This window comes from Podarcis liolepis, assembly GCF_965112155.1.
Source record: "Podarcis liolepis genome assembly, chromosome: 7".
In the NCBI taxonomy this organism is placed as follows: domain Eukaryota; kingdom Metazoa; phylum Chordata; class Lepidosauria; order Squamata; family Lacertidae; genus Podarcis; species Podarcis liolepis.
This window is the reverse complement of record NC_139561.1, coordinates 67486828-67617212: the sequence shown is the minus strand read 5'-3', so window position 1 is coordinate 67617212 and position 130385 is coordinate 67486828. Positions and strand designations below refer to the sequence as shown.

The 130385-nt window shown below is 44.7% G+C and overlaps 3 protein-coding genes and 2 long non-coding RNA genes across 16 annotated transcripts; 4 read left to right on the top strand and 1 right to left on the bottom strand.

Moving 5' to 3' along the window:
* Positions 1–12593: 12593 nt before the first annotated feature.
* PHACTR4 (phosphatase and actin regulator 4) lies at positions 12594–100169 on the top strand. Of its 9 annotated transcripts, none has more exons than XM_083511932.1 (14): positions 12594–12704; positions 36849–36895; positions 74769–74945; positions 75655–75735; positions 81113–81277; positions 83719–84096; positions 88299–88869; positions 90843–91060; positions 91872–92031; positions 92630–92685; positions 94351–94412; positions 95414–95551; positions 97181–97257; positions 97731–100169. In XM_083511932.1, exons 2-14 carry the CDS (start codon positions 36868–36870, stop codon positions 97744–97746), a joined length of 2127 nt encoding a protein of 708 aa, XP_083368058.1. In that variant the 5' UTR covers positions 12594–12704; positions 36849–36867; the 3' UTR covers positions 97747–100169. The 9 variants fall into 9 exon arrangements, with proteins under 9 accessions (XP_083368058.1, XP_083368062.1, XP_083368064.1 ...); XM_083511938.1 differs by having other exon boundaries at positions 12626–12699; XM_083511931.1 differs by having other exon boundaries at positions 12645–12801.
* LOC310710831 (uncharacterized protein) lies at positions 92710–106440 on the bottom strand. 4 transcript variants are annotated; one of them, XR_014528254.1, is made up of 6 exons: positions 106077–106440; positions 104647–104709; positions 103405–103551; positions 103132–103236; positions 102711–102814; positions 101912–102383 (listed from the first exon to the last, which is right to left on the bottom strand). XR_014528254.1 is itself a non-coding variant. In XM_083512047.1 (5 exons), the coding sequence occupies exons 1-5, from the start codon at positions 103627–103629 to the stop codon at positions 92812–92814; spliced, it is 531 nt and encodes a 176-aa protein (XP_083368173.1). In that variant the 5' UTR covers positions 103630–104446; the 3' UTR covers positions 92710–92811. The 4 variants fall into 4 exon arrangements, 3 of the variants coding, with proteins under 3 accessions (XP_083368173.1, XP_083368174.1, XP_083368172.1); XM_083512047.1 differs by lacking the exons at positions 104647–104709; positions 106077–106440 and adding an exon at positions 92710–92845 and having other exon boundaries at positions 102321–102383; positions 103405–104446; XM_083512048.1 differs by lacking the exons at positions 104647–104709; positions 106077–106440 and adding an exon at positions 92710–92845 and having other exon boundaries at positions 102321–102383; positions 102743–102814; positions 103405–104446.
* On the top strand, positions 104824–106052 carry LOC310710865. Its single transcript, XR_014528287.1, has 2 exons — positions 104824–105070; positions 105162–106052. It is a non-coding gene; the product is annotated as an uncharacterized lncRNA (long non-coding RNA).
* Positions 106441–108382: 1942 nt separating the features above from the next.
* Positions 108383–122694, top strand: TMEM222 (transmembrane protein 222). The gene is made up of 6 exons (XM_083512043.1): positions 108383–108889; positions 115920–116004; positions 116947–116978; positions 117844–117940; positions 118326–118456; positions 119335–122694. The coding sequence occupies exons 1-6, from the start codon at positions 108612–108614 to the stop codon at positions 119420–119422; spliced, it is 711 nt and encodes a 236-aa protein (XP_083368169.1). The 5' UTR covers positions 108383–108611; the 3' UTR covers positions 119423–122694.
* Positions 108896–115913, top strand: LOC310710844. The gene is made up of 3 exons (XR_014528265.1): positions 108896–108977; positions 110761–111843; positions 115461–115913. It is a non-coding gene; the product is annotated as an uncharacterized lncRNA (long non-coding RNA).
* Positions 122695–130385: the final 7691 nt, after the last annotated feature.

Genomic DNA, 130385 nt, shown 5'->3' with positions numbered 1-130385 from the left:
TTCAGAAGAGGAATGGAGTGACTTCTCTCCCCAGGAATTTCTCTCACTTTCTCCTTGTACATTGTTAAAGAATGAGCAGAATGTCACATCTAAGGTGCTGCTGCCATTGAGACACAAGTGTTGCACAGAGGCACTTTAATGACCAATGACACCAGCTGTGCTTATCCAAGGTGAGACCTGCACTGCAGCTTGGTGCACTTAATTATTTCATAGGAACAGAATGTAACTTTGCCTCAGGACCTAAAATATGCCTGCAGAATCCTTTGTCCCTTACAGAATAATTACGCTGCTCTTTTGTTATGTAATTGGCATAAGACTCATCCTCTCTGAGCTGGATCGTTTCAGAACCGGCCATAATTACTCCACTGAAGAGCTTCCATTATGCTAACACTAATCATAATTAGTATAATAATATCTAAGTGAGTAGTAAATGTTTAATGCACTTGTCATGTCCAAATAAAATAAAATCCTCCTCCTAACTGTTTCCAGATACTTCAAACTGGAGCTTAATGGGAATTGCTTCCCAGTAAAGCTGTATGGCATTGTCTTGCAAAGACATGTTCTTGAGGGTCTATTATATTCATGATTTACACTCCGCCCTTCAATTAAACAATTAGAGTGGCTTACAGTAAAATATAACATCTATAGAAATGTCCTTAAAATACCAAATTTATAAAAGCAGCAGTAAAACGTGCATGATAGAGTCACCTTCCCCTCCAACTGATAATCAAAACTTAGAAAGTCAGAAAACAGCAATTTAAGAAAACCAGTAAAATATGTAAGATCTGTGCATGCGTGCACAAAATCATCAAAAGTTTAAAAGTCAGGAAATATTAAAAAAAAATGTACCTAGTGAAAAATATTAAAGTGAGCAGCAGGCAGTCCTCTTTGGGGAGAGGGTTCCAAAACCAAGGTATAGCCACTGAAAACACCCTTTCCTTGATGAAACCATTTGCCATACTAGATGGCAGGGAGCCTAGAGGAGGGTTTCTAATGAAATTCTCACAGTATGGGTAGGCATGTGTGGAAATGGGTTATTGTTGTTGTTTAGTCGTTTAGTTGTGCCCGGCTCTTCGTGACCTCATGGACCAGACCATGCCAGACACTCCTGTCTTCCACTGTCTCCCGCAGTTTGGTCAAACTCACACTGGTAGCTTCAAGAACACTGTTCAACCATCTCGCCCTCTGTCGTCCCCTTCTCCTTGTTCATCTTTCCCAACATCAGGGTTTTTTCCAGGTAGTCTTCTCTTCTCACAAGGTGGCCAAAGTATTGGAGCCTCAGCTTCACAACCTGTCCTCCCAGTGAGCACTCAGGGCTGATTTCCTTCAGAATGGATAGATTTGATCTTCTTGCAGTCCATGGGACTCTCAAGAGTCTCCTCCAGCACCATAATTCAAAAGCATCAATTCTTCAGCGATCAGCCTTCTTTATGATCCAGCTCTCACTTCCATACATCACTTCTGGGAAAACCATAGCTTTAACTATATGGACCTTTGTTGGCAAGGTGATGTCTCTGCTTCTTAAGATGCTGTCTAGGTTTGACATTGCTTTTCTCCCAAGAGAAAAGGAGATGGGTTATAGAAGAGTTATTATGATTCTCAAAAGCCAGACAGGTTTTTTTGTGGGGGGAGGGGGATAGATTTCTTAATCTACACCAAAAAAATGCTGCATAAACAGAAAAAATATATATTGGGGGTCCTCTCTGTAATGTGTTGTGAATGTGTCAGTTGTGTGCATTTTCTGTCCACCATTTCTTCATTCTTGTGATAGATAAGTTATACATTGTTGGTGTGTCATACATGCCTTTCTGCTACTTTCATAATTGGTAACCATTGTCACAAGTCAATCCAACGTCAAAACAGACTCACAGCTGACACCTCACAAGTTAAGAGCGGCTTAATAAATCCTGATGACATTGCAGGTGGATAAACCAATACACCAGGCAACTCATTTTATGCACCTCCAGCTGCCTCCTGAAGTTGCCCCATTCTTCTTTTGACAACATATGCTAACATTTAAACAAATCTCAGAGCAATTTACAGCGCAAGTTAAAGCATATTAAATAAAAGATGGGGGAAGCTCCACAGTATAAAACACGATTAGCTGCTAAGAGCATCCTGTATAGCATCAAAATATAAATGGGTTACAAAATACAAGGGCAGTTACACATTGCAAAATATAAACAACCAAACAAAACATACTGTATTCTAAACACCAGGAAATAAAAGACTACAAATTAAAACCATGCATTTCGCATCTATAAATAGAATGACTGACAGCTATGCAAAAGAGAGATCAGCTTGCTCTTCCCAACCACTGTATGCCCAATCAATCATACACTTAAACTACGGTAATCCCATTGAATTCCTAGCAACTAAGAGTTATATCTGAATTAGCACAAACTGACGTTGGTCAGCACAAAGATTTCTGCTTTTGCAACCGAACTTTGCCCTCTTCTACCACTGTGCACCCTCTTAAATCTATCCTAGGGTATACCCCAATCCTCCGGAGCAGATTTGAGGAGGGTGCGGGGGGGGGAGAGGGAATTTCCTTGTGCAAGTGCAAATCCTTGTGCTAACAGAATGAGGACATTGGATTCTGCCCAAGAAACACAACTTAATCTGACTTCAGTTTAAAAAGCGTTCCATTCAGTTCAAGCACACCCATACGTGATCAACACGCACCAGTCAATCAAACACACACACGCACTTTCCATCAAAATTTATTCCTTCCTGTTGGGTTTCCTTCTTATTTTTCATGGCTTAATGGTATGTGTTCCCCCCTCTCTCTGAAGTTTCGGAACAATTGGAAGAAGCTTTTATTTTTATTAAAAATCTGATAGTTCTGTTTGTCTTTTATTAAACCAAAACAAACTTTCTTTCCATGTTGTACGGCTTGAGGAAAAAATGTGTTCCTGCTCCAGCTTCTTGAGAATGAATTGGTAAGCTTCTTACTGTGTATGATGTTGTTGTTGGCATCTTTCTGTCTTGACAGACAACGCAGTGTGCCTCCAGGGGTGAAGTCAAGCTGATGCATTAGCAGCACCAAAGTGACCTTCCCAGAATGCAAGGTGGGTGGTGTGTATGGGGCTTGATATCTTGGACTGCCCAGATGACAAGACCCCCCTCTCAGCCTCGCTGCTGTGGTCCAAAGGAAAACAGCAATATGTTTGGCACAAACTTGGCTGCAGAAGTTGCTGGAAGGAGGTGTACAAGGTGCCATCCAACCGTTTTAGGGACTCCATTCTGGATATGTGTAGGGCTTACTCCTTAACCCAGGCTTCCTCAACCTCGGCCCTCCAGAGGTTTTTGGCCTACAACTCCCATGATCCCTAGCTAGCAGGACCAGTGGTCAGGGATGATGAGAATTGTAGCCTCAAAAATATCCGGAGGGCCGAGGTTGAGGAAGCCTGCCGTAGGCAGTGGGTACAAATTTTTCCTCAGGGGTTTACTCCCAAAGCCTTTCTCAGGAATGACTATAGCTGCAAGGCAGTGGAGGTTAACTGTGTGTATGTGTATAGTTATATATAACACCCTAAAGTTGGGAAGGAATTGTGTTACAGAACAGTAGATGTATTGGTCTGCTGTATCTTGAAACCCCCCCCCCCATTGCCTTGTATACTTGGTTGAGGGTAAGAACACAAGAAGAGCCTGCTGGATCAGCACTCTGGCCATTTTGTCCTCATGGGCCACCCAAGTGCCTATGGGAAGCCTGGACACAGGACCAAAGTGCAAGAGCACTCGCCCATCCTGGGATTTCCAGCAACTGGTCATCAGAAGCATGGGAAATTCAGAGCGTTGGATTTGCAAAGCACTTTGCCCAGTGCTTCCCCAGTACCCAGTATATGGCTGTCAGACATTTAGGAACTTCTGTACAGAGCCCCTTTTGGCCAAACCCTGTCCTTACCTGCCCCACTCCTGACATCATATATGACTTCAGGCTGGTGGGCATGGCTTGCCTGAAATGGGCAAATGGGTCCCTTGGGGAGGCCTGGTGAGCTAAATTTGGCCCACAGGATGGAGGTTCCCCAGCCCTGCTTTACATGCAGAAAGTCCTGGATTCCGTCCTCATCTATTAGCGTCTCCAAATTGGGATGGGCAAGACTCCTGCCACTACACTGCTGCTCATGCACACAGACAGGACTGAAGAAGATGAACCAGCAGCCTGATTCAATAAAAAGCAGTTTCCTGTCCCCTGTGACTGTTTGCATGCAAAATATGTCATTTAGTGTTCAGCGTTGGGCCCATATAGTAGTAAATATGAGAAGAGTCATTTCATAAGTTGCTCACTTTTTCTTTCTTTAAAAGCACGAGAAGCTGTGTCTGATTGCTAGAGAGGGCACAGGACAAAACTCCTGCATTTATACAGGGTGGATAAAGATTGGATGGGTGAAGGATTACCAGTGGAGGAATATTGACCCAAACATGCTGTCTTCATCTGACTAGTCCAATCTGCAGCTCGTACCCCCTGTGTAAATCTAATCTACTGCATTCCTTGACACCTTGCCCTTGTCACCATTTGTAACGTCCTGCTGGTAAAGTACCTTTAATAAAATTGTGTTTTCTCTGCGGGGAACATAGAGTACGGTGATCCAATCCTGTACCAAAAAAACTAAGGCTTTTTTTTATTCAACAGAGCCACCTTCTGGACATCGCTGGTACTTTATTGCTGCATATTTCCCGACCTCATGATTAAACCACTGTGCTTAACCACTTCAGTATGATTAGAAAACTCTATTATTTTCATCCCTGGTTTTCCAAAGTAGTTGTTTTGAATCCCATGGACTTTTTTTCTTTGAAATTACATTCTCCACAGCCACTAGGTCAGGAGTGGGGAAGCTTTTTGGCACTGCTGATTAGAACTTTATCTTACCACCACCACCCTGCAAGCAAAGCAGCTCACCTACCTATCAATCCTGCCCACCTGTCAAAGTTGACCTACGAGGGAGAGGGTGAGATCTGCTTCGTTTTCATTGATTTTGTTTATTTAGTACACTACTTAAAATGAAACTCCCGTATTGCTAATGTAAAAATCGCCACGTTTCTCCTACTTCTGCTATTTATGATAACCTCTTGCATTTTGATTAAGGCTAGAGACAGGGGCAGAAAATGGCAGGATTTCATTATTTAAAAAATGGGGGAAAGCTGTGTGTTTCTTCTTCCCAGCCTCTCTATTTGTCTCCTGAAACTGCATAGTAGTACCTCTTCCTACACTAAGGCTGAGACCAATACAGATTAAGGTGAACTCCTACCAAGCCCTAGATTACAAGGTTAGTTCTCATCAAGTTGGGTTCCTTTCAGTAATTTTCAGGGTGTGTGTGTGTTCAAGTACATATATTATAGGAACTTTAGGTTTGTGCAATTAAAGTGGATTAATGTGATCTGTCACCACAAATCCACTTTAAAAGGACAACAATAGACTTTTTTGTGGTTTGGAAAGTAGCAGGGAACTGTACCGAATGAGTGTGGGATGAATGAATGGTGAATGGGAAGATGTACGCACTCTCCACAAGCAAATATATATATATATATATATATATATATATATATATATATATATATGCAGGTTTTGGTGTCTTCGGGTGTGAGATATTTGCTTTCGTAGATTTTCACGGGTACAGGAATGCAATATATATATATTTTTACTCTATCAGCAATTCAGAACAAATGCTCAATAAAGACTAGACACAGTCTAACCGCCGTGTAAGATTTGTGCAAGCAAATCTGGATTAATGCTGAGTAAACAGGCAATCTTTTGGAGCCCTTAGATCTTTTTTCTTCTCCACCTCCGGTCCTTTGCTCAACATCCAAGCTGATGAAGACTTCTGGTGTACCGTACTCTGAGGTTTGCTCCCTATTTTGTGACTGTTTAGTTCTACGATGGGTTTTGGAATCTTTAAAAAGTGATGGCCTCCTAACAGGGCTGTCAGTCTTCCTGCCCCACTCCTTCCCATTTAACATCTTACAGGACAGGCAGATATTCAACAGATTATGTTTTCACATTGTGGAAATGTAGAGAACAATGCCTGTTGAATATCTGTTTGTGACACAGCTCTTACAGGCACAGGAACCTTTTCACAAGGAGAAGAAAATGGCAACATATCCTGCCCTCCCAAACTGCATTAAAAAATAGATGGAGCCTCAGCTGGTCAGAGATTAAGAGGCTGCTCCTCTCAAATGCAATTCTGATTATATATATTTCAAAACAGAGGGCTTTGCATTGTTACAGTTTTTATCATGGTAGCTCAAAATTGCTAGAACAGACAGATAATAAACTGAAAGAGTATTTGTCATCTATATTCCGGAGTCAGCCAGTTTCACTGCCAACTCGATTCAGAATAATGCCTCTGTGTTTGTTACACTTTATTAAAAGGTCATTAGGGATATAAATATATAGCAGTTCTCTACCACTGAAAGATTTGCTGATCTGCCAGAATTTCCTTTCTTCCTCTTTTCCCAGTTGTGTTTATTTTTACTTGTATTTTGCAGAAGCTCTGGAACCTGGAGGAAGTCAATGTGCCAAAGGAGGAATTTGTAGTCTTCCCACCTTTGGGTGCCAGTCACAACAGCAGGAGCAAAACTGTAATTTATAGTGCATTTTAGGGATTTCGGGGTGGTTCTCTCACTATAATTATGGTATTGGATCCAGAAATCCCATAAACATTAAGTTCTCATGCTGGAGAAGGGTGGGGGCAGAGAGAAAGGAAGGCAAATTTTTGTCAATTTTAATTTCCCCCCCCCCTGCACCCTGACCCCAAACTGCTGCAGAGGATTGAGGCACCCTGCAGATCACTGTGGTGGGGAGGCATCAGAAGCTTCAGGGGAAGGAGCAAACAGCAAAAATGCACCTCTCATTCCACTCTGGGTCTTCTGCCGGATTGACAAAGGGAAGGAATTCTGTTTCAAATTTCTGGAACCAGAAATTTGTTTCTCCTTATTTCTTGTTCCACACTCAGGTTTGTGAGCCGAAAAACTTAACATTTTTATCTTGCCTTTCCTACAAGCTTAGTGAGGCATAGATGGTTTCCCCCATGCCACCACATTTTATTCACACAACGCTGTGAGACAAGACAGACTGAGAGACAAGTGAGTTTAATGGGTGAGTGGAACCTGGGTATTCATTATTTTATTGGGGTAAGGCCGTAGCTCACTGCTAGATAATCAACCTTGCATGCAGAAGGTCCCAGGTTCAATTCCTGACCTCTCCAGGTAGAGGTGGGAGAGACCCTCACCTGAAACCCTGGAGAGCTGCTGCCAGTCAGTATAGGAGTTTGGAGGAGTTTGGATTTGATATCCCGCTTTATCACTACCCGTAGGAGTCTCAAAGAGGCTAACATTCTCCTTTCCCTTCCTCCCCCAAAACAAACACGCTGTGAGGTGAGTGAGGCTGAGAGACTTCAGAGAAGTGTGACTAGCCCAAGGTCACTCAGCAGCTGCATGTGGAGGAGCGGAGACGCGAACCCGGTTCCCCAGATTACAAGTCTACCACTCTTAACCACTACACCACACTGGCTCTATACACAATACTGAGCTAGATGGACCAATGGCCTAACTTGTTCATATACCACCCTTATCAGAATAGAGTGATGAAGCAAAAGGTTTTAGTTTTGTACCAGGCTATTTGGGGATTGTGTTCTACACCTGGGTACCACAGCCAAAGAGGTCTCCATGTCACATGGATTCTGAAGAAGGCATTGGCAGGTAGGAAAACAATGAATAGTCAGACCATGAGAGCAGCTAGTGTTGTCTACACTGATGGGCAGCAGCTTTCCAGGGTTCCAGGAAGGATCTGGTGACAGCAGCCACGAAATTAAGAGATGCCTGCTTCTTGGGAGGAAAGCAATGACAAACCTAGACAGCATCTTAAAAAGTAGAGACATCACCTTGCCAACAAAGGTCCGTATAGTAAAAGCTATGGTTTTCCCAGTAGTGATGTATGGAAGTGAGAGCTGGACCATAAAGAAGGCTGATCACCAAAGAATTGATGCTTTTGAATTCTGGTGCTGGAGGAGACTCTTGAGAGTCCCATGGACTGCAAGAAGATCAAACCTATCCATTCTTAAGGAAATCAGCCCAGAGTGCTCACTGGAAGGACAGATCTGAAGCTGAGGCTCCAATACTTTGGCCACCTCATGAGAAGAGAAGACTCCCTGGAAAAGACCCTGCTGTTGGGAAAGATGGAGGGCACAAGGAGAAGGGGACGACAGAGGACGAGATGGTTGGATAGTGTCTTCGAAGCTACAAACATGAGTCTGACCAAACTGTGGGAGGCAGTGGAAGACAGAAGTGCCTGGCGTGCTCTGGTCCATGGGGTCACGAAGAGTCGGACACGACTAAACAACTAAACAACAACAAGGAAGGATCTCTCTCCCAGCCCTAGGACCTGATGAGGGGAATGCGATGCTAAACCACTAGGGGGTGGCATGGTATATCCTGGGAAAGGGAATGGTTGGCCTTTTTCATGGCTGGAACCTTGAACAGGAGCACTCCACACCGCCAACCTTTTGTTGCATTGTTGCAGGTCTTACCTGTCTCATTTAGTTTCCTTGTTCTTTTGCTTATGTACCCTGTGCACCACCCATTTCCTCCATGTGCTTCATTTATCTGTGGCCTGAGAAAACTCAAAACTCATCCCACAAAAAAATCCATGACCTCTAAGGCATCGTAGCATGCTTTGCCTTTTTTCTGTTGTTGGCAATCAGGGGGATAAGCCCAGTGGTGGGCCAATGCCAGTGGAAGTCACCTCGAAGGGGAGACACCACAGAGAATTATCCTTCGGGTGCGTCCCCTTCTGAGGTACCACTGGGGACTAAGTACCGCACCCACATAAAAGTGGCAGCTAGATGGTAGAAGGACTTTGAGTGAGAGTTGGGAAGCTGAAGATCTCTCAGGGTAAGAGACTGGGAAAGGGTCTGTCATTCTCTGTGGGAGCCACAGAGAATTGCCTTTGGACAGAAGGAAGGTTCATTATTGGTTCACTGTTTTTATATTTTAGATACTCTCCTGCTGGTTTTCTCCTCTTTGTTTTCTATACTGTTGCTGCTACAATAATTTGCATTTTATGATAATCTGTATCCAGTTATGCATTACATCTTTTTGTAATTGTATTTAGATAACTGTCTTGATTTTCATATTGTATACATATTATGTTATGTATTGACATTGGTGTTCTTTTGACAAAGGGCAGTATATAAATGTAACTAATAATAGTGATTTTCTGCACAGGCATTGTTGGCAAAAGTAATTGTGTGGTTTTGCATGTCTCTCTGCACAGCCTGCTCTTGTCCGCGTAAACAGAATTCTCTTCCGCATGATCAAGGTCAAATGCTTTGCCCGACTCCTAATTTTGCCAATGGCAGCAAGTTACTGATTGACTTTGTCCTGAAGCGAAAGTTCCTGAATCCTCTCTGCTCATGTAGTTCACCTTTGGTATCCCAGTGGCTCGGTCTCACGTTTATGTATAGGAAAGATGACAGGATATTTATGACATGAGAGAAGATATTGTTGGTTGCTAGTACAGTGGTACCTCGGGTTACATACGCTTCAGGTTACAGACGCTTCAGGTTGCAGACTCCGCTAACCCAGAAATAGTACCTTGGGTTAAGAACTTTGCTTCAGGATAAAAACAGAAATCGTGCTCTGACGGCACGGCGGCAGCAGGAGGCTCCATTAGCTAAAGTGGTGCTTCAAGTTAAGAGCAGTTTCAGGTTAAGAACGGACCTCCGGAACGAATTAAGTACTTAACCCAAGGTACCACTGTATTTACTACTGTCACCCAGTTTTAAGAAGTCTTATTTGACTGATGGATTGATCATGCTCACAAACTGATTAGATGGATCCATTTTTTGATCTAGATTCTGGCCCAGATTTGTAACTGAAACTGGCTTGACCACCATGATGGGTGCCATACACCAGGAGATAAAAGGGGAAAATTCAACTCTATTGGTTCTACCGGATCATTTGGTAGCATTTTATATCACTGAGGTTGGGGAATGAAGGTACCTTCTTTTAAGTGGCTCTGCTCCTACCTGGAGGGTGGATTCCATAAAGATCTTACTTCTGCATCATGACATTTTCATTATGGTGCCCCTCCAAGATCCATTTTGTCCTCCATATTGTTCAACATTAATATAAAGCTGTATGGAGCTGGGTGTCATTAATCCAGCTCTATCTGTCTTTCCAGTCAGGTGATTGATAATGGGGCTGGACCAGTCCCCTTATGGTGAGGAAGTGCAGGGGTGCCAACTTGAATAAATAATCCATCAGCACTCTTCTTATGCTCTTACGGCTTGCTTAAGATCAAATGCAGCCTAAATATATGCATGTTTACTCAAAAGTAAGTGTTCAATGGGACTTACTCCCTTGTAAGTTTTACAGGATTGCTGTCCCTAGTGGGTTCATGGCAGAAGTAGAATTGCAAAAGGGAACTTCCAGATCGTTGTTTATTTGGGTCCCTCCAAAAGTTATTTTATGATACATTGGTTATCTGTGCATATGATGGTATCTGGGTGGTTATATTTGATTCTGCTTTCAATACTGTTTGTGCCTACTTGCAAAAGTGTTGGGGTGGACATAGGGCTGTATCTAATGTTCTCTGTTTTCTAGCTCAAGGGCTCTTGTGGTAGCAGATGGGCAAGTTTTAATGTTGCACAACAGAGGATTCTAATGCAACCGTTGCACTAGTGGAAATGTGTTGTGCAATAGACTGCTCACTCTATGGTACAATGAAGATGCCAGCAACTTGCTTCTGCAGTCTCTTGCACAGTTTTTTTGTAGAAGACATTTTGCCTGTGGAACAAATATACTGCTAAGTGACTTTAACTTAGCCCTACACTGGAGTTAACCCATTCATTCAATTTCACTTCCAACTGGTGAGTGTCCTGAAAAATTCCTGCTGGCATTCTGTAAGTTTTTGACCATTCCAAGGTGGTGGTGGTGGTGTCCTGCTTTTGTAGCACTGTGGCACAAGAGTGCCCCTCCAGACAGCAATAATGAAGCAACATTGCAGAAGCATCACAGAACTACAAGTAAAGCAAAACAATGTGTGGACAGTCCAGCACAAATCCACTACTAAAACACTATTATTGCAAAATATACCCTCCACCCCAACAGGTTGCAGGGGCCCATAAGCCCAAAATCTTATGCATACTTTCCTCAGATTAAGCTCCATGGAGCTTGCTTTTGAGCAAACATTCATAGGTTTATGCAATCCTCTTTTTTCAGAGGGTACTCAAGGGTATGCCGTACCAGCACTCCCTATTTTGGTTAAAATGTGTGGCAGTGACTGTAACAACTTCATGGTGAGTACAGGCACCTATTTTTCTAGAAAAAAAGCACTGGGTTTATGGAATTAGCAACTTTGATGCACAAACTCAATGAGCCAAGTATCATTAAGGCACTAGTCATAAGTACTGCTTAGCTATCCTAGCTAACTTCTTTTTTTTTTACAGAGAAAAAGAAATCATCACATGCTCTTCCTTAAAAGAGGTGTCAATTTAAGAAAGAAAGAAAGAAAGAAAGAAAGAAAGAAGAGGAATCCTGTGGGCATTCCTGGTACCTGAGTCATACTTTTGCCGGAAGGGATGCCTAAGCATTTGAAGGAGAAAGTTCATCTGCAGATTTCCACCCACTCCCGCTGTAAGGTGAGGCAACTGTGGGTGGAACTTGGATGACCTGCAGCTACGGTAGTTCTTAAGGCTGGACTGAAACCTGAGTTATAAACTCTGTCTGCAGTAGCTTCAAAGTCAGGGAGGTGTTATTTGTATGTTTTCATTTATAAGTATGCAAATTTTTTAATAACTAAGTTCCTGTTATTAGCAGCACAAGCTAAGTTATCTTTTGTGGTTAGTCAGATAATGATATTGTGGGAGGTATTTTAAAGATAAATGGGAAGGCAATTGTGTCAGTCAGTATTTCACCTCTATTAACATTTTTCCATGAAAAACAAACAGAACTCTTAGGATACCAGCTTAACTTTATTTTGTTAATCAACTAAAGCTGCAAATCCTATCTACTTGGGAGTAAACTCCCTGAATGAATGAAGCATATTTCTGAGCAGGCATGTACAGGATTGCACTGAAAACTGCAATACTAGCCTAACTGCAATACTACTGTTGTTATTATTAGGAATCATATCGGGCATCTGCAGCAAAAACTGCAAGGAGTCTCGTGCCGCACTGGCGTAGAGTGGCATAAACTTTCGTGAACTAGTTTACGAAATCTCATACCCTTGCCAAGTTTTTAAGGCGCCACAAAGCCCTCGGCTGTTATAACTCATCATCCTCATCTCAACTGCAATATGTATTCTACACTATATAGATAGATAGATAGATAGATAGATAGATTGAACTTATTGAACTATATATATATAATTTGAATTTATTTCCCTTCCGAGAAGCCCGTCCGTCTAGTGACAAGACAGCATCCCCCGCCCCCCACCAAGCCTCCTTTCCGCACGAAACCAGACGACGAAGCACCCGGCCTCCTGGCCCGCCTTCCTTCTTGACCTCACCTGTCCGGCGTCCTTGATCCCCGCGGGCGGGGGCGGGGCCTCGCCGTAAACTACAAGTCCCGTCATGCCGCGCGCCTCACCCCCCCTTCCCAGGAGCGGGGCTTCCGGCGGTGGCGACGGGGACCTTCAGCCCCTGAGGGACTCTCAGAAAGAAGAGGCGGCGGCGGCGGCGGCGGTGGTGGCGCGAGGTGAGGTGAGTTGGAGTGAAGTGAGGGTAGGGGCCGGCCGGCAGTCAAGGCAGGAGTTCGGCAGGTGAGGAGGTGCTGCTGGTTCCCCTCATCTGACTCCAGGTGAGTGAGTGAGGAAAGTGAACAAGTTTAGCCGACAGTTAATTCTCACCCCGCTCTCAGTGAGAAGCGAGGGGGTCTCTCTCGCAGCCACCCCGAATACTCCTTTGTTTTGTTTTCGCTACTTTAGTTTTCTGTGAGGGGTGGGTGGGGCATTTGCTTTCTTTTATCCCTACAGCCAACTTCCCACCACATCCCGCTTTTCTAATTTGCCAACCTCCCTTTCAGACGCTGCAAGGGTCTTTGCTTCCTGCTCCTTCTTAATCCTTCCGAGCTGCTGCTGCTTTTTTTTTTTTAATGCATCAACATATCTGCTTTCCCCGTGTTGTTAATCGCTCATTTTCACTCGGTTAACATGATAAGTATTGTGGCTGGTTTTGTAAAGAGACTTCTGAAAGGCGGGATATAACTCTTTTAAACAAATGAATGCATCTGCCCGTCCAAATTCACTGTCCTTTTCCTGAATTCTCTCAGCTCCCTCAGCCCTCACAGTATCTTGCACCCATCATTAAAAAAATGGGGAGTTTCTCATTATTTCTCTCTCTCTCGCTCTCTGCCTCTGGTATTAACCCACCTCTTCTAATATTAGGTGGTAGTTTATCTGTCAGTGCCATCCTGTCACTAGGTGACCTCCCTTTTGCCCCCCCAAATGCATTCTGAGTGACTTGCATGACCCCCTCACTCATTGCTCGTCTTCTCTGCCCCCTCCCTGACTTTGACTGTTGTGTTTTATCAAGTATATTGGCTCTTTCTCCCCACTCATGCCAAAAGGGAACTCTCCTCTTGAGTTTTCAGTGTGTTACAAAAAACTAAATCAAGAGTGATGTCCTGGATTTACTTTTGGAAGTGTGTGTGTGTCTGTGTCTCTGTCTCAATATGTATCTGCCAGTAGAAGGTGAACATATATTGCTGTATATGTTGAATGCCTCAAAAGACCAATTTGAAGGGTGGCTGGTTGATTTGTGATTGTTTTGTAGTTCAGAAAGTGAGATTTGTCTTTGTATTCTCTTTTTACCCTCATGAACCGATCTGAGCATGTTTGTTAACTTGTAAACAAATTATGAGATTTATTGGGAAGAATAGAAGTGGCTTGCTTGAACTTAAGCGGAGGAATCTGTGTGAGACAGACAGTAAACTTTTGGGATGCTGGTATCTTCCTCTGTTTTACACTAAGAAAAGGAAGCCACCCTAATTGTTTAATGTGTCTAGCTGCATTAAGCCTCAGGAGAGGCAGCATACCGTATTTATTTTTAAAAATTAAATATTTACATTTGCAAAAGTGGGCGTATTCAAACTACATCTTAATCTGCCCCCCCCCCCCCCGGTAAAAAGTGAATGTTTTAGTCAATTCTTCCCTCATCCAGAGTGTACCAACCTTTAGATGTACGTACTGTGCTGCCCACCATCCCATTTGGACCTAATTAAATGGATGCTGGCCCATGATATGGAAATTCCTATCCTTTACATTGCAGTGGAGGATCTGTGCTTCTAGGCATCTGTCTCTAAGATTAGATTCTTAACATATTTTTACCTACTTAGGGAAGTGTCCTTGTTCTCAGAATACTGAATTGGGAGATGACTATTCTACATTTTTCAAAAAGGGGGTCACTTATTTAGGCACTTCAATGTTGGTTTCCTGGGGTATCTTTTGTCTTTTTCATGTGGTGTGTCTTTAATCAAGTCTTTTTATTCACATGTCTCATGTAAACATATTGTTGCTGTGCACTAAACATGCTATCTTTTTACTGTTTTCTTCCAATGGGATTATTAAAGCCTTTTGAGTACCTTGGATTGTGTTGTGCCAACCTCAGGTTGGGATTAACTGGGGTATGTCATACTTGTGCAGTGTGCAAAAGTTTGGGTTGTCGGTAAGGATGAAATAATTGTTTCAGGTCCCTTTTTCTGTATCTCAGTTATCACGTTCAAGAATGTACTTCCCTAACCCCAAATATGGGAAGTAAGACAGAGGTGTGCAAATGCTTAATGTGTTAACTCTTACAGCCTCATGGAGCAGGAAGTAATGCTTTTCCACAAAATGGAGGGAATGCATGTTAAATAGGTCAAATCAACACACAGCCGGCTACTGTTTTCTGAAAATGAAGACTGGAAAATAATGGTTGTGATTCTCCAGTTGTAAATTGAGATTTTTTTAGTTTTAGCTAGTCATAGATAGTAAGAAGATAGAGCTTCCATTAGAAGATCTGAGTGGGAATATAAATTGCTGCTGAGGAGCTGATCTAGACTGTGATTGCATTTTTGTTTCTGTGCTTTCGGATTAGAAGTATGTGATTATGCAGACTTTCTACTTCATTCAACCACCAGTTAACTTAATCTCTAGTTTAATTTGATAATCTTGGGAAGCAAATCACTTCTACCGAGCAAAATAGGTCTGTATCTTGGTCATGTGCGGCTGTTCTTGATGGTAGTCACTGAGATTGGTGATGTTGAGGTATTAATAAAATGGTATTAGGTGACAATTGCTGTTAACTTGATATATAAATTCTAGAGGGATATGTGTTGCCTCAAAAGCAAAATGTTTTTAAAAAGAGATTTATTTTGGCATAAACTTGAGAAAATCCAACCTTTATAAAGGAAACATGAGGAGTTAACTAAAGCTAGTTTGTTATTGACAGTGAAATGCATGCCAAACAGAAGGGATATACTTTGCAAGGAGCTCAAAATTTATGAACTAGGAAGTGCAAAAGTAAGGGCTTTAATCAGTAAGTCACAGAGTTTCCCTTTTAAGTCTGCAGGAAGTAATGAATACTTAGAAAAGAAGTTAATGTCATGGTTAGAGCATTGGGCTAGGCTGGGTAGCATGGGTTCAAATCTCCCTATCCCAGCTGTGCATCTCAATCATAAGACCTTAGGCTAGTCACACTCTTTCAGCCTAACTTACCTCATAGGGTGGTTGTGAGAATGAAATTGGGATGGAGGAAAGAAAAGTGAATATGTGTCACCCTGAGCTCCATGAAAGAAAGGTGAGATAGAGATATATACATGCAAAAGAGATGTCCCAACTAAAGTCCCAACTTCAGGGGGATATATCTTAGCACATGCTTAATTTTCAGGGGAAGAGGCACTCCTGGCACCTTGGGACTTCAAAGAGTTCAACTGTGACTGGGTTGTGTCATCAAAGTTTTATAGCTCCATTATTGAATATGTCTCTCAGATCAGTACTCCCTTTGTTAAGTGTATATCACTCTTTTGTTGCATTTATTTTAAAGCACACGAGAGGTAGAATGTTCTGGGACAATCAAAGCTTGCCTTTGAGTAAAGAACTTGCTTTTCCTAACGTTTATTTTTAGCTGTTAATTAGCAGTGCTCCCCGACTCCTTTGGGATAAGGGTTGTTTTTGGGTGTTGCTGTATGTCAGTAGCGGTGCTGCTGTTATGAATGACTTAAGTGGTGAGCCTCATTTATTTATTTAATTTCAAGTGTTTGGCTTCCTCTATTCCCAAAGACTTATTGCGGTATTTTTAAAAAGCCACTGAAAGAACTTCCCTTCATTTTTGACCAGATGTTTGCTCAGATAATAACTCTGAACACTGCACTTAGAAAGCCAAAGGCTTTAACTTTTATAAAGTGTCTGGAGAAAGTGGGGTGGGTCAAAAGCCAGAGAGCAGCTTGCAAAATGGCAGGCATTTGCATGTGGAAGGAATTGCTAGGAAGCCACCCTTGGCTACTGGTAGCAATCATTATGGGATGCAGGGAAGCAACTTACCGGTAATAGTTGTGTTTTGCTTCCTTCAATCTTTTCTCTGTTTTCCAGTTCTCAGTATCAAGATCATTGCCCACCACCCCACCCTGTAAAGTGCTTTCAAAACATCTTAGTATTTTTTTCTTTCTAGAAGGGTATCTGTAGGCACTGGCAGTCTTGCATTTGAGCACTAGCCTGGGAGCCATAATTGAAAATGGACTTGGGTGCAGGTAAGTGAGCTATGTGTAGGCATATGAGGGACTGAAAACTTTCTCCCTCCTCTGTGTTCAGCATAGAAACTAATCAAGCTGCCAGAGGAAGAAAGCCCCTGCTTTGGTTTCCAGTACAGAGATGCAGCAGGTTTCTACAAGAGGGACAAGAGCTGCACATTACTCCTCTGCTAACACGCAGCAGATTAGTAAAAAGTTTTGGGGGCTAGTGACTTTTGTGGTTGTATTTACAAGGTTGCTAAAGGCTTTGGTACAATCAATAGGGATGCTTGTGGAATTCAGTTTCTGTGAATTCTAACAGAAACTTAAGTGGCATGAGCCACACCTCCTGCACACGTGTTGATCTGATCATATATGATAACGATTGCAGTTAGAATGTTTATTATGATCTGATCCACACGTTTGTCCAGAAGGTGTGGATCAGGCCAGTTAAGTTTCTATTATGCTACCTGAGAACTTCAGTGACAGTGTTGAATCCAAGAGCACCCACAGACTATGGACCTGCCCCTTCCAGGGGTCTGCAACCCGATCCAGGACAGACCACTTCCTCACCTCCTGGACTTAAGAATTTAGGGCATTTAACACCTCTTTCTTTTCAGGACTCAGCTTCAATTTATTGCCCCATCTCAGTCCTTCACCATCTCCAGGCACTGGTCTAGCACCTGGATCGCTTTTTCTGATTCAGAATGAACAGAGAGATATCAGTGGGCATTGTCTGCATATGGGTGTTGCCTCACTTCAAATCTCCTAATGACAGATCCCCAGCAGTTTCATATGGATATTAAATAGCACAGGGGACCCCCACAGGATACCACAGGAGAACTTCCATGATGCTGAGCAGTAGCCTTCCATAACTACTTTCTAGAAACAACCCTAGAGGTAGGAGTGGGACCACTGAAGTACAGCCCCCCCAATCCGCACTTCCCCCAAGAAGGATACTGTGGTCGGCAATATCAGAAGCCACCAAGAGATGAAGGAGAAAAAGCAGAGCTGCACTCCTCTTATTTCGCTCTTAACAAATGTCACCCAACAGGCAACCAAGATGGTTTCAGTGCTATGCTGGGCCTGAAGCCAGACTGGAATGGAGCTATGTAATCAGTTTCTTCCAAGCATTAGGAATAGTGATGCAAAATCCATCTTTTAATTAAGTGTGGTGGGTGGGGTAGTCACTGAATAGTTAAGCTACATATGGGTAGTTAACTGCTTGTTTCTGATGCAGTTTCTGGGGTTGTTATTTTTTAATGAAAAGTGGCCCAGCACTCTAATTTAGTGAGAAGCTCTGACAATTAAATTCCATTAAAGGTTTGTTTCTGAATAACAGCTTTTGATGCTATAAACCTTGTGTATGCTTCCAGCAGAGTAGCTATAAATTCCGTCTCTGGATCATATCTCATTTGCTTACTGCTTGGTAACTAGCCTTGCCCTAGTAAAACAATGTTTCACAGTTTAGGTTGTTTCCTGTAGTAACTGTAGAGCATTTATACACCCTTGAGATTTGTTACCATAGGGTAAATAGTTGAGGGTCACAATGTTTAATCAAAGTGATTGTTGTAAAAATATACTCTGATCTCAAGTGTGTGTATGTATGTTGATCAGCTGATTTATAGTTTCCCTCCATTAAATGTAGATTAGAGCTGTTAAAGAGAAGACAACTTCCCCTGCCCCTCTCAAGGTCATAAAGAACACCCCCTCTCCCATTTTTTAGAAATTGATTTTTAGAAATCAAGTGTTGTGCTTTGTTGTAAACAAAAATCTGCGCTTTCCCCCATATCCTATCACAGATTCAAAAATGAAAGAAAACTCGTGGCTATGGACTTTACTTTAGCCTGGCATGCCTATCTAACTGATCTCTGCCCAGAGACCTTGCTAAATCCTTATTGACATACTAATCTTTGAATTGTCTTCATTTCCTAATAACTGTCACCAAAGCTCTTTCATACAATGCTTTGGGGAGGGGGCGGGAGGAAACCATGCTTTCCCAAAATATTCTCCTGGTGGCATGAGCCAGACTGCATCTGTGAACATATGAAGTAGCCTTGTATAGGAGGCATTGTATGATACCAGTTGTCTAGCAAGGCAGAATGGGACACAATGGAGGAGAGGGTAGTATTAGGTGCAACCCTGTCCACCAGAGCAATAACATTCAGCCCTTTTCCGGCCCTTATTATCCCTGTCTGTGACTTTCACTTTTTTAAAAGTGTGGCCATCCCCTGATCTCTTAAGGCAAAGAAAAAAGAGGGGTCAGAAGGGGAGAAAAGTCATGTGCTAGAAATGAAATTTATTCCAGGGATGACTCTTTTCTTGAGGGTACGGTTTTAATATCAATTCTCGCCAAATGCACAGGACACTATAGTAACTTCATTGACTCTGCTCATTTTCAGTGATGCCCTTTATATCTTTTAATTCCCTCTTATGATGTCTGTATCGTGTTGCACCTCTCTTCCTTCTCTTCTTTCCCCAGAAAACTCTTAGAGGAGACACTTTTACTCTATCCACAACCCTTGCCCTCACTTGTAAACATCTGATACTGCAAAAAGAAAAGTGAATGCAGAGTAGCTTTCCCCAGGCTTGGTGTTGGCATGATGCATCTTTGGGTAGTTCCTGGAGCTGCAGTGTCAAAACCTGCCTTAACCTCCTACATTTGGTGGCTAGGAGCAGCATTATAATTTCCAGTAATGCCTCTGACATATCACTTTGGGTCACTGTGGTCAATTAAAATAGTGGCTCAAAGTTGCCTGCTTCTCCTGGCTGTACTGTGCCAATGGATCCTTGGCACTGTACAGTTGTTCCTAGCTTGCACTAGTGCAGTACTTGGTAAAGTAACAGGCCTTTACAGACTCCCATTGGTTTTAGGCAGATGGGAGGCTGTTGCACTGCTTCTGATATTTTATGTGGGAAAGGCAGGAAAGCTCTGATAAAGCACTTTTTGCAAATGATGTTATTCTGTTGTTTTTGTGCCAGTGGTATGTGTATTATGAAATGCAATTTGCAATTGCTTAATTAAGACTGGGCATGCTGTCTAGCCACCAAAGAATTGATGCTTTTGAATTATGGTGCTGAAGGAGACTCTTGAGAGTCCCATGGACTGCAAGAAGATCAAACCTATCCATTCTTAAGGAAATCAGCCCTGAGTGCTCCCTGGAAGGACAGATCCTGAAGCTGAGGCTCCAATACTTTGGCCACCATGGGAAGAGAAGATTCCCTGGAAAAGACCCTGATGTTGGGAAAGATGGAAGGCAAAAGGAGAAGGGGACGGCAGAGGATGAGATGGTTGGACAGTGTTCTCGAAGCTACCAGCATGAGTTTGACAAAACTGCGGGAGGCAGTGGAAGACAGAAGTGCCTGGCGTGCTCTGGTCCATGGGGTCACGAAGAGTCGGAAATGACTAAACAACAACAGCAACATGCTGTCTAGCCGAAGAAGAAGAAGAAGAAGAAGAAGAAGAAGAAGAAGAAGAAGAAGAAATTATTTCTACCCTGCCCAGCTGGCTGGGTTTCCCCAGCCATTATTAGTTACCGTATTTTTCGCTCTATAACACGCACCAGACCATAACACACACGTAGTTTTTAGAGGAGGAAAACAAGAAAAAAATATTCTAAACGAAATAGTGGATATATGATTTTTGTGGTTCATGCTGTGGCCACAGACATGTGATCTGACAGTGAGTTTGGAGTAGCCCAATGCAAAAATCCTGAGGATCCATGTGGATCCATGTTTTGTAACCACGGAGGAGGGAAGGAAGGGGAACCATGGATCCTCTGCTCACGACTGCAGCAGATCCCCCCCGCCACCCGCAGGCACTCGCTCCATAACACGCACAGACATTTCCCCTTACTTTTTAGGAGGAAAAAAGTGAGTGTTATGGTGCAAAAAATACGGTAATTGAGCATGTCTTCCTGGAAGTCAGGAAGCAATGCAGGGTATCCAGGGATGGAGGTCAGCTATGGAGAGCCTAGTACTCTGGGTGATTAGTTTCCAACCATAAACCATTATAGGCAGAGGGGTTTGTGTAGGCAAGATCAAATCAAATTACATAGCTACATGCGAAAAAACTGGAATAGTGTCTGTCTCGTAGTAGAGCAGGGCCTATTTGGAGTTTTACCAGCAAAACTGAAAGAAAGCTGTGGAAAGAAGGATAACCATGCCATTCACTAGTCAGTGGAAAGAATCCACTGAACTAGCTGCAGCCCCCCCTTCTTTTTGCTAAACTCAGCCCATTCTGGACTATGTCAGTCCTTGTGCTAGCTTTCAACCTTAATCATATCCTGGGTGAGGCTCATGCAGGTATGGCATAGCTGCAGATTGCAGGGCCTTGAGACTACATGTGATTCAGGGGAAGCAGCAACAAGTTCTGCCACATGTGAATCTTCTTAGAGGAAGCCATATGTGTTTATGAAAGGCAGTTCTCATCATAAATAGGGTACATTTGGACCCAGGAAAGAAAACACATTCAGAGGATGAGTCTGACACTTGCTTTAGGTACTATTCCAGCTGATTTTATAAATTATTTGAGTTTATTTGTTATTTTCTACCAAGATGTCTCAAAGCCTCTTACAACAATAAAATTCATGCAGTAGTAGCTTATATAAATATTTGAAATCAGTAACAACAGAGAGTGTCTTTCTTCAGGAATGAAAATACATTCAAAGAGTGAACTGTTCTTTTCCTTTTTTCCTCTCTGGCTTGGAAATTAACACCTGCAACTAGTAGGGACAAAGTGTAAAAGGTAAAGGTACCCCCTGATTGTTAGGTCCAGTCGCGGACGACTCTGGGGTTGCGCGCTCATCTCGCTTTCCTGGCTGAGGGAGCCGGCGTTTGTCCACAGACAGTTTTTCCGGGTCATGTGGCCAGCATTACTAAGCCACTTCTGGCGAACCAGAGCAGTGCACAGAAACACCATTTACATTCCCCCCAGAGCGGTACCTATTTATCTACTTGCACTTTGTCATGCTTTCGAACTGCTAGGTGGGCAGAAGCTGGGACCGAACAACAGGAGCTCGCCCCGTTGAGGGGATTTGAACTGCCAATCTTCTGATTGGTAAGTCCTAGGCTCTGTGGTTTAGACCACAGCGCCACCCGTGTGTATTTTACAACAAATGCATTATGCTGTGGGTCCATGCTGCGGCTCCTGATCCATATACCTGCTGTGTAAAACAGGATATTCCAGATGTCAGGTAAATTAACCCACAATGTGACCCTTAAGATGGATGTATTCCATTTTGCTTTAGTTGTGTGCTGAAATCCCCTAGCTGACTAAAATTGTAATCAGAGCCAGGAGGAAGTCAGAAAGCATCTACTGCTCAAGCGTAGGAGTGTCAATGTGTGACCTGCTTTGCATTTTAGATGTGATGTCTGTATGTTTGTGGGTCTTCTTAACCGGATGATGATGGCTTTAAGTTAATCAGCTGGCTTTAGCTGAGCAACTTGTACCTGCCTGTGCATTTATGTTCTTTTTAAGTAGAGGGAGGCAGCTGTTCATTGTGGTGGTTGGAGATATAAAAATGGAAACAAAGCATGGAGAAGCATCTGCTATGGCCGTATTGACTACTTAATACAATAAAAATTCCAGTGGGTGTGAAATACTGTGTGCCTTTTGAGTTCCTTGCATCTCATTTTTATTGAGATGTAGACCAAATTATAGTGTTTAGATGCAATTTCCTCTCTAACCCATCCTGCTCTCATCTATTATGAGCTGGCTATTGTGCCTGAGGCCAATTAATTGTAGAAGTGCATTTTTAAAAAATGCCAAATGAAGCTGATGCCTTGTGAGATCAGCAGAACATTGGATAAATCACATTAAGTTTCCTGTGGGGAATAACTAGTGCCCAGTATATCTAATGCTTGCCTTAGTCCGCATTGGAAATTTGTCATGGAAACAGGCTGCAGCTAAGCATCCCTGACCATTGGTCATGCTGCCTCGGGATGTTGCGTGTTGCAGTCCAGTAACATCTGAAAGGGACACAGGTTCCCCTACCTTGAACTGAATGATATAAATACCACAAAGCCTTTTTCGATAAATGTGGTTCTATTAGGATGCAGAAGGGCTAGGATTTGCCCTTTATGTTTTAGCATCGTGCTTTGAAAAATTAAACTTAATTTGTCTCTAAAAAAAAAACCATTTTCACCCTTTCTTTGTAAAAATAAATAAACAAATAATACTAATTCCCTTAAGTAGGCAGGTAGGATGGCTTGAAAGCTTTGGAGATGCTTACATTTCCAGTTAGCACATAAGTTAGATTATCTCCTCTCTGTGAAGGATTTATTCTGATTTGGCAGCATTAGTGATGGAGAAATAAAAACCATTCTTGAAATCCACTTTGCTGCATTTGAGCCTCCAGGCTGCAAACCTGTGGTGAGATTTCCCTGTCTGCCTGACTGGAAGCATTCTGTGTGATGACTGTACTAAAGGTGGTTTCACTCTTAGGCACAAAAGGTTGTTCGGAGGAGGGAGGTAACAACTGGACAGACAATGCATGTTGAATACACAGAAGCATTATGTGGGAAAGAAGCTTTCGAGGGTGGTCTATAACCATTTATTGGAGCCTTAACAAAACCTAAAAACAGTTCTGTTCCTTTAAATGCAGTGTGTGCATTGAAAATATGACAGCAGTAACACCAGAGGAACAGAAATGAGGAAGACAAAAAGAAACTCCTGGTTTTCAACTTCCATGCTATGTCTGCAGTATCAGTATATCCCTCCCTCCCTCTTTAAGGTTGAACGTAAAGCACTATACCTTTCAGGTTTACTTCAATGTAAGATAACAACCAACAGTAGTTGACATGTGCCAGTTTATTGCAGGTGCAGAACTACATGTATATTCAAAACTAATTTATCTTAATTGAATATATGCAAAGTAGCTGATAAGCTCAGGATATGTTTCCTGTGAGAAATCTGATCATCACCTTATTTTTGTTCAGGACCATATTGTACTATAGAAAAAACTCTGGTAATGTGATAAAATGAATTTCTAGTCCTTTATATGTTACATTTTATAATTCTTCCTTCCTTCCTACATGGAACTCAGCACCATACATAGGGTCCCCAAACATTCTTCCATCTAGGCATCAACCCCCTAAGCTTCAACAAGGTTGTTGCATCATATGCCTTTGAAAAATGCTTTGGCTCCGAATCATTCTCCTGTAATTGTGCACAGGGCATCAGCCAACCCTTTTCAAGGGGATTATAATACCATTTGAGGGTGTTTCCTTAATTTAGGTTTGTAGCCTACCTTTATCCTCAGAGTGTAAATGTTCATCTAATCTAGCATCCTACGCCCTACACTGGAGATAGGAAACCCATCAATAGGATATGAAGGCAGGAGCTTATCCCTCGATCTTGCTCTTCAGGGGCTGATATTTAGTGGCACAATTTGGACCTGCAACAAAATGTGAAGTTTTCCTGTCCAAGTTTTCAGAAACTCCGTTTTACCTGCCCTCCAAACAGTCAATCAGCACTGTTCGGCCACTGATCATGCTCCATCCTCTCACCCCTTAGCAGTTTTTCTAAATATTGTTTAAATACTTCTTAAAACATTGGGGCACCTCCAGGTTTTCTGATGGTACCTGACTTGTACCATTTTGGCTAAATATAAGCAATGGCACACCTAACCTAGACACTGGAAATAGAAGGGAATGATGTGGCCTCTGAGTATCAGATGCATTTGTTTATTTAATAGGGAAAGCGGGAAGAAACTGTTTGAGCAATATTGACGTTACTGCTTTTTCATGACAGAGCATTGGTGCCAACAGTGAGGGGAGTTTCCTTGGCACTGGCTGCTCTTTAGCTGCTGCCCAATCAGGTGCACCTCAGTTCCAGGTAGCTGACTCATTTCATGGTGCTACACAACCGTCTGTTGTTTCTGTAGCAGCTGAAAATTTACCAAGAGGGTGGGGTCCATAGTTCACTGCAACCTGGTTTGAAGAGTGTACATATGGTTTTATACTTAATTCTGGTAAGGAATTTTCTGCTAAAAACATACTTGAACTCACCATCACTACTGCAACACGATGTGGATATTTTAACCATATTGGTGACTTTCAGATGTTTTCATTTCCTTTTTCCTGACTGCTAGCAATTCTTTCAAGCTAATGGCTCTGGGAGTTTCCCTAGGAAGTGCAGGTGTGTATAATGTTTCATAGCAAAGCAAGTTCTGCTTTTAAAGTACGAATAATCAGTAAAAGTCAGTAGAATGATGAAACACTTTCATTTGTTCTCAAAGAACTTTGCCAAGGAAGTATCAACTTGCTCAAATTTTTTTGGTCCATTTCACTTGTGTGAGAGGATACAGGATGTAATTTTTTATTAGAGGCACCTGGATTCAAACAGCTATTTTGAGGTTGGTATACATTGCCTTTTAGGTTAAGAAAAACTTTACAAAGCTGTCCACCTAAAAACTAAAAAAAAATAAAAATTTAAACCATCCTATATTACAATGGAGGGAATGCAAAGGCTGAATAAAGCCATTCTTCTCACTAAAATGTGTTAAAACCTGGACAGTGCCAAAAAGATAGTCTGCATCTGGTCAGCCTCCCTGGGGAATGTATTCCAAGGATAGGGTGTTATAACTGAGATGACCCTACCGCACCTTAGATGATGAGTTTTGGGGCTGGTTCCTGGAGCAGGAGGTATGAGATAAAATCAGTAGTTGGAACCAGCAGGTAAGCAGTGTGATTCAACAGCAAAAACCCTAATTCAATTCTAGGCAGCATCAACATCATGCATAGTGTCCAGACCAAGGGAACTAATAGTACCACTCTTTTCTGCCTTGGTTAGACCCCACCTGGAATACTCTGTCTAATTCTGGGTACCACAGCTTAAGAAGGATAGCTAGCCTAATGAGGGAATTGGGAGTAGAGAAGACTGAGAGGTGATAGGATAACCATCTTCAGATATCTGAAGAGGTGTCACATGGATGATGGAGCAAGGTTGTTTTATGCTGCTCCACAGCATAGGACCTGACCAAATAGATTCAAATAACAAAAAAAGAGCCTATGACTAAATATTACGGAGAATTTTCTGATGGTAATAGCTATTCAACAGTGGAACAGACTACCTCAAGAGGTGCTGGGCTCTCTTTTATTTGAGGTTTTTAAACATGTTAGATGGCCATCTTCCAGGGCCTCTTAGCTGTATTGCAGGGAGTTGGACTAGATAACCCTTGGGGACCCTTCCCCCTCTACAGTTCTATGAAATGAGGCAAGATTTAGCAGCATGCCAACTGAAGAACTGCCAAAGCATATACCAGAGCTCAGAGCACTTTGTTGCCTAAGCAACTGCAGCAGAAAGCCCTCTTAAACTCTTTCCTGTCCCAAAGGAGCCAATGGCCAACTTGGGTGGGCAGAGTAAGTCCAGAGCCTGAGGGCACTTCACCCAAAAGTTGCTGCCTGCAGTTCAGTGGCTCATGACATGGAGCAGCTGCCCACCGATCCCAGCATCTTCTAACAGCAAAAGGAGGTTAACACCTGGGCCAATGTTTGTATAATGTGGTTTGCCCTTGAGGTATATGGTTCAGAGCCATTTAAGGTCATGACCAGCACCTTGAATTGGGCCAGAAATGGACCAGGAGCTAATGCAGTTAAAACTGTTAACAGATGTTCTAATATGGACTTTATCAGCCCACTGTAGAACCTTTCTTAGAAAGCTGCAGGAAGTACAGGAAAGGTGACGTCTACTAAGCTGCGCTCCTGTTGAATCCACCCACAGCATTTTATTTTGTCATAGCTCTGCATGCAGAATTTGGGTGTGCACATTTTTGGGGAACTTTTGTAGCCTGTTTAAAAATCAGTGGCATTTTAAAAAATGATCACTATTAGTATTGCTGGCCTTGGAGGTCAATGATCAGCTTTTCCCTCCCTTGTCATAAAATGTAACAGTTCTAATAGATTTCGCACAATGAACCTGGGCTGCAGACAGGAAGTTGTTTTCTGGACCATGTTCTGCCTTTCCAGACTGCATAGTCAATAACTAATTTCTTGCTGAGTATCTTATTATTTCCTGAAGTACTTCAAGTACATCAATAATTGGGATTAGAAGACCAGCTTGAAAGCACAACTAGTGCCTTTGTGGCAGTGCTGGGAATCAAACTTGCACTGGCACAACTGCTAAGGACACAGGGTATGAATTGCATTCTTATGTGCAGAAAGGGGAAGTAAATACCATTTTAGTTTGCTTACACAGCAAATTTGCTACCAGTAGGATCTGCAGAAACTGGTGTAAACACGCACAACCTTTTTTCTTTCTTAATTTTAAACATTATAAATGTCCTCAGGGATGCTTACAAGAAGAATAAAAGCAAGTTACAATGCATACTGTAAAATAGGTCAACAATAGCACATATGAAATGGCAATGGTGCATAAAAAATGGCAAAGACAAAACTAACTGACGTAAGACCTGGAGCAGATTAAAAAGCCTGGGAAAGTAAAAAGGCCTTTGCCTGGTGCTGATATGCTGTCAAAGGTAGACAACAGACGTGCTTTTCTTGGGGAGGACCTTCTGTAGTAGAGGTACCACCACTCATAAGTACCTTTACCTAATAGCCACTCACTGCACCTTCCCCAATGGAAACATCCAAAGAAGAGCCACAGAAGAAAAATTTAAGGTCCAGGTATGTAAATGTGGAGACTGACGATCCTTCATGTACCTGGTCCCAAGTTATTAATAGTTTTAAAATTCAAAACCAACATGTGAGGAAATCAGGACTTTGCCAAAGGGGTTCTGGGCTCAGGATGACTAGAATTTTAAAATATGCCTTTTTTGATTTATTGGCAACTGATTGATACCCTTTATTGATTGATGCTAATGCCCTTATTATCATTGTCTCCTGGGGACATCCTGCCTGACACGTGCAGCTTCCAGACCTGGCACTCTCATCCACAAGCAGGTTTACAGCTGAGCCTTAATGGGTTCTTCCCTTTTACAAAGCCATATGCAGAGGGGTTTCCCCATGATCAAACATCCGGCTGGGGCTCAGCTGTTAGGATGCAGACCACTGCTTGTGTTGCTTGCAGCCAAAGCTGACCTGTTGGATCTAGTTACCTGTTATTTTGTTTATTTGGAACTAGGAAAACTAACTGGGCTAAACTTTGACAACCTTTGCTTTAAATTTCTGTAACAGTTGTTCATAGACCACACCTTTTAAATGTGTGTGTTCATGTGTTCAGGATCATTTATTAGATGGTGTGTTTTTGGGAGGACTACGCTGTGCTTAGTTCAAAGTGTGCCTGTTGTGATTGGTCAATGTTTGCGTGGGAATTAAAGGAGGGATGGTTGCATGGTGGAATCATGCTAAAATAATTAACATGCTGTCCAAAAGTCTATTGTTTAAAGAGCTGAATTCCGCCATTGCTAATTACCTTCATGGCTCATTCACACTGGTAGCTTGCTTCTTTGGTTTACTTGTTCAGAAAGGGTTTGACTGCAGTGCAGGCAGCTCCTTGGCAGTGCTGTGCATTATGACTTGACAGTGTAAATGAAAATACTGCACCTTCGCAAAAAGCCAAAACAAAAGAAAAACTGCTTGCCCAGCTGGTTAGACTTTGGACATTCATTTCTCGTGGGTCTCACTATTGCATCACCAGTCTTGTTAATACCCCAATGTTCTTGTCTGTTTTGCTAATGCCTCAAACACTAGGCCAGAAGACAACCTGAGAGAAGTTGTGTGCAGTGTTTAAAGGGAAATAGGAAGTACCGTATTTTTCGTCCCATAGGACGCTCCGTCCCATAGGACGCAGCTAGTTTTTTTGGGGGGAAATTAAGGGGGGGAAATTCCTTTATTTCCCCCCCAAAAGCAGGTCGGGGAAACCGAACCAGGTCGAGGAACAGCGGGATGGTGGCGCTGCGCCTCCCTGCTGTCCCCTGAGCTTGTGGGGCTGGCCGATGTCTGCCCGGCGCGAGGGGCGCCCTGCTTCAGGGCGCCCCGCCCGCTGGGCGGCAGGCTGCTATCCGCAGCGTGGGGAGCCCTGCGGGGAACTCCTGCAGGGCTCCCCACGCTGCGGATGTATGCCCGGTGCGAGGGGAGCTCTGCTCCAGGGCGCCCCGCCCGCCGGGCAGCAGGCTGCTATCCGCAGCGTGGGGAGCCCTGCGGGGAACTCCTGCAGGGCTCCCCACGCTGCGGATGTATGCCCGGTGCGAGGGGAGCTCTGCTCCAGGGCGCCCCGCCCGCCAGGCAGCAGGCTGCTATCCGCAGCGTGGGGAGCCCTGCGGGGAACTCCTGCAGGGCTCCCCACGCTGCGGATGTATGCCCGGTGCGAGGGGAGCTCTGCTCCAGGGCGCCCCGCCCGCCGGGCAGCAGGCTGCTATCCGCAGCGTGGGGAGCCCTGCGGGGAACTCCTGCAGGGCTCCCCACGCTGTGGATGTCTGTCCGGCGCGCGGGGCGTTCTGCTTCAGGGCGCCCCGCCCACCGGGCGGCAGGCTGCTATCCGCAGCGTGGGAAGCCCTGCGGGTAACTCCCGCAGGGCTACCTAGGCTGCGGATGTCTTCCTGAAGCCTGGAGAGCGAGAGGGGTCGGTGCGCACCGACCCCTCTCGCTCTCCAAGTTTCAGCGAAAGCCTGCATTCGCCCCATAGGACGCACCCAGATTTCCCCTTCATTTTTTGGAGGAGAAAAAGTGCGTCCTATAGGACGAAAAATACGGTAACTATTGATGCTGCATGTTCAACAAACTGTAGCGAAGTGCTATTGCTTTGTTGTGCTTGGATGCTATAGCTGTGAAATTTGAGTGTGGTTGCAGCCACCAGTGGTGATGTTATTGGATGAAAATGTCATAAGCCAAGGGACACAACACTCTAAAGTAGGCATAGGCAAACTCGGCCCTCCAGATGTTTTGGGACTACAACTCCCATCACCCCTGACCACTGGTCCTGTTAGCTAGGGATGATGGGAGTTGTAGTCCCAAAACATCTGGAGGGCTGAGTTTGCCTATTCCTTCTCTAAAGCATCTATTAAAGAGCTGTGTTGTGGTGTTATGGAATAAATGGAATCTGTTGCCTTTTCCATGCCAAAGATGTTCTGGGCTTCCTTTCACCTACATACATGCATGTTGCATGTCCTGGAAAAAATGGAGATTCCTTTGGAATGTGTAGGATGCTCAGAAGCTCTGATTTTGATCACTGTAAGTGGCTATTTAGGACAGAATCATCTGGTGTCTTACCTGTACTTCTCCAGCTCCTGTTCTTAGCTGGAGTTTGGGGTGGTTGCCTAATTTTGCTGTTTACAGTGATTTTGACCTGACCTCATTTGGATGGATGGAATTGAGAGCAGAACTGAAGGGATTATCAGGCAGCTACACGTAGAATGCTTCTGCCACAGCTGCTACTCTGAATTAACCCAATGTGTTTGGGGAGGGTGACCTAGCCAGATTCAACGGCTTCTTTGCTTTTGTTTGCTCTCTTCAAAATGATTGAGTGTGTTGAGGCATACAGGTGCCCAGCTGCAAAGGCAGGAGAAAGGACAGAGGAGGCAGTGCATTCACTGCAGTGGGTCCTGCTGTGGATCAGACAAGTGCAGGGTAGAGCAGGTTGCAAAATGGAGTCGAGGCGGCTCTTTTTTAAGCTTGGTTCTTTTTCTTCTATTAAAATGAAATATATTGTTGCCCTGCTAAGCTATAGCACCAATAAAGCTAAAATGTTAATCTGAAACATTTATGTTTGAAATTGAATAATCTCTCTTTCCTGATGTGCAGAAGTGTATGTACATACATACGTGCATTAAACACTCCTCCCAATCTATGATTAGAATAAATTCTGAATCTTAAGTTTTACTAGTGGGATCTTGACCCGTTTCTCAGATTTGGCCTTTTTGGATATTGAGGTTTGGAAAAAGTACCGTATCTGACAGTAAGAGCTGTTTGACAGTGGAACAGTCTCCCTTGGGAGGTTGTGGACTCTCCTTCCATGGAGGTTTTTAAGCAGAGGTTGGATGACCATCTCTCATGGATGCTTTAGCTGAGATTCCTGCATTACAAGGGGTTTGGGCTAGATGACCCTTGGGGTCCCTTCTAACTGTACATGTTTATGATTCTTTTATTCCCTCTAGCTTGATGACTCTTCTGAATTGGCTCACAGGTGAGTGTACACCCAAGTAAATTATTCCAGATACATGAGCATCATTCCTTTTTAAGTCATGATGGTTTAAGAACTAGCCAGCAACAAATTGAAGCATTTCTTGTTTGATAAATTTGGTCCCATTTTGTAGCAAGAGGTTTGTTGGCATTCTTTGGGTATATTGATAACTACTTTAGTCACTTATGTTCAGTATCCTGTGGAGAGAGTGTTAAGCAATATCTCACAAAAGCAGTTTCCATGTATGGAAATCAGAAATGGAAACTTTCTCAAGAAATTATTTCTCTTGACACTTTGCATATAAAACTGTTTATGTGAGTAACACAACATGTACTTAGATTCAGGTAGGTAGCCATGTTGGTCTGACGCAGTTGAAATAAATTAAAAAATTGTCCAGTAGCACCTTAGAGACCAACTAAGTTTGTTCTGGGTATAAGCTTTTGTGCGCATTATACACACTGAAGCTTATACCCAGAACAAACTTTGTTGGTCTCTAAGGTGCTACTGGACAATTTTTTTTTTTAATTTATTACAACATGTACTTATTTATTTTGGCTATTTGTTCTCTGCCACTGCTAGGTAGCTTGTTGGGATTTTCAAACCTTTGCCTTTTGGTTTCTGAGCTCCACAATCTTTTGGGTTCAGGTGAATCTGCAAAGCATTGATGTCTTTCACCAAACCATGAGGGCTGGTCTTCTGAAATGGCTATTGCATGTCTTGTGGCTTTAGGTTTATGGAAGTACCGTATTTTTCGCCCCATAAGATGCACCGGCCCATAAGACGCACCTAGTTTTTTTGGGGGGAAATAAAGGAAAAAAATTTTATTTCCCCCCCCAGGTGCGCTGCGCTACACCAGGAGCTTGGGGCGTGCGGAGCTCAGCGCGCTCCAAGCTTCTGCGTGCCGGCAAGCAGTCCGCTAGCCCTGGGAGAGCCGCGGGGCTCTCCCAGGGCTAGCGGACCCCTGCGCTACACCAGAAGCTTGGGGCGTGCCGAGCTCAGCGCGCCCCAAGCTTCTGCGTGCGCGCAAGCAGTCCGCTAGCCTTGGGAGAGCCGCGGGGCTCTCCCAGGGCTAGCGGATCGCTGCGCTACACCAGGAGCTTGGGGCGTGCTGAGCTCAGCGCGCCCCAAGCTTCTAGGTGCGCGCAAGCAGTCAGCTAGCCTTGGGAGAGCCACGGGACTCTCCCAGGGCTAGCGGATCGCTGCGCTACACCAGGAGCTTGGGGCGTGCTGAGCTCAGCGCGCCCCAAGCTTCTAGGTGCGCGCAAGCAGTCCGCTAGCCTTGGGAGAGCCACGGGGCTCTCCCAGGGCTAGCGGATCGCTGCGCTACACCAGGAGCTTGGGGCGTGCTGAGCTCAGCGCGCCCCAAGCTTCTAGGTGCGCGCAAGCAGTCCGCTAGCCTTGGGAGAGCCACGGGGCTCTCCCAGGGCTAGCAGACCCCTGCGCTACACCAGAAGCTTGGGGCGTGCCGAGCTCAGCGCGCCCCAAGCTTCTGCGTGCGCGCAAGCAGTCCGCTAGCCCTGGGAGAGCCGCGCGGCTCTCCCAAGGCTAGCGGACTGCTTGCGCGGACCTAGAAGCACAGGCTGCCGCCCCAAGCCTCGCGCACCCGGTGGGACCTCCTGCTGGGTGCGCGAGGCTTGCAGACACTCGCCCGAAGCAGGGGGAGCCCTCCCGAGGGCTCCCCGTGCTTCGGGCGACAGGCTGCCGCCCCAAGCCTCGTGCACCCGGTGGGACCTCCTGCCGGGTGCGCGAGGCTTGCAGACACTCGCCCGAAGCAGGGGGAACCCTCCCAAGGGCTCCCCGTGCTTCGGGCGACAGGCTGCCGCCCCAAGCCTCGCGCACCCGGTGGGACCTCCTGCCGGGTGCGCGAGGCTTGCAGACACTCGCCCGAAGCAGGGGAAGCCCTCCGGAGGGCTCCCCGTGCTTCGGGCGACAGGCTGCTGCCCCAAGCCTCGCGCACCCGGTGGGACCTCCTGCCGGGCGCGCGAGGCTTGCAGGCATTCGCCCCATAAGACGCACCCCGATTTCCCCTTCATTTTTGGAGGGGAAAAAGTGCGTCTTATGGGGCGAAAAATACGGTATCACTAAATAAAACTGTCAGAGTTCCAAGTACCAAGCTGCTTTGATGTGAACATTAGTTATTGGCACTTATCAGGACCTGAAATCATGAGTGTAGAATCACACTGTTAGGTAGAATTGCAGTCACTTGTGTGCTTATTCACAACATTTCTTGTTTTGAAAAATGGGGAATCTGGGATTCTAGGGTACAGTTTCGTCATTTAGGTAGAGGCATTAACTAGTTGACTAGCTCAAAAGGCCTAGCAAATGGTGCAAATGACCCATTTTGCAAGACATGTTGAGTCCCACTTGCTAGGAAGCCACTTATTGTTCTTGGTGAACAATAAGCTGTTGGCCAGCTTGGTTCCTTGTTATACATTCACTTCACTGAGTTCATTGAAGAGTTCCTGTGAATCCTGGATTGATGAATACCGTACAACCATGTTGCCATCTAGGCAACCAAGAGGACACATTCCAGCCAGTCAAAAATATTTAAGGAGGGGCAGTGGGGGTTGTGACATAGGGAGAGGAAGTGTGGCTTGAGAACATTCTTATGGGCTGGATGGTGAGACTTGGAGGGCTGTATTTGGCCCCCAGTGATGGGTCTCCATCCCTGCTAATTTACATTACAAAACAAAGATATTTCGTGTGAATGCTTAACCTTTGATGCTACCTAGCTGGTTCAACTGTTCACAACAAATGGCTTCATCTTGTATAATAATAATAATAATAATAATAATAATAATAATAATAATAATAATAATTTATTTATACCCCGCCCTCCCCAGCCAAGGCCGGGCTCAGAGCGGCTTACAAGCAATAATAAAAACAAGATGAGTGATTACAACTTAAAAACAAAAATAAAATACAACATTAAAATAATGGAACATTAAAATATTAAAATGAAGCCTCATTGCAGGAGAAGGAAAAGAAAAAAGAAAAGGGGGGGAGGGAATCAAATTGGCTCCAATCCAAAGGCCAGGCGGAACAACTCTGTCTTACAGGCCCTGCGGAAAGAAATCAGATCCTGCAGGGCCCTGGTCTCATGAGACAGAGCGTTCCACCAAGTTGGGGCCAGTGCTGAAAAGGCCCTGGCTCTGGTTGAAGCCAATCTAACTTCCTTAGGGCCTGGGACCACTAGGGTGTTGTTATTTATGGACCTTGAGGCTCTCCGTGGGGCATACCAGGTGAGGCGGTCCCGTAGGTACGAGGGTCCTAGGCCGTGAAGGGCTTTAAAGGTCAAAAGCAGCACCTTAAATCTGACCCTGTACTCCACCGGGAGCCAGTGCAGCTTGAAAAGAGTTAACATGAATAGATGGAGCTGACTATGGGTAGTCATAGCCTTCACAATCATAGTTATCAGGGAATGCAGGGGGAACTTCTTTAGGGAGTAGCTGTGACATGAACTAAATTTGGGAGTTGACTGGCATATCCATGAAAATCTGGGGGCCTTCTCAAATAAGACCTGATTCCAGCCATACTGCTTAAACACATGAGTGTATTAAAACTATGTAATAGTAATATGGCTAATGTAATAGTACTATGCATATTGTCCGGAGGATTCATGCTTTCTTGAGTTGTCTAATAGCTGATAAACTGTTGCTTACATGCTGCTTTCCTGTGGTATACACAGGTGTGCACAGCCTAGAGAAAAAGTGCCATGAGAACGTTGTGGTACATTTGTTTGGTTTTGATGATGTTGCAAATACTTTGTTACTTTAGCTGTAACTCTGACTACCTTTGAAATTTAGCACTAGTAGCAGCTCAGATGTTCCCTATTGTGAGGAAAGCCTCCGTTTTGGAAGTTGTAAGCTTTCATACTACAGTATTTTCTTTCATGAAGTGGGTGGTTTTTCCTTGTTTAATTTAGAAGCATGCGTATCGGCCTGTCTTGTGACTGTGTTAGGGGAGTTGGTAACCGCTTGTTTGTGTGCAAACTGACCTTTCTGGTGAAGCTTATTGTGAAAGAAACTAAAATCCAACGTGGTGTCCATATAAATTAGGTCTACTATCGATCAATTTTTTGAAGCATAAACTTGAAAGAATGTGGCTGATTCATGGCACATTTATTCTGAACAAGTGGCAACCTGTAGGGGATTTGGCAGTAGTTTTCTACAGAAGGTCACTTCCAGATCATCTTAATTTCTTAAAATTGGGTAGTCCTCAATCTTGAATAGACTGAAAGAGCTCCCCCCCCCATGTATGCAAATTTATGTGTGCATGCCAAATTCCTTCTCATCTGTGAAGCCAGTCGCTCTCTGGCTAATCTACCCCACAAGGTTGTTGTGAGGATTAAATGTGGGAAACAAACTAGGCATGCTTTCCCGAACTCCTTTGTGGAAGGACTGGATATAAATAAGAGAGAATGCCCTACCTAGTATCACTTCCCAACATGAGAGCTATTTCTTAGGAGATGAAAACTTTTCACTGTCTAATTGCATTACAGTTTGTGTGTTAATGCTGCTGGAGACCAAACCTTTGGTTTTCAGAGGATTGCTACTTCTTTGTCATCTCACCCACACACCTTGAGACTAGCAATAAACCTATAGCCCAGTGTGATTTCTACAAGCCTCCTTTCCTTTCTGCTGCCTTTCCTTCAGGTCAAGGAAGAGCTAGATGAGTAGCCTCTCTTGTTTCGCCCAAAGGATACATTTCTACTTAAAACTTCCACCCACTTGGTTTGTCAGTACTGTAGAGCTAAACTGGAAGCATAGAAAATGATGCTGCAGACCAGGTTAAAAATAGCTTAATATGCAACTTCATTTGTGAATGGTTCTTAAGCAGGGGTCGGCAAGGTTTTTGTGGCTTGGGCCGGTTCATGGTCCCACAGACGCCGGAGTGGGCGGGCGCACGCATGCACAAATGCTATTTTCGATACACCTTCCGACACGGAGGAGACGTGCACAGCTTCCCATTGGCTGCAGGAGCTTCCTGCAGCCAATGGGAAGCTGGCCAGCGTCGCAGAAGGTGGTCCCCTGTCTGCTCCACACCGGTTCAGCACAGTGCACGGAAGCTGACCAAGTGGGCGGCGGGGTCCATGGGCCAGTTAAATGGCCCCCATGGGCCACAGGTTGCCGACGCCTGTTCTTAAGGGTACACATGAAATCATAACCTATCTAGAAAATCAAATGTTGCAATAAGACAGGGTTTCCCAAACTTGGGTAATTAAATGTTAACCTCTCTTTTAGGAAGTACCACTTCAGACTGCAGTTTGGTGCTCATGTGACTGATTTGCCTTTGGTTGAAAGAAACCCCCTTAAATTTTTTCCCCCTCTATCACAAACGGTTTTGATTTTATAGCACTCCAAAGTTTCATGAAATCTGCGTTTCTGTCCCTCTTGAGATCCTCGGCCTTGTGTACATTTTATTTTTTTCCTCCAAGAAAGGGGGTTTCTTTCAACCATAAGGGAAGGGTGTACACCAAGTTTCATCAAAATTTGAGACAGTGGGTGGCATGACCGCATTGAACTGACGTGGAATGACCCCAGAGAGAAATGGACTGATGTGTTATTAGGGTTATTACTGATGTGCAGAAGTTCTGTTTTGATCTGGGTTAAAGATTTGTCCTACAGAGTGAAAATAATATGATTTTAAAGTTTAAATGTAATTTGGGGTCCACGCATTTTGTCTGGCATTGGTAGCGACATAATGTGTTGTCACCAGAACCCTGATCTTGTTCTTCAACACAATTTTTATTTGGAAGTAAGTCCCATTATGTTCAATGGAGTTTTGTAGTGTGTTGGTCATGTAGTCCAACCCTCTGCAATGCAGGAATCCTTCCCACAGCTGTTCCTGGGTGTGCTTGAACCACCAACCTTCTCGTTAAGTTTGAACTTTGCATGTAAGAAGGAAATCCTAAAGTTCCTAGGAACACTCTTTGACCATATTGTATATGAGTTTGTGTTTTTGACTGGAGATGTTTTTCTTTTGCTTGGATGTCAAAGCTTCTGGTGTTCAACAGATCCATGATTTAATATAATTTCTAATTTCTCTTTTCTTTTGCAAGATTTGCTAAAAAACCAGGCATGTCACAGGAAATGGAAGACAGCATTGGTAAGTGCTCTTCTGGTTATCCAAAATCAATGTTTGCAATCCCTTCTGTCCCCAATTGTTCTAAATTTTCATTTTTTAAAGTTCGCTTTTAGTCTTAATTGTGGCATTGGCACACTGGCACAAATGGCATTGGTACAGTGGTCAGTTGACTAGTCTGATATTATGCACTGACTGTATCTTATTTGACCACAGTCAAATATTGAGCTGGTTTATGCATAAGATTGCAGTCACTGTGCTTCGAATTCTAAAGTTAAATTTATAAAGTTAATTCCTGAAGTATATCTGATTATTTGACAGAATTTGATCAGTCCTTCACCAGACAAATGCCTGACCCTACATACAAGTACATAAAGAGCTCTGAGTTTGCTGTTAGTTTAAGATTTTGACCTGAATGAGTTTTAGACCTGGAAGACATTTTCTCTCTTGGTTTGAAAAATTTGCAAGTATGTGATCTTATGTACACTCAGCTTTTTCAAAAATTTCTGTGAAAAGCAGTTATGATGCCAGAAGCTCTTCTCAAAACAGCTTCTGGGTCACAATGACAGTTCTGCGGTTGAGAGGTTATAGGTCGGTAGAATTCAAAAATGCTTTCCAGGCAGAAGGTCCCAAGTTGCGTCCCCAACATCTCCATGTAAGGCTAGGAAAAGCTGCTGTTTGAAAACCTGGGGAGCTACTTTCATTCTGAGTAGATAGTACTGAGCTAAATGGACCAATGGTTGTGGTGTACCAATGGAGAAGGAAAATGATTTATTTGGGTTCAGAAGCACTTCTCTAATTTATTTGTGCATGGCATTATGCCATTTGTTGTGTGTGAAGGAAAGGATTATGGAATTAAAAACAGTTGTCTGTGCTATATGACTTTTCCAGGTCAAATTAACCTATGTAAGTGACTTTAATTGATGGCATAAAAAGGATTTGGCAAGTTTCAAAATTTGTGCAAAGCTGCCAGTAAGATGTGGTAAACTCTTTTCCATTTGATTTTTTTTTTTTTTGCCAAAATTCTTAACAATACATAATGTGCAGCAAAGGCAATTACTTTTGCAAGTGATCCACCTGCCTTTTGACATTTCTGGTGTTGCCTGATCTATTAGAGATAATTGTAAGAAACTATTTGCTTTGAGGATGGTATAGACTATACATTGTGTCCTTTTAAAAAGACTCCTCCCCCCTAAGTGATATGGCAAAGAGATTTTCTGACTTAGTTTTATTGTTGCAGCCTTTTAAAAAGTTTGTGACCCAAAATCTGCACAGTGGCCATTGATTTATATTTTTATTTTTTGTAGTCCAAGACTTGGGAACCAGGAGGCACTGTTCTGTCATGCATTGTCCCAGTGCCCGTAATGACAGGGATTAGTTATGGAAAGGCCAGCTTGGGACACAGCAGAAATCGGTCTCCAAGGCCCTAATGACTTGGTTGGCATGACTGCAGCTTCCTGTCTATGCTGGAGTCCGTGACTGAAATGTCTTCGTGTTGGTGCTCCTGATGACAGCAGAGCTACTATTATGTGCTGTAATTGTTCCTTTAATTGGATGTTTCACTAGTGTTACTGCCCCATTTCTTTTCCCTTGAGATTTGATGCAAGCTATGCTGTACTGCAGAATGCTCTTTGGATAATCTAAGTGATAATTGTTGTAAAGGTTCTATTTTTAGATGCAGCGCTTTTTTCTGGGGGTATGCAGGGGTACGCACACCCCTAAACATTTTGTGAATCTAAGTTTGGCCTCATTGAGGGGCAGTATTTCAAGATGCGTAGGAAAATGAGAGAACCTCTAAACATTTTTTGAGAAAAAAGGCGCTGCTCAGATGTATTTAATATTCCCCCCATAGTAATCTATGCCTTCATGGTGCAGTGATCAAATCTGCAAACTTTTCATGGCTGAGTTAATGCAGCTAAAGCCAAAATTCCTGCGACTTTTGAATCAGAGGGTTTAACACTGCCCCCCTCCCCACAAACAGCCCAGCTTGGCAATGCTAGATTTCAGTTGCTAGGAGCAATTGATGCAGCATGTTGCTGTTTTATCTTCCCAAGTAACTATTTAAGATCTCTGTAGCCTTGTACTCACAACATAGAGTGAACATAGGGAGTATTGTGTGCCTGCATGGAGTCTGTGTACTTGCAGCTGTTCCAGCCTAGGGTTCTCCCTGTGTAATTAGGAATCCTGGAAGAGAATTTTGCATGCAGATAGTTGCATCTTTGTAGACTCTATGTGTACATTAAATTTAATGCATGTAGCTTGGGGGACGATGGGGCTACTTCCCTCCCACCAAGTATCAGTTTACCTACTGCAAATAGGGCTCTGGGCAGAGGCCAGAGTGGCCATGAAGCAGAGCTTTGCAGTCCAGGTCTTTTGAGACCAGCTCTGTTGACTTCAGCACTTTCCTCCCCATCTTTTATTTACTTACATGTATTTCCCAACCAGGTGGCTGGACTGATTTCTGCCCTTTGCCATTTGTTTGTTTACTGCTTGCACAATAGGTGCTTAGCTATTTAGATTAGAAGACCTTGTGAGTCTTCTGAGTAGCATTGTTGTGCACCTTGTTGGCCACGAGGGGATCCCAAGGAAAGTTTTCCCCTGGCTGCTTTTTGAAGAAACTGTGAGGAAGAAGCAGTTTCTGCTTGGTTGCTGCAGCTAATCTGCTGCCTTATGGAGTAATATGGCTGATAATAAGATAAAATCTATTAGATTGAGCTTTTGTTTTGCCTTGTGTTCTCATGAAAAGATTAATTAATTTTTTTAATTAATTAATTAATTTTTGTGGATATTAAACCCTCCAGAGGAGGATACATAATAGTTGTCTGGGTTTTATGATGCAGTGAGGATTAATGTGAATCAGCATAGCAATGCCTTTTTGGTGCAGGTCTCTATTAAAAGCTTGCTGTGTCATTCTTGCTTTCCTAGAAAACTTTTTATTCTTACAGCAGCATTCTGAAGTCATATGTTTTTATTTTCCCTTCCTTGCATAACTGAAAACGGGGCAAATTTTACAGAATGGATTTGATTTGGAGGACACAGCACTAGAGGAAATGGTATATTTGTAAATCTTTTGCAGCTGTGTTCAAATGTCACATTAAGTCTTAGTTAATGGTTAGCTATGACTTAATGCAAATGAGCAGAGTTTTGATGCACAACAATCCCTGGTTCATTCCTCCTCTACTTTTAGTTGTGCCAGGAGCAGCAAGCCTTGACTTGTGTTGTCCAAAGTCAGGCTCATGATTTGGTTCTCTTTAAGCGACCATGGACCTGGTTTCAGATGTATTTCTAAACCTAACCATTGCTTACCTCTGGGTGGTGCTGGAGCAGCAGCAGGACCAGGGAAGAGGTGAAGAGACTGCAATTTCCCCCTTGGATATTACTGGCTTGCTAAGCCACACTTTGACTTCATGTTACATGTGAACCAGGCCTTTGAAATGCATTTAATGTTACTATGCAGCATTGTAATTGTATTGCACTGACGTGCTGGCAACACTAATTTCTATTTTGTTGATAAAGCCTCCAGGATTTTAGATGGCAGGCTTCTTGGGGACATGGACTGTGCTTGTGTCAGTGTTTGCTTCAGTGTTTGCCCTGCTTCTCTCTTCCTGAAACACACCCTCAAGGTGGGTTGAGCCCAGCTTGTCTGTTTCTATGCAGCACCAGCTTCACTTTTCCTCCCAACTGAGCTCTGATCCTATAAGCAAGCTCACCTGTGAGAAAAATAACATTGGGATGGTGGGAGTTGGGAGGTCAATAGGGAGGTGAGCTGAAAGTGAAAGGAATGTCTCCCAATATTCACTTCTTATTCTTAAGACCAGTCCCATAAATATAAAAGGCAGGGCAGTGTTTAATGAGATCTTGTTAAGCCTCTCTGAATAGTAATGATGATGGCAAGGACATGGCATACACGTTTTAAAAATGGAATAAAATGGATTAAAATAGATTTGCTGCCTTTTGCACAGAGTCTTCATATTTGGCAAATGCCTTATCTGTGGCAGTTGTAAACAAAATTTACTGCTGGCTATAATTCACCCTTATTATTTCAGTTCAAGATTTGCAGGCATGTTGGTCAGAATGTTGTTGTTCCTGTTGCACTTGCCTGTCTGACAAGCCTCAACTTGGCATTCATGCCCAATTTTTCTGGTTGCTCCAATTATATAAGTGCCTCATGTTATGTGTTGTGTAGTCAGGCTCTTCCGCTCTCAAGACACTAGATGGCAGGCTTCACTTTGAGCTTTCTAGCTGTGTGGCAAAAAAATACCTGCTTCTTGTTTGTAATTAGTTGTTTTTAGAATTCTAATGGAAGATTTTACCTTATACACAGCTTCCAAGTGTTAAACTAGGAATAGTCATTGTAGTGCCCTCCTAGTGTTGTTGGATTCCAACTCTCTTCATATTTTACCATTGGCAATGCTGACAGGGGTTGATGGAAATGGGAGTCAGACATCATCTAGAAGGCACTATATCTCAGTGCAAAGGTATAACGTCAGCATTCATTCATGAGAACTTTTTTGTTTACAGTTGTTTGTTAAAATGTTTTTTCCACATCCTTTCAATTTGTGGTTCCATGAAGCAACTATGAAAATACTGATTGTTTTAGTACATTGTTTTAAAGCATCATGGCTAAGATACAAGGCACATCTCAGCAACAGCAACAACAAAATAGACAATAGAATTATAGCAACGTCAGTCATTCAGCAATTAACTCCAAAAGGCAGGGAAACCCCTCCATGTAATAGCGGTAGACTAATGAAGATGGAATGAGATGGACCTCCTTTGGAAGGAAGCTCCAGTTTTTATGCCAGTGTTGAAAAGACTCTGACCAGCATGATAATCTACGATATGGGTGTTGGTGGGGTCACAAAGTGCAGGGCCTCTCAGAAGGATCTTCAGTGTATGGACAAGCTGATACGGGATAAATCTTGTTATAAAAGTTGGGTTGATGGGTGGAATATAAATATAGTGAGTAAAATAATAAATACATTATAGGAGTCATAGCCCAACAGCATCTAAAGGGCTGCAGCTTCTCTACCCATGAGGCAAAGCAGGGCTGAGGAACCTATATGGCCCTTCCAAGTGTTGCTGGACCCCAAACACTCATGAGCCCCAGCCAGCATAGCCAGTGGTCCAGGATGACGGGAACTGAAGTCTAACAACACCTGAAAGGCCACTGGTTCCCTATCCCTGGTGTAAAGGGCTTCCATGGGCTTTTTACTGAAATTACATGTGAAATTGCTCTGTGTTCCATTCTTTATGAAACAATAGAAATTTGACACTTGACGAGGTGGTTTGGTGTTGTCTTAAACTTAAGTGTCTCTCTGCGTGTTGCAGGGATGGAGCTTCAAATTTAATGTTTTAGTGAGCTAGGTGGGGGGACCTAAGTAATTTTTCTTCCTTAATGCAAAATCTATCCTTGTAATTGGCATAAAAAACACTGACTCTTAGCAAATTGCTGAAACACTGTGAGGTGCTACATCTCTCTCAAAAGGGCATCAGGCCGGTGGGAGTCAACTGTGCATTTCAGCAGTTTCGAATGGTGCTGTGTGGGAAGCTATTTCCGTTAGCTCCAAATTTATTTCATGTTCGTTTACTGTTCTTGTGTGTGTAGCAATATCAACACCCTATTTTATGTGGGCGGTGGTGGTTCTCATATAAGGACTAAACTCACAATGGCCCTTCCTTTGGTCTCATTCTTCAGTTATTTGTCTTCTGGGACTGTTGTTGCAGCAGAGGCACAGTAAGGGGCTTACAGAAAGGCGCTTCTAGTGGGCTGAGCACATGTCTGCACCTTGGTAACCTGGCATTATTCATTTATTTTAAATTTATATGTTCTAGGTGACAAGCAAAACTTAAACTTGTATAAAACAATTTAACAAAGCAGTTCAAAATAAGAATACAGTGGTACCTCGGGTTACAGACGCTTCAGGTTACAGACTCCGCTAACCCAGAAATAGTACCTCGGGTTAAGAACTTTGCTTCAGAATGAGAACAGAAATTGCACAGCGGTGGCAGCAGGAGGCCACATTAGCTAAAGTGATACTTCAGAGAACGGACCTCCAGAATGAATTAAGTTCTTAACCCAAGGTACCACTGTACATAGAAGAATCCTCTAAGTTATAAATCTGAGATGATCAGATCTCTCCATCTGCTGTTTACAATGGGTGCTGTATGCAAGGGCATACAAAGAGGGGGTGAGAGGGAGGCTCACCCCAGGTGCCACCCTGGGGGGTATGTGTGTGTGTGGCGTTCGTACGTGCCCCGCCCTGGGTGCTGAGAGTGGCAGAGCTTCATGCTCCAGCACCGGGGGGCGGAGAGCAGGCGGGGATGGGGCTGCCACGCGTCCCGGGGGTGTGGCACACCGCCCACAGGGGCGTGACATGCATCTTGGGGGCGTGGCACCCAGCGCGGGTGGGGGGGCAGCCTCGATGGCACCCCACCAGGATCACGCTGCCGGGTGCAGTGCGCTCCCCACACACTCCTCTTCCTCCGCCAGTGGGTGCTGGAGAGGCTTCCTCGGCCCCTGGCTATATGGCTCCAGTGGAGGTGGCAACGGAGGGCAGCCATTCGCTCCCCCCTTCCTACTCTTTTTGCCATGCAGGTTTAATCCCTGTATTGGACAACTGCATATTCCTGCATTGCAAGGGTGTTGGGCTAGATGATTGTCAGGGTGTCCCAACTCTACAATTCTGTGAATCTTGGAATAGAGTGTTCACCTCTATCTTCGGAGAGTAATTTTTGGGAGGTTTCCCCCCCCCCCTTTTAAATACATCTGCTGAAAGTCATAAACAAACCTTTAAAATGGCCTGCACCTTTGATGTAAGTGAAGCCTTCCCCTCTGGCACTTGATGCCCCATTCACATCAGAACATCTACATTAAAAAAAATAAAAATAAGGATGATCATACTTAAGGCCGACTGTCTCCTTCAGTTCTACAGATACATGACATTTGGTGCTCAGTGTTATCTGCAGATTCTTAATTCAGTTTTGGGCATTGGGCCTCCAAGGTTGCAGGCAGCCTTTCTCTATGGTGCGGAGTCCCTGTGCGGAGTCCCTGTGCTCTGCAAACACACCTGTATCCATGCACCCTGACTCCCATGTTGCTGATTTCATGTGTGAATCCAGCCCAAGACTGGCCTTTTGAGGAGATTCAGGCAACAGCTGGGTGAGGTGAGCATTTCTCTGGATTGCTGCAGCCCTGGTTTTTTTCTGCCTTCAAAAGCTACCTGAATACTAGTTGCTGAGAGAGGATTGTTGTTGCCTTCATGATGGGCTGTTGGGCGCCTCGTTACTTTCTGGTGGCCACAGAATGCTGGACTAAAGGCATTTGGCTTGATTCATTATTGCTGCTCTTATGAGGTTTGCATACTCATCCTGGCTTGTTTTGAAACCCACAGTCTTTTGACTTCCCGGGGCTCTTCTTTTAGGAGCCTTAAGGCATATTAGTCCCATGTTAGCCTGACTCAGGGGTAGGCAACCTAAGACCCATGGGCCACAAGCGGCCCATGGGGGTCGTTTAACCAACCCCTGAGCTGCCCCCGAACTGAGCCGCCTGCTCGGCGAGTCCCTGCGGTGCGGCACAGGGGCTCGCTTCCGCGGTGCTGGAAATTGCATCTGTGCATGCTCTGATGCCAACACCGGAAATTATGTTTGCGCAGATGCCAGAAATTGCAGCCGTGCCTGTTTTCTGCTGCTTTGCATGCACAGGGTGCAATTCTGACTTGAAAAATACTACCATAGAAAAATCAACATGTCTGTGATGAAATCAAGCTTTCCTTTTGTTTCCTTTGGCTTTCCAGTGTTACAGTTCCATATTAAGGAAAAGGTGAGAAGCAAATAATTCTTGCTGCTCTTTGTAGTGCTGCCCAGAAGGTTTGACACCCACCAGGCATATCTCGGTTGATCCAAGTGTGACATTTCCAAAGGCTGTGCTGGAAATAGGTATAGGTAAGACCAATGACAGATATGACAAATCAGCCACATAGATCTTTAAAATGCTTCTTGCCACAAATATGACTTTTTTTTAAATGCCAGGAATTCATCAAAGAGAATGCTAACAGAATCTCCTGGGACAAAACATTCCAAAACATTCCAAAACCTGGGTGTTAGTCAATCCATCCATTGTATGTAAGCCACGGTATAAGGCAACTTCCTGTGTTCTTTGCGCCGTGCCACAGATGGGGGTGAACTAGGGTGCTGAAAGATAGTAGCTTGCACAAGACTGCCTTGGGAGTTCATGACTGAGGAGGTGAGATCAAGCTTCAATTTTTAGCCTTCTGCGCAACTTGCTTGTCTGCTCAGCCAGGCACTCTGGGCTGCCAGTCCATAATGATGCCTGACAGCTTGAAATGCCCCCAATTGCTCTTGCTTCCAAACTCAATTGGGTCTCTCATTCTAGCAACTTTTTGTGGGACTCCATACCTGCTATGCGTTTGCCTATGATTTCTAGTTCTTACATTTATGATTTTGGTAGGAGAGCTTGTGAAGATAAAAATGAAGACCCTTCCCAAATACCAGCTTCATACATTCAATGTGTGTTTGTGTGCATAAATAATAGTCTGATCACTACAGGATTCAGAAGTTAACTGCTTATTCACTTCAACCACAGGCTGCCTATACCTGCAAGCTGGAGCAAAGTCTAGAAAGCCCACACAAAGCGGGACACCCCCCCCCCATTTGCTAACCTCTTGAAACCAAATGTGTGCATCTTGTTCTTGTAGAACTGAAAGTGTGAGATGGAAGGTGCGGGGGGGGGGGTTGTGTCTAGAGAAAAGCCACGTATCTCAGGAAGTGTAAAAGATCATATCTGGAGAAGGATAACGTTTTTGCAGCTGTTTCTTTCATAATGCTGGAGTGCTGCACCTATCTGTTTTTCAGTCCCTGTTATCACCACTTGCCAGTTTCCACCCCCTCTCCCATCCCGCCCTGCAGAATGGCCTTTCCATTGTAAGCAGCTGTTATTTCATTGTGTCAGTAGGGCTGGACCCGCATTATGCAGGATCTTTGTTGTCCTCCCCCGCATTGCCAGCATGCTTGACTGATCCTCATTAAATTGGGTTAGGCATCAGATTTCTGTATTTGGCTCTGGGGTTAATTTAAGTAAGCAAAACACTTTTGTCTTGTTTTACCGGGGTGACCAGGAGATCTCTTTCAAGTTGCGTAGAATTTTTTTTTGTTTTGTTTTTTTTGTACAGAGGAAGAATTTGTAAATGTGACTGCACAGGACACAGCCACTTTGACATTGGGGCTGAGATTGTGCCCCTGTCCCAAGGAATGTTTGTGTGGCCCCTATGCTGTTTGCCTGTGACTGGACCACTAAGGCTATCTTATTTCATCTGGCCTTTGGATTGGACTGATTTGTCACCTGGTACGCGCTCTCTCTCTCTCTCTCTCTCTCTCTCTCTCTCTCTCTCTCTCTCTCAATGATGGAGTAGTTTTGCTGCCCTGTTTATTTGCATTCTGTCTTATGAAAAGCAGCTACAAAGTTCAGGTCTTTTTAGCTTAGGGAAAAATCAAGTCGGGGCGGGAGACACATGATACAGGTGGATAAAATTATGCATGGTCTGGAGAAAGTGGAAAGGGAAATGCTTCTCTCTCTCTTTCATACATCCATTGAAGCACAATAGTAGGAAAATTCAAAACAAACAGAATTATGTGCTTCACACAGTGTGTAGTTAAACTGGAATTTGTTACCACAAGATGTAGATATGGCTGCTGGTTTGGAGTGCTTTAAAAGGGGATTAGACGAATTCATGGAGAATAAGGTTCTAGTGGAGCTTGGCAATTGGCATGGGGAAGTAGCTTGGGATGCTAAGCAAGCAACCAGATCATCTCTGAGATGGCACTGCTTAGTGATGTTCATATTTCTTGGGCAGATGTGTTGTTGGGCTTGTAGTAACCTGAATCACAAGGCTGTTAAACTGGAAGGGTTTCTTCTGCTCTGATCCTGTCTTTGGGGAACTATTTATTCATAAATCATTTCAAAAGGTATATTGGTGCAATATACAAGGAGGCTAAACCTGTAATTATGGTTAGATTCATGCAATTAGGAAAGCCTAGCAAAAAGCAGCTTGTGTGTATCTGTGACAAATAAGTGAACTACTGTGGAAGTCAAGAAAGTTTTAGTGATTGCAGAATGAAATGTGAAAGAGCATTTTTGCTCCTGAACTTATCTCTTCAAAATGAAAGAGTTTAACCAGTCTCTTGTTTGAAAGTTCCTTTCAATTACTTACCAGGGGTGGCCAAAGTCTTCCCAAAGTGATCAGCTGCTGAGCTTGCATATGCTGAACTTTCTTCGCATTTTAATAAGCTTCTAGTCCAGTTAGAAAGTAAAATAGGGCAGGTGCCTGTAAATATTGGTTGCTTCCCAAAAGCTAAATCAAAGAGCTTTTATTTGGCGTTATATAGCTAAGCCAAAAGAGCAAACACTGCTAGTAGCAGGAATATGGAAAGCTTCCTCAGACTGAGTCAGACCCTTGGTCCATCTCAGCTCAGTGTTGTCTATACTGACTGGCAGCAGCTCTCCAGGGTTTCCGACAGAGGACATTCCCAGCTCTAGTTAGGGATTGAAACTGGAACCTTCTGCATGCACAGCAAATGCCCTTCCTCTAAGCTATGCTCTTTGTTTATTATTCTCATATTCGAAAGCTTCTTGGACCCAATCGTGAAAACATTGAATTGGAGTCATATTGGTACAGGAAGCTCCCCATTTGCACGGGGGTTGTGTTCTAGGTCATTCGCACGTTAGCGGTCATACGTCAGCCTGCCCTGCCCCTGCCGGTGTGGGTACGTCAATACGGACATGTGCAAAATGATCACTGCCTGCATAAGTAATAGAGGGAAAACCTGGTGCCAGGTATATTGGAGACTGCTAGGAAACTATGGTTTGCAAAGAGGGACAGTCTTGTGAATGCATGATCACTCCTTTCTCATCTTTTCATTGTGTTCCTTACATTAGGAATTATTTCAGTTGTGTGCAGACTGGTGCAAACTATGGTTAATATGCTTCCCTCCAAAAACATGCTGTTTTGTCCGGTTGCCTTTTGCTTTTAGATGCTCCTAGATAGCTCTGTCACCTGGCTTCTGCATCACTGCCCTTTCCCGTCTACTATGTTTCTGTGGTTTTTGGCTCAATTTTCAGATCTTTAGGAAGTTCCACATAAGCCTGAACTTACTTGTTTAAGGTTGGATTAGTTCCCTGTTTTGAAGACTTTGGCTTGTTTAATTATTATTATTTTTTGCACATTGCTTGCCATCCACCATTTTATTCCTTGACCTAGTGAAGTTAGCTACATCTGCCTATGCAAGCCTTTCCCCAACTTGATGCCCACCCTCTGATGTTGATCTATGACTCCCATCTTGGGCTGATGGGAGTTGCAGCAAAACATCTGGAGCAAACCAAGTTAGGGAAAGTTGGTCTGTGCTGTGCATTCTGCCTCCCAGATGTGTTCCCAGAAACTAAAACTAAAACTAAAACTAAAACTTTGTATTCTCTACTTTCATTAAAGTCTTGTGGGTATGATTTTGTTTGGCATATATTACCCCTCCAGTAGATTTGGGGAAGTCTTTCTATTTCCTGTTTAGTTATGGGCTCACAGCTGCCAAACGAATTTTGGCACTTCTTCAACAGTACCTTCCTCCAGATATCTGGTTTTGAGGGATATTATTCTTTTAAAAACCAGGTATCTGGAGGAAGGTACTGTTGAAAAAGTGCCTAAAAGTGAAATAAAAAGGTGGGGGCAGGGAGAAGTAACACCCTTGATTTGGGGGTGGCAGGGGGAGGGGAAGAAAATCATAAACAGAGTTGGATTTAAAAGCCAGCCGTGAAATTGTCAAATAAGATTTCAAATCAAGTTGAAATAGTTGGGACATTAAAATTGACTGATTTGATTTTAATCATTAGTGTATCTTGCAAACTGTGACTGACCATAGTTCATGTTCAGACCTAGCAGTTCTGTTGGGTTTATTCTATTTTTTTCTTAATGAAGCAGAGTGCATGAATTCAGCCAACCAGTCTGAATACTTATTGGCACAACCTTATTCTGTCTGTGTTTGACTGTCACTTCCTGGCATTGAAAGATGAAAGCTGTCAAGCTTGTTTAAGGACTGTGAAATTTAGACACCTGTGTGTCCTTCAGAGCTCTCTAGTAATTGGAATAATATGAACAGTGTGTTTGAGTGAACCCAAAGTGAATTTGGCTCCCTTTCATGTTGAATTTCTGGTTGCAGTTGAGCCATTCTGATGGAATTTTGGATTTATTGGACAATGGAAGCTGTTGGTAGAGACTGGAGTTTTGAATTCATTCGGTAAGCTTGTGGTAGTTAGTGGTCTTGGTTCTAACATTGCAGTCTTTAATATTTTAAGGGGTGTGATACCAATGAAGTCAGTGTCTCCAAATCAGCATCTTCTTTCATAATGCAAATAGGTCTTGAGCTTGTTTGTTTTTTAGAAGTCATTTTTTTCTTTATTGCATTACTGTAATTTGGAATGTTTTCTTTGCCAAGTTCGATGGGGAAATATTAAATACTGCCTTTGGGGCGGTACCTAAAAGCTCCCTTTTGCTAAATTAAGAAGTTGTCATTGCATGTTGATTGCCCTTTTAAAAGACAAAGTCCAGCAACTGGAGGAACATGTAGCTACGCTCCAAAGAATTAGAGAGCTGGAGCTCTTCTTGGAAGCAACAGAGCACACCGTCCCCACCAAGGAGGAGACAGGGGACTCCCCTGAGAAGGAGGATAGTTCACCAACACAGGAGCCAGATATATGGAGAAACGTGACTCAAAGAAGTAGGAGGCCCAGGGTTCACTCTGATTGTTTAGAAATACACAATCGCTTTGAGGTCCTCTCCCCTAGCATGGAAGATGAAGAGCAGACTCCATTTGAGGATCTCTCCCTCATTACAGTCGATCAGGTATATGAAGACGAGCAGCAAAGTCAGTCCTCAGGGAATGTGCAGGCGACCTTGGAACGGACAGCTCACGGAAGAACCCCGACCAAACCCAAGAGGAGGCGTGTAGTGGTGATAGGGGATTCCCTACTGAGGGGAACAGAAGCAGTGATCTGTGGGCCTGACAAGATGTCTCGGGAAGTGTGCTGTCTCCCCGGGGCTAAGATCCAAGATGTAACTGAACGACTGCAAGGAATCATAAAACCCACTGACAAATACCCCTTCCTCTTGGTTCATGTGGGAACCAATGACACTGCAAGCAATAGCCTCCAGAAGATCAAAAGAGACTACGAGGCTCTCGGCAGGAAATTGAAGCAACTAAATGCACAAATTGTCATCTTGTCTGTCCTCCCAGTTGAACGACGTGGCCCAGGGAGAGAGGGGAAAATAGTGGAAGTGAACAGCTGGCTTCGCAAATGGTGTAAACAGGAACGGTTTGGATTCTTAGATCATGGACTGCAGTTTCTTGAAGATGGACTTCTGGCAAGTGATGGGCTGCACCTCACAACGGTTGGGAGAAATGTTTTTGCCAAAAATCTCAGAAACCTCATCAGGAGGGCTTTAAACTGACTAATGTGGGGGAGGGAGACAGTGCTCCTGAAGGTAGGAGTCTATCAATTAATGAAGATGATCATCCAAATGTCATAGACCAAATGGAGCAAACAGCACGTGGACCTAGTGGTGGGAGGAAAAAATCCTTAAATAAGAGACACGGGGGAATGATTAATGGACTTCAATGTCTGTACACTAATGCACAAAGCATGGGAAATAAACAAGATGAGCTTGAGCTCTTGGTACAGCAAACTAAATATGACATAATAGGCATCACTGAAACCTGGTGGGATAAGTCCCACGATTGGGATACAATCTATTTCAGAGAAACAGACCAGACAAGAAAGGAGGAGGAGTGGCGTTATATGTCAGGGATGTGTATACCTGTGAAGAGATCCAAGATTTAGAACCTCAAAGCCAAAGTGAGAGCATTTGGGTCAAAATTAAGGGAGAGAAGAATAACAGAGACCTCATTGTGGGAGTTTACTATAGATCCCCAAGCCAAACGGAGGACATAGATGATGCCTTCCTGGAACAGATGGCCAAGCATGCAAAAGGAAGGGAGATAGTAGTAATGGGGGACTTCAATTACCCGGATATTTGTTGGAATTCAAACTCAGCCAAGAGCTTAAGGTCAAACAGATTCCTCACTGGCCTTGCAGACAACTTCATTGTCCAGAAAGTGGGAGAAGCAACAAGAGGAACAGCCATTTTAGATCTGGTCCTAACCAATGTTGATGACCTGGTTAGTGGGGTAGAAGTGGAAGGATCATTAGGCGCGAGTGATCATGCTCTTCTGAAGTTTACTATACAGCGGAAAGGAGCAGCCAAGCATACTAGGACTCAATTTCTTGACTTTAAGAAAGCCGACTTCATAAAACTTAGGGAAGTGCTGGGTGAGATCCCATGGACAGTAATACTAAAAGGAAAGGGAGTTCATGATGGCTGGGAGTTTGTTAAGAGGGAGATAGTAAAAGCACAACGTCAGGCAATACCAATGAGACGGAAACATGGAAGGTGCTTAAAGAAGCCACGGTGGCTATCTAAAGAACTTTTAACTGAGTTAAGATTAAAAAAGGATGTGTACAAAAAATGGAAAAGGGGGGAAACCACCAAAGAGGAATTCAAACAAATAGCCAGCACGTGTAGACACAAAGTCAGAAAAGCTAAAGCACAGAATGAACTCAGGCTTGCTAGAGAGGTTAAAAGCAACAAAAAAGGCTTTTATGGGTATGTTCGTAGCAAAAGGAAGAACAAAGAAACAGTGGGGTCACTCAGAGGAGAAGATGGTGAAATGCAAACAGGGGACACAGAAAGGGCTGAACTCCTCAATGCCTTCTTTGCCTCAGTCTTCTCCGATAAAGAAAACAATGCCCGACCTGAAGAATTTGGAGCAAATGATTCAGCAAAGGAAACACAGCCCAGAATAACTAAGGAGATAGTACAAGAATATTTGGCTAGTTTAGATGTATTCAAGTCTCCAGGGCCAGATGAACTGCATCCAAGAGTATTAAAAGAACTGGCAGATGTGATCTCAGAACCACTGGCAGTCATCTTTGAGAATTCCTGGAGAACAGGCGAAGTCCCGGCAGACTGGAGGAGGGCAAATGTTGTCCCTATTTTCAAAAAGGGGAAAAGAGAGGACCCAAATAATTACCGCCCAGTCAGTCTGACATCAATAGCAGGGAAGATTCTGGAGCAGATCATTAAGCAGTCTGTGAGCACCTAGAAAGGAATGCTGTGATCACCAAGAGTCAGCATGGATTTCTGAAAAATAAGTCATGTCAGACTAACCTGATCTCGTTTTTTGACAGAATTACAAGCCTGGTAGATGAAGGGAATGCAGTGGATGTAGCCTACCTTGATTTCAGCAAGGCATTTGACAAGGTGCCCCATGATATTCTTGTAAAGAAGCTGGTAAAATGCGGTCTTGACTATGCTACCACTCAGTGGATTTGTAACTGGCTGACTGACCAAACCCAAAGGGTGCTCATCAATGGTTCCTCTTCATCCTGGAGAAGAGTGACTAGTGGGGTGCCACAGGGTTCTGTCTTGGGCCCGGTCTTATTCAACATCTTTATCAACGACTTGGATGATGGACTCAAGGGCATCCTGATCAAATTTGCAGATGACACCAAACTGGGAGGGGTGGCTAACACCCCAGAGGACAGGATCACACTTCAAAACGACCTTGACAGATTAGAGAACTGGGCAAAAACAAACAAGATGAATTTTAACAGGGAGAAATGTAAAGTATTGCACTTGGGCAAAAAAAATGAGAGGCACAAATACAAGATGGGGGACACCTGGCTTGAGAGCAGTACATGTGAAAAGGATCTAGGAGTCTTGGTTGACCACAAACTTGACATGAGCCAACAGTGTGACGCGGCAGCTAAAAAAGCCAATGCAATTCTGGGCTGCATCAATAGGAGTATAGCATCTAGATCAAGGGAAGTAATAGTGCCACTGTATTCTGCTCTGGTCAGACCACACCTGGAGTACTGTGTCCAGTTCTGGGCACCACAATTCAAGAAGGACACTGACAAACTGGAACGTGTCCAGAGGAGGGCAACCAAAATGGTCAAAGGCCTGGAAACGATGCCTTATGAGGAACGGCTAAGGGAGCTGGGCATGTTTAGCCTGGAGAAGAGGAGGTTAAGGGGTGATATGATAGCCATGTTCAAATATATAAAAGGATGTCACATAGAGGAGGAGAAAGGTTGTTTTCTGCTGCTCCAGAGAAGCGGACACGGAGCAATGGATCCAAACTACAAGAAAGAAGATTCCACCTAAACATTAGGAAGAACTTCCTGACAGTAAGAGCTGTTCGACAGTGGAATTTGCTGCCAAGGAGTGTGGTGGAGTCTCCTACTTTGGAGGTCTTTAAGCAGAGGCTTGACAACCATATGTCAGGAGTGCTCTGATGCTGTTTCCTGCTTGGCAGGGGGTTGGACTCGATGGCCCTTGTGGTCTCTTCCAACTCTATGATTCTATGATTCTATGATTCTTTTCCTTTGGGATTTGTCAAAAAACAAAATGAAAAATGTTCTTCTTGAGCTTTTGCAATGTGGTTGTATTAATTGTTACCAATTGCATAAAAAGTGTGCGCACACACATACAAACACACACACATACGGTGGCAGCCTTATTTCCTCAAGAGTTAGGGGAATTCAAATACTGTTAAGTGGAAATTTGTTCAGATGTAGTATATTATGTGGGAAAATGAGTGCAAGTGCTATATTCTCATTTTCCATTTCACATACTATTTAAGAAGTTGGGGTGGCCAAATGCTGTTGGACTACAGCGTCCATCATCCCTCACCTGTTGGCCATGCTGCAGGCAGGGGCTGGTGGGAGTTGGAGCCCAACAGTATTTGAAGATGCCACATTGGCTGGCCCTTCTTTTGAGATTTAAGGTGTGGGCGTCCAAATCTTGAACATGAGAAAGCAGGGCTTCAGTTGTCAGGGATGGAGAACCTGTGGTCATCCAGATGTTCTTGGACTCCAACTGTCATCTACCCCAACCAGCATGACCAATGGTCAGGGATAATAGAAGCTGTAGTTCTGCAACATCCGAAGGGCCACAGGTGTCACATGCTTGGTCTAGCAAAATATGAAAGCCAAGAGGAAAATCCAACAAGCAGGTTAAAAGCCCTTCAAAGTGGGCACTTGGAAAGGGGGAGAGTGTGAGGGGAGAACCTGATGAAACAGAGTAAAACTATTTAAGAATGTTCAGAATGCTATTTGTTTCCACCTCTCCCCGCCTTGAGCTCCCTCCAGGAATGTTTATAAATCCAGTAGTGATGCATTCATCGGACAATAAGAATCTTTTTAAAAAATCTTTCCTCAATTTGGATCTCCTATCTAATCTGTGGGGTCCCTGTTGCCGAGATAGTTGTAAAGCAATTGCTCCATCGTTGTTGATCCTGAACTGACAGTTCAGGACTGGCAAAAGGATCCTCCCATGTTAACATCTGATGTATCTGAGTCACTGAAAATGTTTGTGTTGCAATAGTGAAGGCAAAGAATGTTAGTCATTCCTTATTGTTGTATCCTGTGGGCCTCCAGATGGCTCCAGGGGGTCTCAAAGCAACTTCTAGCTTCAAGTGCAATTAAGTGTTGAATTCCTTTTTGTGACATTAATGGGAGGATTTTGAAGAGAATGGAGGGATTGGTACTGGTTCACATTTTCTCTTTTTTCAAATGCGGGTTAAACTTTGCCAGTCAGGGCCAATGGATCCAGTCTTTAAGCACAACTAGGTAGCTTGCTAGAGAAGCAAGTGTTGGGTGCCAAGTGTGAGCAACCACTTGGGGCCATGACCAAGGGCTCACTGAGGATGTGAGAGGAAGATGTACAACCTCAGCAGGCTATGGATATGTGTAAGAGTTTGATCCTGTGGGTCCCAGGTATTAGCCAAAATACCTAGAAGAACCAATACCCCAGAACCAATAAAAAGCTATTTTTTAATTTACAAAATTACAAACGAGATAACTTTTTGCAACTTTCTGTAGGTACTACTTTTGCAATTAAGTCTCTCTAATTTTTCTTGAACTCTGTTGAAAGGGTTGGTTGCAGTTTCTTTTTCTTAGAAGGTATGAGGTACTAACATTATTTTTTCTTCAATATGTAAATGTTATAACTTTTCCTATTTATAGGGACAGCCCCAATTTTTCTAGTATCCTCTCTCTCTTTTATTTTATAGCACCATTTTTTCTTTTTGGAAAGAATTTGCAGATGCCCTTTAAAAATATTGCCAGAGTTGATATCTGTCCACTTGAGTTCTTCAGTATTTAGCTTTCTCCTAGGTCTCATGTTAAATATGAGCGCATACCCCTCAACATTTCTCAGTTGAAAATAGGGACAACATATTCTACATCAGGAAGCTTCTCCCATGTTTGATCTCCTGCACACATAGATGTCATATACACATCAACATCGGTCACCTTGAGCCAGTTTCAACCTCTCAGCCTTACTATATTGCAGTGTTGTTGTAAAGAAAAAGTGTGTGAGGAAAGGGATTGTGTACAGCATCTTCAACAGATAAATGGAATTGTAGCTCTAAGCTGCCTTGAGTCCCTGTCAGGGGAAAAGGTGGGATATAACAAGAACAGCAACAACAAATGAAGATGCCTTGGCACCAGGATGGCACCTGCCATCACCACCTTGGGATCATTGGATCTGGACTGCTTTCACAAACTAATGCCCCATATGTAGGGTATATCTATCAGTTATATAATATCTGCACAATCAGAATGAATTTCTGGAACCAAATCACTTTTTCTGTGCAGCCTGAGCAAGAGCAGTCACCATTAAGAAAAATAAGTCAGAATAGTCCAATATATATGTGGACTATCCCTGGATCAAGTGACTTTCCTTCTTCAGTTCTCAAAGTTCTTAACCTAGCCCAAGGTTGTCATCTGAACTAGCCAGATGCTTAACTGGAAATCAATCACAGTCAGCCCATCATTTGAAAAATAAGATTTAGAGCCATCTTGCCCAGAAATGTCAACTATACATTCCGTTGTGGCGAATGCAGCCTTGGCTTAAGGAGCCATTTGGAGCCTAGCTTATATATCTTGAGTTCCTAACACTGGCTAGTCACATAAGAGTTTTGAGATACAACAGGGAAATAAGAGCCTTCAGCAATGGTGGGTTCAGACAGTAAAAACTGTTTTTTAAAGTCTCCCTGTTTTTCCTGTGAAATGTTGGAAGGCACATGTTTTTTGTGTTCTTCAAGGCTCTAATTTCCATAAGTGGTGGCAGCTTGGTGGTGTTTGCCTTTGCTTATCGTTCATGGCTTGGTATGTGTGAGTAATCTGGTCTTGTTTATTCTATAGGTATATCTTGATATGCACATTGTGAACTGGGGTATGAGAGCTAGTCACCTTGATATATGGAGGCCCCTGAGTTAGTGCTGCCACTGGACTTTGGCCATTGAATGTGTGCTGTAAAGATGGATATCTCAGTTAGACCCGGAGACCCTTAGAAGTAATTAATGCTTAATACAAACTTCCTTAAACCTTAAGATGCTTGCTTCTAGGAAAGTTGCTTTGTATACAGATTCCCGCCTAGTGAGACCAATGACTATAAATAGCTTGTCTTATTGATGGGTGGTTCAGAATAGTTGCAGATCAGCTATTGTGGCATTTCTTTGGTACTGACTATATGAATGACTTAACATTTCCTGAAATATGTATACCTCTGCTGAAGGCAATGATCAAGAACACTGTTACTGAGTAAAGGAGGTATTTTTAACCCACTTCCAAGTGGGATTTCAGGCCTAGAGGCAGAAGTGAGGATCCACAAAGGGCTGCTGGAATATGGATCTGTAAACTGCGCCTGCACCAGGGGTCAGCAACCTTTTTCAGCTATGGGCCGGTCTACCGTCCCTCAGACCATGTGGTGGGCTGGACTAAATTTTGAAAGAAAAAAGAAAAAGATGAATTCCTATGCCCCACAAATAACCCAGAGATGCATTTTAAATGAAAGCATACATTCTTCTCGTGTAAAAACACCAGGCAGGTCCCACAAATAACCCGGAGATGCATTTTAAATATCGTATTTTTCGCTTCATAAGAAACACTTTTTTCCTTCCTTCCCTCCTCTGAGGCTCGCTTTAAAGCAGCAAAGTGGACAGGAGCTGCCCGCTTTGCTGCTTTAAATAGTTTATATAACATTTGATTCAGAATATTTTTGTTTGTGTGTGTGTTTTCCTCCTCTAAAAACTAGGTGCATCTTATGATCAGGTGCATCTTATGGAGCAATAAATATGGTAAAAGGACACATTCTACTCATGTAAAAACACGCTGATTTCCAGACCGTCCGCGGTCCAGATTGAGAAGGCGATTGGGCCTCATCCGGCCCCCGGGCCTTAGGTTGCCTACCCCTGCCCTACACCATGGGGGTGTGGGGGTGAGAGAGAGAGAGAGAGTGTACCAGCCTCAAGAGAGACTCTCCTGACACCTTTTTAAAGGTAATTTCAGTGTCAGATGAAGACTCCCCCCCCCCACAAGGCTTATTTAAAAAATCTGATTGCTATCCCACTGATTGTCAGTTTGGAATTAGATGTCCCTGTGCTGCAAATGTTTCTGCAGCAATTATTTTTATTATATTTTTAATATTGTTTGTTATATTTTTATATCTTTGTGAGCCATCTAGAGAACTATGCTATTGGGCAGAAATGTAGATTAAGTGTATTAATCACATATCGGGAAGGAGTTTGTCTCCTAAGAGATGGAAGCACAACTGTGTTCAGTATAGCCTCTGGATAGTGTTCGAGGGCAGCCCAGTGACACAATAATGAAGTATTCCCAATATGCTCAAGAAAATAAGGTTCTTTTTTTTAATGAAGTAATTTATCTTGATGATGACTTAAAGGTGAAACCCATCCTTTCCCTCCAGCTTTTGACAAGTAGCAACATTTTTCTTAACCTCATAACACCTTTTTTAAAAGGGAGATCTTAGTTCCTCATTTATTAGAAAACTATGCAGAGATCATGGAAAGCCCCTCAGTAAATCTATGCCACAGTACGGATTTGAACGCAGGTTTCCCCGCTGAAACTGGTTTTAATAAAATTTGCTGAAGGGCTTTGAAGATTGACTATCACTGCAGAGAAAGCTGCTGTTGCTCTATTTACTTGTATTGACCACATTTAACCTTGCTGCTCTTCGTGAAATAAATTTGCTTATCTTTGAAGTCTGAAGTTCAACCTCATTATTTTAAGATACAATTTTCGAGGTGGTAATGGAAATTCTATCCTTCAGTTCTGCAGTTGTGGGAGACCACTCAATATTTCAGTGATTCCTAATGTATGAGACTGTCTTTCCTAATTGTTGGCCCCTGTCTTGTCTCAAGAGACAATGGAGTGTGACTCTGGGGGTGAAATCAAACTGCTGCAATAGCAGCACCAAAGTGACCTCCCCAAGGTGCAAGCCCAGGCAGTGTATATGGAGGTCCTGGACTGTCCAGACAACAAGACCCCCATCTCAGCCACGCTGATGTGGTCCAAAGGAAAGCAGAGCAATATGTTTGGCACCAACTTGGCTGCAGGAGTTGCTGGAAGGAGGCATATAAGCTGCCATCCAACCATCTTAGGGACTCCACTCCAGATTTGTGTAGGATTTGCTTCTTAGCCCTTTCTTCCCCCATAGATACCCTGCAAGGTAGTGGAGGGTTAGGATCAGAGTTTTCTTTCTCCTAGATGGGCTACTTTCCCAGGTTGACACACACCAGCTGCCTCTCTTCCCTCTACAGCACATGCAGAAGCTGCCTTCTTGACCGTTGGACCCACTATTGATCTTGTCTGCTCAATCTGCCAGAGCATGTTTTTTCAAGCTAATTTCACATACTAACTCACTGAGGGTTTGAGACCCATTGGCTACCTCACCTGGTTTAGCTGGCTAGTCGAAGCTGTTTCCGGGGTGTGGCCGCTGTCACATGCTGACAGCTTCTAGGAGCCACAGGTGAGAGCTAACTACAGGGTGGGGACCAAAGGTGGGCAAACTACCCCAGAAGGAGCATGGTGTGTCCCCCACTATAGAGGTACTATCCCTCCCCTAACACCCCATACACTCCCTAATGAGGCTTTGACATCTGACAGGGTCAGCTTCTCTTTGGCCTATTGAAACATTGGGCCAGGAGAAGTGTAATATCTGACTTCAGTCAAGGTTGCTTCAGATATCAGCAAAATGCAGAGTCTTCATTTCCATTGTGAATGCTCAAAAGGCATTAACATGACTGAAAAGGTGTGGTAAATGTGTCCCAAACAGCAGCAATTAGCACAGGCTCCTAGGGCATGTTTACTAAGTGCTTTGAGACACATGAATGCCCTTCAGACATTAACCAAAATATAGTAAAGTTAGCTACTGTAGAAATGTGGGATTCATCATTGCTTTTGTGTGCAAACCAGCCTTTTGCCAGGTAACACAGGAAGTTGTGAGCCATTTTACAGGACCTATGGCAAGCCAAATATTTCTAGATACAAATTGTCCCCCGATCCTAGGCACATTCACTTGGAAGTTCATCCCACTTGCAGTATACTTCCAACTGAGTCTAGGATGATTCAGTATTAAACATTGCATGTAGAAGAAGCTCACTATCACAAAAATTGAAAACAAATATTTTTTTCCCTTAAAAAAATTAAATGACAAATGGAATTGGTCATTTTGGAATTCATCTGTTGGATTTAACCTGTATCTTAACAGTGAAAACCTAGTGCTTTAAATAGGCCTCAGTGTTCTCTGAGAATGGGCCACCAGACAACTGTCTACTGATCTATCATCAATCTATTTCATCTATCATCCCTTTTGGCTGAGGAAATCCATTCTCCCAAACTCTTCTTTCTTTGCTGACTCAATGTTGCCACCTTTGCACCTTTGTACTTAGTGTCTGGGTGATTTCTTGTACAGTGGTACCTTGGGTTACATACGCTTCAGGTTACAGACTCCGCTAACTCAGAAATAGTACCTCGGGTTAAGAACTTTGCTTCAGGATGAGAACAGAAATTGTGTTCCGGTGGTGCGGCGGCAGCAGAAGGCCCCATTAGCTAAAGTGGTGCTTCAGGTTAAGAACAGTTTCAGGTTAAGAACAGACCTCCGGAACGAATTAAGTACTTAACCCGAGGTACCACTGTATGTTTCAAAACAAACAACTTGAGCTTTAAATTAAGTGTCTTGATGAAGCTGAGTTCTTTAATTGACCATAATATAGATTCCAAGTCTTGTGAAGTGCAGTGCAGCTGAATCTGTCTTGGGATCTTGAATAGTTCGGGTTTTATCCATCTGTTAGGTTGGAAATCTCAACTGGAAGGAAAAGCAAGCTCAACAACTGCAGTAAGCGTTGAAGCCAGAGGAGTTGGATTCCCCCCTGCTCCCCCACCCAGATATTTCTCTTCCACACTAACTTTCTGTCTTATGCCTAACTTGCCGCAATCCATGAAAGCAAATGCCATCTCCTTAGGAAGGACCACTTTAATTGAAAGTTTGTACACTGGCAGATGCATGCACAGGGCTTATATCAGTGTTTCATAATGGTGGGAATTAAATTATTGGCAGATCATGGACACATACAGTGCTTTAAATCAGATACTAGAGGGAATTCTGTTTCTCACATACTATGTGTCTTACACAAAACATATGTTACGTTAAATAAGACAACACATACTAAATAAGAACGAAACTATCCCTTTGGTTAGCCCAATTAATTGTTTGCACATTTTGCAAGCTTTATGAGTCCCATAGGAGACACACACAATTGATATACTGTATTAGCAAAGTCACTGTCACCCTCAGCTCACATTTCCTTTTCATGCGGAGCACAGTGCCCACGTCCATGCTGGTACAGAAGAAATTAAGCACACCTACACCCAATAAAACCCCAGCTTTCTTGTTTAATTAAGCCTTTATTTATTGTTCTGCAGAATCAAACCGACACAGAGCACCTTATAAGAGCCTTATTTTGGATCTGTGTCTACTGGTCTTCTAATCTGTCCTCAACGGGGCTGGGGAAGCTCAGGTTTCTTCTCCGAAGAGCAAAACAGTGGCAATTAGGTAGTGGGGCTGTTTTTGTAGAAGCTGTTCTGCCTTTGAAGTCTCTTTTGAGCTCTCTTGATCCTTCCTCCACTCCCTTACAGCATTTAAACTCCTGCTTTTTAAAGAGCAAGGGGTGTTGATTTATTTGGCTTCTGGGGTTGGAAGACTCCGCCCCCCTTCCTGAGATCCAGCCCTAAACAGAGTTCGCACTGTGGAATGACAGGCATTCCTCCTTGAAAGGAGCTGGCATGGGAGCTTATTTATGAGAATCGTGAAGTGTCCGGCCCAGGGGTACAGGAAATACAGGAGGGGTTTGTGCTTCGACCTACACCCTGGCCGTTTCCTGAGTTCTGGCTGTTGTTGTTCTGCTCCCCGGACTCCAGACAATTCCGTCGCTCTCACCCTGTGGAGTTGGCTTGTCATCTTCCGAAGGCTAATGTCTGCTTCCAGAATAGACTCTCTTTTCTTTCTCTTCCTTCCCTGAGCTACCTCGAAGACTCTCATAATGGGGCAGACACGCTACTCAAGACCGGTAAATCCAGCTCCCTCAGGTGAGTAATGGAGGGTCTAGCTGCGGCTGTAGGCAGGGCGAGAGTTGCAGGTGAAGCATGTTCAAAAAAGAATGTGAGGATTGTGTAACCTGCACTCAGCTCAGAGGGGCTTCCAGTTCTCAACAAGTGACAAAAAGGGATTGTTTTCTTAATCCAGAAAAATAATATTATTTATTAAAGGCCTTTGGGTTGGAATACACTTTACTGTTTAACTTGCTGCTCTGTGGGCGGCGGTGGGGGGTTGTAGTTTCTGTGCCACATTGTTAAGAACCAGTCCTTTTGATCTCGCTTTTTCCTGCCAAAATGGTCAGATGATGGGAAAAGCTGGCTTTAAAGAGTTCAGCAGCAAGCATAGCAACATGTTGTGCGTTGGGCTGGAATTAAGCATTTCATACTAAGGATCAGGTGTTGAGTTATCTTTTTACCTCTCTGATATGACTGATCTTTAGTTGGATATTTTAATCTGTGTTGGCTCTAAATTGCATCTGTGATCTGATGTTCTGGAAGTACAAGAGTTTATTTGGGGGAGGGCTGCGGTGAAGTAAAACACATTACCATTTAGAGAAGCCCACCCTCCCCCTGCTGGTAAGACCATTTAAAGTCCAGAGTCTAAGATTACCTAACTTTGCCAAAGGGGCTGAGGAGGAGAATGCATTTGAATGAAAAACTTCCAGCCAGTAATGTCCAGTGGAAGCAGAGTGAGTTTTTGATTTGGGGATTTTTTTTGTTTCAAGATCTCCCATGTGGCTTATCACTATTCTTCCAGTGGGGCGGCATCAGTTGTCGTCTTTTCCCACTCCTACTTAGAGCTGGCAACTTCAGATCCCATTTGTAATGCTCCCCAGATCGCGTGGTGGGCCTCACCCTGTCGCCTGGCATTCCCTGCTATAAGGGCTGGATAAAGGGAGCTTGGCAGTTGAGGCTTTCTGTATATCTACCACAAACATTTACATAGTAACCCAAGCCAAATTACTAGTTTTTCCTTAAACTGACCCTGCAAATATTTTACAGATGGTTTTAGTTGAGGTGACGACTGATTCAGATGGCTTGTGGACTTTAAATATATTTTCTAGATTGACTTGTATGAGTTACATGGCTTCTGTTGTAGGCTAGCTTTCTGTGTGATTCATCTGATTTTTAAGATGCTTTTTTGTGGGGGCAGGCGGAAGGACGTACTGCATCAGGGGGAGCCACCATGGTGTGTTCCTGATGTTATTGGACTCCGGCCAGTTGTTAGGGGTGATGAGAGTTATAGCAACATCTGGGAAGCACCATATTGGCTGTATTTAGTATTTAGTATTTAGCATGCTGTATTTAGTATTAACCTATTTATTTGTAAGCACCTTATTTGTATTTTCATTGGCTGATGGGGGGGGGTACATTGGTAGTTAAAGAGGAGTTTTTTGGCTTTTAAAAGGCTAGTAGGTATATTTTGCCTTTTGTGGGCTGAAGCCCACTTCCTCAGAGGCAGCTGATAAAGTGGACTCTAGTTCCTGAAAGCTTAAGGTGCAATAAAACTGGTTGTGCCACAATATTTGTGTGTGTGCCATGCTTTTGCTATAGCTAAGGGTACCTCCAGACTGCTACCAATGTATTTTGGGAGGTATTCAAGCATATACAAGAACTTTAGGTTTGCATAGTTAGTGGATAAAGGACTTAACTGTGTGGCTAGCTCCATTGGTTAGACTGAGTGCGATGCTGATAATGCCAAGCTTTCAGGTTTGATTCTTATATGGGATAGCTGCATATTCCTGCATTGCAGGGGGTTGAACTAGCTGATCCTTAGGGTCCCTTCCAGCTCTACCATTCTATGACTGCTTTGCTCTAGCACACCACTTTAAAAAAAGCATTGGGCTTTGTGCACTCTAGAAGGTGGCAGGGAAATGCATTGAAAAGTGTTCACAAACAAATCAGATTGAATACTCTGTAAAGGCCAAATGTAATCTAACCCCCCACATAATGTTTGTAAATAAAAATAAATCAGAACAAATGCTTGATAAATATGTGACCTTCTACATGTCTACTGTGGCACACAAATAGTTATATCTGTTGTGCTTTCACAAGTAATTAGAAAACCTTTTTCCCTTTGATGGGAGTGGGGATGAACTTCCCCACACTCAGATCATGATAGCTGTATAAACATTTGAGCAAACATAATGTGAGGCAGTCCAGTTTTCAGGTAAGAGACTCATCCTTGACTTGTTCTTAGGTTCCCTGTGAAAAGAAGTGCCACCCAAACTGATTCTCATGTTTGAGCTTGAACTTCAGAGTATAATTAAGCAGCTGTGGAAACAAGTGATTTCCTTTTCCTACTAGGCTGCAGCGCTCACAAAGCATTATGAAATAAGAATGTTAACTGCCCGTGATGTATTTGTCTGCCAGAATTTTGGTATAACTTCTGTATAGTCATTTAAAGGACATATAATTACATCTTATCTGACTTAAAGTTGATCGTTTGTGAAATGGTGTGAGTAGTGTTGGAAAAGTTGGGTATTGCCCGGGGGTGGAGAAGCTGTTGCCCTTCAGAAGTTGCTGGACTTCCAACTCCATCTGGGATGGCAACTGTCAGGGACAGTAATGGGCGGTGGAAATTTTTCCACTGCTTTGTTTTTCCGTGGGGATTTTTTTCTTTCATAAGTTCTTTAGTAACAATGAATGAATGCCAATTGCAAATTCATTATTAGGCAATCTTGGCAGTTTCAAACTGTTTTAACTTGTTTGCTAAGTACAAGTAAAATAAACATGCTAAATTAGACCACTCTTTAGGGCATTAGACGTATTCCCAAACCTATGGAAATTACCCAGTAATTTGCATTGGTTTCCAATTTGAATTTTTCCAGAAGACCCACCTCACTAGTCAGGGATGACGGAAACCATAGCCTAACAGTGTCCGCAGGTTCCCAACCTCTGGTATAGGCAAATAATTATGACAAATTCTAAAATATTATTTTGCTGTCAAGAAACAGGGAAGTATTCAGATGGTACATGTAGATGGCAAGACATGTCTAAAATGGGAGCAGTGTTCCCTGTGAATCATTCAGATGCCTGAATGAAGTAGGTGTCTCAAAACTGACTGCTACTCTTAATCATATGGGAGTTGCAGTTTCTGAATGAGAAATATGACTTTTGGTAGAAGGTATGTCGAGGGCATGTGAAAAGGCTTCCTTAATGAAAGAGCAAAAATGGAAAAACCACTGCCTTTATATTACTACATCAGTACAGTACAAAAGGCTTGCATGGGGAAGGCCATAGCTCAGTGGTGGAGCATCTGCTTTGCATGCAGAAGGTCCCAAATTCAGTCCCTAGCATCTCTAGGTAGGGCTGGGAATACCCCCTGCCTGAAACTCTGGAGAGCTACTGCCTGTCAGTGCGGAGAATGCTGACCTAGATGGACCAGTGTTCTCCCCCCCCCTTTTTTTTTTAGATGGACCAGTGTTCTGACTCAGTATAAGCTTCCAATGTTCCTAGATTTTATTGCACTGTTGGTTGGTATGAGTAAGACCTCTTTTGCTGCATTTTAGGGTGCAAAGTGTGTGCTATTTTGTACTGACCTCAGAAGAATTGTTGCTGGCTTCAGGTGAGAGCAAATGCAAAGGTGAAGTGTCGTTGAATTGTATTTGTTCCTATTCCAAGGCCTACTGGCTTACTGTGCTGCATAACAGGTTTTCACTGATGTGTCTGTCATCATGGGGTTTTCTTGGCTTGGTGACATCAGCCGCATGATGACTGTGTTGGTGTTATGTCCAGAGTTGGCACCTGCTGCTGGTGCAATGCAATATGCTAATTTTACACCTAATTTTGTGGTCTTGGTATTGGGCCTGAAAGAAATACACTTGCTATGGAGCAAGTGTGCTTCATACTTTTACCAAATTATATAGCTTTGCACTTGTAATCTTTTTCTTTTTTCATCACTTGGGGACATACGACTTGTCATATAAAGTAGAGCCCTGTGGCTTAATAAATACTATATGATTTAAAAGGGCTAGAGCTTACTTCATCAGATGCAAGAAGTGCTGCCTTTACCTGAATTATGAGTGCATACACACATCTGTTTGCATATCTATATTTGTATGTTTAATTTACTTGCTGATGTTAATGTATTGGATGAAGTGAACACTTGCCCACAAAAGCTTGTGCCTCATAAAAACTGGTAGTTTCTAAGGTGCCATGGGACTCCTTCCTGTGTTTGTTGTAACTAACCTTGCTACCCTTCTGTAATGTATAACACAAGAAAGCTTTAAAAAGAAGAAGAAGGTAAAATAGTGATAGAACCAGACAGCCCATGCTCACAAAGTCTTTGAATGGTGAAGGGATACGAGCATCTCAGCTGCATCAGTCCCTGTCATCCAGCCATTCATAACATCCTTAAAAATAAGAGTGAGCCAGTTTCTTTGACCATATGTGGTGCTTTGATTCATCAGGGTTACTGCATTTAACTGTTGTTGTTCCATTCCCCTCTACTTGCGGTTGAATGCCGTCGCTACACACCTGTGCCATCCCATTGTGTGTTTCCAATGAATTGCCCCTTTAGAACCACTATTCAGTGGAATATCAATGTTCCCATTGCCTTTTTGCCTAGTACTATACTTGAATATTGTAATTTTAAGCAACTTGTCAATAGAAAAATGTACCTTGGTGTGAAAGCCGTGGGTGTTCACATAAGTTTCAGCTTCTTGTTTAATAAAATATATGAAGGTGTTTAAGGCACATTGTTTTATTCTGTTTATTATATCTTCCATCATTGAGGTCAAGGGGTTCTCAGGCAGCTTGCCACCTGAGCACTGATCAGACTCAGACTTGTTTCGATTCAGCAAGATGGGTGTACCATCTGACTGTGCAGCTTAGAAACAATTAAAATAAATCTCTCTCTCGTATTAAGACCGAATATACCATGGTAGTGCCTTATATTATATAGAACTCTAAAAATAATTCATCTTGATCAACTGATATGGCTTCGATAAAAAATATTTTGGTGTGTGGGTATTTGCAGTACTCTAAATTTATCTTCCTGTCAGCTATCAAATGTGTTGCTGCTGCAAAAATTCAGGTAGTAGGTGGTGTCAGGAGTGGAGCCAAAAACAGGACCACTGAGGGAGCATTAAGTAAGGTCTGTGGAAGTACCCCCAAAAAACCCACAACTTCTTTTAAAAATCAAAGCCAAGCGGGCAACCCTTCCACCAAAACATCATCTTTGGCACCGAGCATACTCAGCAGCCATGGAATGCTGAGGGTCAGTTGGAAAAGAGAACAGGAAACTATGCTTATGGTGGTGTCTGGGTGACACTAAGGCTACCTGGCACCTTGCACTGGAGTACACCTATGTGGAAAATGAGGATATACTGCAACATTTTGTTGCAGGTCCTGATAGGTTATTCTTTACACATATAATGCTGAAACAGTGTTGTGTCAAATGTCTTTCGCTGTAGGTGAAACTTCGTCTCCCAAATCCAGCAATTGCTATCCAGTGAGGCATGCTTATGAAAATCACCCCTTGGTTTAGATTGCCTTCGGGGTCTGTGGCTGAGGTCCCAGTGACCCACTTCACAGTGTTCATAATTCATATTTATTGGTATATGCAAGAGCATTAATCTTCAACAGAAATGCCATGTCACCCAAGTGTCAGCCTCTCAGTAATTGTGATTGTTGGCGCATTTGTCTTGTGTGTCTCTCACTGATGACATACGTGAATAAATCCTTATAGAATTATGATGCTTCATTGTACCTCTGCTGAAGTGCTCCACTCTCAATCACAGATCCTCTGATGGGGCACTTCCCCAGTGGTTCCCCATTGTCCTGAGATTTGTTTCGCCTTTACTAGGGCCTTTAGTATGGCAGTCTGTTCCCTGTTCAGGGAAGTTTTTAACGTGTGATATTTTATTGTATTTTTGGTTTTTATGGAAGCCGCCCAGAGTGGCTGGGGAGGCCCAGCCAGATGGGCGGGGTATAAATAATAAATTATTATTATTATTATTATTATTATTATTATTATTATTATTATTATTATTATTATTATTGTCTCGGCCCTGTGGAACTCCTTGCCAGTGGAGGTTTGGCAGGAATCGTTCCTACCTTCTTTTACACATCTCCTGAAAACTGTTTTATTTAGGCAGGTCGTTGCAATATGCTTCCTCCTTCCTTTAAACCAACCAATACTTACTGATGTTTTATTGGTGTTTTTATTGATGTTTTTACTGGTGCTTTTACTTGTTTGATTATAATCTTGTATTTTGTATACCACCATGTTATACTTTTATGAAAGTGGATTATAAATACAACAAATAAACAAATCTGTGTTCAGAATATGTACCAACATAGTAAAATGTTTGATTTGCTGTATGAAATTGTTTGGGATTAAAAGATGGTCATGAATTTATAAACGTACACTTACTTAGATTGTCTGCTCTGGTAACCTTGTTGCCAAATGTACTTAAAAGTTCACACCTACTGGGAATCACAGGCACAGTAGAACTGTTAAAAAAAAAAGTATATGATGCAGATTGTGATATTCTACTCACCTTTCTCAGAATCTGTGCAGTGCAAAAGCTTGAATATTCCAATGGAAGGAGACAGTGGTCTGATATAAGAACTGATCTTACCTGCTCTGTATCTTTATTCCTTGGGACCAAATTTATAGCAAGATTATGCATAATAATAATAATGATAAATTTTATTTATACCCCGCCCTCCCTGGCCAGAGCCGGGCTCAGGGTGGCTAACACCAGTAAAATTACAGTAAAAACATAATAGTAAAAGAGAAAAACAATTTAAAATACAGGTTAAAATGCATAAGTGGAGGGAAACAAAAGGGTCAGACTGAGTCCAAACCAAAGGCCAGACGGAACAGCTCTGTCTTGCAGGCCCTGCGGAAAGATGTCAAGTCCCGCAGGGCCCTAGTCTCTTGTGATAGAGCGTTCCACCAAGTCGGGGCCAGTACTGAAAAGGCCCTGGCCCTAGTTTAGATGAATCTAACCACCTTGCAACCTGGGACCTCCAAAATGTTGTCATTTGTGGACCTTAAGGTCCTCCGTGGGGCATACCAGGAGAGGCAGTCCCGTAGGTAAGTGGGTCCTAGGTCGTAGTTATTTATTCTGCTTGACTTTTAAACATCTGTTTTATTTGGGTTTCCTTCCTACCTTGCACAAAGAATTTTTGTGGCAAAAAAGTCAAATAGCTGAATTGGCATCAGAATTACCGTAATTGCTAGGGTGATTGAACTGGATATTTTCATATACTTTGGACACTAGAGTTAAGGTATAAATCCCCATCCAACATTGACTCTCACTGTATCTTGGGCTAGTCACATACTCTTAGCCTGACCTACCTCACAAGGTGCGGTTGTGAAGATCAAATGAAGGAGGGCAATGTACTTGAGCTCCTTGAAGGAAAGGCAGTATATAAATATAAGAATTTCTTATAAGGTGGAAATTTTCCTCAGGTGATTGATCTGGTATTTTAGTGCTCATCTGTTGTAGTACATGTGTTATAGTTGTAATGTTGTGGATATGTGTCTTCCAAGAGTTTTAAATGTTTTATACTGTTTTCCTGGAATATGTTTTGATTTGTGAACCACTTTGATTAGTGTTTGCATTTGTGGTTTTTATTTTACTCAACACGAGAATAACTTCATACATTGAGAGGCCGCCTTCTACTGAGTGAGACAGCTGGCCTACCTAGTTTGGTAATGTCTACACTGACTAGCAGCAACTCTCTTGAATCTCAGACAAAGGTCTTTCCCACCACTTGCTACCTGAGATCCTTTAGAGATGGAAGTGCAAAGAACTGAACCTGGGGCCATCGGCAGGGAAAGCTGAGCTGCAGGCCTTCCCATTTCTCAGTTCCACCTGCTGTGTCTTCCGGAAGGCACTGATGTGTCTATTTTTCTCAACTTCATGACTCAGACGTGAATTTGGTGTGTGCTCTCTGAAGCTCTTTCTTAAGCAACAAAGATTGATCGGCACCGAGAGGGGCTTTTATGCAAGCCCTTCTATTGTTTTTTGTTTTGTTTTTTTAAGAACTCCAAATCTGGACATGAAATGCCAGTGTGCAGTTGTTTCCTTTGGTTATCACGTGCCTCATCTCTGCCCTTGCCGAGATGCAGATTTGTTCCAGGGGGAATCCAAGGGAACACACGCCTCATCACCTCAGTGCATAAGCCATCTCTGAGTAATGCAGTTACCTGAAATGCCTCAGTCCTAAAGCATACTGGGTGCAGCTGATTAATCATACTAATTAATCATACAGAACAAACAGAAGACACTGTTGCTTCATAAGGTGGATCTTTTGGTGGCTCTTCTGTTTGTGTCAGTGGTATCCCACTCATCCCAGCAGCTCTTCTGAAAGCACCTCATGCCCCTGAACTGTTTCCTTTTCTTCCTCTTCCCTCCGTGTCCCCCTTTCCTCTTGTGCCATGCTTTTAGATTATATGCCTGTGGGCAGGGACTGTCTTGCTACAAATGGTTGTATGTAAACCACTCTGGGAGCATTTGTGACTGTAGACATGCTCTAAATAAATGAATAAGTGGAAGTGAATGTTAATAAACTCTTAAAGGCCAAAAGAGACGTGGTGTGGGTGGGAGGTCCATGAACTGTTTTGACTTCTTTTTTACTTAAGCAGCTGTGTGCTGCAATGGTGGTGATGGATTAGAACAGGCAGTAATCTTTTACCTACATTCTCCCCCTCCCCCAATCCTGCTGTTATTAATCCTACTGATGGAAAAGACAGTTACCTGTATCATATCTGTGTTATTTTTCTCCAGCTGGGTAATAACTTGGAGGGGGCGGGAAATCAAAACCCCAGATCTCCCAAGTCACATCTGTTTTCACTCTGAGCTATAAGAATAGCATCTAGAAGTTTTTATTAGACTTCATTGGGCATTTTAGCATAATTCTGTGTCAGTCTTGTTTAGGATGATGGAAAACTGTTCTTAATTATAAACTAGCCAGAATAAATGGCAAACTATTGTATGCCTTAGGTTAAGTGGTGGTTTGGCCATGCATTTATCTTTTTATTTTAAATTGTTGCCATGCTGTTGTTGTTTTTCGCTTCTTACATGTTATTTGTCAATGTCTCTGAATGTTACAAGCCCAAGAGTAAAAAAGCAGAATTGTTAAACTGATTGTGCATTCTAGGCAATGCAGGCATTGTATTGAATTTCAGCTGTGATAAACACAAAAGCAGGCTTAATTGTGACATGTAAACTGCCTAATTGATCATTTTGTTTAGTGCTCTATCTTGACATCCAGAGGGTTTTGCAGAAGGGGAAAAAAGAAACCCTCCTAACTTTTTATATAAAAGTGAAGAAGTGACAGGCGGGTCAACTTTGCATGCCACCCATTAATTAGAGGATCAGAAAACTTATTTTAAGGAGGGAACATAGCTAGTTTTGCTCCAGAATGTCCTATCAAATCCTGGGTTTCAAAAAGTACTTGAAGTGCATCCCAAATATATTTTGAGGTCAACTTAGCTGGTCTTCTGTCACAACATAGGTGTTTGCTGTTTTGCATGGCACCATTACTGGCCATGAATAGGCTTGGAAATGTTTGCTCACCATTTCTTGCCAGACAAAAGTTCAGAATGCTCCAATGAGCATTGTGAATACACTTCTTGGCAATTGAATGTTTCTGACTGCTGGCAGGCATCTCCCTGATTCAGAATGAATTTTTCTTTCCTTCCTTTCTTCTGGTAGTACCCTCCCTTCTTCCCTTGTGTGTGGAAAGAAGCAGGCTTTGCACAGAGCACTTAGTTGATCCATGTTTGGATCCAGGTTGTCAGCATCTGCGTTACAGATTAATGTTATAGGTCATAGCAGAAGGAGGGGAGACAGTGCATCTTGGAAGTGCTTCTGTTTCCCTGATCACCTCCTTGCTATTCCTGCACATTTTAATGAAGTTAATGGCATTCATTTAGTTAGACAAAGGAATCTGATGAATTGTTGTTCTCTGAGTAAAATGTGATGTGGAAATCATGCTTTCCTTGCTCAGTCTTTTTCTGGAATGTCTTATTGTCCTTTATCTAGTATCCTGTTGGTTTGAGCTTCCCTAGTATTTGCCACAAAGATGTTAGACATCCTATACAGGGTGTGTCTGTGTGTGTGTGTGTGTGTGTGTGTGTGTGAGAGAGAGAGAGAGAGAGAGAGAGAGAGAGAGAGAGAGAGAAGCAAATGTATTTATTTTAAAAGTGGTTTTCCTTAAGGTTTTTATGGTTTTCAGTGTGCGGAGTGCCTTACCATACTGCTGTTCTTGTAAAAATGCTTTTGAGTAACACTGAGAGAGGAGGATTTAGTCAAGGAATTTAAGTGAGGTTTAAATGGGGATTGGAAGCTTGATTTTATAATGTTCAAACCCTATCCACTGCATTCTACTTTCACTGCGCATCACAAACCACTGTATAATAACTTGAACAAGCTGGAAGGATTTGTGTAACAGCACTTTATGGTGTCCAACACCTCTTGATTGTCTGAATATTTTATAGTATGCAAAGTGTGACAATATGATGAAATAGTGCTGCTATTATCTTTCTAGGGTTTTGCACCCATAGGGTATAATGTTTGCTCTGAGCTCCTAAACTAGGGGACTCGTGACATTTGGACTCTATAGTATCCTGATTTATTTATTGGGAATGGATACCTTTTTCACTTTTAGGTAAAATGAAACTTCACAACATTAAAGCTAAATCATCCAAAAAATGTAGTGGCTGAAATAGTACAATAGGAAAGAGTGCCCCTCCTCCTGTTTTCGGTGGATAATATTTCAAAGGCTAGACTTGCTCTTTGATTATGTCTGCTGATTATTGTTTGGTTGGCCCCTTCCTTCCACCCTCTCTTTTATTTGTTTCTTTTTGGTTTTCATTCGGTGTTAGGAGTGGCAAATGTGTTCTTGGGGTGGGGGACTCATCTGGACATGAAGCCAGTATTTATACCGCACACCAAAGACCTCACCAAAATTTGTGGCTGCAAAAATAACATACAATATAGAGCAGGGGTTTTCAACCTGGTGCCTACCACCCACTAGTGGGTGTTTCGGGATTCTAGGTGGGTGGTAGGGGGTTCTAAGGCATCCTTCCATCGAGCACTGGTGGGGGTAAGGGAATTTTACCATCAAGAAAGATGCATTAGTGGGCGGTAGGTATAAAAAGGTTGACTACCCCTGCTGGAGAGTATACATGATGCTCTGGTGGGTGGAGAGGTTTAAACCAGTTAGCCAGCCCAGTGTCTTGATGGGTATGTAAAGTGCCCCTCTTCATTCAATTGATTGATCATCTGATGAGTGGAAGAGGTGAGAACAACCCCCACCTCAGCTGGTTTGCATGGGTGGGGCTGTATACCTGTGTGTGAGAGAGCAAGAGTGTGGGGTAAACACACCCACCACTGGCAAAAAGCCCCCTACAGGTTTGGCCCAAGAGTGAGTATGGACTTATGGCCACAAAAGGTTAGCTGCCTCTGTTAACCTTTTAACTGATTATATTTTAACCATTGGTAGCTGTTTTGGGTGTGGGAAGCAGTCGAAGACAGGAGTGCCTGGCATGCTCTGGTCCATGGGGTCACGAAGAGTCGGACACGACTAAACAACAACAACAAAGCTGTTTTGGAAGTTTTTCCAACTGGAAAAAAGTAGGATCAAAGTGTGCTTGAAATGTAATAAAAAAACGAAAGGGACACAGAGGCAGGAGCAGCTATTGGTGAACCTGAGGTCTATGAAACGGGCATCTGCTTGCCAGTCGAGGCATTTATGCAGCTAGCCTTACCATCAGTTGATCCGTTTTTTCAGGAGCTTCCCCCTTCCCATCCATCCGCCTCATTCTACAGTTGGGCAATCAATCCAAGGTTGCAGAAAACATAAATATTCTGCATGAGTGGCTAATCTATCTGGGCTCAGGATTCATATCCAAGTCCTGTTTGTATTGCTGTACTCATTTGGGTGCTTCAAATTGCAGAACTCTTTCCCCACAAGTCAACTCTCCCCTCCTGAGCTCTTTTCCTTTTTGAAAATGTTTGGAAAATGCCAGAACAGTAGGTGGAGTAGGAGGCGATTATTGTGTTGCTTTCCTGAGATTGTTACTCTTGGCCCAGGATATCAGCACCTTCTTTCTTTTTTTAATAGGAAGGAAAAAACCAAATAGTGTAACTTTACTGAGAAAGTAGATAATTTTGGCTGGTTTGATGTAAAGATCATCCTGCAAAGCAGTACAACGGAAAGTATTTTTGTTTGTGAATCATAGGTCACATAATGGATTTCTGAACACATTTCTACCTTCTATTGCACACACATATTGGACTTTGCATATCTACTGTTTTCCTTGCTGCTCTTGTTTGACAATGCCTGGCTATGTGAAGGTTTCAGAGTCATCTTGTCTGGCTTTGTATCTCTGTTTCTCCCTTCCACTTACATTATGGCTGTGAACACACCATACATTTGAAGCATGTTCAAAGTACACCCTCAGGAGAACCTTGGAGACTGTAGCTTGCCCCTCACAGAACTACAGTTCCCAGTACCCTTAACAAACTACAGTTCCCAGGGTTCTTTAAATGTGGGCTTTAAATGTGATTTGAAATGTATGGCGTCTATGTAGCCTGGTAATTTCTGCTAGTCGGTCAGTTGGAGGATTGGCTTTGAGGATGGAAAGATGGAATCTGAAAATGTTTTATTTATTTAGAACATTTCTTTTAAGGCAAGGCAGCTTACGTAAAATACAGTGCCATAACTGGGAACACTTCCTAGTGAAATCAAACAGGCACCTACAATTATGTTTCCTTACCTGCTGAAAAAGTTTTTGCTTTTCCCCAAGTGTTGCTCGTTTTGTTCTGTATGTAATGATTTTACACCATTATGATGTTTTTATGATTTTACGGTACACCGCCATGATTCTTTCCTTTCCTTGGCAGTTTATAAATGTCCTTATAAAATAAATAAATGAAATAAAATAAATATTTTGTTTTAAAAGACGTTTGAAGACAAGAGCTGACCATTATGAATTAAGCAATGCAAAATAGTTTTAGATCTGCAGCACTAGAAAACCTTTAAGAGAAAGCAGCTGAGCTAAGTGGATTTGCCTACAAAGATGGGTTCGTATGCAAGTCATTCTTTGTATGCAGTAGGTCTCTGACATCTCTACTTAAAAAGCTCAAGTAGCCAGTGATGCAAAAGACCTCTTTCTGTCTCAGATCCTGGAGAGCTGCTGCCAGATCATAGTGGTCTGGATGGACAAATAGTCTGACCTGGTATAAGGCATCTTCCTAACACAGAACAAGAGAGACAGTTTTTCTTTATTTATTTCTTCACTGTACAGGTAATTAAATATTTCTGTATTTCCTTTCTGTGTAGCTGAGGAGGTGGATCAGCCATCACAAGATGCTGGAATGGGGGCTGACGTTCTGGAATCTGGTGACACGACACCTCCTTCCAAGAGAAAAAGCAAGTTTTCAGGTTTTGGCAAGATCTTTAAACCTTGGAAGTGGAGAAAAAAGAAAAGCAGTGGCAAGTTTAAGGAGACTTCGGAAGGTAATACACTAAACTTTTGTATCCCCTTCTTCCCAAGCCTATGAGGGTTCTTTGCGATGGAATGGATTTGTCCTTCTTGGGTCCCACCTTTCTCAGCTGCTTTCGCAAAATTCCAGAATTGGCCCGTATCAAATCTTAAACTTAAATTTAAGAAGTAATCTACACTCATGCAAGGGAACAGCTGTTTCTGCACCTGTCTCTCTCAAGTTGTACTTCATCACATAATGGTCATGGAGGCCCCTAAGTGTTTGGAGAAGGCTGGTGGTGATGGTGGTGGAATGGAGCTGTAAAAGATGTCATACACGGTGATGTGGGATGGAAAATGTTCCTTTTCACAAATTTAGGGAAACCCTCAAAACTGGTCAAACATTAGGGACTGAAGCCTTGAACAAGGCACAATCACAGACAGAGGTTCCCTTGAAATGACGTTTGGGAAATACTTTTCTGAAAAGTAAAGGCTATGTGCTTTTAGCAATAAGATGCTGCTAGCCCCTTTTCTTGCAGAGATATGGTTTGGGGGAAATAGTTTGTGTCCCTCCTAGTGTTTTAGATAAGCACAAACAGTCTGGAGACTCTAGTAGTTTAACATTCACCCCTAAAAAAAAACAGTCACTTAGGCCACATATGGTGTCTTAAAGGATTTTTTTTTCAAAATCTCCGACTTGCCCTGTATTCTGAGTGCTGGTTTTTTTCTCCAATGTAATGTCAGTTTTAGAACGAAAGATTTCAATGCGAAAGCCAAGAGAGGAGCTCATTAAAAGAGGGGTTCTGTTGGAAGACCTTGAACAGGGTGAGTTTACCCGTCTTCCTTTGTCCACCCTACACTGCCCATTCTGACTCTCCAGTAAACCTCACCTCTGGGATTCCATTCCTGTGTGCAGCCCCCCACCCTGCCATTTCTGCCCCACCCCCACCCCCATCAGTTACATGTGATTCTTTCTCCTTGTTCTGCCTTTTAAACTTTTCCCACTATAGACATTGCTCATTCTTGGAGGTGAACAGCTGTTTTATTTTGTTCCCTTCCCCAAAGGGACCCCGTGTGACATTTTAGCCCCAAACACATTCCTATGAGGTAGTTTAGCTTGGGAGGTTGTGTCTTGCCAAAGTTCACGTAGTGAGCTCTGTAGTAAAGGTTTTCTCTTGGATTTCATGTGCATATGGTAAAGAGAAAGAAGCATAGCCTAGTGGCTTTGCATAAAGAAGGTCCCAGGTTCAATGCCGAAAATCTGCAGGTAAGTCTGGGCAAAAGGAGCATGTATTGCTTATCAATGCTCAACAGAAGTGTGTGTGGGGTGGGGAGTTTGAAACTTTGGAATAGCTCCTGCCAGTCAGTGTAGGAAATACTAAGCTAGATGGATCACCAAGCAGGAATATCAGGCAGCTTCTTATATTCTAAAGCAGATGCTCTGACAAGTCCCTGCTTAAGTGTGGCTGCTTGGGTATGGCATGGCAATAATTGGTTGTCTTTTTACTAGAGGCAGGAAGGTCTGAAGCAAATTGGAGTACAAATAACTCGGACTTCCTCCCCTCTAGGCTAGGCTGAAGGACAGTCCCAGGAGGGGGGGCTAAGCAAAGTCGTGTTCTAGGAGTCTTTTTCTCACGCTTGCAGATCTTTGTCTCTCATCTGCCATGATTTTTACACTAAAAAAAAAACTTGTGCAGACCAATACATCACCATGAACATAGCTTCCCTAACGCCACTGCACCTCACCCTTGCAGTCTTCTGCAGGAAAAAGTTCAGGCTGGCTAAGCTCAGTGTGTTGTTTTCTTCCAGCTAGGAAGTGTACTCCTCTGCATTGTGCTAGTGGGGAAAGACACCCTGTTCTCAGCTATGGGGAATTTTGCAAGGAGCAAGCTGGACACATTTTTTGCATGCAGTCAAACCATTAAACTGAATCGTACTCTGTAGAGGCCTTAGCATAATAGTTAATCCAGCCCTGCCCACAGGAAAAGATAGCAAAGGAAATACCCTTTCCTCTTAGGTTCTCAATCGAATGAGAGCTTAGTCCCCCTTCCTTTCCTAGCCCTCCCCTCTGACTCTAAAAGAGATGGGTGGAGGGGAAGAAAGATAACATCAGCCTTGCTGTTGGAACAGAGTCTGCTGATTCTGGTTGTTTTGCTCTCAGCCCTGTGGTAGAGACACTTGAGTGCCTAGGCAACAGCTGGCTAATTGTAAGTGGGAGCCACAGAAGACCAGTTTCCTTTATACTTCATATCCACATAATCTCTTATCCTCCTGCACCACAGAGTGTCCTCTGGTAATCCAGTTTGAGGAGGATGATAGCTGTAGAAGGGGAACAACCATTTTAGTGGAATTTCTAAATTTTTAGAATGAGTCTTCTTATATCTTGATGGGTGGTTGAAAATAACTTTGAACCTCTACAATTTAGAGTTAAGAACAGTATATAGCTGCTTCGCAGATTTGTTTCAATCTCCTTGTTTTAGGGACTAATTTTTCTGCTGAAGGAATAAACTCTCTCTCTCTGTGTATTTTTAGAAAGAAAGAGAGACAGCAACATGCTTTTGAAGCCCTCCCAGCTGGCAAAAATAAAACCTAGGCAGCTTTCTCCAACTTGGTGTCCTCCAGATGATGTTGGCCTACAACTTCCATTTAGTTATTTAAGTATTTAGAATCATAGAATTGTATAGTTGGAGGGGACTCTGAGGGTCATCTAGTCCAATCCCTGCAATGCAGGAATCTCAGCTAAAGCATCCATGACAGATGGCCATCCAACCTCTGCTTAAAAACCAGCAAAGAAGGAGAGTCCATCACCTTTATATATAGCCCTCTCACAAAACATCAGGGTGGCATACAGTAACATTTAAAAAGTTTAAAAAGCAATGCAGAACAGTTTTTTAAATGACTTACTACACGTCCCTGGACCAGTGGGCATCCTGATTGGGGCTAATGCAAGTCAGAGTCTGCCAATAACTAGAGGGCACCAGGTTGCAGAAGGCTGGACTGTAATGATTGAGCTTGAAGGAGCTAGTGCTTCCTGTCTGTCCCTTGGAGAACTTTAATTCCAGATGTGGGTTCTTTGGACATTCACACAAATTTAGAGGTGGGAGGGTGTTTGTGCACCTTCCTACCTTGAACTTATCTTCCAGATCCTTTTCCTAGTTACTGCTACGCTCCTTTATCCCATTCATATAGGTTTTAGTCTTCAAAGAACATATTTCATTGCATCTACCACCCCTCACAAAAACGACTCGTTTCTTCACTCTCTCTCATCAGCTTTCAGTTTTAGAAGCCATCATATGTCAGAGGCTTTTTGCTTTGCCTTTGTAGGGCATTGCATCAAAAGCCATTGCCTTTATATGTTGCCAGGATAATTCTCTGAACTTCTGCCTTAATTTCCTCCTTAAACTGAAGCATCCTGAGAAATTGGAAGCAGAAAAAAGTACCAGGGTGGGGGGTAGCGTGGCAGAAAAGCCCAAATCAACCCCCACAGAAAACCAAAAACTCGGAACAGTATATGACAAAAATTGTTGCTAATTAATGGTATGTATACCTGTTGATTGAGCAACTGATGTTTGCGAGGTTCAAGGGTACATTGGTGTAATGTGATAAGTGCATTGAGAGATAAAGCTGAACTACGGCAGGCAATTTTAAAACATTTAAAATCTTCCAGGCACAAGCGATGTTAAATGGGGGTTTGTTTCTTGAATTTATCGTAGATTATTTTTTTTAAGCAAACCACAACAACTCACTCTCAGTTGCCCAAAGTAAACCAAACTTGGAACAAATTGAGTCAAGAGGTAAATCGGAGGTAGAGTAAGAAGAGGAGCCCCTTGAGAACTGGGGGCTTGTTTCTGCCGTTGCTCGTTCGCTGACATAATTAGACAGTAGTAGATCCAAGGAAGAGAGGTGAATAGAACAGTGCTTCAAAAAGTAATATATCGCTTGTCATTAGAGGGAATGACTGACACTTTATTATTCCTCTTCCTCTTTACTGCCTCTTTTATATGTATTTTTCTGGCTTGGGGTATGTGCAAAATTCCTGCGTGAGTTTTGGCTATTATTATTTTTTAAGTGCAGGAAGGAGATCTTACCAGGTGCAAAAGTTGCTGCTAGGGAAAACACAACAGCCCCTCATATTGGCAGAGAGTGAATGTGGTGACTTTCACATATATTATAGCCAAGGAGGGAAGGCTTAAACCTCCCTTCCCCATGCGATGCAATCTTGATGACAATTGGGCTCCTTTCTAAAAACACACAGTGTTAATGTCAACGTGTAGTTAGGCTGTTGGGGCTGCGTGTGATTTTCTCGGAAAAGGTAGCACTGATACGAGTGGCAGACCTTCTGCTGCTCTAGCAAAGGCCCGACATTGCCACCCTCTGGATCTGGCCTTGCCCTGGGCTGCTACACCAAATGCTGACAGTGCAAGAAGAATTAAGCACAATACATGGGAAGATGTGGAACGTTATTTATTCAAGTCTCTCTCTATATCACTTCCTAGCACAACCCTCAGGGTGCTTTCATTAAGAATACCGTGTTTAAAGGGACCTGCAACACAGGGCCCTGGCAGATGGGTATGCAGGTGCTTTTGGGGTGCAATTCTGTGTCATTGGATGAAAAAAAATGTGAATTTATGAGTTGGCAAAGCAATTGAGGAAACTTGTTCCCTCCAAACCAGAATAAGATTAAGTATTTTTCTAGTCAGTGTTATGTGACTGTTCATTCAAGGTCTTGCACTTCTTTCCCTGCCCCCCCCCCCCTGGTTTGACTTATTTTTAAGAGGTTTTTTTTTAAGAGTGGCTACAAAATAGAGAAGCATTGTTGCCTGTACATTTGAAGTTCAAGAGCTGCAAAGTTTACATTTCTTGAGCAGTTTCTTTTAGCATTTCCCTTTGCCCCCCCCATTTCCTTTCACAGTGCAAAATAAATATTGAACTTGGATGCAAAGGTCTTCTATGCATATATATTTTTGCCAAGTCTACGTACATAATAAATAGAAAAAAATTTTCTAGAAACAGAGCAGGTTACACATCCCTTTAATTTGGATTGAAATATTGCCCGTAACTTAAAAGTTTCCATGTTTTATCAAACCAACCAGTAAGAGGTGGCAGATGCTTGCCTTTTGATCTATCCACCACTTGCTGTTTAGACCCCATTAATGATGAAAAGATTAGATACCTGGCAAGGCTCTTGTGGATTTGTGCACAAATGCTTGAACCTTAACACAAATAGGTCAATTAAAAATAAATAATGCTTTATGCCTGTATCTTGGACCACTTTGATATTATAACCAATAGGCTGCATCCTGCTAGCTTTGTATTTAACTATGTTCTAATCGGAGTAGGCCTATTTAAATCAATGAACCCAAGTTAGCCATGTTCATTAATTTTGATGGGTCTAATCTGAGTATAGCTAACATTGGATGCCACCTTTTGTATTAAATTCTCTTTGAATCATAGATCTTTATTGTAGCTATCCAGGGGACTCTTAGCTCTTTTCTAATGAGAATAACACTAACAGGGAAAGCTTTGGACTCCAGTTGTTGAACCCAGACAGTGGGGAAAAGCTTCCCACCTTTGTCAAGGCTAGAGGCACATTATGAATTCTTTGGGGTTGCTGGCTGCTGTCTCTGAGTTTCTCTGGTGTTTAATTAGAATAGATGAAAGCTCCTAGGCTCTATAGCTCCATCAGTTGCAGTGTGACTGCATTCCTCTGTAAGCTTCCCATGTCAGGTCTAAATAAATAGGGCCCTCAGCCTTTTGACTGTGTTGAAGAAAAATGTGCTAGAAAACGAGAAGGGCTGCCCCAGCTGCTATACTTGGGATTCCCCCACCTGTGTCATGACAAATGGACCAGATGTTATTTTACCTTAACAACGCCACTCATCAATCCTTTTTACTTGTAGATATTATCACAGAATCATAGAATTGTAGAGTTGGAAGGGAGCTCAAGGGTAATCTAGTCCAACCCCTTGCAGTGCAGGAGTCTCAGCTAAGGCATATTCAAAGGTGCCTTCTTTCTTTAAATCCCAGCCACCAATATTTATTCCTCAGCCACCACCTGCAGACTCGGTGTTTTTCTGGCAGGCTTGTTGCTACATGGTATGTGCACCTTTTCCTTCCTGGCCAATTTCCTGCCTCGATCTTCAGGCCTGTGCTTTCCTTAATTCTTATTTATTTAATCTATCTCCCCCCACAACCAAAACAGATGAGGAGGAGCCAGACAAACTCAGCCACGATGCCTTGAAAAATGGACACACTATCCCCATTGACGGTTCTGGGATTGTCAACCTTGCACACTTGGAGGAAGAGACTGGAAAAAGAACAAGCCTTAAGAAGCCTGTTCCATTAGAGGAGCTGAAGAAATCACAAGGTGAGAAACTGGGATGCAGGAGTGGTGGCTCTCTGAGAAGTGTTTTTCATTAACTATCAGGCTTTCACTGTGAAAATACCAGTTTTGGGTCTCTCCTGTGGAGCACACCCACCCATGAAGATTTCCTCATTCTCACGCAAGTTTCTAACACAAGCGACTCACACCTTCACTTCCAGGGGGTTAGCCCCACCCAATTTATCTCTCTTATTATCAGACGTTCTGTCTCCTCCTGCCCACGCTTTGCTGGTGAGTGCCAGCCTTCACCTTGAACTCTAGTCTGGAAATTGGAAGAAACCTTTTAAGTTTCCTCCAACAAACAGCACATAAATAACTGTAAAGACTTTCCAATGCAGCTTCCCCACCCCTTTCCAGGGACAATTGTTTAATGCTTAATCAGAATTCTTTGGAACTGTTGGGTGGAAATTGAGAACAGTGCATAGGATCCTTTTCCTGACTACTAGGAAGAGGCCCTCTTTGCAAAAACTCAGCACTTTTAGAATGCTCTTCAATCTGTGGTGCCATAAAGGCAGGGCTGGAGCAGGAGGTAGAAGTTCAGTGCTTCACTTAGCAGAATGAGCAGAAGGGTCCCCAAATGCAGCAGGTCTGGCTAACTAGATTCTGAAGAAATGAGCATTGTCATTTAAAGCGGGCTCCCTCAATAAAGCAACTAAATCCAGAGTTTAGGTAAAGGGACCCCTGACCATTAGGTCCATTCATGACCGACTCTGGGGTTGCGGCGCTCATCTCGCTTTATTGGCCGAGGGAGCCGGCATACAGCTTCCGGGTCATGTGGCCAGCACGACTAAGCCGCTTCTGGCGAAACAAGAGCAGCGCACGGAAACGCCGTTTACCTTCCCACCAGAGTGGTACCTATTTATCTACTTGCACTTTGATGTGCTTTTGAACTGCTAGGTGGGCAGGAGCAGGGACCAAGCAACGGGAGCTCACCCCATCGCGGGGATTCGAACCGCCGACTTTATGATCAGCAAGTCCTAGGCTCTGTAGTTTAACCCACAGTGCCACCCGCATCCCTAATCCAGAGTTTAAAATCACCTAATTCTATTGCTGTTTCATTGGGGAAGGGTCCCAGGTCAGTGGTGGAACATCTGCCTTGCAAGCAGAAGATCCCCAGTTCAATCCCTGGCCTCTCCAGGTAGAAATAGGAGAAACCCCCTGTCTGAAACCCTGAAGAGCCACTTCCAGCCAGTGTAGACAATACTGAACTGGATGAACCAAAGATCTGAATCAGCTTAAGGTTGCTTCCTGTTTTCCGATAAGTGGAGGCACTTATTAGTTTAAGCCCTTTCCATCTCATATGATGGCAGCTTACAAGCAAGTTTAATTTTGAACACGAAACCTAAAAACATTCCAAAAAATGTGCCATGTACAAACATGCCACAAAACAGTTGGTGATGGCAGGGTGTGTGTTCATATATGCATGTACGGAGTGCCTGAAGAGACTCCTGGGGTGCTATGAGGTGATGCTATCACTAGAGCAAAGCATAGCTACGGTTAGCATATTAATAATACTACTCACTGATTTTCATAAATGCTTAAATTTCAGGATATCCCTGCTAAAGTTCTAAATCAGGGATGGAGACGCTTCAGGCCCTCCAGATATTGATGGATTCCCTCTCCCATCATCCCCAGGCAACATAGCCAACGGTCAGGGATCATGGAGTCCAACAATGTATGGAGAGGCACAGTTTCCTTGCTGTAAATACAGGAACTGGGAAACTGTTGCTGGTTTTGATCTGTATCACACACAGAGGCATGCAAGGTCTTAAACACTGTACTGACGATTACTGGTTGGCAATGGCTGGCAGAAACCAGTACGGACTATGGTATCTATGCAGTCTATGGTAGTTTTTTAGGCTCCCTGTGCTGGAGGTGTCGTGGGTAGGAACCTTCAGCTGCTGTGTCCAATCAGGAGTGCAAAGCATACTGTCTGGATATGCTCTTGGCTTGTAGCCACCCAAAGAGAGTGGTGTGAGGCACCTTAAGGCCAGCTGGTTTACAGTAGCCAATGCTTTTGTGGGCACTAATCTTTCCCCTCAGCCTGGTGGCTGCTAGATGCTTTGGCTGCGCTTGCTGGGGCTGGTGAGAGTTGGAATCCAAAATATCCGGAGGATCCCAGGCGAGAAAGCTACATTAGAGGCAGAAGGTCCATGTTATATAGGAAGTAAGTTGTGGTCCAAACCTTCATACTCGGCAGAAAGATGAATTAGTCTCTAAGATGCCACAACCCTCTCCTTCACGTATGTAAGGAAGCTCATGGGTTTATGTCAAGTGGGCAGAGAACAGTACTTTTAAAAGGTATGGCTCCCTTTAATGATGCTCCCTATAATGATCAAACAGTGAGCTACCCTGAGATGAGATGTTCTTTTCTAGGTATTGTAATAATGTCACTGAAAACAAAAGCAAAATACGTTTCATTGCAGGAACCTTGGACGGCCATCCCAATTCAGAAGTGGAGCACCACCACCATCATGATTCCCATGCTCCTAAACAGCCTCTGCTTCCCCCGAAACGACCTTTGTCATCCTCCTCTCAGGAAACGAGCAATGTGCAGGCGAGGGATCTTGGCCCTCCCAGCAGCACCGCAAGGACTATGCCTCCCTCCACAGTTGCGGCTGCCACCAGCACAGCAAAAGGGGTCAATTTTTCCACTGCTCCCTCCCCAGCCCCTAGGACTGTGCCCTCTGCTTTCACAAATGCTCGCACTACTGCTGCTACGAATGCTACCACAGCAGCACCAGCCAAGCAGCCCCCTGTTCCACCTCCCAAGCCAATGAATAGGAATAGCAACCCCTTAATAGGTAAGTGGCTCTTCTTTGTGTATGCACTGTGCCTTGTTCCATCTCCAGGCCCTTCCTTGATTTTTACTGCAGTTGTAATTGATATGAGCTCAGTGTGGATGGGGCAAAGTCTGAAGACAAAGCACCAGGCATATATATATAAAATTACTCAGTTTTCCACATTTTTCTTTTGCTTTTTAATGTCTGTACTTGTCCTTAGATTAGCACATTTGTTGTGGTATAAGTCTACAAGGGCTACTTCATCAAATGCATGAAGTGTTATGCTGAGATACAGGAAATAATTGTTTCATTCTTGTCTATTTGTTACCAATTGGGAGTGGATCATGGCACACATGCTCTGGATCTTTTATTTTTCTGAATGGATCTGGTTTGCATTCAGGCTCTATACAGCCTCTTATTCCTTTCTCTTGCTTTGCTAGGCCTCCTGATGCCACTTTCCTTTCTCCTTATACAGTGGTGCCTCGCAAGACGAAATTAATTCGTTCTGCGAGTTTTTTTGTCTTGCGAATTTTTCGTCTTGCGAAGCACGGTTTCCCATAGGAATGCATTGAGGTCTGTCACACACATTCCACCATCGTGGGTATTAACGATTTTAAGAAAAAGGAAACAAACTTGCAAGATGTTTTTGTCTTGCGAAGCAAGCCCATAGGGAAATTCGTCTTGCGAAGCAACTCAAAAACCGAAAAACTCTTTCGTCTTGCGAGTTTTTCGTCTTGCAAGGCATTCGTCTTGCGAGGTACCACTGTACCTCTGTTGTAAGTATCTTAGGAAACTTTTCCAAAGACACAGCACTAAAACTTGGAGCATATAAGACCATCATAAAGAAGTTTGTGTGTGAGAGAGAAAGAGACAGGCAGTCCTAAACTCTCAAGCCTCTGTTATTCAATAGGTTACCCTCCAGGGTAACATCAGGAATAAGATAGGTCTTTAATTGGCTGTGGAGTTTGCTGTTCTTTTGTCATGGCCACCATGAGCAGGACTATTCTGTGACTTAGACTCTTAACTGTCCTACCTTTTCTGCAATGCTCCTGGTAACTCTTTCCCATTCCAAACATCAAGGATCCATTGTATAAGCCTGTGGAAATGTGCCGTGTACACAGCACAGCTCATCACAGGCCAAGCATGAACATGTAGTAAGACAGTACTGCATGCCTGTAGGTGTGGGTACTTGTGTAGTGTTCACCCTGCAATTTACAGCTGTTCATGGGATTTCTAGCTGTTCCTCCCCTCTAGATGCTGGTCAGGTTTTAGGACTCTTAGTTTTCTGAAGCAAAGTTTTTTTTGTGGCCGCTTCATATATTGTAAAGGATAGGTGGAGAATATGTGGCCCAAGCCAGTGCTGTATTTCCCAATGTGTCTCTTAACACAGTTCAAAGGTATATCAACAAAGCCACTCACCTGAGCTGTTTAGAAATGGAATGCCACGAAGGAAGAAAGGCAAGGGAATGTAACCAACAAGAGCAGGTTGCCATAAGCTTTTTGGAAAGAATGTCTGTAGCACTCACAGCCTGGCAGTATATAGGGAAGGGCTATGCAACACCTGCGGTTTGAGGGTGTGGGGAGAAGGAGGGGTGAAACGTAAACAGATCTTCCAAGACTGCACCTGTTCCTGCTCACCTGCTGAGAATTCGCAGTGGGAGTGTGTGGTAGATTTCACAATCCTACTCTGAATGCACATGTACTCACATTGTAAGGTGTAGTGTGCTTTTTGTTTCTGACAAACAAGGGAATGATAGCAGGAAATTCTATACTGTATCGCTTGCGGAGCCCTACCTTACAATCTCATATGAAGGGAAGAGCATAAATAGAAAGCGATGAGAAGGGACTTGGCCAGATAGCACCTGGGATTGGTGTGTGTGTGTTGGGGGATGCATGGAAGTAGAACTTCAGAGACAGAAATGGATTGGTCTATAGGTATAGTTTTGATCAGGCTTCCTGAAGCATGTGACTCTCCAGATGTTGTTAGACTCCAGCTTCTAACACCCCAGCCCATTGGTCATGCTGACCAGGACCGGAAAGAGTGGGAGTCTAGCGACATCTAGAAGGCACGAAGTTTGGGACGACTGACTCAGGTAATACAGAGAGGACTCGCCTCATCCCATGGAAATAAACATGGCACACTTGTGGATGAAACTCTAGGGAACGAAAACACTCTTTACTAAAAGCAGAAACCAGAGCCATCAGACAACACAGTAAGCAAGGAGGTGACCCAGCTTCCTATGTTAATATGAAGTATATAGGCATCCATGTTAGAATATTGATGTGGGGAATCAGGTGTGTATGAAATCTTCTGGTTAAGTCAATACATATGTAAAAGGGGGGGGGGTAAGGAGTAGTAGGGTGTTTCCTGTCCTTCCCCTAGAACCTGTTTGGGCTGCCATAGGGAGGAACATGTCACAATTTGAGCTTTTGCTATAGAGCTTGATGTGATCAAGAAAGCCCCAGGAGAGGCAGAAAACAAAGGGCTAAGATAATATTTATGAATGAATGATGAGCAGGGATTAAATCCTGCAGCCTTGACTGCATTATCTTGTTCCCTGCTCTCACATCCAATGTCGAATTATATCCCGTCATCCTGCCCATCAGCTGATGTAACAAGGCACTTCAGTTGATGGGTGGGTGGATGTGGTTTGGGGAAAACAGCATTGTGGGCCAATATTGGACCTGTGGTGGGCCAAAATTGGCCTGTGGACTGGAAATCACCTTGCTGTAGAATAATAGGTAAAAATCCAGTATTCAGTGTATGAGTGTGATCTAAAGCTGTCATTTTTCTAAACAAGGTTGTTGCTTTCTCTTATTTTTTTGAGATGGGGGTAAGTTGAGGAACTGAGGCTGAGAGAGTGACATCCCAAAATTATAGCAGGGGTTTGATCACAGATCTAAATCTAATGGTTATTATTATTTATTAAATGCCTTTACACCCCACTTTTTAAGAGTAAAACTGTCACATTGCAGCTTAGCTGTTTTGGCTGGAGCTGTAGTCCAAAACAGATGGAGAGCAGCAAGTTGGGGAAGGCCATGATTTCCTTAACAAACCACAAGTTTATCAGGAGCTTCCCCACAGATGATCAAAGAAACCATAGCCTGTATCTCCAAAGTTTCTTTTGTTTTCTAGCTTCACCTGCCCCTTGTGGCTTTATAGTTGAGTGAGCATCTGGGTCAGATGTGGGAAACCTTTGGCCCTCTGGATGTTTCTGAACTACATCTCCCATCAGCTCTAGCAGGCATGGCCAGTGACTAGGCATGATGGGGGTTATAGTTCAGCAGCATCCAGAGGGCCAGAGGTACCCCACATGTGGCCAAACAAACCATTGTTACTGAAGGGTGGTGGTTTTGCATCTAGTGCCAAGCCATCATTAAAGTAAACTTAAGGTTTGCAAGTCAACAATGAAAACATGACTTTAGATTGTGGTTTGTTTGCATTAAACATAATTAAGCCACCGGGCAGCATTCAGTTGATCAAACAAACCATAGTTTAAGAAACCCTCATTGAATAAATCATGGCTTGGTTAACTAAGCTAGCGAAACATTAACAGCCAAACCCTGTAAATTAACAGTGTAAACAGCAGCACCTAAATATATGAGGCAAGAAAAGAGGAAAAAGCCATCAATAAAAGGATGAGTAGGAAAAACAAAACTTTACAATTCCATTCATTATCCGTTTGACCTTGCTGGCTCTCTGCCCCATTTGTCTGCCAATGACCTGTAAAAAGGTAAAGGTAAAGGACCCCTGTCCAGCCGCGAACGACTCTGGGGTTGCGGTGGTCATCTCGCTTTACTGGCCGAAGGAGCCGACGTTTGTTCTCAGACAGTTTTTCCGGGTCATGTGGTCAGCATGACTAAGCTGCTTCTAGCGAAACCAGAGCAGCGCACAGAAATGCTGTTTACCTTCCCACCAGAGTGGTACCTATTTATCTACTTGCACTTTGACGTGCTTTCGAACTGCTAGGTTGGCAGGAGCTGGGACCAAGTAACGGGAGCTACCGACCTTCTGATTGGCAAGCCCTAGGCTCAGTGGTTTAGACCACAGTGCCACCCAATGGCCTGTAGGTACCTGGCAAATTGTTTTCCATTGGGGTAAGGACTGAAGGCATGGAAAGGTCCTGCCTTTCTCCGGAATTTGCCTGGTCTGGGTCCCCTTTGTGTGATCTGGGGTGCTTGCTGTAACCATACCTAACAAGTGTTCCTCTCTTCTCTTCTAGCTGAATTGACTCAAGCGATCAGTAGTGGCACAGCTTTGTCTAAGCCTTCTCCGCCTTTGCCTCCCAAGAGAGGCATCCCATTAAACTTGCCTTCATCCCTTGAATCGGCTGCTGCTCCCAAGTCGCCTAATGAAAGGTCGTCCTACCCTTCCTCGATACCGGCGCACATGCTGCCACCTCACCCGCCGCCTTCTCCTTCGCCACCTCTGCCTTCGCACATTCCTCCAGAACCCGCCCATGTCCCTTCGCCTTCCTCCACCCCTGGGGCAGAGCCTCCCCTTCCCTCTGAACTGTGGGTGGAAACCCCGCAGGAAGGGCTCTCCATGCTAGATGCAGGAAAGAGGATGGCTGAGCAGGGCTTTGGAGAGCCTCGGATGCCTTCGCGGCTGCCCCCGCTCCCACTCCACATCCGCATCCAGCAAGCGCTGACTAGCCCCCTGCCATCAACGCCGCCAGCAGAAGGCTCACACAGGGCACACTCGCTGCTCTTTGAGAATGAAGGCTCCTATGATGACAACGGGACCCTGGGCAGAACGAAGTCACTGCCAGTTACTATTGAGATGCTGAAAGTGTGAGTCCCACTTGAAATTGCTGGTGTGGAGCTCTGTGCAGTCCGTTTGTCCTTTTATTTCCCACTCCAAGTCTCAGCTGCTGCATGCCCAACACTTTATTGAGATAAGCTATTTCTGAACTCTTATTTACTTATTTTTATTTATTAGATTTATATACCGCCCTTCATCGAAAAATCTTAGGGCAGTTCCCAAGATAAAAATGCAAGTTAAAAGCACAAATAAATAGTTAAAACAGAAACAATAAAACAATAACCCCACTCCCCTCTCCCAAGCACGTTTAAAAGACAGTAGAATATTAATCAGCTGAAGGCCTGGTTGAAAAGGAAGGTTTTTGCCTGGTGCCAAAAGATGTATAATGAAGGTGCCAGCAGAACTTCCATGGGGAGGACATACCACAAATGGGGAGGCACACAAAGAACTTTGTGATCATGAGCACCAAAATCCTTAATGCTCAACTTGGTATTATTATTATTTTATTACAGTGGTGCCTCGCAAGACGAAAAGAATTCGTTCCGCGAGTCTTTTCGTCTTGCCATGTTTTTCGTCTTGCGAAGCACGGTCTGTCGCAACTGCGCCTCTTCAAGTGGCTTTAAAAAAAAAGCGCAAGATGTTTTTGTCTTGCAAAGCAAGCCCATAGGGAAATTCGTCTAGCGAAGCAACGCAAAAACGGAAAACCCTTTCGTCTACTGAGTTTTTCGTCTTGCGAATCATTCGTCTTGCGGGGCACCACTGTACAGTGGTACCTTGGTTCTCAAACGTAATCCGTTCTGGGAGTCCTTTTGACTCCTGAAACCATTTGAAAACCAAGGCGCAACTTCCAATTGGCTGCAGGAGCTTCCTGCACTCAAGCGAAAGCCGTGTTGGACGTTCGGCTTCCGAAAAACATTCGCAAAGCGGAACACTTGCTTCCAGGTTTGCGGCGTTCGGGAGCCAAAATGCACGAGTACCAAGGCATTTGAGAACCAAGGTACGATTGTATTAACTTTCCTAGGTATAGTCTTTCTTGGGCTGTTGAGTCCTAAGCAGCTTCTGGATGTTTGTTTTACGTGGCATGAAGGATACCTTCTGCCTCTTCAACCAGGCCTTGGGCTGATTGACATCCAATGCCCTTTTAAAAGTGTTGTGGGAGGGGGATTATTGGTTGCAGTTCTCATTTTTATTATGCATTTTGTGGTTTTTATATTGTAATTTTATGTTGTGAATCGCCCTGGGATCTATGGATGAAGAGCGCTATGCAAAGTTAATCAATCAATCAATCAGTTAATTAATTACAGTGGTACCTCGGGTTAAGTACTTAATTCGTTCCGGAGGTCCGTTCTTAACCTGAAACTGTTCTTAACCCGAAGCACTGCTTTAGCTAATGTGGCCTCCTGCTGCTGCCGCGCCACCGGAGCACGATTTCTGTTCTCATCCTGAAGCAAATTTCTTAACCCGAGATACTATTTCTGGGTTAGCGGAGTCTGTTACCTGAAGCGAATGTAACCTGAAGCATATGTAACCCGAGGTACCACTGTATAATTATAACAGCTTATTAAGGTGTTCACAAGTGGGGCATGATTTTAATATTGAGCACTCTGAGCCCTGAAAATAGAGCTTGGCAGGCAGAATGAAATCTGTAAAGCATGTTCTGTGTAATACACATTGACTAGTCATTGCATGGGGAAACGGTTGCCAGAGCTGTGGGCAGCTTGCTGTCCCTCCTCCCTCCATCAGCCCTGACCCTTGGTCATGCTGGTGCCAATGACAATTGCAGTCCCAAACATCTGGAGGGCACCAGTTTGGGAGAAGCCACTGGCGGTTAATTGCTCTTCAGGTATCGAGGTCAGAAAGGAGTCCTGAAGTGTAACCATAAGTTTCTACTGAATCAAGGCCAAGGGAAGAAAAAAACCATGATGCATGGAATTGCATGCTTGTAGAAGGCAGACCTGGAGTGTTTTGTTTTAAAAATCTCAATTGTGTGCCTTTCTGTTAGTCCAGACGATGATGAAGAGGAGGAAGGTGTCCAAGAGGATGTGCATCATTCCAATTCCCATGTTTACATTGGAGAGTCTCCCACTGTTACGGTCATTCCCAGGCTCAGCCTCCAGACAGTACAGGATGAAGAGGAGGGTCCAAGCGACTCAGACTCTGAGGGACCTATTCTGTACAAGGAGGAGGAGGAAGAGGATGAAGAAGATGACAGCCATAACAGTAAGGCTCTCACTTTTGGACAGAACTAACTCCAGAGAGCTACTAAAATGCAGGGGAGAGTTTAACCCTTTCCCTTCTTTGGGACAGGTGCTATTTGCCTTGGGGGCAGGGAACCCCTCTTTGATGTCGTTGTGTGTTTTTCCTCTTCTCCAGTGCCAACACTAACATCAAAGGGGATGTTAACCTCACATCCACAGCAGGAGAGGAAAAGGTTAAAGGCCCTGCCTTCAGTGCTGTGGGCCCAACTCTGTGGAACTCCTTCCCACTAGACGTCAGACAGGCCACTGCCCTTGCTGAGTTTCAGACACCTGAAAATGCTGCTCTGCTATTTTAAAAAAATCTGGTGTTATTAAATATCCAGGGGGTTTAAGTGTTTTTGAGGTTTAATTCATGTTTTGAGTCCTGTATATATTTCTTTGGAAGCCTCTTCAAGGCCTAAAATAAACAGTGCACCTCGCCTTCCCCACACTTGCTGTGACCCCATTAATGATCAGGGCCCCTCCCTGCAGCTAATGCAGTGTGTGTGCTTGTGTTTGTGTGTGTGTGTTTAAGCAACATACATAAATGTTATGTCACATTTACTTTGGCCCTGAGGTGCAAGATCAAAAAGGCCTATATCTGTACATGCTTTGCATTAGGAGACAGGTGCTCCTTTGCTGCAGTGGCACATTCCTCCCGCTTTGTGACTTATCCATGCTGTGACTGTCAGCAAAATGGTAATGCGATCTGAAAGTGAGGGTACAGCTGGCTGGGGGTCAGCCACTCTGCTTGTTTTGTGACATGATCTCCTTTTCTTTCTCTCTTTCCAAAGCTGCACTAGCCAACAAAGTCAAGAGGAAAGATACCCTAGCCATGAAACTGGGCAACATGGCTCCCAGGCAGGAGCTACCAGAAGAGAACACCACGTTTCCTCGGAAGAGCAAGGAAGAGTGGCAGGAAATCCGCCAGCAGATTGGGACGACACTGATCAGGTAGGAAGGCAGCAGGAAGTGTGCAATAGGGCCCAGTTAGGGATTGTGTGGGAAATGTCCCAGGTAGGGGCCGTTTTCCTCTCTGAATTTGCACTAAACAGAGCCATGCACCCAGCTGCAGTCCTAGGCAGATCTTGCACATCTGGCCTGCCAGCACTGGAAGCAGGAGGACACTTTCTCTGCTTCCTGAAATCAAAGCTATTCAGACATGTTGCTGTTTAAGTATTCATTTATTTCTTGCGTTTTATATCCTGCTTTTCCATCGAATGGTACACAAAAGTCACTAACCGCAGTAATGCAAATACAAGGCAATGAAATACAAAACACAGTAAAACAGGAATAAAATATAACCATCTCTGCTGTTCTAGAGCTGTACAGGAAAAGAGCAGTGTGTGTGAGCCTGACACTTTGCTCGGGCTCATTGCGGCTCCTCCACATAGTGCTAAACCATGGTTACGTGCAAACTACCTTAGTGTAAAGAAAGATGGGGAAAGCCACAGGTTTTCTTGTAGTCGGTGTCAGAGTCTTCTTTTGTGCTTTTGTCCTAAAAGGATGCAATTGTGATTTGCCTTTCTGCCCCTGCTTCCTCTTAAATTAGGCGATTAAGTCAGAGACCAACAGCAGAAGAATTGGAGCAAAGGAATATACTTCAACGTAAGTAGAAGCTTCTCCATGTGCTTGTTTTCTAAGGAGTATTCAGATCATTTCTATAGCACTCTGGCTCCAAGGCATTGTCCCTTGGTTGCTGTCCCAAACACTGTGCTGCTGCAGCGTTGCTTGCTATTCCTGCCGTGCAGCATTTTTGCTACCGTACCTGTGATTTGCATGGAAAGTTTCATTTGAATTTCCAGCAGTGCTGCAGTAGGTGATCTGGATTGCAATTAATGAATAGCGCACAGGGCAAGCTCTTCCCGCTTGGCAACTGCAGGTGGTAGAACCGCCTTTTGTTGTAGGAAGAGGAGGAAGAGTGCTGTTTTAATAACGCCATGCTGTTTTAATATGGTGGCCTGCTTTTAAAAAAATATTTATAACTGGTGGGTGGGTGGTTTTTTTTAGCTGTATCTGTTTTTAAATTCATGTTCTGAGCTGAGAGATCCACAGCCATGGCTCTAGCCCCATAGAAAAAGCCCTACCTGCTAAGGCCTTCCAACCTGAGCTAAGAGGGATGCCACACACAAGTGAGTCTTCCCCAGATAACCTAAGGAGGAGGACATGTGGAGAAGGCGGAGCCCAAGTCATAGGACTCTAAATGTAAAACAAACTCCAAACTCTCCGTAAACTGGATCCAGGAACACACTGGCAGCCAATTTAGATTGTCAGCGATGTGGAAATAACATGATTCCTGGTGGGTGGGGTGGGGCCAAGCAGGAAATCAAACTGCCATGTTTTGCACCAGTTGAAGTTTCTAAACTGTCTTCAGGGACAGGTCCTGTGCAGAAGAAACATTTCAGTAATGTCATGCTGCTACGTTCTGTGGACTAAGGCAATAAATGCTATTCTTCTTCCGCAATTCTAGTGAGGGATTGTCAGGTCATAAATCTACAGTGGTGCCTCGCAAGACGAAAAGAATCCGTTCCGCGAGTCTCTTCGTCTTGCGGTTTTTTCGTCTTGCGAAGCAAGCCCATTAGCGGATCAGTGGATTAGCGCTATTAGCAGCTTAGCGGGCTTAGCGGATCAGCTGATAAGCGGTTTAGCAGCTTAGCGGATCAGCTGATAAGCGGCTTAGCGGATCAGCTGTTAAGCGGCTTAGGATCAGCTGATAAGCGGCTTAGCGGCTTGGGGAAAGGGGGGGGCGAGGAAAAAACCCTGCAGGAACTCACAAGACATTTTCGTCTTGCGAAGCAAGCCCATAGGAAATTCGTTTTGCAAAGCACCTCCAAAACGGAAAACCCTTTCGTCTAGCGGGTTTTCCGTCTTGTGAGGCATTCGTCTTGCGGGGCACCACTGTAGTTGATTTCCTCTGCTTGGATTTATCCAGAGTCATTTAATAAACTGTTTCATGCCGGGAATGAGTGGTATAAAGTAAAATCAGTGGATCGAATTGTTTCCAAGGGAACGGACTTTTGTATGGAGGGTCATAAGGAATCTTGCTGGGTGTGGATGAGAACCCGTATTACCTTTATATAGTATCAAATACACACATACACACCAAGTTCCTAATACCTCCTTCATGCAAGAGACCAAATCTGTAGAAGCACTTGATTGACAGGTGTGTACCATTCATAGAGCAATAATTGCAACATTTTATTTGTTAATGCTAAACTATGTTGGAAGGAAAGAGAAGTTTCAGACATCATCAATCATTTTTCTCTTTCACAGAAAAAAATGAGGCTGACCGGCAAGCTGAAAAAAGGGAAATAAAGCGCAGGCTCACCAGAAAGGTATTGGAGCATCATGGGCTGCTGGGAATTCTGTACTGCTTTATTAATATTTTTTTAAGTAAAATGTTTCATTAAACATTACAAACAACAAAGAAAACTGCACAAAGTTATTTTATTTACAAACATATACAAAGCACAGCGCAGAAGCAGGGGAAAGTATCCACCAATGTAATATTGTAAACACTGCTCTCCTGCATGTGAAGAGTCAACTTGTGGCACGGATCCTGCACCTCATGCATTACCCCACTTTCCACGGACTCCCACTTGGCCTCTGCACAGTGGAGCCGGAGAGTCTACAGAGTAGGCTGCCCCATATTTCTGAAGCAGAAAGCAGACCATCTCAAACCCACCCCTTTTTGAGACTCCCCAATAGCTCTTCTTCTCTGCATAAAGTGATCGGAGAGAGCCATGCCCCAGATGTAATTAATCCAGGTCTCCAATTTCTCTCTCTCTCTCTCTCTCTATATATATATATATATATATATATAAAAGATAAGGAAAACCCCCAACCATACTGAGTTGCCCTAACAAATGACTAACAAATGACTTTGTTCACATTTCCTTCTGCACCAGCTGCACTAGTGGAAGCCAGACAGCCCACCAGGATTATGCCTGGGTGGTGACATTTGCTCCTCATGGATTTTGGGTTAACCCTTATTTTGCAAGGTTGCACCAAGGCAAGAGGCATCTTTGGTTTTGTTGACTTAAGTGAGTTTTCTCTTCACAAAACCACTCACCCACCCTGACCATACAACACACTTCCTCTTTCCATATCTGATTATTGGGAGGCTTTGCACCAGACAGATGCACCAAGGCAACCCACACTGTTCCAAGTCACTGGACTGGAGCAACTACCTGGATATGCAGTGCTGCCACACTAGGACTTGTGACACTGGATTGGTGCAGCGCCTGTGTCACGATCCACTTTAGCCTTGTGAAGCAGGCCACCAGATCTCACTTGCAAGTCACAATTTCTTTCTCTCTCTCTCTCTGCCTTTTAGCTTAGTCAAAGGCCTACTGTGGCTGAACTGCAAGCAAGGAAGATCCTGAGGTTTAATGAATATGTGGAGGTAACAGATGCCCAGGACTACGACAGGCGAGCAGACAAGCCATGGACCAAATTAACCCCTGCTGACAAGGTGAGAAAGGCAAATGCTCTCTCTGCCCAGCCTGTCTCTCCACACTCCTCTTCCAATGCATCTCTGCCACCCCCGGATGTCCAAGGCCTCCTGTCTTCTCAAACGACTTACGGACTGGGGCTGCCTTTCAGAATACTCGTATGACTACCTGTCATTTCTTTCAAAACCCACCTTTTCTGCAAAGTCTTTCGTCCCTGCAGTAATGAAACCCCCCTTTGTTTTCTGGCTGTGTGCCTTCTGCTCTGCCTTCCTGTTCCGGTGAACCTTTGGATCTCAAGATGTTGTTGCACTCCAGCCCCCATCAGACCAAGACAGTGTGGCTGGTGATCAGGGATAATGGGAATTGTAGTCCCAAGAACATCTGGAGAGACAGGTTCCTCATCCCTACTTCCCATCAAAGCTCCACAGTCAGAGGCAGTAGGCTTCTGAATGCCAGATGCTGAAAACCGAAAGAGGGGAGAGTACAGTTGAGTTCAGATCCTGCTTATGGGCTTCCCATAGGCATCTGGTCGGCCACTATGAAAGCAGGATGTTGAATTAGGTTCAGGTATGTGCATCTGAAGTAAATACACGTTCCACCCCTGCCTGTGTCTGTTTGCAGTTCTCTATTTGCTCACCTATACAAGATACTAGATTTTAAACTTCTCAAGGAACCTCCTGCTCTCTTGTGCTCTGCAAAAGTGCCATACACTTGGGAGAGTGCTATATTTCACCACCACGTTCTTCATTATCTTATAAGTTGAGCCTTGCCTATGTGCAAACTTTCAAGGGGTTTGTTCTGTTCCTCATCCTCTGGACAGTGAGGAACATCCTCCTTGCTGCCTCCATTTCCAGCTGCGTCTCATGCCTCTTGCAGCACCATCCGTTCACCCGCCTCTGCATAAGGAGGTTTCCTGTGCTATATTGCAAAGGGGGAACCAAATGCCATGATGACCACAAAAGCACTGATTATAGTCTGATAGAGCTTGTTATAAGTAACAGTCTGATACACCTACACAAAGAAGTGCCACTATTTTATAGGTCCATCTGTTGAAGAGGCTCTTTGATAGGGGAGCTTGTTTGCTGGGCAAGAGTGAGTGCCTTCTTGGTGGCTGCATGAAAACTGTGCAACAATGTTCTGTTGGAAGTGAATATTCTATCTGCACTTCCTTGTCTGTGTTATACACTATATCGCAGGGTGTTTTGTCTTGATACTGGAATGTGATATGAAATGTTCTGTTTGTTGGAAGCCGCCTTAAGTGATGCTTATGCATTAGAAAAGCAGGGGAAGCATTCTTACATAACCAAAATAATAAGTAAGTAAATAAACCATACTGAAACCCCCATAAGTAATGAAGCTGCCAGAAACCCTGTGTTTCCTGCCAGCTGTTTCCCCACCTCCCCACCCAGGGCCCTTCTGGTCTCCTGACAGATTCTTTCCTTTCGTGCTTTGATCCTGGCTACTGGTCAGAACATCCAAAGAAGAAGTGCATCACAATGGCTAAGATGGGTTGCTTCTGATAGGATGAAATAGACATAAGGCAGACATACGCAGCTGGGACACCCTGCTGATTGGATAGCACCTGTCAGGGATGGAAGTGCTCAGATCTGAACTGACGGGGCTCCTTCTCCCCACTTCTCCCCATTTAGGCTGCCATCCGGAAGGAGCTGAACGAGTTCAAGAGCTCTGAAATGGAAGTCCACGAAGAGAGCAAGCAGTTCACACGGTGTGTAAGAGGGAGGTGCCCACTTTCCTTCCCATGCTTCTTTCGTAGGACTGTAGTAGCTCCTAGCATTGCCACTAGCCTTCCTTGCCATGGTCAGGTTTGAACCAGCATCTCATCGCCTCTCTAGTGTGTGATATCTTGGAGTGGGGAGAGGGCAGAAACTTGCCCCCATCTTTAGTGAGCTTTGGGCATGCCCCTGCTAAACCCATGTTTGGTGCACGTTGTGTGGCAGGCTGGAGCCAAGAAGGCAGTGGGTATGCTCTGGGTGAGGGGCAATGGAGACATCAACACAGGCAGACATTTGCTGATAGTATTTGATGGTTGGCCAGCACCATCTAGCAGTGAGAGCTTGACAGTTGTGGTTCTCATGTCCTGAGGGCATGACCTGGATGCGGCATGCAAGACCCAAAGGGGGGGGGGGAGGCGTCCAAGCCCATTGCCATTCTCACAAGCACAATGTGATTCTCTTGCAGGTTTCATCGGCCATGAATCTTTTAGAAAACCCGCTCCCCAACACTGATAGATGTGCCAGAGAAGGTTGCTGATGACTTGAGGCATTTGCTGGTTGCTCTCTCCTGAGCTGAAGAGGAACCTTTGAGGCTTGTCTAAGATTTGCCTTCAGATCGTATCCAGGAAATGACCTTCTTCAGGGAAACAAAAGAGGGGTGGGGAGAGCCTTGTCCAAAAGTTGCATTTCATTGGAAGGAGTTTCTGTCAAGTGCCATCAAATCACAACGGCGGGGGGGGAAACACTATACCTCAGATGAATCAGCAATACCCCCTGCTTGTAGCTGGGTGCCCTGACTCACGTTAGACGTGGACAGCTCCAGCGTTTGAATGGATAATGCCCCCCCCTCTTCCTGTTCTGCTGTAAATAGTATGTTCTGATCTGTTTCATAGGCTTTTTCAAAGGAAGAGATAATATTGGAGCAGCCTTTGTAGGTAGTGAACAGGAAGCAAGAATGTGTGCCTGTGCATGTGGGTGAGAGAGATTGAGAGAGAGTGCGTGCTTGTGCGTGCATGTGTTCTGTACAAAGGAAACTTTAAAATACTGTCCTAGCAGGAAACTGACACATTATGGGAGATTTTGTTTTTGTTTTTTTGCTTATGTCTTTTGGATGTACTTAATATGCAGAATCACTACTGACCAATTTTAAATCATCCTGCAGAAAAATTGTATAGTTCTTAAATGGCATATGCTGCATTTTGAGAGAGGGGGACAGTTTTTAGACAATTTTTTTAAGATGGACAACAAAAAACTTGTAACGTTGAGACCTCTTTTTTCTGGTGCATATTTAGTCCTATATAACAGGAACTGCAAAGACTAAAACAAGTTGCCTTCAGGAAGCAGATGGCATGGAATATATTGTATATTTTTAAAAAATCATGACTTCTTCCTTTTCTTTTTAAAAACTTTCTGAAATTAGAGTGGAACTTGCCTTTTCTTAGTCAAGTAGCAAAATGTATTGGAAGTTTCAAATGTCACATGCTTGAGAAGGGCTTGAAATCGGCCTTTTTCATATTTATAAACATTAGCAAATACGGCATCCTTGATCTCTCGTGGAATGTTTCTGGATGATTTTGCAAGCCACTGCTGGGTTGCAGGGTTGGCCACCCTTTCGTGTGAGAGGCTGGGAGGGATTTGGATGCGTGTTAACGTAGGTCAGCTTCCCCCAGCTTCAGGCCTTCCAGATGTTGTTGGCCCACAACTATTGACCACGCCAGCTGAGGCCGCTGGGAGTTGTAGTTCAACATCACTTGGCAAGCCTCTGTTTGGGGAAGATGGATGTAGGGGGCTCCATGTTTGACAACTGCTTTGGTTGCACAAGCTACCCTTGCAGAACATGATGCTGTACCAGTGGGTAGGCAGCGCACAGATGGCTAAAGGCTGTGTCCCATGCCATTCTATGCTTCCTCACCTTGAGAAGAGGCCATTACATACTGCTGAAGCCTACCCAGTTGCCAAATCTTCTGGTGGGTAAGATGCAATAGAGGAAGGGCTGCTATATCTTGCAACAATCACATAAGATAAGGAGTGTCAGGAGGCACTGGATCCAGATTAAATGAATTTAGAACCCACTGAAATCCATAGTAATAAGATTGTCAAGACTTTAAAAACCATTGATTTCAGTGGGGACTGCACCACTCACTTTATCTGAATCCAACAGAATGCCTTTTCATGAGCAAAGGACAAAAGCCTGGAACACTCTTTGCTATACAACTGTTAAAGGCAGCAGTAGACAGGTAAGTGGGTGCCTCCAGGTAATCTTGGGCTATAACTGCCATAATCTATGGCCATTGGCCATGCTGGTGGGAGTTCTCCACCCTTGTGCTGAAGCATCAATAATCCCATTCCAATATGTCCTAGTCACCTTTCTGGGCAGACCAGGGATACAAAGATCTCAAACTCTGATTTTGTACCTCAAGGGTTTCATTCTACCCCTAACCCCCTACCCCTCAGCTGACCATTTTTGTTCTCTCTTTCTCCCCCTCCCCCAAACCCTTTTGTTTTCTTGAGCACTGACTTGGTGAGAATATTTTGCAAGGGGTGAGAGGGGTGGAGTTTGGCTTTGTTGCCTTTAAGGCAGAGGATGGGCAATCTGTGGTCTTCCAGATTTGTTGGACTCCTATGGGACCCAGTCAGCATGACCAAACGCTGGAGATTATGGGAGTTGGAGACCAGCATCTGGGAGAGCCCACAGGATTCCTACTGCTACTTGAATAGCGTTTCTTCAGGAAGAGTGCAAGGAGAGAAGCTATTGTAGACATCAGGGGAGTGCTGAAGCGCTCTATGCCAGAACTGCTTTTTCAAAGTGTGTAAAATATATTTCTGTAGAGCAGATCATTGCATTGTATAGCTGTCTTCCTTTCAATAAGATTTTATGGAATAAATTTTTTTTAGAAAAGAAAAAGCTTGCTCTTCTCTTCTCCCTCTCAGTTGCATCGTCGACCTCTTGTGCAGTCACTTCCCAGATACAGAGAGTGATTTGGGGTGTCATAATATCATAGAATTGTAGGGTTGGAAGGGACTCCAAGGGTCATCTAGTCCAACCCCCTGCAATGCAGGAATCTCAGCTGAAGCATCCATGACAGACGACCATCCAATCTCTGCTTAAAAACCTCCAAGGAAGGAGAGGTTTTTAAATTTTCAACGAAAAAGAGGTTTGCTACCTCTACACTCCCTGCAGAGGTAAAAACTATCTTCTAAAAAGTGCAGCTACATACCCCCCCCCCCGGTCTTACAGATGGAAGATTATTATATCAAATCTACTCAGTGTAATGCATTCATTTCCTCTGCAATTGCTTGTCCTGCACAGTCGTAGAATTATTATTTTTTAAAGGGAGATATAGGTGAGTTCAGTGCTTTTTTTCTAAAAAATAAATGTTTAGGGGTACTCTCATTTTCCTATTCATATTGAAATACTGCCCATCAAGGAGGCCAAATTTAGATTCACAAAATGTTTAGGGGTATGCATACCCCTGCATCCCCCCCCCGAAAAAAAGCACTGGGTGAGTTTATATGTGCAGAAACCCCTGGTTTTGTGTTATGTCATGTGCCAAACAAAAAAACTGCATCCTGTCCACTCTGCCTGCCATTGTCCCCTGTCCCCTGGAAGGCTGCCCTTGGGCAGAAAAGGGTTCCCCATCCCTGGTGTGCAGGGTTCTTTCAAAAATCAGGCCAAAACATGTCCACTCTAGAAAATTTCTACCCACTAGAGGGCAGCCTTGAACTCTTCTGCAAGGACTGTCACTATAAAAAGTTAGATAATTTAGAAAGTTCAAAGGAACAGGAGGTCTGCATCTTCTGAAATTAGATCAATACTAAAGATGGCAGAGTGTTTGGCCCCCTCTTGAAGGGCATTCTGGATCCCCTAGAAAGGGCAGCTGAGGGTGCCTGGAGCTTCAAACAAAGTGGAATTGTGCTAAATTTTCAAAGTGTTGAGTTTGGGGAGCTGGGTAGTAAGCAAAGGGAAGGCCACAAGCTGCATTTTCAACATTGAATAGCTACTTAACAGCGAAGTATTCTGCATGTCTGCCCAGAACTAATTGCACTGAGTTCAATGCAACTTATTCCCTGGTAATTCCATGAAGCTGCCTGAATGGGAGAGCTAGGAAGCAGGGCTCATTCCACCAGCTCCTCCAGGCACCTCCTAGCCCTGAACTGTTTTCCTGCCAGCTGGCCGTTCTAAGAAATACTATTTGACCATTTGTTGTCTGGGTTTGCTTTTTCCCATTTGTGCCATTCCTTCTGCAGTGAAACATTGAGTGAGTTTTAATTCAATTCAGTTTTTAAAAGCAAAGAGCATTAAATCATAAATAACATTGCAAAACCAAGAAATGGAAATGGATAGGTTCATCCGTTGCAAGTGTCCACAAGCAGTGGTTGTTTCCGTTTTGGAGGAGGGACAATTCTTGTCCCTTTTCACTTCAACTGTACAACATTTGGTAATCCACCCCAGCTCACCGCAAACTCATTCCATTCAATAGGGGGAATGTTTGAGGGCAGTGAAGTCCCTTTCAGAGCATTTCAAACATTACCGTATTTTCCGCCCCATAGGGCGCACCGGCCCATAGGGCGCACCTAACTTTTGGGGGGGGGGAAATAAAGGGAAAAAATGATTCCCCCCCCAGGCGCAGGGCTGGGGCAGGGGAAGCCTGAGCTTCCCCCGACCCCAACCCCCAGAACAGGCTGGTCTCCGCAAGCTGTGGGAGGGCTCCCACAGCTTGCGCAGAGCTACCCGAAGCCCGGGCGTGACTGCTCAGCGCGCCCAGGCTTCGGGATGCAGGCAGCTCTCCGCAAGCCGTGGGAGCCCGGCGGGAACTGCCGCGGGCCCCCAAGGCTTGCGGATAGCTTCCTGAAGCCTGGAGAGCGAGAGGGGTTGGTGCGCACCGACCCCTCTCGCTCTCCAGGCTTCAGCGAAAGCCTGCATTCACCCCATAGGATGCACACACATTTCCCCTTCATTTTTGGAGGGGGAAAAGTGCGTCCTATAGGGCAAAAAATACGGTAAATTCTCTTCACTTAACACCCTTCTTAGCAGAAGCATTTTCTCCTCACTTACAGGAACAGTAGGAAGACATATCCTCTTCCATAATGAAGCTGGCTGTGTTGTGAGCCTGGTGTCCTAGAGGGACAGTGGGAAAAAGTGAGGTCACACTCTGAAAGGCCAATGGAATCAAAGGGAGGGTGGGGAGGAGAACAGGTACTCTCAGGCGTGGCTTACAAGGGCCATGGTGTACTGTGGCAAAGCAGGGATGAATGCATAGGGGCACTGCATACCAATCCAATTTCTCCAAATTCATTACCCATCCAGAGACACTCCATGGGGCACTCAGAAAAAGATTCAGGAGGTGCCTGGTCCCCTGCCTAGCCGCATGCCTGGATTGTAATTTCCATCATTCAAGAGGCGAGTCCATCCATCCCTACCAGGGAGGGATGTTGCTTTACTTACCAACAAGCAGTGCTGCCACTCGGGACACATACCTGTTTGTTGGCAGCAGGCTGCAATAAGCTCAGGGCAGCACCCTGGACGACGTCCTTGCTGTACGTCTTGATCTATCAGAAAAGAAAATGGATAAATGGCAGGTTTGTGCACATAGGAAAATATCCTATACCCACCTTAAATGCCAAAGACATCCCATGTGGTTTAACACACAGACTAAGAGCACTGGAGCTGGATGAGGGAGACCTGGGCCCAATTTGCCACATGGCTAGGAGCTTCTCTAGAGGATTCTGGCACAGCCGCTCCCATTACCAACCTGACTGGGCGGTTGGAAAGATAAAATGGGATAACCGTGCGCAAAGCTGCCCTGCTCTCCTTACAGCAGCTCACAAAGCAGCTAGAAGCATCCCAAGAATGAAGGCGACCTTACCAAATATTTAGCTGCCTTATGCGGTGCATGGTGCAGGTGGAACACATTCGGTTCTGCCCACCAGATGACTTTGGGGACCAGCTGCTTCAGAGCAGCCTTTGCTGCCTGCAATGCAAGAAGAGAAGTGGGGTGAGATTCCTGAAAGCAAGAAGCCCCAAGTCAAAGATAGGGAGAGGGAGGGAGTCAAGAGAAGGAGAAGAAGCTGGAGAGGTTAGCGGCCTCAAAAGTGGACATGTCCATGAGGTTCTGGAGAACAATCCATGCAGGCCTCACCTCTGCCACCTCTTGTGTGTCCTCCAGGTGAATGAGGACATTCACCACTTCTGCAATGGTTTCCTCTGGCAAGCTGGGATGCCACCTCTGCCCTGCCCCACAGCAGCCCCAGGTGTCTAATTGCCACTGGCGAACCAGGGCTTCGTCCTGAAAGCAGGGGAAAAAGAGGAACCATGACCACAAATTGTCCCTTCTCACTTCCAAAGGTGAAAACGTTAAATCCATGCCCGCTGTCCACCTGTGTCCAGAGGAGCCCCATGCTGAAACCTTCCCTGTAAACCTTAAAAGAAACCCTTAAAGAAAAACCAAACCAAAATGAGAAACTTCTACAATAACACAGTCAGATGCTGGCTCAGACCAGACTATCCACAAAGGGAAACTGAGGCAAGCCTGAGGAGACAAATGGAGGGGGGGGGCAATTCTGAGCACAAGACGGACTGGTCAAAAGGGGGAGGGAAAGTGAGCAGACTGGCAAAGACCAGCATTTCCTGTCTTTGGGCACCAGAGGGAACCAAATCCACATGCTAGCATGGGAGAATGGCTTTATCTTTGGGTATCTCCCACTCGCAGATGAGCTGCAGCTGTGGGTCCTGTGGGCAAGTGAGTGGCAACTGCGGGTGACATCCTCAAGTGCCAACAGTTGCAGCCAGACCATTCCACATCCTGATCTGGTTGGCAAAGAGGTAGATGGCGTGGCAAACCCCTGCAGACCATCCATTGTCCACATTATTCTAGGGATGGCGTTTTCTTACTTCAAGCTTCCTTGAGGGCTTCTTAGGAGCCAAACAGTGGGATGAAAAATATGGAATAAATAGCCTGCATTCAGAACACACACACACACAAACATACACACCATAACGTGCATTGAAAAAGAACAGGAAAAAGTACTCACGTGGCCAGTTAGGCTGCAATCACCTTCTCAATCCTGCCCACAGACAGTCCGGGAATCAGCGTGTTTTTACATGAGTAGAGTGTGTAATTTTATTTAAAATGCATCTCTGGGTTATTTGTGGGGCATAGGAATTCGTTCATTTCCCCCCCTTCAAAATATAGTCTGGCCCACCACATGATCAGCCCACGGCTGAAAAAGGCTGCTGACCCCTGACTCACAGGGTTGTTGTGAGGATGAAATGGGGAGGAGCAGAACCTTGAGCTCCTTGGAAGATAAAGGGGGCCTAGAAATTCAGTAAATGTATAAATAGTAAAACGTGTGCAACAGAATGACTTTACCATTTACCTCACCTGCTACCTGGGGGTACTTCGAGAGGATGAGGATTCCATAGCCAAGGGTGCTGCTGCCGGTATCTGTGCCGGTAAAGAAAATATATTATATTATTATTATTATTAGTAGTAGTAGTAGTAGTAGTAGTAGTAGTAGTATTAACAATTTATTATTTATACCCCGCCCATCTGGTTGGGTTTCCCTAGCCTCTTTGGGTGGCTCCCAACAGAATATATGAAAAACATGATAAAACATCAAACATTAAAAGCTTCCCTAAACGGGGCTGCCTTCAGATGTCTTCTAAAAGTCAGGTAGTTGTTTATACACTTGGGAGCACTAGACCTCTACTGCCTCACAGAGCAAGTACCCCTCATTTGATAGCCAAGAGGAGATACTTGTTGGGAACCTCCGCCTTTCACAAAACAAGATTTTTCAGGACACCTGGTTAAACTTTTGCCCTGAAATTGTCAGGCCCCTCTGAAAGTAAAGCAAGTGCTTCCGCTGCGTGTCATGTGACCCAATAGCATGAGATTAGCTCACACACTGAAAAGAAATGGTCCAAGTCTCTTCTCTACAATCCTTTCAGCACCTTACCTTCACCATTTTGTCAGCGAAGTGCTTAATAAACTGTTGGAGCAAACAAAAGAGGTTCATGGTCATAAATTAGTGCATAGCAGGAAGGTGCTTAGCCAGGAAGCTCATGGCCTCAACTGTGAACTCCCAAGCGAAGCCAATACCTGCCAAAAATGAACTGATCAGTGCCAACTGCAAAACCCGCTGGGATCAGTTATACTATTCCCCAACTATGTTCTATACAAAGGTTATGTGTTATGATACCTCATTGCCCACTCACATGTTCCTTGACCTCCTTCAGGACGAAAACTTCTGCAGAGCTTTCATCCGCAATCCAGCCATCTCCTGGCTTTTCATACCCACGAGGACAGTAGTCAGCTGGATCTTGAGCTGCTCTTCAGTGAACCCCTCTTAAAGAATGCCAGCAGTATCAGAAATCCTATCAAACTGTACTGAGACACTGAGGAATAGGATTTTTGTTGTTGTTGTTGTAGGAAAATCCTTGGGCTCACTTTTTTTGTTGAATTTATTATTTTAAATGGTTCTATACAACAATATTTATTTGTGTGTGTGTGTATATATATAGGATATTTTGCTCCATGTGCATCCTCACTTCACACTTAAGTTACATTGAAACACATTTGCCATTTTAACGTCACCCAGTTTGGATTCTTGTGGAGCCCTTCACAATCCGCACGTTTGATAATCTGAAATCATGGAATCACAGTAGAGTTGGAAGGGACTCCAGGGTAAGGTTACCAGATGTCCCTGTTTCCTGGGGACAGTCCCCGGATTTACAAATTAGTCCTCATACAAAATCCATTGAAGTTGAAAAGTGTCCCCGGATTCATTGGAAAAAAAAATCTGATAACCTTACCTCAGGGGTCATCTAGTCCAACCGGCTGCAATGTGGGAATCCTAGGTGGGCTCGAACCACCAACCTTCTGGTTAACAGCCCATCAGCGTTGTCCACAAACTTTGCTACCTCCCTGCTCCTCAATAGTTTATGAAAAAGTTTAAAAGCATGATTACTTTTCTCTTCGCTGAGAGATGATCTGCATATTTATTCAAACTCTTGTTTTCCTGCAGACTTTAGCTACAGACCCACAAAGGGCCATATGGAGCCCAGCCCTATAAATACATATGCAAAAGTAGTTGAGTGCCAGGTGAAAACATTCCTCATCCAGGCCTTTTGTGAAATAAACAGTCTATGGCCTTTTAAATGGTGTGTGTGTGTGTGTGTGTGTGTGTGTGTGTGTGTGTGTGTGTGTTATGTGTGTGGGGTGTGTGTGTGCACTTATGGTGTGTGTTTTTTCTACTGCAAACCGCTCTGTGATCCTTACATGAAGGGCGGTATGTAAATTTGATAAATAATATAATAGGTAAATAATAATATAATAAAAAGCATATGTGTGTTTAACAGAAACTACAGAGGACAGCCCAGTTCTATGCATGCTTACTCGGATGTTGTGCTTGCATGCCAAGGCACCGGAGCCACAAAGTTCCCAGGAGAACAATAAATCACACTGACACTGAATATGGGTTCAAATAGACCACAACTTTATTGGTTACAGATGTCAGTGGTTTGGCTTAGGTGCAGGTGTGAAGCCAGGCTATGTCTTGACTCTTGCTCGTCTGCAGGGAAGAGTAAATCCACGGATAGGGGGTGCCCTATAACTTTTGTCAGATAGGTCCCTGTAGGGGCTGTGACATGGCCCTAGCCCACGCCCAGGATTTGGACAGTATTCACACCCTGGATCCCTTTAACAGGATACGCTTACTGAGGTGCGGCAGGTGGGGCAACAACCTCCCCTCCAACTAAACAAAGGCTTACCCAATGCCTAACCTCACAAAAGCTGTGGATTGCTACTAGGTAGGTGAAAACCAAATGGCTGGTGTCAATTTGCCACGTGGAAAACATTCCTACCCGGCCCTAACAACATGGTGACTGACAACTGCCATAGCAAGATCATAGCAGAGCAAAGCATGAAAAGAGGGAGCCACAGCCAAAACGACCAGCAGCAACACAAGGCAGATGCACACACCCTCAAAAGCACCCACACAGTAAATGCAAATAAACACGAGCACAGCCGCGGGGAGGGGGGGGCGGAGTTCTCACAAAATCCACAGAGAAGCAAGGTGTGGGGTGTGTGGAGCAAAGGGTTAAGGGGGGGAGAGGTAAGGAGAAGCAACTGGAGACAGGGGATCCAAACGATCTCACCCAATCTTGAGGCTTGTGCTGAAGGGAGACCTCTGAAGCAATGCCTCCTGGCAATTAGCGAGCGGGAAGCCAAAGGCAGAGCAGAAGGGCGGTGGACGCTGCTTCAGCAGCCCAAGGAAAAAACGCGCTGCTCCCCAGCTGTAAGTCGCCCGCCTCACAGCTGATTGCAGGCAGCCGGCCCTGCGGGAAGCGGTGGCTGCAGCCCGGCTGCTAAGCACTGCTGGGGAAGGCAACGAAGTTCAAAACAAAACAAAAGGCTTCTAGAGCAGGAAAAAAACGACCGAAAGAAAACCGCAGGTAAAGCTCGGTGCTGTTCCGAAAAGGCAAGGAAGAGTGAGCGCGCCACGCCAAAATTAAATGGCCCGAGGCCACACCCACCCTGGCCGCAGATTGGCTGGGCGATCCCCAGCACCTAGACAGCATCTTAAAAAGCAGAGACATCACCTCGCCAACAAAGATCCGATAGTTAAAGTTACGGTTTTCCCAGTAGTGATGTATGGAAGTGAGAGCTGGACCATCAAGAAGGCTGATCGCCGAAGAATTGATGCTTTTGAATTATGGTGCTGGAGGAGACTCTTGAGAGTCCCATGGACTGCAAGAAGATCAAACCTTTCCATTCTGAGGGAAATCAGCCCTGAGTGCTCACTGGAAGGACAGATCGTGAAGCTGAGGCTCCAATACTTTGGCCACCTCATGAGAAGAGAAGACTCCCTGGAAAAGCTCCTGATGTTGGGAAAGATGGAGGGCACAAGGAGAAGGGGACGACAGAGGACAAGATGGTTGGACAGTGTTCTCGAAGCTACCAGCATGAGGGAGGCAGTGGAAGACAAGAGTGCCTGGCGGGCTCTGGTCCATGGGGTCACGAAGAGTCGGATGGACACGACTAAACAACAATCCCCAGCACAGATGACGGGCAGGCTGTGACGCGGGGTGGGGGGCAGGCAACGTACCTCCCCCCTACGCTTGAAAACTGGCTGGCTGCAACGCCGTGAACGGACTTCTCAAGCTAAACTGAAACTTAGTAAAATCATCAGTGTTTAATAAAAGATGTAGGAGCCCAGCCCTCCCCCCCCCCCCAAATCTCTGCGAGGCGGAGAGAACGTGCGGCTGAGTGACGGGGCCGGCCTCAGTGGCGTCACCACGCGGGCTCATTAGAACCCTTGATAGAAGGCAGCTTCAGGAACAACGCCGATGCAGCGACGCGATAGGCTGGCCGGACTTCGTCCTGCCCCCCCCCCCGCCGTCCCGGAAGCGGCGCTCCCGCATCCAGGAAGTGACGTCACCCGCCCCCCGGCCCGGAACCTCCCCCTCCTGGTGATGGAGGAAGAGGAGGTTGCGGTGGGGAAGATGAAGCAGTTCCACGGCGGCGTCAGCGTGGGGGTCGGCGGCGGCGCCGGGGGCGCAGGGCTGGATCCGGAGCGCTGCCGCTTCCCTTACTGCGTGGTGTGGACGCCCATTCCCGTGCTCACGTGAGTCACCGCCCCTTCTCGGGACGCCGCGTCGGAGCCCCCTCCCTGCCCCGCTCAGCCTAGCCTACTTCGCAGGGCTGTCAGGAAGGTGAAATGGGGTTTTTTATGGGCGACACAGGCAGTCTTGCAACACTTGCTCTGGGTCTCGCCTACCTCACAGGGCTGTTGTGACGGTAAGATATGGGTTTTGGAAGGAAGCGGGGCTCGAAGTACTGTTGTTTACGGATTGCCCATTAACGAAAAAAGTTCTCTGGGCCGCTCACAAAATAAAACGGAAGGTCGAAATAATGATTTAAGCTTAAATGTGTAAAAGACACAAAGATAGGACCCGGAATTATTGAAGCAATAGCTCCAGTTTTAACGGGGACGGGATGGTGGGGGAGAAGAGGGGGGAAACAGCAGCAGCAGCAGAGGCAAAAGATGTCCCTCTCTGTATTTTCCTAAACACTTTTCTTCAGGGGCAAAATCAAACTTCAGAAGTATGTCAGGTTGTTGGATTATATATAAGACTGTGCTTATTAGAAAATTGTGCTGTATCAAGTAGTTAAGTAGAGCATTGGGATCTGTTCATTTTTGAAATGTTTCCCCCTGTGAAGTAATTTAAAACAAAAAAAAAGTTCAGAATGTGATGTGTTTTTTATTTTTATTATTTTTTTTGTCTACACAGCTGGTACTGTTGCTTGGGTCCATCCCCCCCCCCCCGCGTTTGTTCTAGTAATTTTGTTTCTCCATTGTGGACAGAATCTTTTTTTCCTTTCCTGCTTACAAAAAATAGTACAGGGGGGGGGGTTTCACCTTGGTGCACTTCAGATGAACAGTAGGTTCAGAACAGAAAGACATAAAATAAATGTGTGTACACAGATAGATAGGTCTGGATTTTTAGGATTCAGCTAATCACTAAAATATTGAATATTCCTTAACCCATCTGAGCATTCCACCCTCAAAGCTCTATAACTGCCACCTTAAAAACAGCATAATTTCATCTTTATCAGAATAGCTGATGAAGCTGAAACATTTTGCAACAGAAATTTTTAAAACCCTTCTTGTTAATCACAGCAAAGACACCTCTGACTTTTGCATAGCTTGAATGTAGAAAGATAAGAGTCACATTTGTTGCTTCACCCATTTTGTTGCCTCTGGCCCCAGCCTCGCCTAGTGTGTAGAAAGTTGCCTGCCAGAGAGTGTGGACCTTGGACTGAGAAAGATTCTCCACCCTGATGTAGGAGTTCTGTAGTCAGATCTTTGAATGGAGGCTTTAAAGAAGCCATTGTGAACCCCAACTTGTAGTGCTGGAGAAAGAGATATTCAACATTTTTTCTCCACTGGTCTCATTTTCCTGACCTAAATGTCAGGCGCTCACACCCACCCACAAAATTGCTGCTACTTTTGTATGAGGAAATCTAGGATTATCTGTTTTTCCCCCTTCTGCGGAGCAAATAGGAGCAGGGTGTTGATGTCGGTTTAGATTGGGAAAGAGTTGTCTATGGGGAAAGAGTTAAACACCTGCCCTTGGAGCCAGTGCGCTAATTAAAATCAGTGCTCCACACAGCCGCTTTGAATAGCATTTAAAGAAAAGCTTTGGGATCTTATCACAGGTAACTAAGAGTGTATTTATTGCATTAAGATGGAAGCTGGTCTCAATAACCTTTGAGGTTTCTCCCAGCTCTATGATCTCCCATGTTGTGTCTCTTTGGGCCTTAATGTGGCAGGCTTTGGTGCCTAGACCTAATGCACCCTGGGGTTTAAAAACACAAACATGGTTTAGGAATACAGAAACTATATTTGTCCAGTATTGCAGGTATTTACATAACTCAGAAATTATTTTGAAAACCTGAAGGACAAAAGAAGAAAATGTTCCTTGACTCTTACAGGTCAGAAAAAAGACCCTAAACTTTCTGACCAGGTGTGGGGAACCTATGGTCCTCCAGATGCTGCTGAACTACAACTCCCAACAAACACGGCCAGTGGTCAGGGATGATGGGAGTTGTAGTTCAGTAACATCTGGATAGCCACAGGTTCCCTATTCCTGTTCTAGATCCTTGCACCTCTTCCTTGGTTTTATGCAATCGTTTAGGGCAAACCTCTGGGGCTCCCTGGCCATAAAACTTGTGTGTCTCCTGCAGAGGGTGTCAACTTCTTCAGCTGGTACTGACAGCGTTCTGTAGATTGGCATCTGGGGTATGATGCAGTCCTAACCATATCTACTCAGAAGTAAGTCCCATTTAATTCAGTGGGCCAGCCTTACTTCCAAGTAAGTGGGATTAGAGTTGCAGCCTTAGTTAAAAGGTAAAGGGACCCCTGACCATTAGGTCCAGTCGTGACCGACTCTGGGGTTGTGGCGCTCATCTCGCTTTATTGGCGGAGGGAGCCGGCGTACAGCTTCTGGGTCATGTGGTCAGCATAACTAAGCCGTTTCTGGTGAAGCAGAGCAGCGCACGGAAACGCCGTTTACCTTCCTGCCGGAGCGGTACCTATTTATCTATTTGCACTTTGATGTGCTTTTGAACTGCTAGGTTGGCAGGAGCAGGGACCGAGCAGTGGGAGCTCACCCCGTCGCGGGGATTCGAACCACTGACCTTCTGATTAGCAAACCCTAGGCTCTGTGGTTTAACCCACAGTGCCACCTGCGTCCCTGCAGCCTTAGTTATCTTCTGGCAAATATGCTTGATGGCTTTAAAGACCATGGACTCTGCCCAACTGTTGCTGTACTTTGGGTGGGATTCAATTGCATACCACCATATTAGGTCTCACCATTAGGCTGCTCCTGTGAAATGAATCCATGTCTCCCAAAGACTGGTGGGAATAAAGCCCCAGCTTTCTTCTTCTAGGATGCTTCCAGACTTGCTATTTTTCAAGTGAGATTCAATCACATACTGGCAGATCAGTTGACTGGGAGGCATTGCAGGACAAACCCACCTCCCCAGAAGATCAAACTTAATGGAAAGTGTTAAGTCGTGGGTTGACATAGCAGCCGGCACAGCGATTTCTTCAAGTAGCTCTTTATTGTGGTAAGCTGGAATAAAACTGACTGAGAACAGCTCAGCCGGCCTGTATTTATAGGCAGCCGGCTGTCAACATTGTAACCACCACAGCCCAGAGTTCCCGCCTAAAATAACTGCCGCGGACCTGAGTGAAAACTATCTACAGACCTGAGTGAAAACTATATACAGTATCCCCCTGTTGGCCCAGGGTGAAACTACACTACATAACACCCCTCCCCACCGAGATAAGGCGTTAGTTACAATCGTAATGGTTTCCTTATATACAGCACTACGCGTAATGGTTCAAATAAGCACAAAAGCATATCGGTTACATTTCCCATACTTAGACCAACAGTGATACCTGTCCAACAACATAGTCCTTTAAATACGTTGGGCGCTTGGAAACTCTGCCAGACCGCCGGGGACTGGTAGCCAAGTCCGGAGGGCCACACAGTTCTCGCTGAGGCTGTGGTGCGACCCTAGGTGGCGTTGGAACCAACTCCCCTGGATCCGCTGCTGTGGGTGGAGCCTCCGCAAGTGGAGTGGTCTGAGTCTGTTCTGAAACGGCTTGGTTCGGCTCCACGCTGGCAGCTTGCGAGGGAGGTGTAGGTGGGGCCTCGCCATCTGTACGTGTCTCTTCTGGAGCCGCAAGCGCAGTTGGGGGCACCTCGGTAGTGTCCAAGTCCCCAACCCTGCGCCTAAGCTGGTCTATGTGCCGTCGCCACAAGCGTCCGTCTTCGAGTGCCACCTGGTACGAGCGAGGTCCAGTGACTCCCACTACTGTGGCTGGCACCCAAGGGATGTCCCCCACATAGTTCCGGGCAAAGACCTGGTTTCCTGGGACAAATGACCGTGGTGCGTTGGCACAGCCTGGGGGTTCAGCCACGGCAAAGTCTGGGTGTAGCCGGTCGAGCGGTGACCTGAGGCGGCGGCCCATAAGCAGTTCAGCAGGACTCCTCCCTGTGGCCGCATGAGGGGTGATGTGTTGCACGAACAAGTATTCGGCGACCCGCTCATGCCAGTCTCCCCGGTCCAGGCGCGCCAGTGCCTCTTTTGTCGAGCGCACCATTCTTTCCGCTTGCCCGTTGCTGGATGGATGAAAGGGTGCCGTTAGGGCATGGCGGATGCCCAGTCCCAAAAGATACCGCTCAAACGTGCCTGACGTGAACTGCGGTCCGTTGTCAGAGACAAGGACATCAGGACACCCATGCGTTGCAAACAGGCCTCGCAGCACCCGGATGACAGCTTCGGTAGTGGTGGAGGGCATCAGGGCGACCTCCAGCCATTTGGAATAGGCGTCCACCACTACCATAAAGGTCCGGCCGTGAAAGGGGCCAGCCAGATCGATGTGCACCCTCGACCAGGGTGTCTTTGGCGTCTCCCAGGTGTGTCCCTTAGCTGCCGGTGGTGCAGGCCTCGACTCCTGGCACGCTTGACAGGCGGACACCCAGGCAGTGATGGCATCGTCCATATTAGGCCACCAGACGTAACACCGAGCCAACGCCTTCATTTTGACAATTCCCGGGTGGCCAACGTGCAGAGACTCCAGGACGCGCTGACGGAGTCCCTGGGGAATCACGACGCGGTCTCCCCACAGCAGGCAGCCGCGATGAGCTGAGAGTTCATGTTGTCTGGTTGCGAAGGGCTGGAACTCCGATGCAAAAGGCCCTTGTGGCCACCCCCTCCACACCCAGTTGAGCACCCGGCTGATGGTGCGATCCTGGGCAGATGCGGAGGCCACAGTGGCAGCCGATACAGGCGCTGCCGGAAGATCCTCAATCAGAAGGAGCGATGAAGCTGGAGCCGGGTCTTCCACAAATGCTGGAAGAGGGCAACGGCTGAGGGCGTCGGCATGGCCCATCGATTTCCCCGGGCGATGGATGAGCCGGTAGTGGTAGGCAGCCAGGAAAACAGTCCATCGCAGCATGCGTGGTGAGAGGACCGGTGGAGTTGGACGATCACCGGCGAGGAGGCCCAGGAGTGGCTTGTGGTCAGTGATGAGGTCAAAAGTCCTGCCATAGAGGTATTCATGGAACCTCTTCACTCCAGCCACAAGTGCCAATGCCTCCTTGTCGAGCTGGCTGTAATTCCGTTCCGTCGGAGATAGTGTCCTGGAAAAGTAGGCGAGCGGTGCTTCTCTTCCATCTGGAAAACGGTGACTAAGGACAGCACCGATGCCAAAAGGTGAGGCGTCGCAGGCAAGGACCAGCGGCCTGGATTCACTGTACTGTACCAGCACACTGTCTGAAGAAAGGAGAGCCTTGACCGCGTTGAAGGCCGCCGTCTCCCGATGACCCCAGGCCCAAGGCGTCTTAGTGCTAAGGAGTCGGTGAAGAGGCTCAGCCACTGTGGCTTTGTGGGGCAGGAACATGTTATAAAAGTTCAGCAGCCCCAGGAATGCCTGCAACTCCGTTTTGTTCTTTGGGGTGGGGGCCTGCTGGATAGCGCGGATCTTGGATGTGGTTGGATGAAGACCGGAGGCATCGATAAGATAGCCCAGGAACTCTACCTGTGGAACGGCGATCTGGCACTTCTCCCTCTTTACCTTGAGCCCGGCCTCCTGGAACCTGGTCAGCACGGCACGGAGGCGCTCGAACAGCTGCTGGTGTGAGTCTGCAGACACCAAGACGTCATCAAAATATGGTACCACGCCCGGAAGCCCTTGCAGGAGACGCTCCATAAGGCTTTGGAAGATGCCAGGAGCCACACTCACCCCGAACTGCAACCGGCGGCAACGGAATGCCCCCCGGTGGGTGACGATCGTCTGGGCTTCAGCAGTGGCATCATCAACTGGCAGTTGTTGATAGGCTTGGGCAAGGTCCAGCTTAGCGAAGACCTTACCCTCACCCAGGGAATGCAGCAGGTGTTGGACAACAGGAACCGGATAAGCATGCTGCTGAAGTGCCTTGTTGATCGTGCACTTGTAGTCAGCGCAGATTCTCACCGACCCATCTGGCTTGACAGGCGTGACGATGGGGGTTTCCCACTTTGCGTGGTCAACCGGCTCCAAAACTCCTTGGGCAATCAGTTTGTCCAGTTGTTCGTCCACCTTAGCCTTGAGAGCAAAGGGAACCCGGCGTGGCTTTAGCTTGATGGGGGCGACTTGTGGATCAAGGCTAAAGGAGATGGGCGTACCTGTATATTGGCCCAAGGTGCCGTCAAAAACCTCGGCAAAGTCTTTGACCAGACCCTCAGTCTCTGCGTTAGAGATGCAGTTGATGCCGGTGACTTCCAGGCCGAGGGCATCAAACCAGTCTAGCCCTAGGAGGCTTGGCCGGATCTAGCTGTGCTCTGATGTCCATCAATCCCATCCTCGTCGCCAGTGTTAAGTCGTGGGTTGACATAGCAGCCGGCACAGCGATTTCTTCAAGTAGCTCTTTATTGTGGTAAGCTGGAATAAAACTGACTGAGAACAGCTCAGCCGGCCTGTATTTATAGGCAGCCGGCTGTCAACATTGTAACCACCACAGCCCAGAGTTCCCGCCTAAAATAACTGCCGCGGACCTGAGTGAAAACTATCTACAGACCTGAGTGAAAACTATATACAGTATCCCCCTGTTGGCCCAGGGTGAAACTACACTACATAACAGAAAGTGTGTGGTGACACTTGCTTTGGCACAACATTGTCTAACCTCCCCAAAACAAATCAGGATGAATGTTCAATAAATGAATTGTCTGCAACTGCCCCTAGGTTACAAGGGCTTTCTTCCACCAGATCACCTGGAGATGATTCCTACTTATCTACTTGTGGCATGGAAAGTAGTTGTTTAGAAGCCTGTGTGTAGCCTGTTCAGGAGGAATACATATAGTCTACAACCATTCAGAGCACAGGGAACTTTGAAACAGGAAAAAGACCAAATATCCCATCTGATTTGTGCCCAGGTTAGGTCCTGTTGGCTTTGATGGACTGTCAGAATTGTCGCTGTCTCTCACCCTGTTCAGTCCTGTCAGGCCACGGCCTTGGGCAGCCACTGCAGCATCTTTTTAGCAACTTACCTTCAAGGACAAAAAACTAGGCCCCCTGATACTTTCTTTTCTTCTTTTGGTAGATGGCTGTTCCCCATTATTGGTCACATGGGCATTTGTACCTCAGCTGGAGTCATCCGGGACTTTGCAGGGCCATACTATGTCTCGGTAAGTAGAAGCTTGTTCCTGTGGCTTTGTTGGCAACCACTGAGTCGTGGCCAGTCCTGCTGTTCCACTATCGCAGCAGTACTCTTGCTTTCTCCTCTTCTCAGCAGCCGCACCCCTGCGCACCCTCAAAATCTGCTCCAGGGGGTTGGAGGACCCTCCAGAGCTGATTCTGAGGGCACATGGGGAGGGGAATTCCTAGTTGCCTGTGATAACCTGGAAAGTGGTTAAATAACAAGACTGAGTTGAGATTCATCCAGGTGGTCATGTAAAGAATAAGACTGGGCTCTCCACCACCAGTTGCTCCTTCCTCTTGTACACGAAACCTGGAGGCTATAACAGTGCAATCATATACTTCTCTACTCAAAAGCAAGTTCTCTTGAGTTCAGTGGGATGTATTCTCAGCTAAGTGTGTATAGATTTCCAGGGTTAGTTTCCTTTTCCTTCCAGTACTAGCTCCAAAGAGCTCTGAAAATTCATGTTTGGTTACTAGTTTCAGAATGTTCTGAAGCAGACAGATGCACAAACGTCTTGGCCTCTCTCTATCTCTCGAGAGATAATAAGCATTGAAGAAGACAATCCTGTTCCAAGTGTCCCAGCAAATTTAGGAAAAGAAAACATGAAGGGGGGCTGGTGGTGGGAGAGGGGGGGCGCAGTAGCTAATTTGTCTGACTTATGTGTCAGCAATATTTCAAACTGGAGTAAGTCTTTTGGCATCAAGCACATCCAAACATCTATTCTATTGACTAGAACAGAATGGTGTGTTTTTCAAGTCAATCTTCAACAAGGGGAGGGGCCCTTGTAGGGAAGGTTTCTGTGGGCGTTAACAGCCCCTGTTGTAATTCCTCAGAACCCAAGATTATGTATTTAGTAATATGAATTTCTTTATTCTATGCTACTCAGGAAATAAAGTGTGTTTATTATTTTCCCTCCTACTCTCTCTAGGAAGACAACATGGCTTTTGGGAGGCCTGTAAAGTAAGTGCTGTTTTCTCTCCGCCCTTTCCTGATGCATGTACTTGCAAAGAAACTGTATCCACAGAAAAGCTGAGCAATGCATGCCGTATTTTAGCTATTAAGGCAGACTAAAAATTCAGATTGCAGCAGAGAACTGGGACCTGTGCTTCTCAGTGAGGAGCATAACATGAAATCTCTCCTTAAACAGAAAACCTGCAGCCGTCTGAGGTTCCAGTGTAATAATAATATTTCTGCTGCTTTGAGAATAGATGGAATGTAATTTATTGGTGTCCACAGACTAAGACAAAAAGCTGCTGAAACTTCTGAATGAACAGAATCCTTTTGGGAGATTCCAAATCTGTAATCCTTATGGGGGAGACAACTATCAGACCTCTTCAAAGCTACACCCCCCCCCCCTTTTTGCCCAGATCCAAGCATAAGGAGCAGGAAGGGCTAGAAGATGCAGATCCCCAATACATTGGCAATCCTCTTTGGGGAACCATCTTATTTACAGCTTCTGAAATTCCACCCATGCACTTTCTATATTGTGTGTGTGCAGCAGTAAGGGCTGGAAACAAGTTTAAGTAGGGAAAGGGTTTCTCAGGATGATAAATGCTGCATCCAGTTATAATTTCTGCACTTCCATTACCTAAGCACAAGTAATGGCTGATGAATGCACACACAGCACAAGCACGCATACACACAGCCTTGCTTTCAGAGTTTCTGGATCTAAATTTGCAGAGATGTCATTTGAAAATCCTACGAGCAACAGAATTTATTAGAAAGGAGAATGTTGTGTGTGGGGAGGGAGCAGGTTGTTGAAAACAAACATGTGAACTGGCATCTTTAGTTCTCGTCTCTCTCTATCCCCACCCCCTTTTCCCAGATACTGGAAGCTGGATCCCAGCAAAGTGTATTCCTGTGGCCCTAATGCTTGGGATACTGCGGTGCACGATGCCTCTGAGGAATACAAGCACCGTATGGTGAGGTGACTTCAGTACTCAAATCGGCAGGGTCACATGCACCTAGAATTGGTTTGGGGCTGGGAGGGCAGAGTCAGGCTCTTGCTGCTGATCAAGAAACCTTTTGGAAACACAAGCTTGCTTGCCAGCTACTGAAGAGAAACAAGGAGTTGTTTTAGATGAGCCCTTCTAACTGTGAAAACCCTGCATCGCAGACCGGCAACCTGTGGTCTTCTCAGATGTTGTCACACTCCAACTCCCATAAGTCCCAGCTAGTTGTTTTAGATTGTTTCTAATACTGTTCTTACTGCTGTAGCCTGCCCTGGGACCTTAGGCTGAAGGGTGGGTAATGAATATGTATTTAATAATAAAAGTATCGTCAGCAGTGTGCTTTTTACCATTTCAGCACAACCTCTGCTGTGACAACTGCCACTCTCACGTAGCCCTGGCCTTAAACCTCATGCGATATGACAACAGCACTTCCTGGAATATGGTCAAACTTTGCTTCCTCTCCCTTCTATACGGAAAGTACGTAAGGTGAGTAGAAAGCTTGACTGTTGCTGTGAATACTGTGGCGTGCAGAGGTGCAGACTTTGATCAAGGGCCTTGATCTCCACCAAGCTTCTGCAGTACGTAGCAGCCTGGTGACCGGTTATGTTTATTGGGATTTGAAAACTATTTGGCTCATAGAATCTGATGGTGCTTGCAACATCAAGCCCTTCTGGACGGCAGGTTTGGTCCCAGGGTCAACAGCAAGCCCTTGTGATGAGTGGCCAACTTTATGGACAGGAAGTTGGTGGCTGTGGGCAAAACCTCCTGGGAACTTCACTTGCGCAGTTGAGAAAGCACAGCCAAGTGTGCATGCACACCAAAGCTCACACCAATAACAAACTTAGTTGGTCTCTCAGGTGCTACTGGAAGGAAAAAATATATTATTATTTTGTTTCGACTATGGCAGACCAATACGGCTACCTACCTGTAGCCAGTTAATGTATTTTCTCCAACTATTCTTTTCTAAAGTACAGCTTGGAAACTGAGCTTTCCTGTGCTGGAAAAAAACCCCGAGTTACCTAGTATTTATGCAGATTTAAGTAGGGCTGAGCTTAAATTGCACACAAACACTTTCACCACCTTGTACGCAGGTTGGAAATAGCCTACCCTCCCACCCTAATCCTGGGAACTGTAGAGTCCCAAGATTCTTTGGGGAAAGCTGCGTGCTTTGAATGTATGGCACAACCTTCCTTAACAGGCTTAAGTAAAGCCGAGATGACTGGCACAGCTTGTTTCCCTCCTGTGCTTCCAGTTTCCCAACACCCCTCTCCAGTTTCTGCCCCATCTCCTTCATGGTCCCACCTGCCTCTTACTCGCCCTGCTTCCTCTCTTGTTCTCTAAATCTCTCTTTCTCTCCCTTGCAGCATAGGGGGCTTTGTGAAGACCTGGCTTCCTTTCATCCTCTTTTTGGGGATTATCCTGATAGTCAGCCTGACTCTTCACATGCGATGATGGACAACGCCAGCGTTCTCCCCTCTTTTGAAGTCAAATCTTGAAAACTCTGGCTCTCTGAGCCCAGGAAGGCTGTGGAAGTAAGCTGCGTGGCCCAGAAACCTGCAGAAAAGAAGTGCTGCGTAATAACAACTCTTCCTTTATCCTGTTGGACTTTCTTTTCTTCCCTCCCCGCCCCCCTTTTCTTCCACATAATTCTTCCCTTCAGACATCAAGGGAAAGGGGGGAACCACCGCACCTTGCTTCTCGCCAAAGGTCTCTTCTGGTTCAAAGTTCCTGCCTAGGGATGCACAACCTGGATTTGGATTTGTAGGTGGTGCGGCGAGGACTTTGGGCACGTCGCAGTAGGCGCCGGGGCTGGTTGTAAGCTTCCCCAATCTCTCGCAGAAAGCTTCTCGGTGGCACTTTATGAGGAATGATAGCAGTGGATGCTGTGGGTTGTGGGTTGGAGTTGGAGGGGTTTGGTTTTTAAATCTGCTTGCGCTGGTAAATGGGGTTTGTGGCATTCTTGGTCGTAACAGTGTTCCTATGGCAGGGTACCGCAGCGATTGGCAGCCTGAAATGACAGCCTCGTTGCTCAGGAGAGCTGGGGTTGCCTTCAGTCTTCTCTTCTGCAGATAGGACTTTTTACCATAGCGTGGAGGTTATGTCCTCTTCTCCTTTGCACAAGAAGTGCATTTTCTTTTTGTTTGCTTTTAATTTGGTGCTCCTCGGAAATGCCATTGTTCTGAAAGCAGCTGATTCCTCTACCCCCCCCCCACAAGGTCCCACCAACCTAAGTGATATTTGGTGCAGTCGTTTCCAAGGGTGACCTTGAGCTGTTCTTGTTGAGAGTTCTATTAAGACATCTTGGTCTGCTTCATAAAACCAGTTCCCAAAGATTTTTTGCACACGTGTGTGATAGAAACAGAGTGTTCTACCCACCTGATGGTTAAACTCTATGGCTTATAACGTGGTTCTGCACAACACTGTGCCTTGAAAGACTCCAGAAGCAAAACTCGCCCCTGGGAGATGCCTGATCTAACCCAGCGAAGCTGGAAGTCCTACCAGTATGAAGTCTGTTCTGAAGGGAAGAGAACCATTCATTCAAGAGCCAAGTTCTCTCGTACTGCTTTCCAGGTAACCTGAAAACAGGGCAGTCTTCAGCAACCTGGTGACCACGTTAGGTTTTGCACTGCAGCTCCCATCAGTCCCAGCTAGCACATACTGCCCGGGGCTGATGGGAGTTGTAGTCAAAATATCTGGAGGGCACCAGGTTGGCGAAGGCTGCACTAGAAAATTGTGTGCCGCCCACTTAATTTTGGCCTTGGCCCATGTAGCAATGAAAAGCGCAGTCTTTCTCCTCCTTTTTTTAACTGAAGGGGACGGAAAGTGCTACACTGCTCTGCTGCATGCCACCCCCTCCCACCCTCCCCTCCCCATGCTAATCTCCACCCTTTCCAGTCGTCTTTCGCACACTCCCTGGCGTGCCAAGTACTTTGCACTGTGCAAAGGAGCAGCGCATTGTCTTCCCCTTGAAACACCTGCGTCCGAGCAGGTCCTCTTGGGTGTCGGACTCTTGCCATTTCAACCATGAACAACGGCAGCTGTAGAAAGCCGATCAGTAAGCTCTAGGCTGATTGGAGATCAAAGGTCTTAGATCAAAGTGAATGCGTGCGGTGGCCTATCCCGCTGCCCCTCTACCCCATCGCTTACACTCCCACACCCAGCGGGGATTCTAGTTCTGAGGGAAATAATAAACCAGATCCACTGAACAGAGACTCTATCCCTCCCTCCCTCCCTGCTCTCGTGTGTGTGTGTGTGTGCGCGCGCGCTGGAGTGGGGGGAATCTTGCAGTGATTTGCCAAAAAAACAACAGCTCCAGGAAACCCAAGCAACTCACAGACCTGGCGCTCACAGCCAACTTCCTTTCTACAGTAGCAGTAGCCTCAACTGGTCTTTTGAGTCAATTAAAAAGTGCTTTGCTGACATGATGCAACTATACAAGCTTTGCCACATGATAAAGTTGGCAATAGATGCAGCAGGAGCAAAGATGCCAGAAACTCCCATCACTCCTTTCCCTCCTTCCCTCTCTCGCTCCCTTCCCCCCCCCCCTAGCATTCTCATAATATTTCTACATTCTTGAACAGCCTGCTTAGCAGTGAAGAGAGGTGGCCAATTGGGAAGACAGTGGAACTTCTCCAACGCACCCCAGAAGTCAAATGTGCTAACCTACTAAAGGCACAGAGAAGTTACGAATCTAGGTCTTGAATCCCACTCCAAAGGATTTCCTTGTTGCAGCCAAGGGATGGGAATGGTGGGCACCGATAACTGATGGGAAGCTACTGACCTCTCCCCTGCCTGCCCCCAACACACACTGCAGGTCTTCTTTGGTGAGTTTTTAAGTGGTTGCTGAACTCTGCCCCTTATGACAAAGCCACCACTTCACTCCACCGTGGTCCCGAATTTCAGCCCTGCCTTTGTTTACCGTACTGCTGGAAAAACCTGAAACTGTTGGCATGGCCATGGCAGTGGGTGGGAATGTGGGTTTAGTGGAAGAAATAAAATTGGGACATCCTTACCACAAGCCCGTATAGCACGCAAACCACGACCCCGCAGAATGAATTGGCCCTCCTCTTTTCAGCACTTTAGTTGCCACTCATTTTTGAATGCTGTGCTGCCCACTTAACGCCACCTCTTTAGGGCAAGGGTGTGAGTTACAACCTTCCTCTAAGGGGAAGCCCTTCCGTGCAGGGATTTTTGACACCAGTGTGTCACTCATAGGGTGCAGCACAGAGGGTTTCTTCATGTGCGTGTATGCGCTAGCATACAGCTGTTGCCTCCCATTTCTTTCCAGAAATTTGCTGGTTGTAGGGACAGTGAGAAACCTGTGGTTTAGAGGTCATTGTATGCCACTGTCTCTGCGCGCATTCTGCATTCCCATCGGCTAGATGTCTTCAGAGATTTGGTTAGGTGCCAAGGTTCTTCTCAAAGGTGTCATTGTTTATTTGGTACCTACCCCGTTGAGGCTTTCTAGGGTTCTTGCTTTTTGTTTTGTTACATTCCAGCCTCTTCAGTTTCCTTTCTTCTCTGGAAGCTTCATTGATGTGCCACTTGGGGTTCCCCCTCTCTCCCCTCCCCTCCTTTGCTGATGATTAGCCAGATGGGCCTCTGTCCTGTGAGTCGTTTCTCCAGGGGGTGCTGGATTCCTTTGTATATACTGAACTCTGCTGCTGTGATTTCATAATCCCGATGATGGTGAAAAATAAATGCATTTCTGTGTATGTCTCCAAGCAGTGGTGGCTTCATTGTTCAGGCTGCCTCTTTCCCTCCCTCCAGCTGTCGGGGAGGAGAGAAGGGCTTGTGTTCAGAATTGATGAGAGCTCAGCGGCTGCATGGCTATGATCAAACTCACCGTAGAGAAATTAACGTTTACTCCCCCCCCCTCCAATAAGGTGGATCCTCATGATGAGCATATTTAAATTCTATAATTCTGTAACATTTTTGAAGTGAAGGGAAGGTTACCATCCTGTTTTTATCTCTTCTGTTTTAGAAAGCAGAATAGTTTACAAGGGCATTCCTAGTGGATATCCAAACCAAGCACATCTACTTAACAGTCCCTCCAAAAATGGTGTTCTTTTGCAGGTTTATTCTACAACATTACAGTGGTACCTCGGGTTAAGAACTTAATTCGTTTTGGAGGTCCGTTCTTAACCTGACGTACCACTTTAGCTAATGGGGCCTCCCACTGCTGCCGCACAATTTCTGTTCTCATCCTGAAGCAAAGTTCTTAACCCAAGGTACTATTTCTAGATTAGCGGAGTCTGTAACCTGAGGTACCACTGTACTATTATCACATATTACTATTACCTTCATCCTAAGGTCTTAGTTGAAAACAACTAAAAATTACGAAATCAAGGTGGGTCCTAAAAATATACATCTCACATCTCCAAAGCCTGGGTGGACAGATGTGTTTTAGTTAAGGATTGTGCACGTATTACTGCTTACTCTGGTGCCGGTGCACTGCTGTTCAGAGCCATGTACACAAGAAATTAGCCACAAACCATATGTACCCTGTAATTTCTTGAGAAATGCTCCCGTCTGGTGCTCAAACCAGATTCCACCGGATTCAAAAACAGAACTTGCTATTAGGCTGAGGCATTTTAGACCCGAGTCAGCCATTGCACATGCTCAGATGACAGCTTCATTGAATAGGAGTTTGGGAGGGGAGCTTGCAGGTGTGAGGACGCAACTCAGGTACAGCAACTTAAAAGACACGAAATGCAGCACATGGGGCAGGGGGGGATTATCTCACTGTGGGGTGTGTGAACAGAAGCCCATTGATGGGGCGGGGGGGGGGGAGGTTTGAGAGGAGACGACCCCATTTTCAATGGGCTTACAATTTCCATTGGAATGTGCTTTCAGGAAATATGGGCAAGGTACCCCTTGACCCTGTTAGGGGCTTGTTTTGTATGCATGAATCAAGTGGAACCTGCAACATTGGAGGATTTTGCCAAGGTTTAAGCCAGCCCAAGCAATTGTTACCCCCACACGTTCCAGTGCGTTTTCCTATAACTTTTCTAAGTCAGGGGTGGGGGGACAGATTAATTGCACAAGAATGCCAGTCACTTTAGTTGCACAGCCAGAACTTGCCAGCACATGCTGGAATTCCACCTGCAAATTAGAAACAGTCTAGAAGTGCCCTCAGGAATTTCCCATCTTGCCGTTGCTTCCTACTGTGCAGAAGACGTGTGTGTGGAAAGGAAAGGTGAGGGGTCCTTCATATGTGGCTGGGTGGAGGCAGAAATTCTGTTCACTTCTCATTTTAGTATGAAGCTACGTACATTGCGCCTTCTGAAACAAAATTTACCTCTCCGCATTTGCATTTCCTTGAATTTGGCAATGTAGTTCAACCCACCAAAAATATACATGTATTGGGGAAAAGTTTCAATCTAAAAAGCACACGAGTTAAAATAGCTTACAAACATTGTATCAGGGGAGAGTTGCTTGCAAAAAATATATATACAAAATACAGTCGGAATTGCACTGAAAAATGTTTGCTGTGGAAAAACGTGTGCTAAAATGCTGGTGCGTTTTCCATCGAGAAGAAAAGAGTATTAATTGGCAAAAGGATGCAGACGTGGAGAACTGAAATTAACACGGGGGGGAAATGAGAGCCTGAAATTGACAAGAACTGTCCATCCTTGCTAGCAGCAAAGCTGCCTTGATCTTCAGTTGCTCGCTCTCTACTTGCATTTATTGGTTTAGATGTCAAGGGCCCCCCTGTCCATGGAGACCTCACACTGGCAGGATGGCTAAGCTAAGCACTGACATTGCCCCTAATTAAAAGCAGGTTGCTTTTAGTTGGCTGGCTTCATCCCTGAAACCCTGCAGCTTCCCTTTATTAAAGTTCCTCTAAACCGCTGCCTCCTTGGACCAGCAGTTCACACACTTTGCTGTTGTTTCCACCTCCAGTGTCACAGCCTTGATTGATTACAAAGTCTGTGTCCCGGCTGACATTTGGGTTATTAGATCACGACTGCATGCTTTTGATGCAAATTGGACAAGTCATGGGAGCAAGTAGGCTTGAGTTCAGATCATGACACAAGCTCAGCCTCCTCATGTGTTATTTCTTTTCATTTATTCAATTTTTAAAACAAGATTTAGTAGCCACTTGATCAAAAAACAAAACCACGTGCTTAAGCAGTTTGCACAAAACAATGTAAAATGTCTGAAAGAAAACGCTCTGGAAATCAAGTTTAAAGGCAAATAGACATGAACATTTATTAAAGCATAGGAAAAAAGCAATGGTTTTAAAAGCAGGCCTCATCTGCGCCATACATTTTTAAAGTAATATGCCACTTTAAGTAATCCTGGCTTCCCACAAAGAATCCTGGGAGCTGCATCTTGTTAAGCATGCTGAGAGTTGTTAAGAAGACCCAAACAGTGGTACCTTGGTTCTCGAACTTAATCCATTCCGGGAGTCTGTTTGACTCCTGAAACCGTTCAAAAACCAAGGCGCGGCTTCCGATTGGCTGCAGGACCTTCCTGCACTCAAGTGGAAGCCATGTTTGATGTTTGGCTTCTGAAAAATGTTCGCAAACACTTGCTTCTGGGTTTGCGGCGTTCGGGAGCTAAAATGTACAAGTACCAAGGCATTTGAAAACCAAGGCACAACTGCATTTCTCTCAGAGGGCCACGATTCCCAGAGTGCTTTAACCACCAGTTTATCCTCCCAAGAAACTCAAGAATTATAGCTTTCAATAGGTCTACTTTGAGCAAAATTTAGTTGCAGGACACCCATTTGTTCTCATTTCTTTGGAGCACGGTTGCGTAGAACTCCATCCCCATCCCTAGAGGTCTAGTCAGCTCCCTCCTTGCATAATATTTAGAATATGTTAAAATGTTCTTAAATCTTCTTTAGCTTTTGTTTTGAAGTTTTCCTCTCTGCTGTTGCCTACATTTTTCTTATTCTGCACTTGGTTTAACTTACTGTGTTTGATTTGCTTTTATTGTACTTTAATTGTTTTCTTGTGAGGGTCTTTGGTGTCTGTTTAAGGGCTAGTGAGTGGCATTAATCAGTGATTTTATAAATAAAGGTTAAAAACCTGGGACACGGTAATATGAACATAAGACATTGCCTTATACTAAATTGGAACAGTGGCCCATCTAGCTCAGTATTGCCTGCACTGACTGGCAGCATCTCCCCAAGGTTTCAGACTTGGAGATGCTGGGGATTGAACCTGGGACATTGTGCATGCCCAACAGATGCTTCACCACTGAACTATGCCTCTTCCCCTAATAACCACTGCAGTTAGCTGAATTCTGCACACAAGACTGCTTGAGGCACATGAAGTAGATTTAAACCTCAAGGTTTCTAATAAATCAATTACAATTTCTCCCTCCTTAACAGGACATGGGCTGCATACATGCTGAGCCTCTTGGGCTTGCCAGTCAGAAGGTCGGTGGTTCAAATCTGCACAATGGGGTGAGCTCCCGTTGCTCTGCCCCAGCTCCTGCCAGCCTAGCAGTTCAAAAGCATGCCAGTGCAAGTAGATTAATAGGTACGGCTGTGGTGGGAAGGTAAACAGCGTTTCCGTGCGCTCTGGCACTTGTCACGGTCCTCTGTGTGCCAGTAGCGGTTTAGTCCTGCTGGCCACATGACCCGGAAAACTCTGTGTACAAACACTGGCTCCCTTGGCCTGATAGCAAGATAAGCGCCACAACCCCATAGTCACCTTTGACTAGGCTTAACTGTCCAGGGGTCCTTTACCTTTACCTGCATACATTTAAAGAAGCACCGCTGTCAGGTCCAATGTCGGTTAAGAATGCTAAGAGAGGAGCCTTGAAGTTGCCCATCCAGTTTGCATCACCTAGACAGCATGACATACAGGTCACCTGATCACAGTCCTTCCCACCATGATAAGGGAATTGCAATTTAAATTATAGTAAAGGATTTCTAAAATTGCATGTATGCATAGAAATTAGCACACAGAAACTTAATGCAAACAAGTCCCTTTTGGGGGCAATGCATAAGCAGCCCTCTTAACCCCAAATGCTGCAGAGAGGCTCTTTGGGGGTCTTATGGGGCAGCGGGAAGGAAGACACAAGAACATTTAAAAAATGCATTTATCTTAAGTTTATTTAAGATCCAAGCCTATATATGTGTGATGCACAGCCCATCAGTTTAGCCCACAGTTGTAGTGTGTTGTTGAAGAACCAAAGAAAGAAATGTATTGCTGATTTATTCCTCATGTTAGATCAGTGTTTCCCAAACTTGGGTCTCTAGCTGTTTTTGGACTACAGTTCCCATCATCCCTAGATAGCAGGATCAGTGGTAAGGAATGATGGGAATTGTATTCCAAACACAGCCGGAGACCCCCGTTTGGGAAATCCTGTGTTAGATGGAGATGATTTAGCTACAATGTTGTATCTATTATGTCAGAGATGGGAGAACCTTTTTGGTCTGGAAGACTAGAGCCTTATCTGCCCCCATATCCGTGGGACAACTTGATAGATGCGTATGACAGCCCACCTGTCAATTATGACCTGGTATCATTATGACATCAGATGATGGGTGGGTTGTCCTGTCTTGCCTCTCAAAGCCCCTTGCACAGATCTTCCCAAGTGCCCGGCAACCAGTTGGCTGCCATGCATTTGGAAGGAGCTGCACAAAGTGCTTTGAAAGCCCAGTGTGCTCAGTACCGCCCAAGGGCAGGCCATGGGGATCGGCTGTATGACTGAGTTTGTCGCTACCTGCTCGACACCCGGTGTCAGGTGTGGAGCAGGTGGCCGTAGCTTGGGGAAACTCTTAGGGCTCACCTTCACCTTGACCTGTATGTTGATTTTTTTTCAAGGCTCCCACTAGTAAGAACAATAAGAAAACCAATATAAAGCTACAATAAAGCATGCCATATAAACAATTTTAAAGTCATAAAAGCATACAAAACACAACCGCGGTTGCAGCATGAGTAAAGGCAATCAGCTGGTATGTTCCCCAAAAGGCCCTCTAAAATAACCAAGCTTTCACTGCTTACCTTTAAGCAAAGGGCATAAAACATGTCACTTGCCATAAATCTGTGTAAGCCAGTCCATGAACACAAATGGGGCCCACCAATCCCAGATGCCCTTAGGCAGGCTCCACCTGGCAGCCTTTCTACTTGCATCTGGCGGGGGGGGGGGCGGGGGGACAGCCCACACTGCCAGCTTCCTCTTGCTTAGGCTCCATCTCACCCTCATAGGACCCTGCAGGAGGAAGGTGAGGACAAAATTAGAATTGCCTCTGGGAATTCTACTGTTGGCCTCCCTGCCTTTCACCATAACCAGTTCCAATGGACCTTACCTCTGAGTAGGTATACCTAGGCTTGGTCAGCTTGGCTGGAATTCTGTGCACACTTACCTGGGATTAAGCCCTGTTGGGCTCAGTGGGTCTTAGGTAAAGGGACCCCTGACTGTTAGGTCCAATCGTGGACGACTCTGGGGTTGCAGCGCTCATCTTGCTTTATTGGCCGAGGGAGCCAGCGTACAGCTTCCGGGTCATGTGGCCAGCATGACTAAGCAGCTTCTGGCGAACCAAAGCGCCACCCGGGTCCCGGTCAGTGCGACCCGCGTCCCAATCAGTGGGCCTTACATCTGAGTAAATATGCATCTGGTTGGACTGCCTGCCTGCCATCCCTTGCAGGCTTGCTTGGGCATAAGGCCTGTTGGTTGGACACAAAGGGCTTTAACTTCCACATAAAGAAACAGGGACCGGAGCTTCCTCCTCCTGCATCAGATCAGATTCCTTTGCTGCTGCCAGAATAGGGTTGGGGAGAGAAGGAAAGGAAAGAAACCCTGTCATTATTACCAACACAGCATTAACATTCCTCGTCTTAAGCAGAATTCTTTGCCTCTTGGGGGAGAAAGGAAAGGAAACAACCCGCCCAGCAGGAAAGCCTGTGAAAGTGAGGGATGGTTGTGGAGGAAGGCAGGCCTGCCGCAGCAGGGGTCAGCTGCTAGGCATCCTTTGAAGTGGGGTTGGAGGGGAGGGCGATGTCACAGCTGGATGGAAAGGGGGGGTTGCCTTTCTCATCCTGTTAACACGCTGCTGCATCAAAGGCCTTCCTGGTGAAATGATATCAAATTGCACTTAAGCTTGTGCGCATTCGGAACTTCTGAAATGACAGCAGCAGGGGCTGCCTTGCTCCCCTCCTAGCCCAGCCCGAAGCTTGATGCACTAACAGCTTCCGCTGGCTTTTGCACAGCAACCTGGATCCTGAGCTCACAGACACTGAAAACTCTTTTGGGGAAGCTCAGAAACCATCTAGTCCAGAGGCAGACCGGCTTCAGGCCTGAGAATTCTGTTTCTCTCTTTACTAGAAGCCTGAGGCCCACCAGTATGTAGAATGGGGGGAATTTTGATCCCAGGGTTTTGTTTCTGATGTTGTATGCACACCATCCATTTAAAATACATTTAAAGCACCTTACCTGTTGCCACCAAGAATTCTTAGAACTGTAGCTCACGCTGCAGCTACAGCTCACAGCACCCTTAATAAACTACAGTTCCCAAGGGTTCTTAGCTCTGTGTGCTTTAAATGGATGGTGCACGGAGGCAGCATGATGGTCAGAACTGAGATCACAGTCCACACACACACTGAAAAAATAACTCTAGGTATCCTTTTTCTCCTTCACTGGCTCCTGCTGCCTTCATTTGAGCAGTGCTTGGGAGGGGGAGGGTTTTTTTTTTGCCCTTCTTAAACAACAGGGAGTGTGAAATTCTTGCCAATCTATGTGGAAATCATCCAAAGATCCACCACCGGACTTCTGGTCTACCTTCTGCCCACCCAGTTCTGCTAGTCCAGCATCCTGATCTCTTTCTATAGAGTAGATGGGTCCATGGTCCAAGGCAGCTTCCTATATTCTCCACTTTACCCTAGTTAGAAGGTATGGGGAATGTCAGGACTGGGGACTGAATGTGGCCCTCCATTTCTCTCTGCCTGGTGTTCAGGCCACACCCCTCACAGTTCCCACTCTGCACCCACCTCTAGTCATTTTATGTGGCTGGGATATGACCTTGAACTGTGTGCTAATACCTCTTACTTGCCTGGATAGAAGATGGGAAATGATGTGACCGAGTCTGCAGCCCCTGGAAGCTTGCCCAGAAAGAAATGTGGCCCTCAGGCTGAAGAGGGACACAAACTAGCAAGAATATTCAGAGTTGGTTTTCCAACTTTTTTTTTTAAACCACAGGCCCCTTTCCAAAGCCTTTAACAGATCCTGGCACACACAAATTTAGCAGGGTGGATGTGTTACTGGCATGAAGTTCAGTGGCGTGGAAGGCTTTGCCTCATTAATCAACCCTTTCATTTTAGTTTTTTCAAGATTGCTCCCGAAAGTAGCTTCCAGCATATTGAATGAACAAACAGAAGCAATAAATGTAACCGTTCTATCCAAAGCATATTTTAAAACAATTTTACAATAGCAAATGCCCTGTGTGTTTTGCTGT

Bases quoted from the DNA above. Each gene is read 5' to 3' on its own strand.
- LOC310710831 (XM_083512046.1), bottom strand. From the start codon at position 103,629: ATGGATTTAACGTTTTCACCTTTGGAAGTGAGAAGGGACAATTTGTGG. The intron at 103,237-103,404 runs GTGAGGCCTGCA...CTTGCATTGCAG, and splicing joins ACACACAAGAGGTGGCAGAG to GCAGCAAAGGCTGCTCTGAA. The intron at 102,815-103,131 runs GTAAGGTCGCCT...CTTTTCTGATAG, and splicing joins ATAAGGCAGCTAAATATTTG to ATCAAGACGTACAGCAAGGA.
- TMEM222 (XM_083512043.1), top strand. From the start codon at position 108,612: ATGCAGCGACGCGATAGGCTGGCCGGACTTCGTCCTGCCCCCCCCCCC. The intron at 108,890-115,919 runs GTGAGTCACCGC...TTCTTTTGGTAG, and splicing joins ACGCCCATTCCCGTGCTCAC to ATGGCTGTTCCCCATTATTG. The intron at 116,979-117,843 runs GTAAGTGCTGTT...CCCTTTTCCCAG, and splicing joins GCTTTTGGGAGGCCTGTAAA to ATACTGGAAGCTGGATCCCA.
- PHACTR4 (XM_083511930.1), top strand. From the start codon at position 61,403: ATGGGGCAGACACGCTACTCAAGACCGGTAAATCCAGCTCCCTCAG. The intron at 88,870-90,842 runs GTGAGTCCCACT...CCTTTCTGTTAG, and splicing joins ACTATTGAGATGCTGAAAGT to TCCAGACGATGATGAAGAGG. The intron at 94,413-95,413 runs GTATTGGAGCAT...TCTGCCTTTTAG, and splicing joins AGCGCAGGCTCACCAGAAAG to CTTAGTCAAAGGCCTACTGT.